This window comes from Triticum aestivum, chromosome 2B, assembly GCF_018294505.1.
Source record: "Triticum aestivum cultivar Chinese Spring chromosome 2B, IWGSC CS RefSeq v2.1, whole genome shotgun sequence".
NCBI lineage: Eukaryota > Viridiplantae > Streptophyta > Magnoliopsida > Poales > Poaceae > Triticum > Triticum aestivum.
Window position 1 is genome coordinate 318434244 of NC_057798.1, and position 144179 is coordinate 318578422.

The window sequence follows — 144179 nt, forward strand, 5'->3', positions numbered from 1 at the left end:
AGAGAGGAGAGAAGACAAAGAGGAGAGGAGAGCTCACCTGAGGCGATGGCCCGACCGAACTCCGGAGTGGCCCCGTCCGGCGGAGGCGGATCTGGTGGAGGCGGCATCGGGCGGAGCAGCGGCTGTGGGCCTGGAGGTGAGCAGTCGGGGCGGAGGAGCGGCCGGGGCGGGCTGTCGGGCGGCTAGGCGGCGGCGGCCCTGTAACCCTATTGCGAGCGCGAGCGGGGAGGTGGGGGATCAAGCGAAGGAGAGGGACAAGTCGTGCGAGTGTGACTCGTTTTCCTGGGCGCGGCTGGCCACCAGTGGCAGTTCTCTCGTAATTTGCCTCTCAAACAGGGGTACTATCTTAAATCGAACCGTTTGTTTTGTGGGAGGGTTCATAATAGCCAGAAGTGAGGTCTCCAGACGATTTTGGATTGCACTACCTATTCTAGCGATTCTCAGATGATTTAGACAATCAAATCGAGTTCTTTTAAGCTTTTGATTATTCAGACCCAGATTGTCCAGAATCGAGTGAAAAGAACTGGGCCTTAGTTGTTGGTCAAAGCCTTTTCTTTAGCAAACGAAATTAACCTTACCTTTCCAGAAATATTTGTGCTATAATATGCATAATGTTATTCAGGTGGCAAGTGTCGACTCCTTCCAGGGAAGAGAGAAAGATTACATTATTCTGTCTTGTGTTAGAAGCAATGAACACCAGGTGTGTTTTCTTTTTTTATTATATTGAGCCCATCATTTTGTTGGCTGTGTGTTTCTTGCATTATACAGTAGTAATTTATATTTATATGCACAGCATATGGTACATGCAATCTAGAGTTTATCGCTATAGATATTTTGTGTGTGATACAATATGTTTTTAGTGCTGGATTATTTAATTGTTATCTGGTCATATCAATTTGTAGATTGGTACATGCAACCTAGAGTTTATCGCCATAGATATTTTGTGTGTGATACAATATGTTTTTAGTGCTGGATTATTTAATTATTATCTGGCCATATCAATTGTAAATTGGCATTTGCTTTGTGTGTAGTTAAGTTATATATCTTTGAATATTATCTATGCATTTATGTTTCTTCATATATTGCGTTTATTGATATAAACTGAGCCATGATTCTTTGTGAATTATTGTTGTGTTCCTTGGCTGTTAGTGCTTGATGAGCAACTGTTGTACGCCGAATCGTTTAACTGATGATGCATATTGCTTTTGACGTTTTTTTCAGGGTATCGGCTTTCTTAATGATCCACGCAGGTTAAATGTTGCATTAACTCGTGCTAGGTATGGTATAGTCGTTCTTGGGAACCCTAAAGTTCTAAGCAAGCAGCCTCTTTGGAATAGTTTGTTGACACATTACAAGGTACAACTTTCCGTTGATACATACCAATGCTTACTTTAAGCTGCAAATGATTAGTATTTTATTAGTTTGTTGCTGCCCTTTTGGTGAGACTTTTACACATCAAAACTCTATAAAACTTTATAGCTTGGTTCGGTTATCTTTCATTGTATATTAAAATTCCTAGGGGGTGTATTGTGTGCCTGTGTGTGCCATAGTAGTTTCTGTGATATGAATTTGTGCTGGAAGATAAATACTCCCTCCGTCCGAAAATACTTGTCCTAGAAATGGCTGTATCTAGACTTACTTTAGTTATAGATACATCCATTTTATCCATTTCTAGGACAAGTATTTCCGGACGGAGGGAGTATCAAAGGAAATGACATATGCATAATCTGGCTACAAGTAAAACGAGGAGCATTACTAACAGTGGCGGAGCTATGTGAGGACAAATGAGAATTCATGTTATCGTAATTCTCAAGTTAAGAATTACTACTGCCTCTGTCCTGGTTTACTAGTCCTCCTTGTATTTTGGGTCATATTTTGACCATGATTTTAACTAATAAAATATAAGTTATACATAGCAAAAAATATATAATTAGAATCTACATTCAAATACGATTCCAACAACATAATTTTTGGTGACATGCATTAACATTTTGCTAGTCAAATATGTGGTCAAACTTGTGCTCCCCCTGTAAATAAATATAAGAGCGTGTAGATCACTACTACGCTCTTACATTCCTTTACAGACGGAGTAGCTTTTATACATATAAATCTCTACATTACGTAATCTGGCTACAAGTAAAACGAGGAGCATTACTAACAGTGGCGGAGCTACGTGAGGACAAATGAGAATTCATGTTATTGTAATTCTCAAGTTAAGAATTACTACTGCCTCTCCTGGTTTACTAGTCCTCCTTGTATTTTGGGTCATATTTTGACCATGATTTTAACTAATAAAATATAAGTTATACGTAGCAAAAAATATATAATTGGAATCTACATTCAAATACGATTCCAACAACATAATTTTTGGTGACATGCATTAACATTTTGCAAGTCAAATATGTGGTCAAACTTGTGCTCCCCCTGTAAATAAATATAAGAGCGTGTAGATCACTACTACGCTCTTACATTTCTTTACAGATGGAGTAGCTTTTATACATATAAATCTCTACATTACGTAATGTTGGCCCCTCCTTTATATCCAGTCAACCTCCGCTACTGATTACGAACTATTGTGGTTTGAATTATTTTATTTATAATGTATAACTTCTATGTGTTTAGGAGCATGAGTGCTTGGTAGAAGGACCTTTGAACAATTTGAAGCAGAGTATGGTGCAATTTCAGAAACCAAAAAAGGTGAATACGTGCATTGCCTCTTCCAGATACCTATTGGAAAAGCATTCTCTTTGTTATTTTCCTTTTACTAGTTTCTCACTTTTATTTTTATGAGTAGATCTACAATGATCGAAGACTGTACCTGGGTGGTGGTCAAGGTGTTATGCAGGGATCTGCCTTTGGCACTGTAGGCTCAGTAGATAAGAGAAGTGGTAGGGGAAAAGGTCTGTGCAGTTATAATTTAATGACCTGTATTTCCATTTTTGTTGACAATGGTTCTTTATTATCACCCTTAATACATCCTTCTTTCCACCAAATCAGGACACCCATTTGTTCCATTTGGGCCACCAAATGGGGCTCACAAACCTGGTGTGCACCCATCAGGCTATCCTTTACCTCGCATGCCTTATCCTCCATTTCCTGGGTCTCCACATTCTCAACCCTATGCAATTCCAACCCGGGGATCCCTGCATGGACCCATTGGAGCTGTTCCGGCGGCGCCTCAACCTGTTAATAGGAACTTTGGGGCTCCTCGTGCAAATACCGGTGGCCCTATTGGTGGTCACCTTGCTGCCCATCAGCAGAACTCTCAGCAAGCTATGGGAAGTGTGGGCCCAACTTTTAACTTTGCTGGTGATCCGAGCAGTCAGCCTTCTGGTGGAGGCCTGATGTCCCAATCTGGACTGATGACACAGGTTTGTTCATTTTTCCTTTTATTGCATAAAGTAACAGTACTTCTACATTAACATTTGCATTTCTGAAATAGATGCCTGTCCAAGGTCTTAGTCAAACATTCCGTGACGGGTTTCCTGTTGGTGGGATGTCTCAGGTACAAGCAATAAAAGGCACGTGCACCACTATCTTACCGTTCTCCCCTTTGACTGAATTTTATTTTGTTGGCTGCTAGGACTTCTTTGGAGATGATTTCAAGAGCCAAGGATCTCACGTGGCATACAACATTGCAGATTTTTCTACTCAGGTAATCCCATTTGTCTGCTGACTTTTCTGCTGTTTTTGGATCAATATTATTTTCAGATAGCTCTGTAATTTGTTATTTGTGTAAACAGACCTAGCGTTGTAATTTGTAAACAGTATTACTCCACCCACCCAAATATACAAGGCATATTTTGTTTAGTAAGACAAGGGCTTGTCCAATATATACATGACATGGAATAATTGGCAGTAGTATAAAAATTAGAGTACTTATCTGTGGTGGTGATTTCGTATCATGTAGGTCGAATATTACTTGAGTAATTGTTAGTCAAAGCCTTTTCTTTACCAAAGAAAATACTGCTCACATTTCTGGATGGAGTAGTAGTTCATTATTAGTTTGGGAAGGGACTTCTAAAAGTAAAATAACTGTCATACACAGGCTTCTCAAGGAGGTTATGCTGTTGAATATACACAAGGGCCCCAATCTGGATATCCTGGGAATTATTTGAACCAAAGTGCACATCCAGGATACCCCCATATGGGTGTAACAAATGACATTGTATCTCAGGTCTGTGGTTTGCTTTTGGTAACAATTACATTACATCTAATAAATTTTCTCTTGATTCCTTTCCCTGCACATGTTAATCTCTCTGCGCTAAGCCTGTTTTGTATGATCCAGGATCATATGGCCCATGGTTCACATGGAATGTTTACGCAAGCGGGATACAACGACCCATCACAAGATGAATCTTCTCAGATGCATTATGGGATGGGTGCTCCTGGCCATCTTCAGTCACAGGTGGTTTATCTATCTATTTTCACGTGCTAAATGTTTTCTTTGACTTGATGAAAATTTGTTGTAACTGGAGCTAACATAATGGTTTGCAGAGCATGATGAATCCTATGTACTCTCAGTCATATGCTCACTATAACACTCAACCTCAGTCTCTTCAGCCCCCACCGCAGTGATCAAGAAAGCTTGTCACGTAAGGCTGAAGCCACATTATTAAGTTTTGGAAGTTTCATGAATTGCATCCCCTTGGCCCGTGGCATCTTGGTTATGCCTTGCTGCAGTACTACGCAGAAGTGTTTGGGACTAGACATCGGTTGCAATCAAAGAGGACAAGCATATTTTGACACATTGGATGTTTATTGGGTCAGGCTTGTACAAGATTGGCTATGGCTATCGCTGGACACCGTTGCTAAGGAGCACAAGGAGTGAGATGTATCTCCTTACTTACCGTGGCAATTTTGCGATGGGGCTTACAACAACAGGTCGTCACTTGTGCATTAAGAAAAAGGGTGTCGATGCTACACCCTTCTTCACCTGTATAGAAGGCAAATGGGGCTTGTAGTGGTACAATGTGAATATGTGCTGCCATCTGAGTAAGGGTGGGCAGCTATCGCCTGCCTCCATGGTATCATGAAGACGCCTGCTGATTGGCCTTGTATAGAGGTGCTATAGGTGGTGTGGCTAACCCTCAGATCTCGCACATGGATACTTTTGCCTTAAGAACTATGTATGCTTTCTATATAGTTTTGGTATTATTATTACAGAAATGATGTAGGTAATGTTGCTTGGCAATAGCTTTGTGGTTCTTGGTGGAAAGTGAGGTTTTATTGGGCTGTTAAATCATATGGTGTAACTATGGCTTGATTCAGCTATTTAAGGCTGATTGGTGTGCGGTTGATTTTTAACCTGTGATATCCAGAGGCTTTTGGTTTTGACATCTGAAGTCGACCCCAACGTGGTTAGTTGGGGATCCTTTATTTTCCGAAGTGATTGTTCATATATTCGTGATGATACTGCATGCGTATATAGGCACGTTGTAGGACAACGTTAACTGGTCCGGGAGCTTCTGATTTCTTACCACACATGTAGCGTAAGTATCCTTCCCTGATTGGCCGGTTGCCACATGTGTCAATGGCCTCTCCCCATGTACTTTCTACGTGCAAGGGTAAATACCAATCATCTATGAAAGACCATCGTTTTTTTACACATCTGTTCGATTCTCATTTGCATTGAACACGTTACTAGCACATTCTGCAATGTTGGTTGATTATTTTAATAGCTGCGTGTGTGCATCGCATTTGGCATTGCGGCTCAAATTAAAACTATGGAAGAACCCTCCCTTATGGTTTGATACCTTTGTTACGATGTTGGTTTGATTATTTTAATAGCTGTGTGTGTGCCTCGCATCCTGCATTGTGGCTCAAATTAAAACTATGGAAGAACCCTTATGGTATGATACATTTGTTATTTTTTTCATGGTTGTCTTTAGAAAAGTATAAGGTGTCATGAAAGAAGAAAGAGCAAGATCTCGAAGATTTGCTCGTTTCTTTTAGACTTCATTTTGTAATCGCTGAAGTTAGCTCATGTATCTCTATCATGTACAATTTGCTACTCTCTCCATTCTAAAATGTAGTGCTTACTTTATTCCCGTGCTTTAACTTTGATCATAAATTTAACCAACAAGACCGATTGCGGCGGGAGCAAAAATTATATCAGTGAATTCATATTCAAAAGAAGTTTTCAATTATATAATTTTTTCTCCTGCCGCAGTCGATCTCGTTGCTTAAATTTATGGTCAAAGTTGGACCTCGGGAAGCTTGGGCGCACTATATTTTGGAATGGAGGAAGTACTATAAACATATAAATATATCATTGGTATTGATTGTAAAAAAAAGAAAGCATATTCTATCTATCGGGAGCAAAGCAAAAACTAGAGAAGGCACCCTCAGCTAAGACTAGAGGCACTATGTACGAGTAACTTTCAACTCCGTCCTCTATGAAAAATATCACTGTCCTGGAGTGAGAAGGGTGATCGGCCACATGGAAGAGACCCCAATATCAAAGATGACAACAAGAATTCCGATGAACCCTAGCTTCGAATGTCGTTGGTAACAATGCTTGTTGTTTTTTACTCCTTCCTTTCGTCATGGACGACATGAATTACTAAAATCCATCTTAAGGATTAGATGCACTTACAATATCTTTCTTTTTGATAATCGATGACAACATAGATCAAAGCTTAAAATGATGCTTTGAGAAGCATATGATATACAAGAGCCCCCTATAAATTTATACATTATTAAAAAAAGTTATGTTTGAATGCAAATGCACAATCGATTAGATACACGCGATACTCTTTTATAGCACATAAAACTTGGTGGAATGCATCAGAGCAAATGTACATCCTAAATGAAAAGGAATATTGACAACAACAGGTAGTAAAGGTGTTAAGTATGTAATGCAATCACAAGAATATAGTTAGCATGCACACCTTCTATTTGTAGGAGATAATTTCCTGCTAAAAAGGTTAGATATCAGCATAGCATCTACTAATAGATCAACACATGAAAACTATATCCACGAGGATAGAAATCTTGCAATATATAATAACATAAACATACACGCAAGAAAGAATGAAGTGTGCAAGACAAAAGATAGGAATAAAGGAGCATGTCTTGCAACTTCCGAGTGACAACAAAAAACTTGCAATGTGATATCCCAATATCACAAAGTACTAGCTTCCCAGAAGCTGTACCACAAATTAGCGAATTAGGACGGGGGGGGGCTCTTTTGTGTAGAAAAATAAAAAGCAGGGCAATCTTCCAAACTTGCATCCGAAATGTGAAATATTTATACAATTTTTGGAGCTCTATTGGCGAGTTCTAGTTCTGCCTCCGTAGTGCCCTCTTTTTTTGAGTCGCAGGTTCAAGTCCTGCTATACGCAAAAAACACACACTCTTGTATTAGGCCCAAACTGAGAAGTGTGGCACCCCCTTGCCTGCTTGCCATCCACACCAGAATAGATAGAGTTTTCCGAAGAAACCTGCTAGTGAAGGAAGGCCTCCTAGGGATAAGAGACATAGGGCTAAAGAGAGAGCCAAAAAAGGATCTTTCGTGTATAATCCTGTATAATCTCGAATGTTATTAGCTTCGGTACGTAGACCAAATAATACAATGCAAGCAAAAGTTCCTCAAATAAAGTGCTTTTTTCAAGCTTATTTGCTTGAAAAACATAGTGTATCGTCTCCCCATAAAATAGATAAGCTTGTAGTTGAGCACCTATCTGAAGGCCCAATCGGCATCAGTAGTTGCACGCAACTCTAAAGAAGACGATGACGGAAAAAAAGGAAGGATCGAGAAAAGGTACCTTGAATAATCTAAGAATCCGATGAACTGCTGCAAAGTTAACTGACAGGGGGGGGGGCACTGCTGTATTGTTGTATTCTGCTGGGATGTGCAGGGACCAAAAGCTAAGCTTTTATAAGCTCTTAAGAGAGACACTTTACTATCATCTCACCTGGGATGGAGCCCTTCAGGCGACTTATTCCATCCATCTTGCTCCCAACTTAGAAATTAGAAAGGACTAAGATTCTACTTCTTCCTCAAATACAGGGAATGTGGATTCATTGGGCAAATATAGGTTCGATCAAGATTTGCTTTTCTGGAGTACCAAAAGCAAGCACGACGTTGCTCTCAAAGCTAGGAAGGAAAGGTAAGGAGCAAGATTGTTTACTAAGATCCTAGCGAGTGGAGTATTTTGACGAGCAGGGGAGCGAGCAGAGTACTTTACGCAAGTAGTGTTTTACGACGAACTCGTATAAGAGCGTGTCATATAGTCCTTGAAGCATTATTCCTTTTGTCGGTAGGGCTGTTAGCAAGGAGTTTGAAGCTTTAGTACTTTCAGCTTTCCCGTTTTAGCTAGGAATGAAGTTGGTTCAAAGGTGTTGTCACGCCCAATATGCGATGCTATCCTAAAAAGACTCGAAGGTCCCACCAAGGATAGAACCGCATATTGAAACGCTTTTGCAAGGTGGATATCATTACAACAACATTACATAATATATGGGGATACATACAAGAGGCATACAATGCCACACGAATACAACATCACAATACATAAGAGCATCATCCGACTATGGATGAAACACAAACAGAAACTCAAATGACATCCACCCTGCTAGCCCAGGCTGCCGACCTGGAACCTATCCCCTGATCGAAGAAGAAGCAGAAGAAGAACTCCAAAACAAGCAAACATCGCGCTCGTGTCATGACCATCGCAAAACCTGTACCTGCAACTGTTGTTGTAGTAATCTGTGAGCCACGAGGACTCAGCAATCCCATTACCATGGGTATCAAGACTAGCAAAGCTTAAAGGGAAAGGAAGGGGTAAAGTGGTGAGGTTGCAGCAGCGACTAAGCAGGATATGGTGGCTAACATACGCAAATAAGAGCGAGAAGAGAAGCAAAGGAACGATCGTCAACTAGTAATGATCAAGAAGTGATCCTGAACTCCTACTTACGTCAGTCATAACCCAAAACCGTGTTCACTTCACGGACTCCGCCGAAAAGAGACCATCATGGCTACACACGCGGTTGATGCGTTTTAATTCGTATCTGGTGTCAAGTTATCTACAACCGGACATTAACAAATTCCCATCTGCCACATAACCGCGGGCACGGCTTTCGAAAGTTTATACCCTGCAGGGGTGTCCCAACTTAGCCCATGATAAGCTCTCGCGATCAACGAAGGATATACCTTCTCCCAGGAAGACCCGATCAGACTCGGAATCCGGTTTACAAGACATTTCGACAATGGTAAAACAAGACCAGCAAAGCCGCCCGGATGTGCCGACAAATCCTGATAGGAGCTGCACATATCTCGTTCTCAGGGCACACCGGATGAGCAAGACAACGGCTTGGCATAGACCCTGGTTGCCCAGGGGGCGCCGAACATCGCTCGGTTTGGACCAGCACTCGGAGGAGAACTGGCCCGGGGGGGGGGTGGGTGGGTAAAATAAAGATGACCCTCGGGCTCCGGAAACCCAAGGGAAAAAGGCTTAGGTGAGGCAAATGGTAAAACCAAGGATGGGCCTTGCTGGAGGAGTTTTATTCAAAGCGAACTGTCAAGGGGGTCCCATAAATCACCCAACCGCGTAAGGAATGCAAAATCCGGGAACATAACACCGGTATGACGGAAACTAGGGCGGCAAGAGTGGAACAACACACCAGGCATAAGGCCGAGTCTTCCACCCTTTACCAAGTATATAGATGCATTAATAATATAAGAGATATTGTGATATCCCAACATAATCCTGTCCATCATGGAGCAATCTTCAACTTCACCTACAACTAACAACGCTATAAGAGGGGCTGAGCAAAGCGGTAACATAGCCAAACAATGGTTTTCTAGGAAGGGTGTCAAAGGTTAGAGGTTCATGGCAATTTGGGAGGCTTGATGAGCAAAAGATAGGTAGTGCAGCAAAGCGATAGAATGAAGCAACTAGCATAGCAATGATAGTAGTGAGATCCAAGGTAGCGGTCATCTTGCCTGAAATCCCGCTAGGAAGAAGAACGAGTCCATGAAGAAGACGAACGGGAGTAGTCGAACAAATCCTCACAATCGCAACGTTACCGGAACTATCAAGAAGGAGCAATACCGGAAAGAAGCAAACAACATGGTAAACAACCATCACATAGACATGACACGATGCACAACCAAGTATGATGCATGTTCGGTTTAAAGAGGCATGTCATGGCAAAGTGCAACAAATAATACTACAAATTAAGTGGAGCTCAATATGCAACGAGTTGCATATTGACAAAACACCACATGGACATATTTAGTTTAATCTCGTTTAAGTACACAACAATATTAAATGTTATTAAACATGGCAAGGGGTGAAGCATATGAAAACTACCTAACTAGGCAAGTTTAAATGAGTCCGGAAACAACAAACAACAATTCCGGAAAAATCCTCATATGCATAAAATGAATTTGGTACTGTTCTGCCCTAAACCATATTTTAGAGTTGTTAAATAGGAAAATAAAGTGGATCATGTCAAACTAGGCATTTTTCCACCCCATTTACATATAAAGTTTATTTAAAACCGAGCTACGGTTATTTAGTTATGAAATAAAGCATTTTAACATGGCATTTAAGCAAATTAATGCAAACAACAATTTAAACATATTTAACATGGATGAAAGTGGAAAATTATTAATCTACAGAAAATTCTAAGCATTTTACATGTTTGAATCAATTTAAACCGATGCACGGTTATGAAGTTATTAATGCATGAAGTTTAGGGACTTTTCTGTAAAACATTAATTCCTGGATAAATAGACAAATCACAGACGAAAAAAAAAATAAGAGTCGGGCCGAAACTGGCTGGGCCAACAGTGCACAGGGGGCGGGGGCTGCCCACCAGGCCTCATGGGCCGGCTCGGTGGGGAGGAGGCCAGACAGGCCGGATCTGGCGCGGCTGGGCCTTGGAGGCTGCTAGGCTGAAGCGGGTGAAGGGCGACACGGTGGCCCAGGCACGCTGGCGGTGCGGTCAACACGAGCGGGCGGCTGCGCTCTGCTCATTGCAGAGGACGAACAACTCGATGCAGGGGTTCGGCGGTAGCGGCAGCTCCTGTTGAAGAAGAGAGAGAGGTCCGAGAGGTTAGAGACCGGAGGGAAAGGGAGAGAACGAAGGAGGAGGTCCGATTGGAAGGGGGCGCCGACCTGCGGAGCTCCAACTCCGGCGCGAGGTGCGACCTGCCGGGGTCCTGGACGGCAGCGCGTGGGTGGTGGTGGAGGACGAGACGGCTCGGGCAGGAGGCGTCTGCAGGGCTATGGGGAAGCTGGAGGGTGGCGGGGTCCTTGGTTCAGGCGCGAGCGGGTGATGACGAGCGGGGCTCGAGGCTGACGGAGAGGACGACGACTTGGCCACGGCGAACTTGCCAGCGTCGAGGACGAGGTGCTCGGGGAGCAGAGGGCCTGCGAGGCGGTGCAGCGAACCAGACCCCAAGGCGGGTCTTTAGCGGCAGAAGGCGAGGCCGGAGGGCGGGCCCGTCCAGGAACAGGGCGGAGGCAAGCTGGGGGCCGAGGCGATGAAGGCCATGGCGACGGCGTGGTCCTGTCGACGAACAGAGAGAGAGGTAAGAAATTAAGGGAGGGAGAGCTAAACGAAGCAGGAGGGAAGGAAGGGACGCTAGACGGGGACCTGCTGGGTGGAGCTCGACGGCGTCGGCTCGCTGGCCGGCGCGACGGGGCGGACGGGGTTGCCTCGATCCAGATCAGGGGATGCTGGCGACGGGATCTGCGGGAACTGCGGGGCTGCGGGATGCTCTCTGGGCCGTCGGATCTGAGATCTGGCGGTCCAGATCAAGTGGGGTTTGGCTGGTGGATCTAGCCAAGTGGAAGTAGGGGACTGGGTACGCGCGGATTGCGAGGAGAGAGCGGCGGCTGCTGCGGGATTGGAGGGAGTTGGTCTGCCTAGGGTCTAGGGTTTGACCCGATTTGGAATGAGGTAGGTTATATAGGGAAAGGGGATGGTTTAGGGTAGATTTGGACCTTCCGATCGTAATCGGACGGTCCGAAAAAATAGGCTAGGGAGTCTAATAAATAAAACAATGATGTTTTATAGATGTTAGGGGATGATCCAGATTCAACGGACATGACCGTGCGGGTCGGGTTTGGAAGATGGTTTCGGACGCGCGCGATGGGTCTAAGGTTGAGCAGAGGGGTTAGGTGGTCACGGTCAAGAGGGAAGCGAAAACCCAATCGGTCTCAGAACGGTCAACGAACGCAACGGAGGGACGCGAGGAGCGCAACTACGAACGGTTATGAGTTTTGTGAAAACAATGACGACAACAAGTGCCGATGCAATGCGGATGATGCCATGATGAATGCAACAAACAAAACAAATCACATAACGAAACTCGGAGTAGTTGGAAGTCTTCTGGATCGTCGGTATCGGGGCATTACAACACTCCACCACTACGAGAGGATCTCGTCCCGAGATCTAGGATGGCACCAGAGAGAAACGAAAGAGGAAGAGAAGAGGTAAACTAAGTTGCTTCTTCGACAAACGAGTGAAACCATGAACCTTGAGATGTTGAGCAAAATGAAAGAAAGAAAACAACGAAGATGAACATAGTTGAAAACACTCTATTAGAAAAGAGGAACAAGGGATACGACAAGTACCAAGAGGTTTAGTGATAAGATAGATATTGAAACCACTCCGGTTAAAACTAGATAGAGAAGGAAATATATTGATATAATTTGGGCAGCACTCCGACGGAAAAGGAGAAGGAAAACTTGATAAGATGAGAAGATATTGAAAAGATGATACAACACTCTGGTTGGACATGGAAGGAATATAATTTGAGCTTGGCAAAATGAAAGCACTTGGATGAGACTCCGGTTAAAAGAGGAATGATAGACACAACACTCCGGTTAAGTGGATAAGCATGGAAAAGAACATGATCTTGACAAAACAAGATGATTAGTGAAGAGAACAACATCACAATGCCTCCGTAACGAAAGAATAGAAGCCAGACAGTTGGGATAAAGGAACGGAGAAGAAAATGACAACTTCTGCCACAAATGAGCTTGGAAAGCATCCTTGCAAAGAAGAATTGAACGGAGTTGTTGCAAAATCAACAACGAAAAGCACAAGCTTGTTGTGGGCTTATGGAAAACATCTCAAAATGATGAGGTGACAACCGACCACCGATGGAAACAGTTAATTGGATTGAGATCAGCATGGAGATGAAAACTCCTTTTAATGAAAGAATAGGAGGAAACTTGGATTATCGATAGGCACCACAATTAGCAACATTCCTTAGGGAAGGCTTTAGGTGTAACCTAACCCAAGATAACTCCAAGGAAGAAAGTGATGGGTTTAAAATACCTCATTCTTGACAACATGTGAATCATGAAACACGAACTCAAATTATCAAGAATGACATAACACCACCTCAAAAGATAAGGTAGAAAGAATTGCACTTTGGAATGCAAGATGAAGAATACTTGAGCTCCTCAAAACAAAAACATGTGTTGAGCACCATGTTTATTTTAGAGTATAGCTTGGCGGGTCATAACTTTGAGAGAACTCTTGAAGAACAATTGAAGAATGAAGAGAATCCTTGATGAACCACCATGTAGAGCCTCCATGAAGAACTCCAGTAATAAAAGGATGATAGAAAGAAAGAGAGGTCGAAAACACAAGGTGAAGCCTTGCGATGATTTAGATGGAGCTTCGCGACGAGATAATGCGGAAAACTTGGAACTCCGAAAAAAAATAGATGAAACTCTAGAACCGAGAATTACTTCATCATGAACAATCTCCAGAAGAAAAGAATTGAATCACCTCGAGGAAATAAGAATAAGATTTATTGTATGCTTATCCTTCATCAAATTAAATTGATGGTATTACTCCATCCATGCTCCTTCCTCTCGCCGATGGGCACAACCACAGCGATGGCGCTCGGTTTGGGTCGAGTCGCCGCCCTACGGCCGCCCCCGTCGCGGGAGCGACCGCAGCGCGTGTGCCTCCGCCGGGGCGAGTCGACCAAGTCGCTGCGCCCAACAGAGCCGTTGGCCCTCAAGCGCCTTCCCCGCGCCACCATGCCATCCAAGTGGCCGCCCACAACAGTGGGGGTGTGGTAGTATCGCTACTAGCACCGTCAGGAGCCGAGCGACGATGCGATCTGCGTCGTTATCACCCATGCCAAGCACGGCCACGGAGGCCATGGCGCGGGCTCAGCTGCTACTCAGGTTCCCGCCAGCGGCTGAGCAGATTGATGAATGGCATGCCACCATCCAGAGCCTACTCGGTTTCGCCGAGGCTGGGGGCTCACAGCATGCTGGCCCGCCACAGCCTCCCCAAGCGATGACGACGGCTGTGGGGACCCCGACTCATAAGTCGAGATCACCGAATGCATGTGTACAGTGATCCCAGAGATCAATGCTCACTGAACACACAGAAGCTGAATAACAAGAGTCTTACATCCATTCATACTGTCTTACACAAACTATGACCTTTATGGTCAAGTCTTACATTGATAAAGCCTTAAGGGGTGAACATAAAATCAAACACAAGCAGCAGAAATCTTCATCGATAAGTAGAACCCACGCCATCTGCCTTAACCCTATAGGCATTCTGACTGGGAAGCGTCCTAGTTCGCGTGTTCGTCACTAAAGAACTCTTCCTCGAACTCCTGTTCTTCCATGCCTGGTCAATTAAATAACCAGTGGCAAGCCAATGAGTACTTTGAATGTACTCGCAAGCAAACCATGATTGGAACAAGGCACAACAATGCAATGATATAGTACTAAGTAGGTATCTGCAGAAATCTAGTTTTGAGTGCAATGACATGATCTATCAACATGTAAAGTATGCATCATGGGTGTCGGATGTTGGGTTCCGGCAGACCCTGAAGGTTCAAACTCTGGGGTGCGCACGAAGATCTCACCCCTACCTATCTACGTCCGATCGCCTCGTGAGATCTAAGCTGAAAATGATGAACAACACAAGGGACACGAGATTTATACGGGTTCGGGCCACCGTTGTGGTGTAATACCCTACTCCAGTGTGTGGTGTGGTGGATTGCCTCAGGGGCTGATGATGAATAGTACAAGGGAAGAACAGCCTCACGAGAGGTGTTCTTGAGCTGGTGCGATGAACTACTTGGGTGAGTTCGGTCGCCTCTCTCTCTGTTGAATGTCTGATCCTCTCCCTTCTCTGTGGTGGCTAGTCCTATTTATAGAGGCCCTGGGCCTCTTCCCAAATATTGAGCGGGAAGGGCGCCAACAACGGCCATTTCAAAGGGGAACATCTAGTACAAGTTATCCTGACTAAAGTTGGTCTTCAGCTGCAAAAGCACTGGCGATGACGCTGTCTTGGGCTCCCCGGTGACCTCCATCCTGCCGCTCCGCTGGTCTTGGTCTCGTTGCACCGAAATGGCAACCTTTGCATGATGCCTCGGTACTCCACGTCTGTGCTTGGCCCCTTTGCACCAAAGAGGAAACAAGGACACTGCACAGGCCGGCGCCCGCCTGGTCTCGATCGTCATGGCTTGCGTCACGAGCACCTCGCGAGGTACCCTGCCTTGATCTCTCCGCCCCCTCGCGAGCCTGCCTGGCGAGGCCGTCCCTGAGGAAGCCTTGCGTCATCCGCCCCACGAGGCTTGGCCCCTCGCGAGGGTCTTGAGTCTTGTGCTGATGAAGATGGGCCGTACTGGGCCACCACTTGAGCCACGCCGCAGGCTGCAGGTAGGCAAGTCTGAGAACTCCCGTTCCCAGAACGCCGACAGTAGCCCCCGGGCCCAAGGCGCGCTCGGACTTGGCTTAGCGGAGAAGCGAAGGGGCAAGTGCGGAGCGTCGCGGGCCCCATCAGCCTGCGGCCTCTGGCGCAGCGTGGCATTTGACTGGAGGTGGGAGTCCCCGCTTCCCCACGCTGCCTCGGCAACCGTTCGACTTGAAAAGTCCCTGCATGCAGAACCGGGTCACGATTACCTGCGATTGTGGAGGCCGACGGTTGGCTCCCTTCCGGTTATAAATGCGCGGGGGGGGGGGGGGGCGAGCCTCCGCTGTACATCTCTCTCCTTGCTTCCTTCTTTTTCCCCCATCCCAGCTACTCGCCATCTCCCATTGCTCCGCCGAAGAGGTTCTCGGCCGTAGAGAAGGGAAAGGCTCGCCGGGAAGGGCCTGACTCTCCTCCTGCCAAGCGCGGCCGAGGCCGTCCACGCAAGCATCCTGTGGATCCGGCAGTGGCTTCCCGCGGTCGCGGAGGCGATCCCCTACGCGGTGATGGGCGCCTGGTTGTCGAGGGAAGGCGCGCCGTGACTGCGCGGCCTCCCAGGCCACGCTTCCACTCGGCAGAGGTGCTGCCGGAGTTTGTCGTGTGGTCGGCGGACCCAACCAGCACCTGGCTCCAGCTTCCCCGTTTCTTTGCTGGTGAACTTTCGGCCGGCGTGTCGGGCAGCCTCTGGCTTCAGGCGGACGGTTGCAGCAGCAGGGCCTCCTGGGCTTCGCTGGAGGTCTCCGTCGCCGGGAATGTGGCCCTGACCCGCGACTGGCAAACATTTGCCCGCGCGCGTGGCCTGGGCCAGCGGTGCACCCTGCACTTCAAGTTTGATGGCGACGCTACCCTTTACGTGAGGGTGTTTGGAGAAGACGGTCGCCGTGCTGGCTGCTGCCCCAAAGATGATGACCGCGGCCGGGTATCCAGCCCCAGTGATGATCGGGATGATGACGGCGGCAGGCGCGTGGTCGATGGCGCTCGGAGCTCGCCAAGATTTGGCGGCTCTCCTTCGGACAGCAGATCCTCCAGCGGTGGCCGTGACCAGCCTCCGCACCGTCGCGCTCGCCTGGAGGGAGGTAGCGGGTCAGTCCACCGTCGCGCCTTGGTGAAGCGCGAGGAGGAGTCTGACTGAGCTCCGGAGGTAGTACGAGCCCTCGTCGCGAGTTGGTGCGAGCAAGTCATGCCCATTTTGTTTTTCTCCCTTCCCTGCGCAAAAGGGAAAATAGTGTAGGGCCCCATGGGGGCGTGCTGGACTATTGCTGTTAATTATCATGCTATTTCTGCCATTTCTGTGCCGCATGCCCGCGTACAGGAATTACTTAGCTCGGGAGGACTTGCCGCAGTCTTCGCTTCCCGAGGCTGAGGCCCTGCCATGCGCTTCATGTCCTGCAAGGATTGGTCAGGAGTGGTAACTTCCGATCTCGGTCGCGGAGGCGACCGACTCATGTCCTGTGTTCGTGTCGCAATGTCCGTGGGGCACGGACTGAGAGGGGTGCTCCCGTGGTGGACTTGGGTAGGAAAGCTTCAAATGATTGGGGCAGAAAACACTCGCGAGGGCGCCCGCGTAGCCCCCTCGCGAGACTCGCGCGAGAGAAAATAAGGCAAGTAGGCAAAAAAAAACAGAGAGTCTCAAGTTAAGGACGGCAACAACTCCAATAAAACTTCAAATAGGGACGAACAAGCCAACTGCAGAAAGCAAATGAAAAAGCCGCGTCCGGCACCTAATCTAGTCTTCGACGTCTTCTCACCAGCGCGGAGCTAAGTGCTGCCACTGGGCGTGGGCGGGATCCCCCGAGGCCCGAGGGCGGCTCTCCAGAGACTCCGGGGTGTGTACAACCCCAACTCATTATTACATGAGAGTGTCACGGGCGGCGAGCTTCACAGGCATTGGCCTTCTTCACAGGCTCCGGGCCTTTCTCGGGGAAATGAGCTTCATAGGCGTTGGCCTTCTTCACAGGCACCGGGCCTTTCTTGGTTCGTCTAGCTTCACAGGCGCCGAGTGAAAGCACAAGTGCTCCCTAGGTGGTTTTGGTAATTAATGTCAACATATCTCTTGTTGGACTAACACTTTTATCTAGTATGTTTCAGATAAGTTCAACAATGGAGTGGCATGGACTAAAGGTGTAACACCCACGATGCGGCTATATCTCCCACGTGTCGAAGCACGACTTAGAGGCATAACCGCATGGTGGTTTTGTCGCAAGAAGGGTCATCTTCACACAATCCCATGTAATGAACAAGAATGGGATAAAGAGAGTTGGCTTACAATCACCACTTCACACAATACATAATTAAGATCATACATCATTCAAATACACTCATAGACCGGCTACGGTCAAGTTCAAATGAAAAGAAGACAACCCCAAATGCTAGATCCCCAATCGCCCCGACTGGGCTCCACTACTGATCATCTGGAAATGATACATAGTAACGACCAAGGGCCTCATCAAATTCCCACTTCAGCTCAGTTGCGCCATCTGCGCCAGTATCCTCGGCACCTGCATCTGTTTTGGTAGAATCTGTGAGCCACGGGGACTCAGCAATCTCACACCCACGAGATCAAGACTATTTAAGCTCATAGGTAGGTAAAGGGGTAATATGGTGGAGCTGCGGCAAGCACTAAGCATATATGGTGGCTAACATACGCAAGTGAGAGCGAGAAGAGAAGCAACGCATCGGTCGAGAAGCTAGAAGCGATCAAGAAGTGATCCTGAAACTACTTACGTCAAGCATAACTCAAACCGTGTTCACTTCTCGGACTCCGCCGAGAAGAGACCATCATGGCTACACACACGGTTGATGCATTTTAATGAAGTCAAGTGTCAAGTTATCTACAACCGGACATTAACAAATTCCCATCTGCCTCATAACCGCGGGCACGACTTATGAAAGATTATATACCCTGCAGGGGTGTCCCAACTTAGCCCATCACAAGCTCTCACGGTCAACGAAGGATAAACCTTCTCCCAGGAAGACCCGATCGGTCTCGGAATCCCGGTTCGCAAAACATTTCGACAATGGTAAAACAAGACCAGCAAAGCCGCCCGATGTGCCGACAAATCCCGATAGGAGCTGCACATATCTCGTTCTCAGGGTACACCGGATGAACACTACGTACAACTAGAACCAGCCCTCAAGTTTCCCCGAGGTGGCGCTGCAAGTGGCTCTAGTTCGGACCAACACTCAGAGGAGCACTGGCCCGGGTGGGTGGGGGGGGGGGGTAATAAAGATGACCCTTGGGCTCGCGAAAACCCAAGGGAAAGGGCTTAGGTGGCAAATGGTAAAACCAAGGTTGGGCCTTGCTGGAGGAGTTTTATTCAAAGCGAACTGTTAAGGGGGTCCCATAAATCACCCAACCGTGTAAGGAATGCAAAATCAAGGAACATAACACCGGTATGACGGAAACTAGGGCGGCAAGAGTGGAACAAGTCACCAGGCATAAGGCCGAGCCTTCCACCCTTTACCAAGTATATAAGGTGCATTAATTTAAACAGGAAATATTGTGATATCCCAAAATATCCATGTTCCAACCAGGAACAAACTTCATCTTCACTTGCAACTAATAATGCTATAAGAGGGGATGAGCAAAAGCGGTGACATAGCCAAACAACGGTTGCTAGGACAGGTTGGTTAGAGGGTTGACATGGTAATAGGGAGGCATGGTAAACAATGGCAGGTAGAGCTAACATAGCGATAGAGCGAGTACTAGCAAGCAAAGATAGAAGTGATATCGAAGGTATGGTCATCTTGCCTGCAAGGTTCTCAGAGTTGTCGAAGGCTTGATCCTCGCTAGCGTACTCAACAGGTTCCTCGTGCACATACTCGTCTCCTGGCTCTACCCAAAGCAAGAACACAAGCAAAGGAACCACAATAAATCACGGTGCAATGCACAAGCAACATGATGCAAAACATGTCATGCTATGCGAGATGTGATATGCAATGCATATGCGTGCTTCGAGAGGAAAAAGGATGAACAAGGCATCAACTTGGCAAACCAAGTATGCCGCTGGAAAGATGAGATGATTTCGGTTGAAATCGATATAGAGATCACCGGGAACGGATGCACGGTTTGCAAATGGCAAGCAAGACAAGTATGGCACAAAGCTGCGATTAACAGCACGATGCTACTTAGCATGCAACAAGAAATTATGCTACAGCACCCCAACATGAAAACAAAGCATATGGCAGTGATCTACAGGAGATGATTTACAAAAGAGGAACACTGAGCTACGGCTAAATCACATCATAACAGGTTCAAACAAGCATGGAGAAAGTGCAAAAAATATCAGGTTGGACATGGCATAAACAGCATCACGAAGCAATGTTCAGAGCAAGTTATCAACATGTTACAGGAACTTATAATAGAAAAGCAAGGCATGGCATGAATCTACTCAAAGCATAGATCAAAAGTCCCTTACTGACCATAAGCCAAAAAGGATCAGAAAATATGATGGCACCCACGTAAACATAGCAAGTTCCGTTAACAGATTCAGCAAACAAAGCATGGCATTGACATAATTACGAAGGCACCTTCGTGAGCTCGATGCACTCACTACAGAGCATCTCATGATAAACTAAGCATACATCCATCAAGAAGATATGTCATAGAAGCTATACATGGCAAGAAACAACATCATAGCATACACGGATCAACTACAACAACCTTGGCCAAATTGAATAACATGTAAACAATCTGCCAGGAAACATTTTGAAGCAAAAGTAGAGCACGAAAATGACATGCTAGACTACTCCATAATTGCAACCAGGACCATTGATGGATAGATCATAACCATGTTTTCAAAACACCCTTACTGAAGTATCTCAAGTTATGCATGGATCTCTCTGTAGTAACATGTTTACATGGCATCAAAATTACAGCAGAACAGGAACTAAAATCAGCATTATGACGAAGCCTAGTTTGCATGCTTGTGCTAGTCACCACATTGATCACAAAAATACATGGTAAGAACCTATGTAAAGAAGACATAGCCTAGTTCAAAACACATTTAGGGATCAAGTCCATAGGATGCACACATCAATCATGGCAAAAATGACAAAAGAGCTCGTGCTGATAAGAATCTGAAACTAACATTATGAAGCCCTCTTCCAACAGCATTTCGGGAATCAAGATGAGCTCAAATGTAAATGATGCAATGATATGAAATGATGTACTCTTTGAGGCGAACAATTCGGTATATCACACGCCCAAAATGGAGCAACAGTTGCGAAGATGTGATGCGATGAAGATGCAACAATTTTACAACAGATTATGACTGGGAAAAACGGGGGGAGAAGAAAGTCAACCGCTGGACTCGATCGGATCTGACGCGCTCGCGGTTCGAGGTCGCCGGAGATGGCTCGTCGGAGTCGGGGACGTGGCTGGAGGGGAGCTCAGGCCGGCAGAAGGCGGAGGACGACGACGGCGGGCGCGGAGGCGACCGGGCGCGGCCGGAGTCGGGGAAGATCCGCGGCGGCGCGGGAGGTGGCTGATGGCGGCGGCGCGGGAGGCGGCCGGCGGGAGGGCGCGGCGCCGGGGCGCGGCGGCGCCGGGGCGGCGGATCTGCGGCGGGGCGCGGAGGCGACCGGATCGGACGGCGGGGCACTCGGGCCGGGAGGGCCCCGCGCGGCCCTGGCGGGCCGGCGGCGGCGGGCGGCGGCGGTGCCCACGTGGTGGCGCCTGATTCGCCGGGCGGCGGCGGGCGGACGTGTCCGACTCGCCCGGACGTGTCCGGCGGCGGAGGAGGAGCGGGCTAGGGTTTGGGGATCCGGAAAATTCGAGGGAGTGCACATATTTATAGGTAGAGGGAGCTAGGAGTGTCCAAATGAGGTGCGGTTTTCGCCCACACGATCGTGATCCGACGACGGAGAGCATGGAAGTGACTTAGATGGGTTAATGGGCTGTTTTGTAGGGGTGTTGGGCTGCAACTCAAAAGAGGCCTTTGCGGGAGTGCGGTTAACCGTTGGAGTACCAAACGAGCTCCAAATGACCCGAAACTTGACAGGTGGTCTATCGGTGCTATACTAGGGCCACTTGGCAAGGCTCGGTCCATTCCGAGAACGTTCAACACCTGCACACGGAAAGAGACAAGAGGGGTGCGCCGGTGCATGTGGGAGTGTCAGATTGCGAAATGGACAACGGGGAAAATGCTCGGATGCATGAGACGAACACGTATGCAAAATGAAATGCACATGATGACATGATATGATATGCATGACATGAATAAAATGCAAAACAAAAGACAAAACCCAACCATGGAGGGAATAATCATATCGTATGGCCGAAAATGGCAAGAGTTGGAGTTACAAAGATGGAAAGTTACATCCGGGGTGTTACAAAAGGATGTGGGAACTCCTTCAAGATGCTAAGGACAAAGGATTGGCTCAAGCTTCAAGCTCAAGACTCTTCATTTTACATTTTAGTGATCCAAGATCACATTGAGTCTATAGGAAAAGCCAATACTATCAAGGAGGGATGAGGTGTTGCTTAATGAGCCTCTTGCTTCAAGTGCTTAGTGATATGCTCCAAAACCCTCGACTACTTTCCCACTTCCACACATATGTCCTAAACCTAAAGTCAAACTCGGCCCCACTGATTCTTCCTATCCGGCGCCACCGAGTTTGGATGGCATAGCCACTGCCACAAACCCTAGGCAAATCGGTCCTACCGATAGGGATCTCGGTCTCACCAAGATGGGATTGTAATCTCTCTATTTCCCTTCGTAACGTTTTGGTCTAACCGAAGTGAGCGATCGGTCCCACCGAGATTGCAATGTAAACTCTCTGTTTCCCTTTTGTAACATTTCGGTCTCACCGACAAGAGAAAATCGGTCCCACCGAGTTTATCTGACCAACTCTCTGGTTAGCTAATTACCAAAATCGGTCCCACCGAGTTTGTGTAATCGGTCTCACTGAGATTACGTTATGCCCTAACCCTAACCATATCGGTCTTACCGAGTTGCATTTCGGTCCCACCGAAAATCCTAACGGTCACTAGGTTTACTAAATCGGTCCGACCAAGTTTGATGATTCGGTCCCACCGAGTTTGGTAAATTGTGTGTAACGGTTAGATTTTATGTGGAGGCTATATATACCCCTCCACCTCCTCTTCATTCGTGGAGAGAGCCATCAGACTGAACCTACACTTCCAACATCCTATTTCTGAGAGAGAACTACCTACTCATGTGTTGAGGCCAAGATATTCCATTCCTACCATATGAATCTTGATCTCTAGCCTTCCCAAGTTGCTTTCCACTCAAATCTTCTTTCCACCAGATCCAAATCGTATGAGAGAGAGTTGAGTGTTGGGGAGACTATCATTTGAAGCACAAGAGCAAGGAGTTCATCATCAATGCACCATTTGTTACTTCTTGGAGAGTGGTGTCTCCTAGATTGGCTAGGTGTCACTTGGGAGCCTCCGACAAGATTGTGGAGTTGAACCAAGGAGTTTGTAAGGGCAAGGAGATCGCCTATTTCGTGAAGATCTACCGCTAGTGAGGCAAGTCCTTCGTTGGCAACGGCCATGGTGGGATAGACAAGTTTGCTTCTTCGTGGACCCTTTGTGGGTGGAGCCCTCCGTGGACTTGCGCAACCGTTACCCTTCGTGGGTTGAAGTCTCCATCAACGTGGATGTACGATAGTACCACCTATCGGAACCATGCCAAAAACATCCATGTCTCCAATTGCGTTTGAATCCTCCAAAACCCTTCCCTTTACATTCTTGCAAGTTGCATGCTTTACTTTCCGCTACTCATATACTCTTTGCATGCTTGCTTGATATGTGTTGTGAATGTTAAACTTGTGCCTAAACTCCACTTAAACTTTAAAAAGGTTAAAAACTGCAACTTTGGTACTTAGTGTCGAATCACCCCCCCTCTAGACACCTCTTCTCAAGGTCCTACAAGTGGTATCACAGCTTTGGTCTCCATTGCCTTGGTTTAATCACCATTGGAGGAAGATGGATGAGTCTACTTTGGGGAGTCTTAGACATAGAGTGCCTATTCTTGATGGAGAGTATTTTCATGAGTGAAAAAATGAGATGCTTGTAATTTTCAATCAATATCATTTGAACAAGTACATTGCTAGCCCTTGTGCACCTCATGTTGATCCTATGCATCCTACCCTTGATGAGTAAATTGACATGGTTAGGAATCTTAGAACTGCCGAACTTATTATTAGAGGATTGACTAGAAACTTGATTGGATGTTTGCCTACTCTTAAGTGTGCCTACACTATATGGAAATTTCTTGAGGAACGATTTCCAGATTATTCCTTGAAAAATCTTGATGAAATTCTCCATAAGTCTATTGCTTTGAGTAAAATGTATACTAGTGATCCTATGTTTGGTGATCATCTATTTGAACTTACAAACCTTATGCGTGCCAAAGGAGATGTTGGAATTATTAGTGATATTATTTCCGAAGCTATAAAAATCCATAAGCAAGATCATTGTCAAACTCACTCTAACGAATCTCCCTCTCTAGGATTTGATCCACCACATGACGATATTGAACATGGATACTATGATGAGGATGATGATAGTGACTTCGATCTTGATGATGCAATGAGACATTTTGGTCTTATGGCAAATCTTCGGGGATATATGTCAGGAGGAAAGGAATGGGTTCTTGATAGTGGATGTACCGATCACATGACCGGGGATAAAGACATGTTTCGTGAGCTTGCTGAGAACGATGGTCCTCGAAAGTATGTCACTTTCGGTGACAACTCAAAGGGTAAGGTGGTTGGCCTCGGTAAGGTGGCCATATCACATGATAGCTCCATACAAAATGTTATGCTCGTTGAATCTCTTGGTTACAACCTACTTTCAGTATCTAGACTTGCTGATTTTGGTTTCAATGTCCTATTTACTGAAGTAGATTGCCAAGTGTTTCGTCGAGACAATCATAAAATGGTCTTTACCGGTGTGCGCAGAGGTGATCTATACATTGTTGATTTCACTAAAAAGGCTCAACCTAAAACTTGCTTCATTGCTAAATCCTCAAAAGGCTGGTTATGGCATAGACGATTAGGTCATGTTGGCATGAGAAACCTTGACAAGCTTATTAAGGGAAATCATATCCTTGGTGTTAATGATGTCATATTTGATAAGGATAGACTTTGCAGTGCTTGTCAAGCAGGTAAACAGGTTGGAGGAAGGCATCCCGTGAAGAACATTATGACCACAAGGAGGCCACTCGAGCTACTTCATATGGATCTCTTTGGTCCCAACTCCTACAAGAGTCTCGGTGGAAATTCTTTTTGTCTAGTTATAGTTGATGATTTTTCAAGATTTACATGGGTGTTCTTTCTTAATGATAAATCGCAGGTTCAAAAGATCTTCAAAAACTTCGCTAGGAAGGCCCAAAATCAATTTGAAGTGAAGATCAAGAAGGTTCGCAGCGACAACGGAACGGAGTTCAAGAACGCAAATGTGGACACCTTTCTTGACGAAGAAGGGATTTCACACGAGTTCTCGGCTACGTACACACCTCAACAAAATGGAGTTGTTGAGAGGAAGAACCGGACGCTCATCGAAATGGCGAGAACGATGCTTGATGAGTACAAGACGCCGAAGCACTTTTGGGCAGAAGCGGTTGAGACAGCTTGTCATGCAACAAATCGCTTGTATCTTCACAAGCTACTCGGCAAGACGACATACGAGCTCCTCACCGATAACAAACCCCAAGTTGGATACTTTCGAGTATTCGGCTCAAAGTGCTACATTCTTGATAAGCATCGTCGTTCTAAATTTGCTCCTAAGTCTCATGAAGGTTTCCTACTAGGTTATGGCTCAAACTCTCACACTTACGTGTCTACAACAATTTCACCCGAAAGGTTGAAGAGAGGTAGATGTGAAGTTTGATGAATCTAACGGCTCGCAAGTAGAGCAATTGCCAATTGATGTAGGAGACAAAGATCCTTCAGAAGCAATCCAAGACTTGTCTATTGGCAAGGTCCGTCCAACGGAGGTGAAGGAGAGTACCTTGTCCGTCCAAGTGGAAGCTTCTACTTCACGACAAGGTGAACCAAGAGTTGATACGGAAGCATCCACAAGTGATACACACCAAGATGAAGAAAACGAGGAAGTGCATCAAGATGAACGTCAACAACCTCCTTCTCCACCACGACAAGAGAACGACAATGCCAACAATGAAGAAGGCCAAGAAGAAGAAGAAGATGAAGAAGAAGTTCAACCAAGATCCAAGCAAAAACTCTAACGAGTTCGAGCAAGAATTGCTAAAGACCATCCCGTCGAGCAAATCTACAATGATATTCAAACCGGGAGAATCACTCGCTCTAAAACTCGTTTAGCTAACTTTTGTGAAAACTATTCTTTCATCTCTAGCATTGAACCTATGAAGGTCGAAGAAGCATTGGAAGATCCAGATTGGATAAATGCTATGCATGAAGAGCTACACAACTTTGTGAGGAACCAACATCTATGATTGGTTCATTGTTATATCTATGTGCTTCACGTCCAAAGATGATGAACCGGTTGATCAAAAGGTTTATCGCTCTATGATTGGTTCATTGTTATATCTATGTGCTTCACGTCCCGATATTATGCTAAGTGTGTGCATGTGTGCACGATATCAAGCTACTCCTAAAGAATGTCATCTTAAGGCCGTGAAAAGGATAGTGAGATACTTAATCCATACACCAAATTTTGGCATTTGGTATCCTAAGAGGGCCTCTTTTGATCTTGTTGGCTACTCCGACTCGGACTATGCCGGAGACAACATTGATAGAAAGTCCACTTCGGGTACTTGTCAATTTCTTGGTAGATATCTTGTGTCTTGGTCCTCCAAGAAACAAAACTCGGTATCCTTATCCACCGCCGAAGCGGAATACATTGCCGCTGGTTCATGTTGTGCTCAATTACTTTGGATGATCCTGTCAGATTTAGGGTTCCGGCAGACCCTTGAGGTTCGAACACTGGGGTGCGCGCGGAGGTTTCGACTTCTACCTACCTGTTCCTCGCCGAATCGCTAGGATCTAAACTACGATAAGAACAACACAAGAGACACAGGGTTTATACTGGTTCAGGCCACCATTGTGGTGTAATACCCTACTCCAGTGTGTGGCGTGGTGGATTGCCTCTTGGGCTGATGATGAACAATACAAGGGAGAACAGCCTCGCGAGGGTCTATTCTTGTGGTGGTGTTGTCCCTTTGGAGGGGTTGATTCTAGATGCCTATCTTATCTCCAGATTCCTATCCAGATCCCTATCCAGATGCCTCTACCCTGTGGGTGGCTAGTCCTATTTATAGGCAAAGGCCCTGGGCCTCTTCCCAAATATTGAGTGGAAGGGCGCCAACAATTGGCCATTTTGAAGGGAACATCTGTACACTTATCCTGACTAAAGTTGGTCCTCGCCTGTCAAAGGCTCTGGTGGTGACGACGACTTGGGCTCCACGGTGACCTCCATCCTGCCATTGGACTGGTCTTGGTCTTGTTGCACCGAAATGGATGCCTTCGCTGGATGCTCTCGCCTGCGCTTGCTCCCCTTGCACCAAAGAGGAAAGAAGGACACTGCGCGGGCTGGCGCCCAGCTGGCGCCCTTGGTCGTCATGGCTTGCGTCATGGGCACCTCGTGAGGTACCCCGCCTTGAACTCTCCGCCTCCTCGTGAGCCAGTCTGATGAGGCCGTTCCTGAGGAAGCTCCTTGTCGTCCGCCCCGCGAGGCTTGGCCCCTCGCGAGGGTCTTGAGCTTGTGTTGATGAAGATGGGCCGTGCTGGGCCCCCTTTGAGCCACGTCGCAGGCTGCAGGCAGGCAAGTCTAGGGACCCCCGTTCCCAAAACGCCGACAGTAGCCTCCGGGCCCAAGGCGCGCCCGGACTTGGCCGAGCAGAGAGGTGAAAGGGCAAGTGCGAAGCGTCGTGGGCCCTAACAGCCCGCGGCCTTGGGCGCCGCGTGGCGGTTGATTGGACGTGGGCGGCTCCGCTCCCCCACGACGCCTCAGCAACTACACGAACTGACAAGTCCCTGCATGCAAAAAACCGGTCATGATTACCTGCGATCGTGGAAGCCGACGGTTGGCCTTCCTTGGCTATAAGTACGGAACGACGCGAGCCATTCCAGTCAATCTTCCTCTACTATTCCTCCTCTTCTTCATCTTCGCCATCGCTCCGTCTCACGCTGATGGCGCCCATCCGTCGGTTCTCCACAGAAGAGAAGGGAAAGGCCCCCCGAGAGGGTCCTGACCCGCTTCCGTCGAAGAAGCGGTTGGTCCTCTGCCGTCGAGATGAGGGCGCGCGGCAGGAGGTGTCGAGGCCTTGGTGCGAGCGACCGCCGCCAGGGTTCCCGCTGCCCTTGTACGCCCACCTTGAGGGCCTTGCAGGAGCTGATGTCGAGCGCCATGGACGCCGCCGCCGTCGGCGCCGGCGAGTCACGGCGGTGCGCGTTGTCCCTCCTGGAGTTCACGCCGAGGGCTCCTCCCGAGAGTTTGTGCTCCACGCCGCCATGCCTCCTCCATCTTGGATTCGCCTTCCTCCTTCCTTCGCCTCCGAGACTCCGCTGAGGGGGCCCTTCAGGCTCTGGCTGCAGCATGCCGATTGCTAGACTCCTGCGACCGATGCGGATGTCGAGGTCATCGCTCCAGGTAAGGTCTTCATGACCCGGGGCTGGGGCGAGATCGCCCGGGTTTGCAGGACGAGGGGCGCCCTCGTGATCCACCTGGAGTTCGATGGCGCTTCCACGATGCTATTCAAGGTCTTTGATGAAGATGGCATCGGCTAGAGTGCTGCTCCGGGAGAGGCGGTCGGGACCCTGCTGCAGCGAGATAGAGGCCGCCCAATCACTCCCTTGGCGGCTCCTTAGGCGTTGAAAGCGCCGGAGGATCCAGCGACTCTGCCGAGCTCTTCGCGACTCCGGAGACGAGAGACGACAGCTACGAACCCCCGAGCCTGCGCCGCTCTCGGAGCAGGGCGGGCTCGTCCGGCCGTCGCCGCCCCTGAGCTGGATGGGGTTGGCGCCGGTGCTGGACGGCTCACTGTTGATGATGGCGTCCGTCGCGATGGTCCCCGTAGTTAGGACTCCTTAAGATTCGCGTCTTTTGTCCCTCGTGAGGGCTTGATGCTCTGCACCGATAGGTCCCAGTCCCAAGGCGGCTTCAGCCGTTGCTGGTATGCCAGGTCGCGATGCCGTGGTCAAGGCCAGGAGGTGAGTGACCCGAGGCCCGGTAAGAGCCCCTGAGTCGCGATGCTCAAGAGGTCCCCCTTGGCGCTCAAGCAGCCATCATTCGGTGAGAAAGGAGAGCGACGTTGCTAAGACGGGATTGCATTAAGTGTGGGGACGGTCCTGCGATAGCTAGTGTTCCCGGAGAGTGACTTATCTCGAGGGTCAGGAACGCTTCCTGGTGAGGCGCTAGGTCCGTGCCTTGGACGACGGGGGGTTGCTTGGCGAGGTCATCACGTGCTTCTCTCCTCTCGCCTTCGCTCCCCTTTCTACTCTACATCCTCGGGTCCCGGCCCTCGAGCGAGTCTCAGCCGTCGCTGGTATGCCAGGTCGCGATGCCATGGACAAGGCCAGAGGGTGAGGGCTGGAGAACCAGTAGGAGCCCTGAGTCGCGATGCTCAGGTACCCCCCCTTTAACGTGCAAGCGGTTTGCGTGGACGAGAGTAAAGAAGACACTGTGAGGGCCTCGCATGACGACGCTCCTGGGGAGACCCTGCAGGCTCATCACAGAAGAAACGGGAGTTCATCGCGACAATCGATGGTTAGCCGTTAGTTGCTTTGGAGAGGCGGCGAGGCACGAAAGGCCTGGCGGGGTGTACTGGTTCACCCATGATCCAGCCTGGGACTCACCGGGCCCTACCCCAAGGTGGGTTGCGCCCGGCGCTGGGCCTTATCCTGAAGTGTGTTCCTGCAAATTTGGCTAGATGCCGATGCTCTACGTCCTCGGGTCCCGGCTCTCGGGCTGGTCTCAGCCGTCGCTGGTATGCTGGGGCGCGATGCCATGGGCAGACCAGAGGGTGAGGGCCGGAGAGCCGGTAGGAGCCCTGAGTCGCGATGCTCAGGCACCCCCCTTTAACGCGCAAGCTGGGTTAGATGTCGAAACTCTACGTCCTCGGGTCCCGGCTCTCGGGCTGGTCTCAGCCGTCGCTGGTATGCCGGGGCGTGATGCCGTGGGCAGACCAGAGGGTGAGGGCCGAAGAGCCGGTAGGATCCCTGAGTCGCGATGCTCAGGCACCCCCCTTTAACGCGCAAGCTTGCGACATCCAAGAAGAAAAAGGTACCATGAACAGGCACCAAACAACAAGCATGACGAGTCGAAAACATGGCCCTAAGATAAATGCAAGAGTGGTACATGCCACTGGGTCTGACCCGAGCGGCTTGGGGATAATGCATCCCGAGGGGCGCCCCCAGTAGAGTAAGCTAAGAACATGAAATAAAAGAGATACACGCCACAGGGACGGACCCACGCGGCCTGGGAATAATGCAGCCCTGAGGGTGCTCCCAGCTAGAAATGAAACAAGAAAGATGTCACCTGATGACGCTGAAGACGAAGGGGTGTTGATGCAGCAGACTCGGTGGGCTGCGGGAGCAAATCCTCACGAGCCCCCAGGCCCTGGGGCCTCGGGAGGCTCCGGAGGCGCTGGTGGCTCCTTGCGGACTGTCTCCATCTCTACCAGGGCTGCGGAACGCCTGACCTCTTGAGCCTCCAGGATGGCCCTCATGATGCGCTGGTACGCAGCAGCCGCATTCGGTGAGCCGTAAGGCATGCGAACGTAGCTGTGAGGTGGACCCTCGCAGCGTCCCACTCGTGAAGGCCAGAGGCGCTTCTGAGACGCGGCTTGGTTGAGCCCTGGTATGTCGATGCAGACGCGCAGCCCACCATCCTCGCCTGGATGGGGGGCCACAGCGGGTAAGCGGCGGCTGCCTCTCATGAACCTTGACTCCTGTAGCTCCTGAATGGCCTTGCTGACGAACTCCTGAGGGTTTGGCCCTCCTTGCCTTGCTCCTTCTTGATGGAAACGTGCTTCGAAACACGCCTCCACGTGGTGCCCAAGCGCCTCCCTCATGACCTTGGCGAGGTCGACGGCCCTCCAGGGGAGAGCCCCCGAGCCCTGCCTGAGGAGGGCGCCGGGCGCGTTTCCCTATGTGATGGAAGGAGGTTACCCCTAAGCAGGCGCGGGTCCTGAGGGACCTACCTCCTGAGGGGCCAGGCCGGTCGATGTCTTCTTCTTCTTGGGGGCGGCCTCGGGAAGCCTCCTGCTTCCGCGGTCCGGGTCTTCCAGTGATGCGGCCTGAAAGGCTCTCTCCATGGAGCAAACTGCGTCTCTCTCTTCGCAGGGCACCGTGATGACTCCGCCACTTCCTGGCATCTTGAGGACGTTGTAGCCGTGGTGGGTTACGGCCATGAACTTGGCCAGTACTGGGTACCCGAGGATGGCGTTGTACGGCAGGCGAATGTGGGCGACGTCGAAGTCGATGAGCTCGGTGCGGTAGTTGTCGCGTGCCCCGAAGGTGACAGGAAGGCGGACCTGCCCAATCGGGACAGTGGAGCCGTCGGTGACTCCGGAGAAAGGCTTGGTTGGCTGAAGCTGACTGTAGGGTACTTGGAGATTGTTGAATGTTTCCACGGACAGGACGTTGAGCCCTGCCCCGCCATCGATGAGGGTCCTGGTGACTAGCGCATTGCTGATGATTGGGGAACAAAGCATCGGGAGAACTCCGGCTGTGGCCACGCACTTGAGCTGATCCGCTGAGCTGAACGTGATGGCACACGCCGACCACCTGAGAGGGCACGTGGCCTCGAGCTTGGGGAGGACTGCATTCACTTCACGGGCGAACTACTTGAAGATGCGCTGAGAGGCTGGGGCTTGAGCTCCGCCTAGGATGCAGGCGATCGCACGTGGTTCCTGGAAGCCCCCAGCCCTTTCGTCCTGATGACGGTCCTCATTTCTCCTTGGCTGCGGCGGTAGCGGAGGGAGGCCTGCATTACCTTGCGGGCAATCCTCGCGAGGCTGATCTCCCCAGCCTCCCTCACGAGGCGGGTCCTGCCAGCGATCCTCGCGAGGTTGGTCGCGCCACCCTTGACGCGGGCCGCGGTCGTCCCAGCGCCCTGCGTTCCTTCCTCCTCCGCGTTCGTAGCCCCGGTCGCTGCGGTTGGGACGCCGACCAGTCCGTCCTTCACGCATGGCCCGGAGCTCTTGGCATTCATTGGTGTTATGGGTGTGGAGGTCATGGTACACCCAATACCGACTGCCCTTGGAGGATTTGGGCTGATCTCTTCCCCGCTTGGTGTCTGTTTTTGCCGCGAGCACGGCAGCCCCTTTGCGCTTCATGTCCTTGGCCTTGGGCTTCTTCTCTTCAGGGTCTGCGGCAGGCAACTCGAGGAGGGAGAGACACCCTTCCTCAGCCCTGGCGCACTTGGTCGCCAGGTTGAATAGCTCCAAGGAAGTGCACAGATCTTCATGCATTGCGAGCTCCTCCTTCATTTTGACGTCACGCACGCCGTCAGAGAAGGCTGAGATGATGGCCTCCTCGGTCACCTTGGGAATCTTGAGGCGCGCGTTGTTGAAGCGCTGGATGTACTTCTGTAGGGTTTCCCCTGGTTGCTGCTTGATGCGGCGCATGTCACTCACGGCGGGTGGCCGGTCGCGGGTACCCTGGAAGTTGGCGATGAAGCGGGTGCGCATCTCGTCCTAGGAGGAGATCGTGCCTGGGGCCAGGTTCAGAAGCCAGGTGTGGGCCTCGTCCTTGAGAGCCATGGGAAACCGGTTCACCATGACCTTCTCGTCTCTGTTGGCAGCCTCGATGCCTAGCTCGTAGAGCTGGAGGAACTCTGTAGGGTCAGCCGTGCCGTCGTAGCGAGGAGGCAGGTCTGGCTTGAACTTGCCGGGCCACGCGACGGTGCGTAGCTCGGTGGTGAAGGCGCGGCAGCCCGCTGTGGCCATAGGAGGCCTTAGAGGACGAAGGGCTCGGTCTTGCGGGTCCCCATGCATCGCAGCTGGGTGCAGCGTGGGGTCTTGACGTGCTGGAGCAGGAGCGTGGTCGGGATGGGCCGGAGCAGGGAGTGCTTGGGCAGCTTCTCGAGGGCGAGGGACCTCTTGGCAGCTCTGCTCCTGCCGCGCTGGTTCCTGACAGGGCGGGTTCTGCCCAGGGGCCGCGCGCCTTGGAGCCAAGGCACCTTCTTGAGGGGGAGGCGGCTGAGGCGCCCCTGGAGCTTCATTGCCCGCGCATGGCGGGGCGCGGTGCAGTGAGAAAGATGGGGCGGGGGAGCCCCCAGCGGCGCGGACGAGTTCGGCGACACGGTCGAGCCATTCTTTGTAGACGTCATCGACTGGGCGGTAGCGCAGGAGCTCGTTTGCCGCGATGCGCGCAGCTCGAGCCTCCATGGCCGTGCGGGGCGCGTGGGACGAAGAACCAGCGGGGGTGAGCGAGAGCGTAGCGGTGCGGCCGTCTCGCCTCATGGACGGGTGCTGGGATGATGCTTGCTGCTCGTTCCCTGCCGGGCCGATGGCGGCGTTGACGGTAGGTGACGGGGAACGACGGGGGTGCCCGCCGACGGGAGCCGTCTGGGCGATGCGGGAAGCGAGGGCGGCTTGGCGCTCGGCGCGAACCCGGTGTGCGTCAGACATGGACGCGACGGTCGGAAAAGAACAGGGCGACGGAAGACGAATTCCGGAGCACCCCTACCTGGCGCGCCAGATGTCGGATTTAGGGTTCCAGCAAACCCTTGAGGTTCGAACTCTGGGGTGCGCGCGGAGGTTTCGCCTTCTACCTACCTGTTCCTCGCTGAATCGCTAGGATCTAAACTACGAGAAGAACAACACAAGAGACACAGGGTTTATACTGGTTCAGGCCACCATTGTGGTGTAATACCCTACTCCAGTGTGTGGCGTGGTGGATTGCCTCTTGGGCTGATGATGAACAATACAAGGGAGAACAGCCTCGCGAGGGTCTGTTCTTGTAGTGGTGTTGTCCCTTTGGAGGGGTTGATTCTAGATGCCTATCTTATCTCCAGATTCCTATCTAGATCCCTATCCAGATGCCTCTACCCTGTGGGTGGCTAGTCCTATTTATAGGCAAAGGCCCTGGGCCTCTTCCCAAATATTGAGCGGGAAGGGCGCCAACAATTGGCCATTTCGAAGGGGAACATCTAGTACACTTATCCTGACTAAAGTTGGTCCTCGCCTATCAAAGGCTCTGGTGGTGACGCCGACTTGGGCTCCACGATGACCTCCATCCTGCCGTTGGACTGGTCTTGGCCTTGTTGCACTGAAATGGATGCCTTTGCTTGATGCTCTCGCCTGCGCTTGCTCCCCTTGCACCAAAGAGGAAAGAAGGACACTACGCGGGCTGGCGCCCGGCTGGCGCCCTTGGTCGTCATGGCTTGCGTCATGGGCACCTCACGAGGTACCCCGCCTTGAACTCTCCACCTCCTCGTGAGCCAGCTTGATGAGGCCGTGCCTGAGGAAGCTCCTTGTCGTCCGCCCCACAAGGCTTGGCCCCTCGCGAGGGTCTTGAGCTTGTGTTGATGAATATGGGCCGTGCTGGGCCCCCTTTGAGCCATGCTGCAGGCCGCAAACAGGCAAGTCTAGGGACCCCCGTTCCCAGAACGCCGACAGATGCAAACTCTTAAAGATTATGGGTTATATGTGAAACATGTTCCATTGCTTTGTGACAATGAAAGTGCTATCAAAATTGGTCATAATCCTGTGCAACATTCTTGAACTAAGCATATTGAAGTTTGTCATCATTTCATTCGAGATCATGTTGCTAAGGGTGACATTGATCTTAAGCATGTTCGCACCGAAAAGCAATTAGCGGATATATTCACTAAACCTCTTGATGAGAAAGTGTTTTGCAGGTTAAGAGGAGAATTGAACATCATTGATGCTTCAAACTTGGAGTAGAAACTCCATTGGATACATGCAAGACATGAGCTTATGACTAATCCTTGATATCTCTCTTATGATGAAAATCTTATGTCTTGGATATATTTGTATCTTGCATGTTATCTAACCCATGTAGGAACTTGGTTGAATCAAATTCCATGAGATTGTAATCTACTCACATATTGAGCAATCTTTACATCACCAAGTCTCTGCACTATGGTGGTTGAAGACAAGGAAGAACAGAACCATTCAAACATATCCTTTGACAAATTCTATGTTGAGCTTCATGATTGTCATTTTTGGATACACAAGTGCTCTTCCTTGCAAGAACTAACCCATGTAGGTAGATGGACTCAAATTCCAAGTGGTGCTCCCAACTCTTGATGAGCTACATCACCCTTGAGCAAGCCACACAAGTTCAACTACATGGACAACACCACCAACCAAGGTATGTTATTCCATCTTAGAGAAGCTTTACTCCAAGTCATGAGCTAAAGCAACTCGACAAGATGAGAATACATCAAGATGCTTAAACGAAAAATGGCAACCCCATTTTGAGCTTAAACGATGAGTATGACCTATGATCAAGTGATCTCACTTGACTCCTAAGTTAATATACTCTAACATAGGTGAATTTGTCATCGACCATCTCTAGATGAAGTTCTCTTGTGTTCTTTTCTGAGTTTTTGCATTTGTCTCATGCATATGTGTTTCCCCTTTCAAAAAAAACTTCATCTAGATTTCTTTCTGTTTGCTCTACATTTTCTGCATTCCAATTCACTGCATATCATTCAGTTAATTCCTTGCAAATCCTTGTGAGATTTTATTAGTCTACTGAGCTGAGGTGACAAGTGTTTTCTCTGTGATGAACTCGGTACACCAATTTGTTATTTTTTTTCCAACCGAATACTTTTGGTACCACCAAAGCATACCACTCGGTGCCACCGATTTCACAACAGGAAAATCAGTTTGCCACTTATTCTGTGTTTCTTTTGATCCAACTCCACTCAATGAATCTTGTCCTCTACAAGCATCACATTTTTATAAATGCTTTGTGATGTGACTCAAGGACCAAACCCATTCGACAGATTCCAGAAAACCCTTCTTGAAAATTGATGTCAAAGGGGGAGAGAGAGATCACATCAAAGCTTATCACTTAAAGAGATCACATCAGAGAGGGAGAGAGAGATCCTTCAGGGGGAGAGAATACTAGTAGAAAGTATTTCTCAAGGATCCCAGATGCTTGGTGTTCAAGAGGAGAGATGCCACATGTCTTCTTGAGGGGAAATACATGTTCATATGTGCTTATTTGCATTAGTTTGCATTAGCTCTGTTCATTTATATCTTTCAGCTCTGATTTTCTGTTCCCTATCTTCTCCTAGTATCCTATGCTAGATTCTGGGGGAGCAAGACATCTAAGGGAAATAAATCATTCAAATTCATTGCATATCTTTACTCTTGGGGACATGTCTAATCCAATGTAGTACTTAGTACTCACTCTCTACATGTCATCCCAGTCTTGGTATTCTTGTGGTTTCTTTTGTTTGCTCTGGCTAGTAGGTGCATCTGTGTTATCTAACCTTATTTTCACAGGTTCATTCCACCCTAAGCCAACTCAAGACTACAAGGTAAGTATATGCATCACAATCATGTGTATGAGGAATTCTCGCTGATGTACATACTGTTTGCAAGAAGGACTTATGAGCATGAAGGTATTCTCTTTAATATTCTTTGCTCTGATGCATATGGCCAAGATACATGTAACACATAGCCTGCTCTATCATGGTTATGCTCTCACATGCTTCTATATTCCATATTCACATGATTGCATACATGTAGGGGGAGCCTATGCTTGTTACATGTCTTTCCAAAGCTTTACTTGCTACTCTTTATATCTTAATCTAAAGCTTTGATGTATGTTGTCATCAATTACCAAAAAGGGGGAGATTGAAAGCACAAGTGCTCCCTAGGTGGTTTTGGTAATTAATGTCAACATATCTCTTGTTGGACTAACACTTTTATCTAGTATGTTTCAGATAAGTTCAACAATGGAGTGGCATGGACTAAAGGATGTGGGAACTCCTTCAAGATGCTAAGGACAAAGGATTGGCTAAAGCTTCAAGCTCAAGACTCTTCATTTTACATTTTAGTGATCCAAGATCACATTGAGTCTATAGGAAAAGCCAATACTATCAAGGAGGGATGAGGTGTTGCTTAATGAGCCTCTTGCTTCAAGTGCTTAGTGATATGCTCCAAAACCCTCGACTACTTTCCTACTTCCACACATATGTCCTAAACCTAAAGTCAAACTCGGCCCCACTGATTCTTCCTATCCGGCGCCACCGAGTTTGGATGACATAGCCACTGCCACAAACCCTAGGCAAATCGGTCCTACCGATAGGGATCTCGGTCTCACCGAGATGGGATTGTAATCTCTCTGTTTCCCTTCGTAACATTTCGGTCTAACCGAAGTGAGCGATCGGTCCCACCGAGATTGCAATGTAAACTCTCTGTTTCCCTTTTGTAACATTTCGGTCTCACCGAAAAGAGCAAATCGGTCCCACCGAGTTTATCTGACCAACTCTCTGGTTAGCTAATTACCAAATTTGGTCCCACCGAGTTTGTGTAATCGGTCGGTCTCACCAAGATTACATTATGCCCTAACCCTAACCATATCAGTCTTACCGAGTTGCATTTCGGTTCCACCGAAAATCCTAACGGTCACTAGGTTTACTAAATCGGTCCGACCGAGTTTGATGATTCGGTCCCACCGAGTTTGGTAAATTGTGTGTAACGGTTAGATTTTGTGTGGAGGCTATATATACCCCTCCACCTCTTCTTCATTCGTGGAGAGAGCCATCAGACTGAACCTACACTTCCAGCATCCTATTTCTGAGAGAGAACTACCTACTCATGTGTTGAGGCCAAGATATTCCATTCCTACCATATGAATCTTGATCTCTAGCCTTCCCAAGTTGCTTTCCACTCAAATCTTCTTTCCACCAGATCCAAATCGTTTGAGAGAGAGTTGAGTGTTGGGGAGACTATCATTTGAAGCACAAGAGCAAGGAGTTCATCATCAACGCACCATTTGTTACTTCTTGGAGAGTGGTGTCTCCTAGATTGGCTAGGTGTCACTTGGGATCCTCCGACAAGATTGTGGAGTTGAACCAAGGAGTTTGTAAGGGCAAGGAGATCGCCTACTTGGTGAAGATCTACCGCTAGTGAGGCAAGTCCTTCGTGGGCGACGGCCGTGGTGGGATAGACAAGGTTGCTTCTTCGTGGACCCTTCGTGGGTGGACCCTCCGTGGACTCGCGCAACCGTTACCCTTCGTGGGTTGAAGTCTCCATCAACATGGATGTACGATAGCACCACCTATCGGAACCACGCCAAAAACATCCGTGTCTCCAATTGCGTTTGAATCCTCCAAAACCCTTCCCTTTACATTCTTGCAAGTTGCATGCTTTACTTTCCGCTGCTCATATAATCTTTGCATGCTTGCTTGATATGTGTTGTGAATGTTAAACTTGTGCCTAAACTCCACTTAAACTTTGAAAAGGTTAAAAACTGCAACTTTGGTACTTAGTGTCTAATCACCCCCCTCTAGACACCTCTTCTCAAGGTCCTACACCGAGCCTTCTTTACAGGCTCTGGGCCTTTCTTCAAGGGTAGAACTTCTGGAGATGCTGGATGTTCCACGTGTTCGGGATGGGTACCCCCTCCTGAGTCTCCAAGCGTGCATCGCCGGGCCTAGAGAGATGAACAACCTTGAACGGGCCCTCCCACATGGGCGAGAGCTTATGCAGCCCCTCCCTGGAGAGCACCCGTCTGAGCACGAGGTCACCTACCTCGGGGGCCCTGGGGCGGATGCTGCGGCAGTGGTACCGCCGCAGTGCTTGTTGGTATCTCGCAGCTTGAAGCGCAGCCTCCGACGACGTTCTTCCCCAAGCACGAGGTCCACCCCCCGCATGGTGTTCTGCTGTGCTTCGTCGAAAGCTAGGAACCGCGTGGAGCGATGCCTGACCTCGTGAGGAAGGACCGCCTCAGCACCGTAGACGAGGAAGAATGGGGTTTCGCCGGTCGACTTGGTCGCGGTGGTACGGATGGACCATAGCACGGACTGAAGTTCGTCGTGCCAGCCCCTGCCGCAGGCCTCCAGCTTCTTCTTGAAGGCTCGGGTTTTGAGGCCCTTCAGGACCTTCGTGTTGGCGCGCTCAGCTTGGCCGTTGCTCCGAGGGTGTGCCACCGAAGCGTAGCATATCTGCGTTCCAAGGTTAGCACAATATGTTTTGAAGAGATTGCTGGTGAACTGCGAACCGTTGTCGGTGATGATGTGATTGGGGACCCCGAACCGGCTCACGAGGCCCCTGATGAACTTGACTGTTGAGCCAGTCGGGATGGTGCGGACAGCTTCCACTTCTGCCCACTTAGTGAATTTGTCGATGGCGACGTAAAGGTAGCGATAGCCCCCTGGCGCCCGAGGAAATGGGCCAAGGATGTCCAGCCCCCAAACAGCGAACGACCACGAGAGGGGAATGGTCTGAAGGCCCTGAGCTGGTTGGTGAATCTACTTGGCGTGGAATTGACAGGCCTCACAAGCCTTCACTAGCTCGATTGCATCGTTGAGTGCTGTTGGCCAATAGAAACCGCTGCGAAACGCCTTGCCGACGAGTGTACGCGAAGACGTGTGGTGCCCGCAGTCTCCACTGTGAAATTCTGCCAGCAGCTCTTTTCCTTGCTCCCTGGAGATGCAATGTAGAGTAATGCCATTCGGTCACTTTCGATAGAGCTCTCCGTCTTGGATGCAGTAGGCTGTGGCCTGCCATGCCACGCGCTCCGCATCCTCCTCCTTCTCCGGCAGGGTCCCTTGCATCAAGTAATCCTTGAGCTCCGCGGTCCAACATCCCTCCTGAGGCTCCAGCGCTAGGAGCAAGCATGCCCCTGAGGCTGGGCCACAGGCCAGGGCTCCTGAGGTAGGCGGTTGAGGGAGCTCCTCCCTGGGCTGTGCTGTGCTTGATAGTGATGGCAACACCGAGGGTTTGAAGAGTCGCTCCTCGAAGACGCCAGGCTCCTGAGGCAGCCGCCTGGACGCCCTCTTGGCGATATCATCAGCCTCTTGATTGGTGCCGCGAGGCACGTGTTGCAACTCCAGCCCCCAAAACTGTTTCTCCATCCTGCAGACCTCCTCGAGATACGCTTCCATGTGCTCGTCCTTCGGCTCGTATACCTTGTTGGAGAAGTTGACGAGGAGTTGTGAATCGCCCTTGATGATGAGCCGCTTTACCCCCAAGGCGACTACAGCTTTCAAGCCCGCTATCAGGCCCTCGTACTCTGCTATATTGTTGGAGACCTTCTCCCCATGCTGGAAACAGAGTTGCACAGCATAGTAGAGCTTGTCTTGAGTGGGGGATATGAGCACTGCGCTAGCCCCTGTGCCCTGTCACGAGAATGCTCCGTCAAAGTACATGACCCAGCCGTCCGGTGCTTCACTTCCTATGGAAAGCGACCGGTCCTCGCCCACTTTGAGCCCCGGTGCCTCTGCCCATTCAGCCATGAAATCTGCAAGCGCGCCCCCCTTGATGACTCCGGTCGTGCTAAATTCCAGCTGAAACGCTTGCAGTTCGATGTTCCATTCAGCGACTCTTCCAGCTGAGTTGGGGCTCCTAAGTACCATTTCCAAGGGGTATGCTGAGACGACCTTGATGGGATGGCCTTGAAAGTAGTGCTGCAGCTTGCGTGAAGCCACTAACAGTGCGAGGAGGAGTTTTTGGGGGCATGGGGTACCGTGCCCTTGCGTCCCGTAGCACCATGCTGACAAAGTATATAGGGTGCTCGACGAGGTTGAGGGTGCTGGCGCAGCCCGCGTCCTCCGGAGGTTGAGGTACCTCCTAAGACGACGGAGCCCCCAGCGCTTGGTCGCCTGGAGAGGCCTCCTCTGCTTCGGGTGCGTTCCCCTGCTGAGGCTGATCCTTTTCTGCTGCGGTCGTGGTCTTCGCGAGGCCTTCTTGGCCTTGCTCTGCTTCGGCCAGGACGGCGGCTGCGGCCTTGGTCTGGCGCTCCTCTCTCACCGCCACCAGAGCTGCACTCGCGGAGTAGGGGGTGGCCGCAAGGTAAAGCACCAGGGGCTCCCGAGGGCGCGGAGCTACCATCACCGGAGGGCTGGTCAAGTAATTCTTGAGATCTTGGAATGCCTTGTCGGCCTCTTCAGTCCACTCGAACGGACCCTTCTTCTTCATCAGCTTGAAGAAGGGAAGTGCCCGCTCCCCCAGCTTGGAGATGAAGCACCCTAATGCGGTTACATGCCCGATGAGCTTCTGCATTTCTCTGAGGGTCTTCGGCGGGCTCATGTCTTCGACTGCCTTGACCTTCTCTGGGTTGGCCTCGATGCCCCTGTGGGACACAAGGAAGCCCAAAAGCTTGCCCGAGGGGACTCCAAACACGCACTTCTCTGGGTTGAGCCACAGATCCACTTCACGGAGGCTTGCGAAGGTTTCTTATAGGTCCCGCATCAGGGTTTTTGCCTCCCGAGATTTCACCACAATGTCGTCGACGTAAGTTTCAGCGTTCCTCCTGAGCTGCCGGCCCAAGGCGATGTGCATCAGCCGCTGAAAGGTCGCACCTGCGTTGCTCACCAAATGGCATGCATGTGTATAGCAGTACACTCCGCACAGGGTCAGGAAGGCCGTTTTCTCCATGTCTTCTACCGCCATCTTGATCTGGTGATAGCCCGAGAAGGCATCCAAGAAGCACAATAGGTCACACTCAGTGGTAGAGTCGACGATCTGGTCGATGCGAGGGAGCAGGAACGGATCCTGCGGGTAGGCCTTGTTGAGGTTGGTGAAGTCGACACACATGTGTTTCTTTCCTCCCTTTTTTGGCACGACAACAGGGTTGGCCAGCCAATCAGGGTAGGGGACCTCGCGAATGACTCCTGCTGCCTCTAGCTTGCAGGTTTCCTGGAAGATGAAGGCCTGCTTTTCAGTGGACTGCCGCCTTGCCTTCTGCTTCACGGGGCGCATGTTGGGGCACACATTGAGATGATGTTCGATCACACCCCTTGGGACTCCTCCCAGCTGATCAGGTTCCCATGCAAACACCTTGTTGTTTGCGCGCAGGAACTTCACCAAGGCCTTCTCCTGCTCAGGCTCAAGGTTGGCGCCTATGGTGAAGGTGGCGCCTGTGGACCCATCCTCGTCGACCGGTACCTGCTTGGTCTCCGCCTTGTCTTGGCTGAATAGCTACTTCTTCTTAGCCAGCATAGCCCCCTTGGGCTCGAGGACGTCTGCGCTGGCGGGCTGCGCCACCGCTACCGTTTTGAAAGCAAGCTTGAGTGCCTGCAGTGCATCCCTTGTGTCTCCGGACACAGTAAGGACGCCATTGCTCCCGGGCATGTTAATGAGGTTGTACGCCGGGTGAGTCGCTGCCATGAACTGGGCCAAGGCTGGATAGCCGAGGATAGCGTTGTATGGGAGGCTGATGGGGGCGATGTCGAAGTCGATCAGCTCCTTGCGGAAGTTGTCGTGGGTGCCGAAGGTCATCGGGAGACGGATCTGCCCCAGGGAGCCGGTGGAACCGCCTCCGACGCCAGAGAAGGGCCTGCTGGGTTGAAGCCGCTCTAGCGGCACGTGGAGGAGGCTGAAGGCCTCCACCGAGAGCACGTTGAGGCCGGCACCACCGTCGATGAGGGTCCTGGTGACGGCCACCTGGCAGATGGTGGGGGTGCATAGCATCGGGAGTGCGCCCGAACAGGCGGTGTTGGAGGGGTGATCATCTGAGCTGAAGGTCAAATCAGCCTTGGGTGCCACCCAACCCGGGGGGGGGGGGGGTTCTCGTCGCTTGAGGGCGGCACCGATTTGGCGAACGGACGGCTTGACATGGCGGCTCGAAGGTGGCGCCTGCGATCCGCCCAGGATGGCCGCGACGACTGGGGGTTCCGGTGCAGCATGATGGGCGAGGAAGAGGTTGCGCAATTCCTCCCAGGAGGCCACAAAAGCCGCTGGCAGGTGGAACAGCCACATGCGCGGGACGCCGGTGAGGGTCATGGGCAGCCAAATCGCCATGACCCTGTCGTCGCCTCCGGCCTTGAGGATGGCTTATTCATATTGCAGCAGGAAGGCCAACGGGTCGGCCGTGCCGTCGTAGCACGGTGGCATGTCCGGCTTGAACTTGTTCTACCACTGCACCCGTCGCAAGGCGGGGGCCAGGGCTCGGAGCCCCCTGGTTTCCGCGCCGGTGTCAACAGCCAGAGCGAGCGGCGCGTTGGCCGCGATGAGGGCAGAGCGTGGTGCTGATGGGGAACTGGCCGACGGAAGGGAGAGCTCCGGTGCACCCCCTACCTGGCGCGCCAAATGTCGGATGTTGGGTTCCGGCAGACCCTTAAGGTTCCAACTCTGGGGTGTGCACGAAGATCTCTCCCCTACTGATCTACGTCATTGCCTCGTGAGATCTAAGCTAAAAACGATGAACGACACAAGGGACACGAGATTTATACTGGTTCGGGCTACCGTTGTGGTGTAATACCCTACTCCAGTGTGTGGTGTGGTGGATTGCCTCAGGGGCTGATGATGAACAATAGAAGGGAAGAACAGCCTCGCGAGAGGTGTTCTTGAGCTGGTGCGATGAACTACTTGGGTGAGTTCGGTCGCCTCTCTCTCTGTTGAATGTCTGATCCTCTCCCTTCTCTGTGGTGGCTAGTCCTATTTATAGAGGCCCCGGGCCTCTTCCCAAATATTGAGCGGGAAGGGCGCCAACAACAGCCATTTCAAAGGGGAACATCTAGTACAAGTTATCCTGACTAAAGTTGGTCTTCGGCTGCAAAAGCACTGGCGATGACGCCAGCTTGGGCTCCACGGTGACCTCCATCCTGCCGCTCCGCTGGTCTTGGTCTTGTTGCATTGAAATGGCAACCTTTGCCTGATGCCTCGGTACTCCATGTCTGTGCTTGCCCCCTTTGCACCAAAGAGGAAACAAGGACACTGCGCAGGCCGGCGCCTGCCTGGCGCCCGCCTAGTCTCGATCGTCATGGCTTGCGTCACGAGCACCTCGCAAGGTACCCTGCCTTGATCTGTCCGCCCCCTCGCGAGCCTGCCTGGCGAGGCCATCCCTGAGGAAGCCTTGCGTCATCCGCCCCGTGAGGCTTGGCCCCTCGCGAGGGTCTTGAGTCTTGTGCTGATGAAGATGGGCCGTACAGGTCCACCACTTGAGCCACGCCGCAGGTCGCAGGCAGGCAAGTCTGGGGACCCCCGTTCCCAGAACACCGACAATGGGAGTTTAGATATCCATATGAACAAGTTACAGATTTCAACATAAGAGGAGTTGGACACCAATCCAACTTGATCATCGTGTCAAGCCACCTGACTTAACCCAATTAGTTTTATCAACTAATACACACGGTTGTGAAACTCTAGACGTAGTTTAAGCAGCACCACCCAACTATCCTTGACCATGGACACGGCTATTCGAATAGTTTTACACTCTGCAGAGGTTGCATACTTTACCCACAAGATCCGGGGAACTTCCGTGTCATCCACGACCCGCGGTACCTCAAGTACCCGGGGTAAGCACCCGATCACTATCTTTCCCTAGACGACACTAACATAGAGTCCACTCGATTGGTAGTAACCCCCCGTGCCCAACATTTCACATCTTAAGATTGTGGAGCCTCGCTCCCATATTCATCACATACCACAAGCACGGGGTACCAACGGTGTGTCTGGTGCCCTGTGAAAACAGTCATGGCCGCCCTACCTGGCACGACCCCGTCCCGAGAGAGTGCAACAACAACTCTCCCATCACTAGTAATGCGGGCTCCAAGTTAGTATCAGCCTAGGTAATCAATAATACCCTTTCCCATATAAGGGTAGAGTGGCTGCGCATGTAAGGTTGGGACAGCCTAAATCTAATCCGTTTTTGAAAACCACACACACACACACACACACTTGCCTCGGTACACCACTTCGTCATCAAGTGGTTACCCACCTCATTATCTACCTCGGGCATAAGTGGCACCGGACGGGGTTTTCCAAAAATTCCTTGAAAATACTTTGTCTCCATCACCATGCATATTCCCGTCCCTTTTTGCATAGCAACTACTTTAGCATCCTATCTACTCCCACCGGCATAACCCTCATAAGAAGGTAGGGTCATGCACCATGCAAGTATCAACGAGGAAGTAACAGAGGCAACCAACCAATGTGGTTTACCATCTCATCATGATTCCGATGCAACAATAATAAAGTGCTATATGACATGCATAAAAAGGGTTTCATGGATATGGTCAAAGGGCTGCTTGCCTTGGTTGGCTTGGTCTTCAAAGTCTTCAGGCCCTTCTCCTTCTTCTTCCCCAACTACTTCGTCAAACACGGGATCTAATCATCGCAAGAAAACAACGGAAAAATAAGACAATAATAAAAACAGAAAAGTCAAAGTGCTCAGAAAAATGTCAACTTATTTTTGTAAAATACTAGGAGGAAAACTAAGAAGGGGAAATTCTTAGTTTTGGATTTGGAGTTAGGGGGACAGAGTAGTGGATTTTCAAACAGAGAATTTATTGTTCAAATTTGAATTTAGATTTGAACAGTGCAGAAAAGTGTAATGGATGTGTATGAAAGTTACATCAATAAATATGTGGGATTATTCTGAGATTTTAGGAGTTGGAATTATTTCATTTGGATAAGTATTTTAGCCTGTGGAATTTTTATAAAACAGACAGAAAATGAAAAGAGAAAAGTGGCACTGTGCCACTGGGCCAAAAAGGCCACAGTGTAGCAGCACCAGAGGGAAACCAGCCCGCACGAGGCCGCCACGTCGAAGGCGTAAAGGCGAAGTACGCCTTCAGCCGACGCGCGAACCGGCGCGCGCGCGTGCATGTTTTTAAACCTAACGGGTGGGTCCCACCCATCAGGGCGTGAGGCTGACGGACCGAGCCCACGGCCGTCGTCGTCTACCTCCGTCCAGAGGTGACGGCGAGCTCGCCGGCGGCGATATAGGGCACGGGAGGATGCGTGGGTGGTACCGTTGGACTTAGGGGGATGTCACCGTTCGGGTGGTGGTGGAGATGGTCGCCGGAGCAGCCTGGTTCGCCGGTGATGAGGTCACGCGGCGGAGGTGCTTCGGGCGTCGATGGTTCCGGCCGTTCCCGGCTGCAAAATGAGTGGGGAAGAGAGGGGAAAGGGTCAGTGATGCCGCGCGGTTCCAGATCGAGAGAAAATGGGGGCGAAGGAGGCCTATACCACGCGAACGCCGACGAGCCGAGGCGGCAGAGCTCGATCTCGATCTCAAGCTCGGGCGGCTCTGGAGACAAATGGGTGGTGCGGGAGGTGGATTAGGAGTGTGTGGGAGCGACAGGGAGTGAGAGAGGGCTCGAGGTCGCCTTTTGTAGGCCGGCCGAGGTCCACCATAGGCGCGACCTATGGGTGCCCGCGGGATCGGCTCGGGTGGCCGTTAGAGAGGGAATGGAGGGCTCGGGGGTGTTCGTGGGGGTGGTCTAGGGTGCCAGGGAGAGAGAGGAGGAGCGGGACGAGCTGCGGGCGGGCCATAGGAGCGGCGCGAGCATTGGCCGAGCGGGGCGATGCTCTGGCGCGAGCTGCAGAAGAGAGAGGAGGGTGCGGGATTCCTAAACTAGGCTCTAAAAGAGATCGGGAAACTCGGACCAAGGTAGTCTTCACGTTCCCAGGTGGCTTCTGCTTCAGTGTTGTTGCTCCACTGGACCTTGAAGTATTTGATGGTGTGGCATCGTGTACGTCGTTCTGCTTCTTCCAAAATTCGGATGGGCCTCTCACGGTACGCCAAATCAGGCTGTAGGTCAACGGCTTGGTGATCGACGTCCTTGAAAAGATCAGGCTTGTCTGGAACTTGTTGACACTTCCGGAGTTGTGACACGTGGAATACGTTGTGCACATCAGATAGTCTAGGTGGTAGTTCCAACTGATAAGCCACTTCTCCTCATCGTGCGGTGATCTTAAAGGGGCCAATAAATCTTGGTGCGAGCATCCCCTTAACATGGAAACGCTTGGTTCCCTTGAGGGGAGTTACTCGCAGGTATACATGGTCTCCAACTTGGAGGTCTACTTGTCGGCGACGAGTGTCAGCATAGCTCTTCTGCCTTGACTTGGCAGTCTTCAGTCGCTCTCTGACTAGCTGAACTTGTTCTTCTGCTTCACGGAGGATGTCGGGCCCAAATACTAGTCCTTCTCCAGTTTCTGACCAATTGAGGGGTGTGTGTGACACTTGCGTCCGTACAACACCTCAAATGGTGCCATCTGGAGGCTTGACTGATAGCTGTTGTTGTAGGAGAACTCAGCAAAAGGGAGGCAATCTTCCCACTTAGCTCCATATGCTAAGACACAGGCTCGGAGCATGTCTTCGAGTATCTGATTCACTCATTCTGTCTGACCTCCGGTCTGTGGGTGGAAAGCAGTGCTGAATGACAACTTGGTTCCCATGGCCTCTTGGAACTTCTTCCAGAACCTCAAGGTAAACTGGGTTCCTCGATCTGACACAATCTCCTTAGGAACACCATGAAGACTTACGATTCTGTCGATTTATAGAGTTGCCAGCTGGTTGCCATCATAGGTAGTCTTGACAGGTATGAAATGGGACACTTTGGTCAAATGGTCGACTATAACCCAAATGGATTCATGACCCTTATTTGACCTGGGTAACCTAGTGATGAAATCCATTCCGACTTTATCCCATATCCATTCGGGAACCTTGAGTGGTTGGAGCAATCCAGCAGGTCGCTAATGCTCAGCCTTGACCCTTTGGCATACATCACACTTTGCAACATAGGTGGCAATCTCCCTTTTCATCCCATGCCACCAGAATCTTTCCATCAGGTCTTGGTACATCTTGGTCCCTCTAGGATGGATGGAATACGGGGTGTCATGAGCTTCTTGCAAGATCAGATTCTTGAGCTCAATCTTGTTGGGCACGCAAATGCGATTCCCGAACCACACAACTCCTTGCTCATCCTCTACGAATCTTGGGGCTTTGCCCGCCTTGATCTTCCTCTTGATGCCTTCAATACTCTCGTGTACCTTCTGAGCTTCCTTAACATCATCCATCAGGGTAGGCTTGACTTCGAGGTTGGCTAAGGATCCTGGTGCAACCAGTTCCAATCCGAAGCCTTCAATTTCTTCATACAAGGCAGGTAGCCTTTCCTTAATCATAGCATTCGATGAACAAGCCTTTCTGCTTAAGGCATCGGCTACCACATTAGCCTTCCCAGGGTGGTATTGAACACTGAGGTCATAATCCTTGATCAACTCTAGCCATCTTCTCTGCCTCATGTTCAATTCTTTCTGATTGAAAATATACTTCAGACTTTTGTGATCCGTGTATATCTCACATCGCTTCCCTAGAAGGTAATGTCGCCAGGTCTTTAAGGCGTGAACTATAGCTACCAACTCAAGGTCATGAGTAGCGTAGTTCTCTTCATGAGGATGTAGCTGTCTGGATATATATGCTACGACTCTGCCTTCTTGCATCAGGACACCACCGAGTCCGGTTCTTGATGCATCACAATATATCACAAATTCCTTGTGAATATCAGGTGTGGCCAGAACTGGGGCGGTGGTTAATCTCTTCTGCAGCTCCTTGAAGCTCTCTTCACACTTTGGTGTCCACTCAAACTTCTTGTCCTTCTTCAGGAGCTGGGTCATAGGTCTGGCAATGCTTCAGAATCCTTCAACGAACTTGCGGTAATATCCTGCGAGTCCGAGGAAGCTTCTGACTTCCTTCACATTGCTCGGGGTTTGCCATTCAGTCACGGCCTGGATCTTGGTGGGATCCACTGACAACCCTTCGGCATTCAGTACATGACCCAAGAATCCAACCTCATGCAGCCAAAATTCGCACTTGCTGAACTTGGCGTACAGTTGGTGCCCTCGAAGCTTGTCTAGGACATCCTCAAGTGTTGCTCGTGCTCTTCTTCCGTCTTCGAGAAGACAAGAATGTCATCAATGAAGACGACAACAAACTTGTCCAAATATTCCATGAAGACCTTATTCATGAGATACATGAAGTAAGCTGGGGCATTGGTCAATCCAAAGGACATGACCGTGTACTCATACATGCCATATCTGGTTACAAATGCCATCTTCAGAATATCTTGGGGTCTAATTTTCAGCTGGTAGTACCCAGATCCGAGGTCGATCTTGGAGAACACCTTAGCCCCATTGAGTTGATCAAATAGATCTTCAATCTTGGGAAGTGGATACTTGTTCTTGATTGTAACTTCATTGAGGGAGCGATAGTCAATGCACAAGCGGATGGTACCGTCCTTCTTTGCCACAAATAGAACAGGTGATCGCCAAGGGGAGGCACTAGGGCGGATAAATCCCTTCCTCAACTGCTCTTCCAGTTGCTTCTTCAGCTCTGCTAACTCTTCCGATCCCATTCTATAAGGCTTCTTATAGATGGGTCCTGCTCCGGGCATGAGCTCGATGATGAACTCAATGTCTCGGTCAGGACGCATTGCCGGTAGCTCATCAGGAAAGACATCAGGGTATTCACATACTACCGGTACCTGCTCCAATCCAACTTTAGCCAGCCAGTTGACTTGGGTGGCTTGAGCTAGAGGGGAGTTGGCAGCAAACTTAACTTCAACTCCTTGGTCATTGGTCACTGTGACAGTTCGATTGGCACAATCTAACAAGCCTTGGTACTTGCTGAGCCAATCCATTCCCAAGATCACATCCAAGCCTTGTGATCTTAGGATGATAAGGTCTGCTAGGAAATCTACCCCATTAATGACAATCCCGACTCCTTTACATCCTATCTTGGCTCTCATCTATGCTCCGGGGGTTTGTACCACCATAGGGTTATCCAGGGGTGTAGGGGTCATGCCACTTTTTAATGCAAACCTTTGGGTGACAAATGAATGCGTGGCTCCAGAATCAAACAAAACAGTTGCGGGTGCTGAGTTGACAAGGAACGTACCTAGTACGACGTTCGGGTCTTCCTGGGCTTCTTCTGTAGTGATGTGGTTCACCCGACCCTTGCCATTGTTGGGCGGGTTGCAGGGAGCTTGGTTCCTTGGTGGCATTCCGCGGCCTTGTCCTAGGTTATGCGCATTGGGGCGCGGGGCATTAGGCTTCTTGTTGGGGAAATACTTGGAGTAGTGTCCTGCCTGACCAGATCCAAAGCAAGTGACTTGGTTTGGGTTGTTGATCTTGTTGCCTCCACTGTTATTAGGGTTGTTGAAAGCTGGCCTGGGCTTGGCATATTGCTGAGGCTGATAGCTGGTGCGGGGCACAAGAGCTCTTGGCTGCTGATAGGTTGGCCTGACTGGGGCTGGCTGCCATTGGCGAGGCTTCTAGTTGCTGGAGCTACCCTTGCTGATCATTTTGTGCTTACGAGTATCATCCAAAGCACGTCGCTTGTCTTCAAGCATGAGTGCCTTGTTCACCAGGTCAGGAAAGGTTGGGCACTCACACACGACAAGCGAGTACTACAGGGTCTGATTGAGGCCTTCCATGAAGCGCTCTCTTTTGGCAGCATCAGTGCTGACATCTTTAGGAGCATACCTTGACAAAACACTGAACTTCTACATGTATTCCTTGACAGTGCTACTCCCCTGCTTCAGGGCCCGGAACTCACGCTTCTTAATGGCCATAATTCCATAAGGAATGTGGGCCTTGCGGAATTCTGCCTTGAAGTCATTCCAAGTGATGTTTTGCCCCGCATGCATGACCTTGAATCCATCCCACCAAGATCTGGCAATTCCCCCGAGACAGTGGGCAGCATATGGCACCCTTCCACGGTCTTCAGTGCAGCTGACTAGTTCTAATAGGTCCTCAATGGTGCGGACCCAGTCATCTGCATCCAGGGGTTCAGCAGTCTCGATGAAGGTGGGTGGTGCATGCTTCTTGAACTCTGCCAATGTGGAACGTCCATTGCCATTCCCCGCCGGCTGGCGGTTTACAGCTTGAGCAATCATCTGGAGGGCTGTAGTGTTGGCTTGACGTTCCTCCCGGAAGGCTTGGAGAAGCTGAGCCATGTCCATGTTTGGAGGTGGTGGCGGTGGTGGAGCTTGTCCTTGGGTTTGGTCCTGACTGGCTCCGGCTCCGGCTTCTTGCTGCTGGGTAGAGGTACCAGTACGTGTTACAACTGGCATCCTGTTGGAGCGGTCAAGGGCTCATGATTGGGAATAATGAGGGAAAGCAATATAAAGGGGATGCCTAGTAAGGGGGTCGGTATGACACTAATTGTTTTCATGCAAGGGCCAGAAGGCCAAACTCATTCATTAAAATCCAAATGGGTGATGTAGTTGTTTACAATTTCCCGAAAGGGAAAGTACAACTTCCATCAAAACAAGTCGAAATCAAACACAACACAACATGGTTTCATTTGAACCATTACATGGACTCGACTTCGCATAAGGGGTACACAACCTATCCTTCCTTAAGAGTTACAGACTGGCCTATCCTAGTCTTGAACGGTGTCTAAGTTGTGGAATGCTCAGTCGTGTATTCCGGCTCCTCTGGGTCTTCCTCCTCATCTTCATCTGTCTCAGTTTCTTCGTCACTTGAGGGAGTGGGGGAGTGGAGGAGCTGAACACGGCGCTACTTCGTCGGTGGCACCATGAAGAGGTTCCAATACTCCTTCGCCGTCATACGGCGTGGCTGAGATGATCCCTTGGCATGCGTGACCGATGGGGGTCGCCCGCCTTGATAGGCTACAACGGGCTGTCCAGGGGGTGCACCATCATTCTTGATCCTGTCCGCCTTCGTCTGAGCTAGGCGGAGGAGTTCCTTGGTCTTGTGGAGTTCCTTCCGAAGCTCCGCTGACTCCGAGGCCAGGTGCTGTGCCAAGTTGTCAGCACACAAGCTGAAGTTGGTCTGGAAATGGAGGGAAAGCCCTTCGTCCATGGGTGGAGCTGGTGAGCTGCTCTTGTCATCACCCTCCTTACGATAAGGCAGGTAACGAGTGGCTGGCTCACTTGCCATCTCTGGCAGAAGATCTCGAAGGCGAGTCAACGCCTTGAGAGCAGCAGTCTCAACGGCGAGAAGCAGGGTCGCCATCTGGGCCCCTCAAAGAACCGGCTCGTCGGGGAGTAGTTCGCCCTCACGATTACCTCCACATGATACTCCTTCTTAGTGTTGTTGATCCAGTGCTCGTGGTAGGAGAAGGTGGGGGCTTGAGTGAACTGGCACTTCCTGAGGCTGTCCTCGAGAAGCACGGGAAATCCGGTGGTTAGGAAGTCCTCGGGTACGACGGCCATCTACAAAAGTGGAAGGGGAAGGGTCAATAGGGAAAAGGTGACCTATGTTTGGGATAATTTTAGAAAACGTAGGTATATAGGTAATTTCGTAGATAGTCTCACTCTAACTAACGTCCATGCTAACTAAGGCTTCCTACAGTCAGGATGGCTCTGATACCAGCTCTGTGGGGACCCCGACTCATAAGTCGAGATCACCGAATGCACGTGTACAGTGATCCCAGAGATCAATGCTCACTGAACACACAGAAGCTGAATAACAAGAGTCTTACATCCATTCATACCGTCTTACACAAATTATGACCTTTATGGTCAAGTCATACATTGATAAAGCCTTAAGGGCTGAACATCAAATCAAACACAAGCAGCGGAAATCTTCGTCGATAAGTAGAACCCACGCCATCTGCCTTAACCCTACAGGCATTCTGACTAGGAAGCGCCCTAGTTCGCGTGTTCGTCACCAAAGAACTCTTCCTCGAACTCCTGTTCTTCCATGCCTGGTCAATTAAATAACTAGTGGCAAGCCAATGAGTACTTTGAATGTACTCGCAAGCAACCCATGATTGGAACAAGGCACAACAATGCAATGATATAGTACTAAGTAGGTATCTGCAGAAAGCTAGTTTTGAGTTCAGTGACATGAAACATGTAAAGTATGCATCATGGGAGTTCAGATATCCATATGAACAAGTTACAGATTTCAACATAAGCTTAGTTGGACACCAATCCAACTTGATCATCATGTCAAGCCATCTGACTTAACCCAATTAGTTTTATCAACTCATACACACGGTTGTGAAACTCTTGACGTAGTTTAAGCAGCACCGCCCAACTGTCCTTGACCATGGACACGACTATTCGAATAGTTTTACACTCTGCAGAGGTTGCACACTTTACCCACAAGATCCCGGGATCTTCCGTGTCATCCATGACCTCCGGTACCTCAAGTACCCGGGGTAAGCACCCGATCACTATCTTTCCCTAGACGACACTGACATAGAGTCCACTAGATTGGTAGTAACCCCCCGTGCCCAACATTTCACATCTTAAGATTGTGGAGCCTCGCTCCCATATTCATCACATACCACAAGCATGGGGTACCAACGGTGTGTCTGGTGCCCTGTGAAAACAGTCATGGCCGCCCTACCTGGCACGACCCCGTCCCGGGAGAGTGCAACAACAACTCTCCCGTCACTAGTAATGCGGGCTCCAAGTTAGTATCAGCCTAGGTAATCAATAATGCCCTTTCCCATATAAGGGTAGAGTGGTTGCGCATGTAAGGTTGGGACAGTCGACAAATCTTAAATCCAATCCGTTTTTGAAAACCACACACACACACACACACTTGCCTTGGTACACCACTTCGTCATCAAGTGGTTACCCACCTCATTTTCTGCCTCGGGCATAAGTGGCACCCGACGGGGTTTTCCAAAAAGTTCCTTGAAAATACTTTGTCTCCATTACCATGCATATTCCCGTCCCTTTTTGCGTAGCAACTACTTTAGCATCCTATCTACACCCACCGGCATAACCCTCATAAGAAGGTAGGGTCATGCACCATGCAAGTATCAATAAGGAAGTAACAGAGGCAACCAACCAACATGGTTTACCATCTCATCATGATTCCGATGCAACAATAATAAAGTGCTATATGACAGGCATAAAAAGGGTTTCATGGACATGGTCAAAGGGCTGCTTGCCTTGGTTGGCTTGGTCTTGAAAGTCTTCAGGCCCTTCTCCTTCTTCTTCTCCAACTACTTCGTCAAACACGGGATCTAATCGTCACAAGAAAACAACGGAAAAATAAGGCAATAATAAAAATAGAAAAGTCAAAGTGCTCAGAAAAATGTCAACTTATTTCTGTAAAATACTAGGAGGAAAACTAAGAAGGGGAAAATTCTTAGTTTTGGATTTGGAGTTAGGGGGACAGAGTAGTGGTTTTTCAAACAGAGATTTTATTGTTCAAATTTGAATTTAAATTTGAACAGTGCAGAAAAGTGTAATGGATGTGTATGAAAGTTACATCAATAAATAGGTGGGATTATTCTGAGATTTTTGGAGTTGGAATTATTTCATTTGGATAAGTATTTTATCCTGTCGAATTTTTATAAAACAAATAGAAAAAGAAAAAGAAAAGTGGCACTGTGCCACTGGGCCAGAAAGGCCACAGTGTAGCAGGCCTAGAGGGAAATCAGCCCGGGCGAGGCCACCACGTCCAAGGCGTAAAGGTGAAGTACGCCTTTAGCCGACGGGCGAACCGGTGCGCGTGCGTGCGTTTTTTTAAACCTGACGGGTGTGTCCCACCCATCAGGGCGTGAGGCTGACGGACCGGGCCCACGGCCGTCGTCATCTACCTCTGTTCAGAGGCGACGGCGTGCTCGCAGGCGGCGATATAGGGCATGGGAGGATGCATGGGTGGTACCGTTGGACTCAAGGGGATCTCGCCGTTCGGGTGGTGGTGGAGATGGTCGCCGGAGCAGCCTGGTTCGCTGGCAACGAGGTCACACGGTGGAGGTGCTTCGGGTGTCGATGGTTCCGGCCATTCCCGGCTGCAAAAAGAGTGGGGAAGATAGGGGAAAGGGTCAGCGATGCTGTGCGGTTCCAGATTGAGAGAAAACGGGGGCGGAGGAGGCCTGTACCACGCGAATGCCGACGAGCCGAGGCGGCAGAGCTCGAGCTCGATCTCGAGCTCGAGCGGCTCTAGAGACAAATGGGTGGTGCGGGAGGTGGATTAGGAGTGTGGGGGAGCGACAGGGAGTGAGAGAGGGCTCGGGGTCCCCTTTTGTAGGCTGGCCGAGGTCCACCATAGGCGCGGCCTACGGGTGCCCGCGGGATCGGCTCGGGTGGCCGTTAGAGAGGGAATGGAGGGCTCAGGGGTGTTCGTGGGGGTGGTCTAGGGTGCCAGGGAGAGAGAGGAGGAGAGGGACGAGTTGCAGGCGGGCCATAGGAGTGGCGCGAGCATTGGCCGAGCGGGGCGACGCTCTGGCGTGAGCTAGAGGAGAGAGAGGAGGGCGCGGGAGCAAGTGGGCGGCCTGCTGGCATGGAGCGGACGTCGAGGGGTATCGACTAGCGCACGGGGGATACTCGAGGTGGTCGGGGGACGCGGCGTCAACGGTCGGGTGCCCTGCCAGACGCTCCAGAGCGCGATTTTGGCCGGCATCCGCGGCTTTCCCGCGTCCGCGCGCGCCCACTTGTGTCTGGAGGCTGCAGGAGGTGTGGGCAAAAGTCCTGGGGAGCCTTGGATGCTCTGGAAAGCTGAGGGGAGAGAAGGAGACTGAGAGAGAGGGAGGAATCCACTATCCATAGAAGAAAAACGGGGTTCTCCCCCCTTCATCATTGCTTCCTCAGGCAGAAAAGCATCCAGGTGCTAGAGGGGGACTAGGAGGGGTTGTGGTAGAAAGTAAAACTCATGGAGATTAGTGGAAGAGGACCAAACAGGGTTTTTTCGGGTAAAGTGGCAAAAGGTGTTTGATGCTATTTGGGGCAAGTAGATGATTTCCATATGTTATGAGACTCGGTGAAATGGCACATATAATTAGGGCCTTCCACCAATCTTGAGCTCATTTGGGAAAAGTTGCCAATGCAACTTTTGTAAACCCTAGAAATTAGCAGAAATGAACTTGTGCAGATACAGTTGAGTAAATCACTTCTCCTTGATGCACCACTTGGTGTGGTGGCCTCATTTGGTCATGTGATCTTGCTCACAAAAGTTGGGATCAAGGAGAGAAAGTTGGCAGTACAAAGTTGTTCGAATTTGATTCTGGTCAGAGGGGGGTTTTGGGGCATTTTGGTGAACTAAAATGACCTCAATTGAGATGAGGCTTTGCAAGGTGACCACAATATGCATTTGTGACTTGCTGGATTTTCCTTGGATTTTTATGAAAATATTTCCTATAGAAATATTTCAAATCCTTGAAATGGGCAGGAATGTTTTTGGGAGGTTTTGTCCAATATTTTGAACATGACCATGGGTCGAAACTCTTATATATGGAAAATATATGTCCACTGAGTTTCCCTGATTTTCCTCAAATATTTTTGAAGCTTTAAAATAATTTTAACCTATTAAAGACTATTTCTGGCCTAAAGAAAAAGCCTTTAAATAAAATAGGAAAATTACTTTCAAAATTATATTTTTGTGGTTTATGGGAGTCCTATATCTAATAGGTTTGAAATATACTCTTTGAAATATTTTTCATACCCCAAATCAAGTACTTGTAGTGCAAACCTCAACTCAGGGGTTTTTGGAAAACTATTTTTTGATAATCCTATTTGGACAAATTATTTTTGTATGAAAATACTATATTGCACTATACACATGGCATGATCATTGGGCAGAAGTTTGGGGCAAGGAGATGAAGTATATAAGGTGGAGTTGTGTTGACTTTAAGGAGCACTTGAAAATCACAGAGAGAAAAACCAACTCCAAATAAAAAGCCAAATAATGCAAAAGTTTTTGTTGGTGCAAATTTTCATGCTTTATTAATGCAAATGACATGTTACAAAAAAGCAGGGTGTGACAACGGCTCATGCTGCTGGTCGTACAAGAGGGGCCACAATGTAGTCCCCGCCACGACAGCCAACGCGAGCGCAGCAGAATCAAGAACCTGATGACGTCTTGATGGCCTCTTCTAACCCTCAAGCGCACCAAGATCGACGGCAAGCCCCGAAGGACAAGTGGAGGGAAGACACACACATTGTCATTGAGCAACAACGTGACGACCACCGCCGGACCGATGGGTGCAACAGTCCTGACGTTGATGAGCCTACGCCCGATATTGGCGGGTGCCTACCTTTCGAGGTTGGATGCCCTGCCTTTAGTCATGCACTACGGCAAGTCTGTTGGCGTCCGTCCGCATGTTCAAGCCATAGATACCTCAGAAGTATGATGGGAGACTCAACCCGACAGAGCTCCTGAGCATCTACACCATTGCCATCCAAGCTGCCGGGGGAAGAGATGAGAAGGTATTCGCCAACTACTTTCCTTTGGCCCTCAAATCCAGTGTGAGGTCATGGTTGATGCATCTGCCGGAGAACTCCATTTCTTCTTGGGTTGAGCTTTGCTATGAGTTCATTGGCACCTTCACTGGCGGCCATCAAGAACCTGGCGACCCAGAGATTTGCCACTTCTCCAGCAGAAAGAAGGAGAGACACTCCAAAAGTATTTGTAGAGGTTTAGCATAGTCCACAGGAACATCCCAAACATCCATCTGGCAGCTATGATAGCCGCCTTCCAGTCCAATGTTCGCAACCGTAGGATTTGTTCCAAGATGAACATACGGTTTCCCAAGACTGTGAAGGAGCTTTACACCTTGGTGGATAAGTGTGCATGGATGGAGGAGGGAAGGAAGTTACCTAGGGAGGAGGACTGCGTCAATGTTGATTCAGAGGATGATGATGAATTCACCAGTCAGAAGAAGAGCAAGAAGTGCAACAAAAGGCATAAGGATAAGGAAGCTACCGTAAGATAACCAAGACCGAAGCTCCCATCAAGGAAGCTACCGTGTGCGTTGACTGCGGGGAAGCTGCGGCTGCCGAGAAGGCCGGGAAAGGCAATGGGCCATATTGCAAGATTCATCAGGCCAAGGGCCACGACCTTCAAGAGTGTTATCAGGTTGAGCAGCTTGTCAAGAGGCAAAGAGCAGAGTACGGGAAGCGTGACAAGGAAAAGGGTTAGAATGTTGCTGGCGGTAAGGGTCGAGGCGGTTAAACAAATAGCCACGACAAACCCTTTCAGAACAAAGGAAAACCCGCCAGGGGTCAAGAGAAGGAAGTATGCGATGATGAGAGTGATGGAGGGGATGGAGAGGAAACCAGTGAACAAGAGTTTCAGAAGGCCACTGACGCCCTATGCATTGACGGGGGTGCATCCCTGCACACCTCTCACCGCCAACTCAAACGGTGGGCGCGTGAGGTCAATGTCGTGGAACCAGTGCTAGAGGCCTGGAAACCACTCAAATGGTCACGCACGCCCATCATCTTTGACGAAGAGGATCATCCTGACCGTACCACTATGGTAGGATGTTTGCCATTGTTGGTCTCTCCAATAGTTTGCAACCTCAAGGTCACTAAGATGCTAGTGGACGGTGGGGCCGGGTTGAATCTAATTTCCCCAAAGGTTATCAGCAGGCTTCAGATAGCAGAAGAGGAGTTAGAGGTCACCTGCACGTTTCAAGGAGTTAATCCCGGCATGAGTCAGCCTAAGGGAACGATCATGTTGCCTGTGACATTCGGAGGGGAATTGAACTATCAGACAAAAAGGATTGTGTTTGATGTGGTCAGCCTCCCCTTGCCATACAATGCGATCCTTGGACAACCAACCCTGGCTAAATTCATGGCAGCATCTCACTATGCCTACAACACCTTGAAGATGCCTGGGCCAGTTGGAGTCATTTCCATCCCATCAAATGAGAAGGACACAATCATTTGTGTGGACAAGATTTACAGGGACGCAGTCATGGCAGAGGCAGCAGCAACATCAATTCCCGCCAAGGGAAACAAAGTAAAGAAGAAGGATAACAAGGACACCATCAAGGAATCCGGGAAACGTACCTCTTCGGGGTGCGCTGCACCTGTTGATGATTTGCCAGAGAGTTCCAATAGTAGAAGGACCAAGGTTATTGCTCCATAAGTGAAGAGGGTCCCGGCAGGGCTAGCTGGCATTGATGGTACTTTCACCATCAGTGCCACCCTCGATGACAAATAGTAAAACACGCTTGTTGCCTTCCCGCGGGTGAATATCGATGTGTTTGTCTGGCAACCATCTGATATCCCCGGTGTTCCCAGGGAGGTAATCGAGCACCACCTTGCTGTCTGCCCACACACCAGACCCGTCAAGCAGAAAGTCCGAAAGCAGGCCTAGGAGAGGCAGCAGTTTATTGTAGAGGAGATCAAGAAGCTTGAAGTAGCTGGTTTGGTTAGAGGAGTGCTACATCCCACTTGCCTAGCAAATCCAGTGGTGGTACGGAAGGCTAACGGGAAATGGAGGCTTTGCATAAATTTCACAGATCTCAACAAGGCTTGCCTGAAGGACCCATTTCCCTTGTTGCGCATCGATCAGATCGTGGATTCCACTTCAGGCGGCAATGTGCTTTCCTTCCTGGATGCATATTCTGGATATCACCAAATCTTCATGTCCAAGGAAGACGAAGAGAAGACCTCGTTCATCACCCCATGTGGTACGTACTATTTTATCCGCATGCCATTTGGATTGAAGAGTGTCGGGTCTACTTTTGCAAGGGCAGTCCAGATTGGTTTCGAGCCACAGCTGCATAGAAACGTTGAAGCTTATATGGATGACATTGTGGTCAAGACCAAGGACAGAGCAACTGTTATCCAGAATTTGGAAGAGACTTTTGCGAATCTACGCAAGATCAACTTGAAGCTCAACCTAGAGAAGTGTGTGTTTGGTGTCCCCTCTGACAAGCTACTTGGGTTCTTTTTGTCCTATCGGGGGATCAAAGCCAATCCTGACAAGATCAAAGCCATCGAGCAGATCCAAGTGCCAAGGATAGTCAAGGACGTGAGGCGTCTGACAGGGTGCGTTGCCGCGCTAAGCAGATTCATTTCCAAGTCTGCCGAGTGCGCCCTGCCGTTCTTCAAAATCTTGAAGAAGGCAGGACCCATGAAGTGGACTCCAGAAGCGGATGCAGCCTTGCGAGAGTTGAAGGCCTACTTGTCCTCTGTGCCCACCTTGGTTGCTCCCAAACCATAAGAGTCGTTACTGCTATACTTAGTGGCGACCAACCAAGTGGTTAGTGCAGCCTTAGTGGCGCAGCGGGAAGTGGACGAGGCATAAAGTGAGCAAAGACCGAGAGAGTCAGATAAGGATCAGGACAGAAGTGAGCACAACAGCGAGAGCAACCCCAAGGATACGGTAAGGAAGAAAGTGGTGCAGTGCCCAATGTACTTTGTGAGTCTGTTGTTATAGCGGGCTCGATCGAGGTACTCTGGCGTGCAAAAATTGATCTTTTGTCTCATCATGGCCTCAAGGAAACTACGCCACTACTTCCAAGCCCATGATGTCGATGTTCTGGGAACGGGGGTCCCCAGACTTGCCTGCCTGAGGCCTACGGTGTGGCTCAAGGGGCATCCCAGCATGGCCCATCTTCATCAGCACAAGCTCAAGACCCTCGCGAGGGGCCAAGCCTCGCGGGGTGGACGACAGGAGGCTTCCACAGGCACGGCCTCTTCAGGATGGCTCGCGAGGAGGCGCAGAGATCAAGGTGGGGTACCTCACAAGGTACCCATGACGCAAGCCATGACGACCAAGGGCGCCAGGCGGGCGCCAGCCCGCGCAGTGTCCTTCTTTCCTCTTTGGTGCAAAGGGAGCAAGCGCAGGCGGGAGCATCAAGCAAAGGCATCCGTTTCAGTGCAACAAGACCAAGACCAGCAGAACGGCAGGATGGAGGTCATCGTGGAGCCCAAGCCGGCGTCACCACCAGAGCCTTTAGCAGGCGAGGACCAACTTTAGTCAGGATAAGTGTACTAGATGTTCCCCATCAAAATGGCCAATTGTTGGCGCCCTTCCCGCTTAATATTTGGGAGGAGGCCCAGGGCCTTTGCCTATAAGTAGGACTAGCCACCACAAACAAAAGGAGGGAGAGAGACAGAGGGGAATCCTCACCAGGAAACCAGTAGAGAGAGCGAGTGAACTCCCCCTAGCAGTTCATCGCACCCGCCAAAGACAGACCCTCGCGAGGCTGTTCTCCCTTGTATTGTTCATCATCAGCCCAAGAGGCAATCCAACACACCACACACTGGAGTAGGGTATTACACCACAATGGTGGCCCAAACCAGTATAAACTCTGTGTCTCTTGCATTGTTCCTTTGATTGCTTAGATCATAGCAAGGCGGTGAGGTGTAGGTAGGCAGAGGGTGAAATCTCCGCGCGCACCCCAGTGTTCGAACCTAGAGGGTGTGCCGGAACCCGAAATCCGACATTTGGCGCGCCAGGTAGGGGTGCGCCGGAGCTCCTCCTTCCGCCGACCCGCTCTCCGCCGACACCATGACTCGCCTCGCAATGAGCGGCGCGCCGTCCGCTCCGGTCGTTAGCACCAGCGCGGGGGCCAGGGGGCTCCAAGCCTTGGCCCCGGCCTTGCGACAAGTGCGGTGGCCGGACAAGTCACCGGCGGCTTCCGTGGCCCCTCGGGAAGAGCTGCGCAACCTCTTCCTCGCCAGGCATGATGCGCCGGCACCCCCGATCGTCACGGCCCTCCTGGGCGGCTCGCAGGCGCCACCTTCGGGCCGCCATGTCATGCCATTCGTCCGCCAGGTCGGTGCCGCTTCCACGTGGCAGGGGGCCCCCTCAGGTCGGTCGGCGCTCAAGGCCGATCTGGCCTTTAGCTCGAAGGACCACCTCTCCAACTCGGTCTGCTCGGGCGCACTCCCGATGCTGTGCACTCCCACCATCTTCCAGGTGGCCGTCACCAGGACTCTCATCGACGGCGGCTCGGGCCTCAGCGTGCTCTCGATTGAAGCCTTCATCCTCCTCCACATACCGCCAGAACGGCTTCGGCCCAACCGGCCCTTCGTGGGCGTCGGGGGCGGGTCCTCCAGCTCCCTGGGGCAGATCCGTCTCCCGGTAACCTTCGGCACCTACGACAACTTCTGCACGGAGCTAATCGACTTCGTCATCACCCCCATCGGCCTCCCATACAATGCAATCCTCGACTATCCGGCGCTGGCCGGTTCATGGATGCGACTCACCCGGCGTACAACCTCATGAAAATGCCCAGGAGCAGCAGCGTCCTCACCGTGTGCGGAGACACCGGGGATGCGTTGCAAGTGCTCAAGCTCGCCTTCAAGACGGCAGCGTCGGCACAACCTGCCGACTCGGACGCCCCTAAGCCCAAGGGGGCTGCGCTGGCCAAGAAGAAGCAGTTGTTCACCCAAGACAAGGCAGAAACCAAGCAGATGCTGGTTGACGAAGACGGATCCACTGACGCCACCTTCACCATAGGCGCCAACCTCGAGCCCGAGCAGGAGGAGGCCCTGGTCAAGTTCCTGCGCGCGAACAAGAAGGTATTCGCATGGGAGCCTGATCAGCTGGCGGGGATCCCTAGGGGCGTAATTGAGCACCACCTCAATGTGTGACCCAATGTCCGACCTGTGAAGCAAAAAGCAAGGCGGCAGTCCACAGAAAAGTAGGCTTTCATCGTCCAAGAGACCCGCAAGTTGGAAGCTACAGGGGTCATTCGCGAGGTCCGGTACCCGGACTGGTTGGCCAACCTAGTCGTTGTGCCGAAGAAAGGGGGAAAGGAACGCATGTGTGTCGACTTCACCAACCTCAACAAGGCTTGCCCGCAGGATCCGTTTCCGCTCCCCCGCATTGATCAGATCGTCGACTCCACTGCCGAGTGCGACCTGTTTTGTTTCTTGGATGCCTTCTCTGGGTATCACCAGATCAAGATGGCGGTAGAAGATGTGGAAAAAACGGCCTTTCTAACCCCGTGTGGAGTGTACTGCTACACATGCATGCCGTTCAGGTTGCATGCAGGGGCGACCTTTCAGCGGCTGATGCACATCGCCTTGGGCTCGCAGCTCGGGAGGAACATTGAGGCTTACATCGATGATATTGTGGTGAAGTCTCGTGAGGCCAAGACCCTGATACAAGACCTGGAGGAAACCTTTGCGAGCCTCAACGCTGTGAGCCTGCGGCTCAATCCAGAGAAGTGTGTGTTTGGGGTGCCCTCAGGCAAGCTCTTGGGCTTCCTCGTATCCCACCGAGGCATCGAGGCTAACCCAGAAAAGGTCAAGGCAGTCAAGGACATGAGCCCGCCAAGTCCCTTAGAGAAATGCAGAAGCTCACTGGGCGCGTGACAGCACTGGGACGATTCATCTCCAAGTTGGGGGAGCGAGCGCTGCCTTTCTTCCAGCTGATGAAGAAAAAGGGACCCTTTGAATGGACTGAAGAGGCCGACAAGGCGTTCCAAGACCTCAAGAAGTACCTAACCAGCCCTCCGGTAATGGTGGCCCCGCGCCCTCAGGAACCCTTGGTGCTCTACCTTGCAGCCACTCCCTATTCCGCCAGCGCAGCCCTGGTGGCGGTTAGGGAGGAGCGTCGGAGCAAAGCCACGGCATCTGCCCGAGTTGAGATGAAGCGTGAATAAGGAAGACCCACAGAGACCACTGCCGCAGCCGAGAAGGATCAGCCGCCGCTGAGGAACACACCCGAGACAGCGGAAGCCCCTCCCCCTAGCGACCAGCCGCTGGGGGCTCCCCTGTCTCAGGAGATGCCACGGTCTCCGGAGGGCGCCATCGACACCAGCGTTCCCAACCTCGTTGAACATCATGTGTACTTCGTCAGCACAGTGTTGCAGGACACAAGGGCGCGGTACCCCATTCCTCAGAAACTTCTCCTCGCGCTATTGGTGGCCTCGCGCAAGCTGCGACATTATTTTCAGGGCCACCCCATCAAGGTTGTCTCAGCATACCCTTTGGAAAGGGTGCTCAGGAGCCCTAACTCAGCTGGGAGAGTCGCTGAGTGGAACATTGAACTGCAAGCGTTTCAGCTTGAATTCAGCACAACCAGAGTCATCAATGGGGCCACCTTGGCGGATTTCGTAGCAGACTGGGCGGAGGCACCGGGCCTCAAGGCTGGTGAGGATCGATCCCTCTCCCCGGGAAGCGAGGCACCGGACGGTTGGGTCATGTACTTCGACGGGGCGTTCTCCAGGCACGGCGCAGGGGCTGGTGCGATGCTTATATCTCCTACCCAAGACAAGCTCTACTACGCCGTGCAACTCTGTTTCCAGCATGGAGAAAAGGTCTCCAACAACATAGCAGAATATGAAGGCTTGATAGTAGGCCTGAAGGCCGCGGCCGCCCTCGGAGTAAAGCGTCTTACCATCAAAGGTGACTCACAACTCCTCGTCAACTTCTCCAACAAAGTATACGAGCCGAGGGATGAGCACATGGAAGCCTACCTTGCGGAGGTCCGCAGGATGGAGAAGCAGTTCTGGGGGCTGGAGTTATAGCACGTGCCCCGTGGCACCAATCAGGAGGCCGACGACATCGCCAAACGAGCATCCAAGTAACTGCCTCAGGAGCCTGGCGTCTTCGAGGAGCGGCTCTTCAAGCCCTCGGCCACGCCGTCACTGTCAAGCGCGGTGCAGCCTCGGGAGGAGCTCCCCCAGCCGCCAGCCACGGGAGCCCCGGTCTGTGGCCCGGCCTCAGGGGCGCGTCTGCTCTTGACAATGGAGCCTCAGGAGGGATGCTGGATCACGGAGCTCTGGAGCTATCTGACACAAGGGATCTTGCCAGAGAAGGAGGAGGAAGCGGAGGGTGTGGCACGGCAGGCCACATCATACTGCATCAGAGATGGAGAGCTCTACCGAAGGTGACCGAATGATGTGTCCCTGCGCTGCATCTCCAGGGGCAAGGGAAGGAACTGTTGGCAGATATACACGATGGAGACTGTGGGCATCATTCATCATCGCGGACCCTCGTTGGCAAGGCGTTCCGCAGTGGGTTCTACTGGCCCACTGCGCTCAATGATGCCGTCGAGCTGGTGAAGGCTTGCAAGGCCTGCCAGTTCCACGCCAAGCAGATCCATCAGCCGGCTGGGGGCCTGCAAACTATACCCCTCTCGTGGCCATTCGCAGTCTGGGGGCTGGACATCCTGGGCCCATTTCCTCGGGCGCCAGGGGGCTATCGCTACCTCTACGTCGCAGTGGACAAGTTCACTAAGTGGGATGAAGTGGAAGCCGTCCGCACCATCCCCGCAGGGTCTGCGGTCAAGTTCATCAAGGGCATCGTGAGCCGGTTCGGGGTGCCGAACCGCATCATCACCGACAACGGTTCGCAGTTCACCAGTAACCTCTTCAAAACATACTGTGCTAATGTTGGAATGCAGATATGCTACGCTTTGGTGGTGCACCCCCGGAGCAACGGTCAGGCCGAGCGGGCCAACGCGGAGGTCCTGAGAGGCCTCAAGACCAGGACATTCAAGAAGAAGTTGGAGGCTTGCGGCCGGGGTTGGTACGACGAGCTTCAGGCCGTGCTGTGGTCCATCCGCACAACCGCGACCAAGCCAACTAGCGAGACCCCATTCTTCCTGGTCTACGGAGCTGAAGTGGTCCTCCCTCACGAGGTCAGACGTCACTCCGCACGGGTCCTGGCGTTCGATGAGGCGCAGCAGGACGCCATGCGGGGGACGGACCTCGTGCTGGGGGAGGAGCGTCGACGGGAGGCCGCGCTCCGAGTGGCAAGATACCAGCAAGCGCTGCGGCGATACCATTGCCGCAACATCCGCCCCAGGACTCTCGAGGTAGGGGACCTCGTGCTCAGGTGGGTTCTCTCTAGGGAGGGACTGCATAAGCTCTCTCCCATGTGGGAGGGCCTGTTCAAGGTTGTTCATGTTTCCAGGCCTGGCTCCGCGTGCTTGGAGACTCAGGAGGGGGTACCCGTCCAGAACGCGTGGAACATTCAGCACCTCCGGAGGTTTTACCCCTAAAAGGCCCAGAGCCTGTGAGGAAGGTGAACACCTGTGAAGATGTTGTGTTTTGGAAAAGGCCCAGAGCCCGTGAAGAAGGCGAACGCCTGTGAAGATGTTGCGTTTTGGAAAAGGCCCAGAGCCTGTGAAGAAGGCGAACGCCTGTGAAGATGTTGCGTTTTGGAAAAGGCCCAGAGCCTGTGAAGAAGGCAAACGCCTGTGAAGATGTTGTGTTTTGGAAAAGGCCCAGAGCCTGTGAAGAAGGCGAACGCCTGTGAAGATGTTGCATTTTGGAAAAGGCCCAGAGCCTGTGAAGAAGGCGAACGCCCGTGAAGATGTTGCGTTTTGGAAAAGGCCCAGAGCCTGTGAAAAAGGCAAATGCCTGTGAGGTTTATCCTTCCGAGAAAGGCCCGGAGCCTGTGAAGAAAGCCAATGCCTGTGAAGCTCGCCGCTCGTGACACTCTCACGTAATAATGAGTTGGGCTGTACACGCCCCGGAGTCTCAGGAGCTCCGGCCTCAGGCCCTGGATCTCCCTCCCACGCCCAGTGGCAGCACTTAGCTCCGCGCTGGTGAGAAGACATCGAAGACTAGATTAGGTGCCGGACGCGGCTTTTCTCATTTGCTTTCTGCAGTTGGCTTGTTCGTCCCCATTCGAGGTTTTTGCTGAAGTTGTTGTCGTCTTTGGTTTGTGGCTCTTTGCCTTTCTCGCTCTCCTGCCCCGATTTCTCTCGCGCAAAGTCTCGCGAGGGAGCACCGCGGGCACCCTGGCGAGTGTTTTCTGCCCTTGTCGTTCGAGGCTTCCCAACCCGGGTCCACTATAGGAGCTCCCCTCCAGTCCGTGCCCCACGGGCACCGCGACACGAACACAGGGCCTGGGTCGATCGCCTCCACGGCTGAGGCCGGAAACTACCTCTCTAGACTAACCCTCACAGGACATGGAACGTTCGACGGAGCCTCAGCCTTGGGAAGCAAGGGCCACGACAAGCCCTCCCCCCGAGCTAAGTAATTTCTGCACGCAGGCGCGCGGCACAAGGGCACGATACCAGGATAGCGGAAGCAGTACGATAATTAAACAACAATAGTCCGAGCACACCCTCGTGGGGCCCTACACTACTGTCTTTTTGCGCAGGGAAAGAGAAAAAGAACAAAACAGGCACGACTCGCCCGACACCAGCTCGCGGGAGAAACTCGAATTGCCTCCGGAGCTCAGGAGGACTCCGTCTCGCGCTTCACCGGGGCGCGACGGCGGGCGGACCCGCTACCTCCCTCCAGGCGGGCGCGACGACACGGAGGCTGATCGCGGCCACCACTGGAGGAGCCGCTGCCCAAAGAAGAGCCGTTGAAGCTCGATGAACCTCGACCGTCACCGGCCGCCCGCGCACTGTCGTCTTCATCATCGCCAAGGCTGGACCCACGGCCGCGGTCGTCGTTCTCAGGGCAACACCCAGCGCGGCGACCATCTTCCCCAAACACCCTCACGTAGAGGGTGGCATCACCGTCGAATTTGAAGTGCATAGTGCACCGCCAGATCAGACCACGCGCGCGATCAAATGTTTGCTAGCCGTGGGTCAGGGCCAAGCTTCCGGCTGCGGGGACCTCTAGCGAAGCCCAGGAGGCTTGGCCGCAGCAACCATCCGCCTGAAGCCAGAGGCCGCCCGGGGCGCCGGCCGGAAGCGCACCTAGGAGGAAGCGAGGAAGTTGGAGCCGGGTGCTGGCCGGTTCCACCGCCCACACGACGAACTCCGGCAATACCTCTGCCGAGTGGGAGCGCGGCCTAGGGGGTCGTACGGCCGTAGCGCGTCCCCCAGTGGTGGCCGTCCGCCCTTCACCACGCGGAAGATTGCCTCCACGACCGTGGGGAGCCACCATGGGAGTCGCAGGGTGTTTGCGGGGACGGCCTCGACCACGCTTGGGTGGAGGAGAGTCAAGCTCTACCCGGCGGGCCTTCCCTTTCTCCGCGGCCGAGAACCTCTTTGGCAGAGCCATGAAGAAGGAAGAGAAGCGAGAGGGGACGGACCGGAAGGGCAGGCGCCTTCCCGTACTTATAGCCAGAGGAGGCCAATCGCCGGCCTCCACGATCACATGTAATCATGACCCTCTTTGTATGCAGGGACTTGTTAGCTCGCGCAGTTGCTGAGGCATCGTGGGGGAGAGGAGCCGCCCACGTCCAATCAACCGCCACACAGCGCCCGAGGCAGCAGGCTATTAGGGCCTACGACGCTTCGCACTTTCCCCTTCGCCTCTCTGCTCAGCCAAGTCCGGGCGCGCTTTGGGCCCGGGGGCTACTGTCGGCGTTCTCGGAACGGGGGTCCCCAGACTTGCCTGCCCGCGGCCTGCGGCGTGGCTCAAGGGGCGGCCCAGCATGGCCCATCTTCATCAGCACAAGCTCAAGACCCTCGCGAGGGGCCAAGCCTCGCGGGGCGGACGACAGGAGGTTTCCACATGCATGGCCTCGTCAGGCTGGCTCGCGAGGAGGCGCAGAGATCAAGGCGGGGAACCTCATGAGGTGCCCATGACACAAGCCATGACGACCAAGGGCGCCAGGCGGGCGCCAGCCCGCGCAGTGTCCTTCTTTCCTCTTTGGTGCAAAGGGAGCAAGCGCAGGCGGGAGCATCAAGCAAAGGCATCCGTTTCGGTGCAACAAGACCAAGACCAGCAGAACGGCAGGATGGGGGTCATCGTGGAGCCCAAGCCGGCGTCACCACGAGAGCCTTTAGCAGGCGAGGACCAACTTTAGTCAGGATAAGTGTACTAGATGTTCCCCTTCAAAATGGCCAATTGTTGGCGCCCTTCCCGCTCAATATTTGGGAGGAGGCTCACGGCCTTTGCCTATAAGTAGGACTAGCCACCACAAACAAAAGGAGGGAGAGAGACAAAGGGGAATCCTCACCAGGAAACCAGTAGAGAGAGGGACTGAACTCCCCCTAGCAGTTCATCGCACCAGCCAAAGACAAACCCTCACGAGGCTGTTCTCCCTTGTATTGTTCATCATCAGCCCAAGAGGCAATCCACCACACCACACACTGGAGTAGGGTATTACACCACAATGGTGGCCCGAACCAGTATAAACTCTGTGTCTCTTGCGTTGTTCCTTTGTTTTCTTTGATCATAGCAAGGCGGTGAGGTGTAGGTAGGCAGAGGGTGAAATCTCCGCGCGCACCCCAGTGTTCGAACCTAGAGGGTCTGCCGAAACCCGAAATCCGACACATGAGATCATGGTTGTCACTCGCTTCCCGTTGCAAAGGATACTTCGGAACCCTGAGGCTACTGGCAGAATAGTGGAGGGGCTTCGGAGTTGTCCAATTTTGGTCTGAAATTTGAGAGCACACCAACAATCCAGAGCAGGGCACTGGCAGAGTTTATTGCAGAATGGACGCTAACCCCTGATGAGGAAGTGACAGAAACAGTTATCCCTGGCAAGGAGGCGCCTCAAGAATGGATTATGTATTTTGATGGTGCCTTTTCCCTGCAAGGTGCAGGGGCTGGCGTGCTTCTCTTTGCCCCCTCAGGGGAGCACTTGAAGTACGTCATCCAGATGCATTTTGCCCGGGAAGAGGCAACCAACAATACAACAGAGTATGAAGGGCTCCTTGCCGAGCTCAGGATTGCCACATAATTGGGAATCAAGAAACCGATATTTCGAGGAGATTCACAGCTTGTGGTGAGACAAGTCAACAAGGATTACCAAAGTCCATTGATGGAGGCATACATAGAGGAAGTGAGAAGATTGGAGGAGTGCTTTGACAGATTGCAAACAGAGCACGTACCCCATGCAGAAAACAACATAGCTGATCATCTGTCAAAGTGTGCTGCGCAAAAGCTTCATGTGGAACCAGGAACTTTTGTTCTCCATCTTACTCAGCCCCCCATATCCCTAGCAACAATGGCCTGGAAGAGGAAAAGATGGACTCCGGTAAGCCTCTCCCGATAGAGCCTTCCGCTCCTGGCAGGGATCCTGCCGGAAACTCACAACTTGCCGACCCACACCCTCCCGCCGAGACCACGGTCTTCGCGGACGGGAGTGTGCCCTCGCGGTTGAAGAGGTGCCGCTAGTCCTTGTTGCTAAGCCCCAGGCTCCAACTTGGGCAAGGCACATAGTCCACTTTCTCCAAACCGGAGAACTCCCCAATGACCAAGATGAGGCTGAAAGAGTAGCCCAGAGGGCCAGTATGTATCAGTTTGTCGATGACACTCTATACAGAAGGAGGCCCAATGTTGTGAAATTGAAGTGCATCTGCCGGGAAGAAGGAAAGTAACTGCTGGCTGAGATACACAAAGGAATGTGCTCCCACATTGGATCAAGGACATTAGTTGGGAAAGCATTCCAATAGGGATTCTATTGGCCCACAGCCCTCCAAGATGCGGTTGAGCTAGTCACGAAATGTGAAGCCTGCCAGTTCCATTCTAAGAACACCCACCTGCCTGCTCAAGATCTTCAGACAATCCCTTTATCATGGCCATTTTCAGTCTGAGGCTCGATATGCTCGCCCGTTTCCCCCAAGCAATCGGGGGCTTTGAATTCTTGTTCGTTGCTATCGACAAGTTTACAAAGTGCCCAGAAGTGACCACCATGAGGAAGGTGACTTCTCAATCAGCTATCAAATTCTTGAAAGAACTGGTGTGTCATTTTGGAGTTCCGGCAAGTATCATTACCGATAATGATACCCAGTTCACGAGCCGCGCCTTCATGCAATATGTTCGCACCCTCGGAAGCAAGGTCTCATTTGCCTCTGTCACACATCCCAGAAGCAATTGACAAGCTGAAAGGGTGAACAATGAAGTGCTGCAGGGATTCAAGACAAGAACCCTTGATACGCCGTGGAAGCACGCCAGACGGTGGATCAATGAGCTGCCGGTAGTCCTCCGGTCCCTCAGAACAACACCAAATCGGGCTACCGGGCAGACTCCTTTCTCCCTGGTCTATGGAGCAGAAGCAATTATCCCCACGGAACTCATTTACAGGTCACCTCGAGTGCTTGCCTATGATGAAGTAGTGCAAGATCAGCACCAGTGTGACGATGTTGTGCTACTCGAGGAGAACCGTCTCCGGGCTGCTACACGTGCTGCACGCTATCAGCAAGCCCTGCGTCGCTATCTTAGCTGTAGGGTTCATGCCTGGTGTTTTGAGGAAGGCGACCTTGTCCTTAGGCGCGTTCAGTCGGCCAAGGTACAAACAAGTTGACGCCAAAGTGGGAAGGCCCTTACCGGGTAGTATGAGCCACCAGACCTGGTGCAATCCGTCTGGAGACCGGAGTGGCATTCAATGGCAAAACTCATGGAATATTGAGCATCTCCGCAAGTTCTACGTGTAAGGCGCGGCTGTCAGGTCCTGCCCGACAGCCACCCACCCATTTGTACAGGCCTTGCCTCAGTTGCATGTAACCCCTTGTACAAAGCCAGGGCAATGACCCTATGCACTAGAAAAATAAACAAAGCGCTGGGTCCCCCCGACCAAGTTGCATGCATGCATGAGCATCCCAAGAGCATTGGCATAAGCATTTCATGAGCATATGCATATGCATATAGATAGGATCACATCCTGCATCATTCTCATCTGCATGAAGTTGCAGGTTCCTACCATGAACTTGGCTTCTACAAGGAGTTGAGGAGATGGACCATCGCTGCGATCCCCGACAAGCCAAACAGATAAGTTTTACCTCTTGTCCATAAATGTTTTGTAAGCTAAACCTTGTGCATGAGAAAACCTTGTCGCTCTTTGAAACTAAGATACTCCCACCTTTGGCTCAAACATTGCTTCGGCCTGGGTGGTCACAATGGCCTTTGATGAAATAGAGTTGGCAAGGGGCTGGTTGAGGGAGTCCTGGATAAGGGGGTATCCGGACAACCGGACTGTGTACAACGTCCGGACTATTGAAGCGTGAAGATACAAGACTCAAGACTTCGGCCCGTGTCCGGATGAGACTTTCCTTGGCGTGGAAGGCAAGCTTGGCGATCTGGATATTATATTTCCTTCCTTGTAACCGACTCCATGTAAACCCTAGCCCTCTCTAGTGTCTATATAAACCGGAGGGGTTGGTCCTTAGAAGGCTGATCACAATTACATTCATACCATCATAGGCTAGCTCTTAGGGTTTAGCCTCTACTATCTCGTGGTAGATCTACTCTTGTACTACCGACATCATCAATATTAATCAAGCAGGAAGTAGGGTTTTACCTCCATCGAGAGGGCCCAAACCTGGGTAAACATCTGTGTCCCTTGCCTCCTGTTACCATTAGCCTTGACACACAGATCGGGACCCCCTACCCGAGATCTGTCGATTTTGACACCAACATTGGTGCTTTCATTGAGGGTTCCTCTATGACGTCACCGCAAGGCTTGATGGCTCGTCTCATCATCAAGAACGACATTACCTCGAAGGGGGCTCTGGCTGTAGGCCAGCCGGTCCGACTCGGCGGCTTTATCATGGCCGCCCCATCGGCGGAGGCGCCGATGATGGCCTCTCGGGTCATCAGTCATAACTTTCGCATCAGTTCGGAACTCGCCGAACAGATGGATCCAATGGATCTCTCCTCCCTTAATGAACTCTTGGATTGCATTGCCGCTCTAGGAGTTGCTACGAACTATGACCGGATTGGGCTTAAACCCGACCGAAGGGACATCAGGTCCCCGCCGGCCACCCATGAGGTAGCGATAGTGGAGGAACCACGCGCAGATTGTCCCTCAACTTTGAGGACGAATTATGTTCGGATTGCCGAACTCCTCGAGCCGAAAACCTGCTCAAAGGAAAACATGACCCAGGCCCCGGGCTTAGAACCGGGCATTGGGACAAAGAAATTGGGTAATATTCCGGATTCCGAGTGAAAGTGCTAGTTATCGACTAGAGGGGGGGGGGTGAATAGGCGATTTTTCTTAAAGTCTTCAAAACGTGGAAGTTTCGAAGACAAACAATAGAAATGACCTAATTGATATGCAGCGGAAGATAAACTACAACAAGCAAGCCATAGTCAAGTATGCAATAGTGTTAACGTACGAAGACTAATAGCAGCTAGGTAGTAGGGATCAGGATGGAAGATAGTATGAAGCCAATCAACAATAGTAGTCAAGCAATGAAGTCAACAGATAAGACAGATAAGCAATGACTTCACGAAGACAAACTCAAAGTAAAGGAGGGAAGAGATAGAACCAGTCACTTGTTGAAGACACATGATTTGTTGGACCAGTTCCAGTTGCTATGACAACTATACGTCTGGTTAGGGAGGCTGAGATTCAACTCAGAAGACCGCGTCTTCACCTTATTCCCCTTGAGCTAAGGACACACAGTCCTCGCCCAATCACTCTGGTAAGTCTTCAAGGTAGACTTCCGAACCTTCACAGACTTTGTTCACCCGGCAATCCACAATGACTCTTGGATGCTCAGAACGCGACGCCTAACCGGCTGGAGGATACACAGTCCTCAAGTGTAATAAGTCTTCAGGTCACACAGACAGAAAGACTTCAGTGATGCCTAACACTCTTTGGCTCTGGGTGTTTGGGCTTTGTCCTCGCAAGGATTTCTCTCTCAAAGGCTTCGAGGTGGGTTGCTCTCAAAACGACAAAAGCCGTAAACTAACTCTGAGCAGCCACCAATTTATGGTGTAGGGGGTGGGCTATTTATAGCCACAAGGCAACCCGACCTGATATGTCCGAAATGACCCTGGGTCACTAAGGAACTGACACGTGTTCCAACGGTCAGATTTCAAACACACACGGCAACTTTACTTGGGCTACAAGCAAAGCTGACTCATCCAGCTCTGGATAAGATTTGCTCTCATTGTCTTCGCTCGAAGACATAGGATTTGGGTTGAGCATCACTTCAGTCACTCTGACTTAGTTCACTTGGACCCCACTTAACAGTACGGTGGTTCCTATGACTCAACAAAGAAGAAAAGGAAACAACGAAACAACTCAGTCTTCGCGCTCCATAGTCTTCACTCAATGTCTTCTCATGTCATAGACTTCAGTGTGAATATCTTCACACACCACCATTGTCTTCAATGTCTTCATACATTTTTAGGGGTCATCTCCGGTAGGTAAACCGAATCAATGAGGGACACTACCTGCGTTATCCTGCAATTCTCACAAACGCATTAGTCCCTCAACCAACTTTGTCGTCAATACTCCAAAACCAACTAGGGGTGGCACTAGATGCACTTACAATCTCCCCCTTTTTGGTGATTGATGACAAACTGGTTGAAGTTTTCAACGGGAAAGAAGTATGTGAAATTGTAAAGGATAGCGTATTGTCTTCATAAGTGGCAAGGGCTCCCCCTGAAGATGTGCATATAAATAATTTGCTTTTGGAATGCAAATGCACATGGCAGGTTGTACTTGTGGAGATCCTCTTCAACTTATGAAGATAATTCATCATGCATGAAATGATATAGCTAAGAGAATGACATGCATAATGAAAAATGGACGTCTGCAGAATGATCTAAGTGCGGAAGTTATCATCGCACGTGGAAACGCAAATAAGTAGCAGACGACCATCAAGTTTAAGTGTTACAACTCAAAGAACGAAGTGTATCAAAAGCAAGAGTTGTAAGCACTAGGCAAAAATATAAAGCAACCGCCCTTATGAACCCGCTTGAAGACTATCAACTCATATGCTTCTCCCCCTTTTGTCAGTAATGACCAAAAAGGTTTGAAGACATAGAGCATCTACTCGTCCTCATGAGGAGTAGTTGAAGCAGCAGGGTTGTCGTTGTCGTTTGGCGGTGCAGACGAACTTGGTGCAGTGTCGATGCGTGCAGAAGTAGGGGGTGGTGAAGTAGCATCGTCTTCATCATCGATTACACTGGCATTGACCGTTGCCGCGGAGGAAGAATAGTCAGAGTCTTCAAGAGATGGAGTTCTTCATAGGACAGCATTCCATGGAGGAGTGGAGTCAAACTTGAATCTTTCAGTGAAGCCATCGTCTTGAAGATCAGCTTCAGCACTGAGCAGGGTCAAACTCTTCCATGATCGCCGACAAGTTTCGTGAGTGACAAATGCATTCTTGGTGGCAAGGTTTCGAATGCGATTTACATCCACCAAGAGGCTTTGCATCTGACGCTTGAGCCAAAAATGATGCTTATCTTGCTTCTGATGCAGGGCCACAAGAAGTTCTCGGTCATTTAGGACCCGAGAGCGCTTCCGAGGCCTTTGAGCAATGGTGCTCGCAGTGGCTTCAGTTGATGCACGATGAGGCAGACGAATATTTCCAGCCATCGGATAGACACGCGTGACAGCTTGGACTCCTTCCATAGGCTGAGTGAAGCTTTGATGTTCAGCATTTTGAAGATAAAGAGGCTTCTTGGCAGGTTCAGGGTATATGGCTTCAACTGACATATCAACCTCTGGTAGGAAGATCACATGATTGCGAGCAGATGGTTGATAGTTGACAGCAGAGTGTTGCTTGATGAGGCGCATGACCCATGGAGCATAGAATTTCAGTCCGAAAAGGTCAGATCCAGATGCAGCCAGTTGCCTGATGAAGAAATCTTGCGCATTGAAGCTGATGCCATTGAGGATGTAAAAGACCAATGTCTTCATGGCTCCTTCAAGTTTTGCAGCTGATGAATGTCCTTTGATAGGCCATAGAGTCCGCCTTATGATATGATATGTGGTGCGCGGCAGATACTCAAGGTCATCAACAAAGAAATCCTTTGGATATTCAGCATCACATGGCAAAGGCTTCATCATGCTTAACATCTGGCTCATATTGGGTTCAGGCTTATGGAAGATGCTCTCCAGTGCATTGCGGTGGTTTTGACAACCAGGTTCATATAGCTCTCCGGGAGTGGATAGGCCTGTAAGCTCAATGATGTCAAGAGCTTTGGCTTCATGATGAACATTTCCTGTCATCCACTCGAGAACCCATGTCTTCGTATCTCTGTTATAACCGCGAATGTGGAGTGTAGCATAGAATTGAAGCAATAGCTCTTCATTCCAATGTTCTTTGTCTGTGACAAAGCTGAGCAGACCAGCATCACGAAAGCAGTCAAGTGCTTCTTCTAAGCATGGCAGTCCAGCAATGGCTTCAGTGTCGAGGCGCATATGAGGGAAAATGCGCCCTTGATCATACAGAACACAGGAGTAATAGCTTCGCTGCTGATGACTCCAGAACCGATCTGATGATATTCTTGGCTTCGTGTAGGGGTTCTTTGAGCTGTCAAAGAATGTGTTGTGGCTCTTGAAGCCATTTGCATTGAAAGACCCGACAGATGTGGCAGTACCTGGAAACCTTGGCAGTCTTGGCTTTGGCTTCTGGACCTGAGGCCTATGCTCAATGTGATAGTCAAATTGAGGACCAGAGACAGTAGGCGGAGGGACCAGAACGGGCCATCTTACTGTGATTAGCTCGCCATGGTTGTATGCTTGCTCAATTGTATAGGGCCTTGGTGGCGGAACAGGAGCAGTGGCAGCAACAGTGGCTTCGGGCTGCACATCAGAAGCTTCAGGAGCATTTTCAGCATTGGCTTCTGGTATGGGGCTTGGGACAGGCTCCACATTAGCTTCAGCCATGACTATGTCATCGGCTTCATTGGTGTTGGTGGTGGCAGCCTCAAGGTTTTCAACCTCCACTTGCTGAGCTGGAGGGTCAGGCACAGACACGTTCACATCATGAACAACTTCTTCAGGAATGGGGGGGGGGGTAGGGACACGTTCTTCTTGACGTTCGTCATCGGCTGATGCAGCCGGATTGTCTTCAGTAGCTGGTGCTTCAGCCTCGGAGACATTCACAGCAGGAGTGGCTTCTGAAAACACTTGACGTGCAACAGGTTGATGGTGCACTTCTCCTTCTGGAACGCTCAAAAGAGGGGCTTGAGGCCTTGGTCCTTCGCGAAGCCTTTGTAGTACAGGCGACGCTTTTGGGGATGGAGTGGGCAGGTCCTCATCCTCTTCAACTTGCACGGATGGTGTGACTTGTTGTTGTTGTTGGGGAGTGCTGGGGGAGTCTTGTTCTTGCGGGCGATTAGCCCATGAAGTATCCTGAGCAATTGGCGTCAGAGGACGACCAATGCTGATGATTTCACTGTTCGTACGAACAGGCGATGATACCACATTGTATTCAATTTGAGGAAGAACTTCATCATCTTCAACATTGTCATGATGACCAATGTCTTCAGCAGTGATGGGATCAACTCCTGGAATCTCTTCAGCTTTAGGAGCCTCTGTGGAAGCAGGCTCATGAACAGTCATGCGAAGTTCTTGGGTTGCAGATGCAGGACGAACCACTGAGATGGGTTCAACAACAAGGGGCTCTGTGGGAGCAGCCCGACTCTTCTTGGTCTTGCGCTTCTTCTTGGAGGGAGCAGCATCAGAGGCTTCTGAGGTTTTCCGTTTTCTGGCTTCAGCCTCTGCAGCCCTCGTCTTCTTCTGTTCTGAAGCGGTTGACGTGACTTTTGGCTTCGAGCCAGTCATGCTGCTTGGGAAGACAATGCGAGGTTCATCTGGCCTTGAAGGTGCAGATTGGACAGTCGATTTCTTCTTCTTTGCAGCCATCCTGGGGTCGATGCCAGGACGACCAAGAGCCTTGCGCTTTTCAGCCTCATTGTAGGCAAGCACACACTTGTCAGCCAGATTTTTCATGCGCTCTCTGGAGCCTCGAGCTTCTTCACGCTTCTTGTGAAAGGCTTCTTTGAGCTCGTGAAGCATGATCTTGAAATTCTTGACATCTTGCACGTTGAGCGTGGCCACATGCTTCTTGAACTGAGCCTTTTCATAGTCAATCTTGTGCTTCAGTTCGACGATGCGCTGAGCAATAGCTAGCTCAGAAGCAATGGCGCCATTGAAGGCGACGCTGAGGCCAATTGGAAGTTGCAGATCATCAAAGCTGAGATTTGGTGTGTCAAACCACTCATCAATGAAGTTATGGATGATTGCCACGTCAAAGAGAGGCAAGTTGTTGAAGATCTCTGCTTCTTCCTTGCTCTTGATCAGTTGCTCAAGAGCATCATCTGCAAGATCGTCATCGCTGGACAGATCAATGTGCTCTTCACGCAGAATAGCAGCAGGAGTCAAAGCCTGATCAGTACTCTTGACGATTTTCTTTTTCTTCTCCGTCTTCTTGGAGATGCGTGAAAGATCTTCAGACTGCACACTGGCTTCAGGAGGTGCAGTGGCCAGTGGCTTCACACGAGAAGCTTTTGGAGGTGCAGCTGATGATGAAGCCTTAATCTTCTTTGGCTTCTGCGGCCTTGGAGGAGGAGCTGGGGCTTCATCAGAATCAGCATCATTGTCAGAATGATCCACTTTGGCACCTTGTACCAAGATGTAGGAGATGAGGCCATCAAGGTTTGCAAAGGGGCCAATTCTATTTTCTTCAGCTTCACGTGTGCCATCATCACGGGGAGCAGAGGGACCAGGATTGAAGTCTAATCCCCATGACTTCTTGTTTTCCTTTGCCGAAGCCTTAGCATACTGGAAGTTGCGCTTGAAGAGATTGTCGTCACGACACCAGAGCAATGATGATGGGTCGGCTTCTTCAGGCTGTGGTCCACGGACCATGCAAGGATAGAATTCTTGCGCAATGGCTTCAGCTTTGTTCTTGGGGGGAAGGCCTCGATAGAGAATATCACCCCAAGGACTCTTGATAGCATTCTTCTCAGCGTACTCCTGGGTCACGAACTTGTACTTGAACCATTGTTCAGCCCAATAGCGTCGAATCCATTGGATTCGAGTCTTGCGCTGATTGTAATCTTCTTCAGGATCTGTTTTGTAGATTTCTGCAAGATCATCAGGCAGATCCTTTGAAGTTCCCCCACGACGCTGTCTGCCACCCTTCCTTACTGATTTCTCTGCAGCCATGAACTTCAAACTGAACGGTTTCAATATGTTCAAAGGCTTCAAAGGCTTTCGCTTGCTGGTCAGACAGGAACTGGCTTCAGGAGAATCAATGTGTTGCTGTAAGAATTCTGCAAACGAATGCAGACTATGAGAACCTAGGGATTCTCCCACGGACATGTACCTGTCACAGCATTAGAGATGCGAGGGAAGGGGAAGAGGTCATATGCATTCTCAGAAGATTTTGAAGATAAATCAGTTTGAAGACATTGACCTCATGTTGTGAAGACATTCACTTATATGTTGAGAGTCGGTTCCAGATTTGTACGAATCCGTGAATAAGTACACGTGAGGAATCTAACTAGATGTGAAGCTTAAGTGAATATACTAGGAAGTATGAGATGCAGACAGAATAGATCTAACTTTGTATAGACAGAAACCATTTTAGGTAAATTGGATGAATCATTGAGGATCAAAAAGATGGTAAAAATAGAGCTATATTTACCACACGATGAACTGCTAGATGGGATGAAAGGAGACCGAGCAGTTCAATCCACCGTGCCCTAACTTGGCGACGGAGGACACCTACGGCGGCGGCGGAGAGGACGATGCCCGCGGCCGGCGTGAGGACGGCGTCGGAGAAGTCGCGGCAGCTAAGCGCTTCGTCACCGGCATCGTCGAGAGCTAGCGGTTGCGCTAGGGTTTTGACGAGGTGGAGAGGTGGAAGAAGGTTTTCTTGACCGCAGGGGACATCTATTTATAAGTAGGTGTGCGGCACATCACAATTACGTAGGTGGCCCTGTCTGTTCACATCCGTGGGATACATGGCAAGCATGCAACATACTCAGAGTTGTCCCACATTCCCACGCCCGCCAAGTTTGTTGGATGGTTGTTCCGGCTTCTCCGGATATCGACAATAAAGATGAATCATTTAAATAGGACTTGATGTTTGTCTCTGTGTCTTCTGCTGACAAGGATGCAGAGAAGACATTCGACAGTTTCAATAGAATGCATATGATTTGGACAGATAGAGTTTGAGATAGTAAGCATAGAGAGATTAGGGTCCGATCACATTCACTTAGTTCAAAAGATTCAACAATGAAGACATAGCTATAAGTGAATGCTGTAGAGGACAGAATACTAGTATATATATATATATATATATGTATATATATGAGAAAGCAATCAACTCAGCATAGTGAAGTAAATCATGAAGATAAGTTGAAAGTTGAAGACAAATCAATATGCGAAGATATTCAACAATAACGCCATGTGTGAAACACTTCAAACCAAGAAATTTGGTGGCGGCGTTACCCACCGTATAGGAAGTATTAGACCCAGACACGGCGCACAATTATCGTGGCGCTCCGAAGTCAAATTCCACTTTTATGTATTCACACTTAGAATGTAAGTCTTCATTGATTGAAGATATACTTTACTTCGTGTGTTGCACATCTAAGTCATCAACATGCATAAGTGTTAGGATGTGTGCCTGATCACAGGACATTTGAGGATTCCAAGATATTTAGCTCACACCGTAACTTGCAAAACCTTTTCTCATCCAAGGGCTTTGTGAAGATATCTGCCAGTTGCTCTTCAGTGTTGACGTGAATGATGTCAATATCTTTCTTCATGACATGATCTCTGAGAAAATGATGACGAATTTCAATGTGCTTTGTCTTCGAGTGCTGAACTAGGTTGTTGGCTATCTTGATGGCGCTTTCGTTGTCGCAGAAGAGAGGGACTTGCTTCAGATTGATGCCATAGTCCTTGAGAGTTTGCTTCATCCACAGAAGCTGAGCACAACAAGATCCAGCAGCAATGTATTCAGATTCAGCAGTTGAGAGTGATACACAGTTTTGCTTCTTTGAAGACCAACAGACAAGTGATCGTCCCAGAAAGTGACATGTTCCTGATGTTGACTTGCGATCCACCTTGTCACTATCATAATCAGCATCCGAGAATCCAACCAGATCAAACCTTGAGCCCTTTGGATACCATAATCCGAGTGTTGGGGTGTAAGCCAAATATCTAAGAATTCGCTTCACAGCTAAGTGATGCAATTCCTTTGGTGCCGCTTGGAATCGAGCACACATGCAAACACTAAGCATACTATCTGGCCTAGATGCACATAGGTAAAGTAAAGAACCAATCATGGAGCGGTATACCTTTTGATCGAACTCTTTACCATTGTCGTCAGGACCAAGATGATGTTTGGCTGGCATTGGCGTCGTGTAACCTTTGCAGTCTTGCATGCCGAACTTCTTCAGGCAGTCTTTGAGATATTTTTCTTGAGATATGAAGATGCCATTTCTTTGCTGACGAATTTGAAGACCAAGGAAGAACTTCAGCTCACCCATCATGGACATCTGATATTGCTCTTGCATCATGTATCCAAACTCATCACTATACTTCTGGTTGGTGCAGCCGAAGATTATGTCATCCACATATATTTGGCACACAAACAGTTCACCATCATATGTCTTCGTGAAGAGTGTGGGATCTAGGGATCCTGGTTTGAAGCCTTTGTTCTTCAGGAAGTCTTTGATTGTATCATACCAGGCGCGAGGAGCTTGTTTGAGGCCATACAGTGCTTTGTTTAGTTTGTACACCATATCAGGATGTTTTGGATCTTCAAAGCCAGGTGGTTGAGCAACATACACTTCTTCTTCAATCTTGCCGTTGAGGAAAGCACTTTTCACATCCATTTGATATAGCAAGATGTTGTGGTGATTAGCATAGGCTAGCAGTATGCAAATAGCTTCAAGCCTAGCCACAGGAGCAAATGTTTCATCGAAGTCAATTCCTTCAACTTGAGTATATCTTTGTGCCACTAGACGTGCTTTGTTTCTGACGACTTGACCATGCTCATCTTGTTTGTTCCGATATATCCATTTTGTGCCAATAATGTTATGCTTGCGAGGGTCAGGGTGCTTGACAAGTTCCCAAACATTATTCAGCTTGAACTGTTGAAGTTCTTCTTGCATGGCTTGAATCCATTCAGGTTCCAAAAAGGCTTCAACAACTTTCTTGGGTTCAGATATTGATACAAATGAAAAATGCCCACAGAAATTTGCTAACTGTGTTGCTCTTGAGCGAGTGATGCTATCAATTATCTTCTCAATTTGTACTTCATTTGCAACACAAGGATGAACTGGACGAAGACCGTTGTCGGTGTTAAAACCGGCGGATCTCAGGTAGGGGGTCCCGAACTGTGCGTCTAGGCGGATGGTAACAGGAGACAAGGGACACGATGTTTTTACCCAGGTTCGGGCCCTCTCGATGCAGGTAAAACCCTACTCCTGCTTGATTAATATTGATGATATGGGTAGTACAAGAGTAGATCTACCACGAGATCGGAGTGGCTAAACCCTAGAATCTAGCCTATGGTATGATTATTGTTCGTCCTACGGACTAAAACTCTCCGGTTTATATAGACACCGGAGAGGGCTAGGGTTACACAGAGTCGGTTACAATGGGAGGAGATCTTCATATCGTATCGCCAAGCTTGCCTTCCACGCCAAGGAAAGTCCCATCCGGACACGGGACGGAGTCTTCAATCTTGTATCCTCATAGTCCGGGAGTCCGGCCAAAGGTCTTAGTCCGGCCATCCGGACACCCCCTAATCCAGGACTCCCTCAGTAGCCCCTGAACCAGGCTTCAATGGCGGCGAGTCCAGCGCACAAGTTGTCTTCGGCATTGCAAGGCGGGTTCCCCCTCCGAATATTTCATAGAAGATGTTGAACACCAGGGTAGTGTCCAGCTCTGCAAAATAAGTTCCACATTCCTTCGTAGAGAGAATAATATTTGTATCAATCGGATCTGCTGACGTATTCCATGGCATGACATCATGCCATAGCCAGGCTCTTTATTCATTTTATTGTTCCACCTCAGCGCGTTTAGCGAGGCGGTTTCCTTGGCATGTCTTGTCAAAGCAGAGATCGTGTCCCCTTATTCTGGGATTCTCATCAATACGGGTGTGGGTAATCCAACCGCGCCATTAACCGCGACGCTTGGGAGATAAGCGAGTTTTATTAGGCCGGTGGAGGGCCCGTAGTTTTGGCCGCCCATATAAGGGGATAAGAATCCGCCCTTTCCATTCACGCACTCTTCCTCCTCTGCTTATCCGTCCCTGCACGCTCGAGCTCCAGCGCCCAAGCCCGCACTTCCCACCTCAACCTTCTCCAACCATGTCTGGAGCGGGAGGCAGATGGATGGCCTCCTCTGTCACGGAGGGACAAATCAAAAACCTGAGGAAGGCCGGATACTTGTCTAACGACATCGTGCACCGGCTTCCAGATGTGGGGCAACTCATCCCCACCCCCAGGCCCCATGAGAGGGTTGTTTTTCTTCCCCATTTCCTCCGCAGACTGGGTTTTCCTCTTCACCCGTTCGTCTGGGGGCTCATGTTCTACTACGGCCTGGACTTCCACGATCTGGCCCCGAACTTCATCCTCAATATCTTGGCGTTTATCGTTGTGTGCGTGGCCTTCTTCCGCATCCAGCCCCACTTTGGCCTATGGCTGAAGATCTTCAGCGTCAAGTCGAAGGTCGTGCAAGGCCGACAGGCAGAATGCGAAGGCGCCATGGTGGGCAAGATAGCCAACGTCACCTGGCTCGAGGGTGCCTTCGTGGAAACCATCAAAGGGTGACAATCTGGGTGGTTTTATATCACCGAGCCACGTGACCCTAAATGGGCAGCGGCCCCCAAATTTCGATCTGGCATCCCCACCCGGCTCACATCTTGGAAAGAGACGTGCCTGTCGTGGGGCAATCCGGAAGAGGTGATCGGACTTCAAACCTGCGTCCGAGACCTGGTGACCAAGAAGGTCAAGCTTGTCAACGTGGTCCAGGTCATGCTCTTCCGCCGGATCCTCCCATGTCAACGACGGGACTTCAATTTGTGGGAGTTCGACCTGGCCCGGCACCAGACTCTATCCCGGCTCTTCGAAACGAAGCACGAGGACGCCTGGAAGGTGCTTTTCAAGAGTTCCGAGGTCTCCCCTCCCGTCACCGAGGATCGCGGATTCTGCGCCAAACGTCAAGCCTCCAAAGTAAGCTTACCTTTAGTCCCTTACGGGATACCCGAATTTCATAGTGTGATTTTATGTGGGATCTAAACTCCCGTTCCTTTGACAGGACTGGAAGAGGACATCCGGACAGTTCGACTGTCCGTCCCCTTTGCCCGAAGGCCCAGTAGACGCACACTTGTCGTCGGATTTGCCCGACGGCCCCAACGCACCCTCCGCCTCCGAAGATGAGGAGGAGGAGGAATAAGAACATGCCTCTCCCCCTCCAACGGGGGGAGGAAAGAAGAGAAAGGCCGCCCCAACTGGGGTAGCCGGAGGGTCCAAGAAGGGGAAGTCCCTTCTGCCGTACTACGCCCCCGACACCGAAGACGGTGGGGAGGACTGGCCATCCAGGGTCAAGCCCCTGGCAAAATCGTAAGTGTCCGGCTACCCGAATGACTTATTGCACTCCTTTATTATTTGATAGCTTCTAACACCGAAGCTAATCATGCAGTCCGCCCAGAGCTCAGCTTGGCGATTCGTCGAGCGGATCTCTAAATTCGTCGGATGTGAATAGCGCTTCACTTCCGATGGCCTCCTCCCCTCTCCCTACAGACGACGCTGAGGTGGAGTCCCGTAGGGGACAAAACCAGGAGGAGGTGGTCCTGGAAGCGCCACAAGGCGACCTTCCGGACTCCCAGCCCAAAGGGGGTAAAGCCCCGGAGGGATCTAAGTCCGGCTCCGGGCTGGACACTGCTCCGGAACCATCAGTGGTTCCAGAGCCTAAGAGGCGGCGCCTTCATAAGAAGGGCAAGCCCGTGACGCCGGCGACTTCCGTCCACCCGGAGGCACCGGACAATTTGCTGGAGGCGCTTAACGGCGCCTCCATCGACGAAGAACACCACACTGTTATGAGTGCGGTGATTCAGAAGGTTCAGTCCGCCAAGAGCGGGCTGACGGAAGCCTGCACAAGCCTGTTAACGAGCTTTGAGGTATGTGTTCAAAAACATATATAAAAAATGTTACCGCATAGACAGTAGCCCCTGATGCTCAGTTCGGTGTTCGGAAAGAAAAGCCGAACTGAGGATCTCAAAAGATATACGCAGGAGTCTAATAGAAATATGTCAATATGGGAATGCAGGCTGCGCTGCTGACCTCTGCCGCACTGACTGCGGAGGTCAATGCCTTGAAGGAAAGCCTCGAACAGTCCGAGAGCGAGCTCGGCCGTGCCAAGAAGCAGCTCGAGGATAAAGAGGGTACATAGTACATCCTGTAAATGTATATAGAAATACTTGGTTGCATAATAATAACAGGACCAACATTAATGTTGCAGGAGCCACGACCGAGGTGGCGACCCTGAAAGAGGCAGTTTCGAAGGCCAAAAAGAGTGCAGCCTTGGAGCGCACTGAGCGAGAGAAGCAGGAGGCGCGGGTGGCGGAGGTGTGGCAAGAGCTCCAGGCTCTCGTGGAAAAACACGAGAGTTTGGAGCGTGACTCGAAGACTCGAGAGTCCGAGCTTGCCTTGGCTCTTGAGAGTGCCAAGACCGCTAAGGCCAAAGCCTAGAAGGCCCTTCAGGAGATCGAGGCGATGAAGAAGATAGCGGCGGGTAAGGCATTCTTTATGCAAAGCAAAAATATAAAAGTTAATTATCTGCTACTTACCCGAATCCGGAGCTCTCCAGGAGCGTTCGCTGATCTGCCCTGTAGTGTGTCTGATGCCGCCGCATACTACCAAGCCGAAGAGGGGAGATCGACGGAAAAAGTGCTCTGGTCTCAGTATGCTGAGGCCGAACATCCGGTGCCCCTGAGCGACCAGCTGAAGTAGCTGGTTGAGCTCCACAAGGTGGCCGAACAGGCCATGAAGGGCCTCATAGCTCGGCTGTGGCCTAGAGAAGTCATGCCTGGGAGCTACTTCGGTCTGGTGCGGCGGCTGGTGGACGCGTGTCCGTGGATTGAGGTCGTCAAGCGCTCCTTTTGTATTGAAGGTGCCCGTCGGGCCCTTGCCGGTGCTAAGGTGCACTGGGGCAAGCTAGACGCGGAGAAGCTGTTGACGGACGCGCCACCGCCGGGCAAGGAGTATCGTACGCCCGAGATGTATTATAATGGCGTTCTGAAGGGTGCCCGCCGCATAGCGGATGAGTGCTCCAAAGATGTAATTTTTGAGTAAACTCGCATTTGTTATCCTGTACGCTGAAGCTTTGTTCATATGCGTTAAGCAACGCTTGTTAATTTAAAATATTACCTTCTGTGCGGCCGTTTATCAAATCTGAGAGATGCAAGTCGTCAGCTTCGACCCCCATGCCACGAGTGCTGGGGTGTTCGGGATAAACCTGAGCGCTCTTGTTCCCATTCTTGGGTCCATCTAGGGAGGCGCTCAGCACAACGAACCAGGCCGTCAGACTTATAATGCTTTATCACTCTCACTTAGACATAGAATTCTATAATTTTAAATTTCGGCAAAGCCCCTAGTATTCGGAAGACTGAGTTCAGGGCGCTATCCACGCCTAGGCCGGATAAGTCCGGTTCCTCGCTCGAAGCGGCATAAGTCTTTTAGGACTCGAAGAAACCTCCCGAACAGCGAACGGTCTCTCGCACTATCATGACAGTCAGTTTTAGCTTTCTCTACTGAGGTGTTAACCCAGCTCAATTGGGGCACAATCGCAGTAGTTCTCCCAGCGCTACCTTAGCCAACAATGCGGAACGTAAGGTACCAAAACATGGGAGCCGGGCAAACCCAACTATTGACCAAAGACATGATTCGGAGCCGATGCATATAGTGCTATAAGTTCGGGGTGCCGCACTTGTTAGAGTGTTCGGTCTTCTCACACCATGTTATGGGGTGTTGTAAGCCCCTGGTGTATTATCCATACCAAAGTGTACGGTTGCATAGTGTCATGACTGAACATATTTGCATATAAAAATAGATAAGTACAACAATAGGTAAGAGCTACATATTGTTCATTAAAAGAGGGCTGCTTCGAAAGAAGAACAATACAAAAAGTGCGGTAATCAAGAGATGGGAGTATTTGACATATTCCCCTCCAGGGGCAAGCTACAGGATTGTAAGAGAAACATGTATTAAACTAGTTATAGAGACCACCTGGACTTTTGACGTGGCTTGCTTCCTCCCTGGCTATTGCATCGTTGGTTCGGCGAGAGTATTGCCGGACAGGCCTTCCGAATAGTTGGGTCCTGAAAGTGTGTGCAAAGGAAAACAGCGAAATAGGGAGCCCCTTAGTGCGGTTGAGCCGCATTTTGGGCGTGCCATTGTTGTGCCCCTCCCCTTATGCCCATGGTATCTCTAAGGCGTAATTATGTACGTGTGGTACCAGTATCGCCATTTGACGGGGGCCGGGGTTGGGGCCGCACTACTATGCTTGCTTGGAACATGCCAGCCGGATTTGTTGTAGGTTACTTCGGGCTTGCTTGACGTTGTCCGGACGTTTGGCACCTGGATTGGAGAACTGCCTTGAGAGGCTACTTTGTACTTCCGCTGCCAGGGCTGCCGTGTGCTCCTCCATTCAGAGAGAGCGTTCGGTGTTTCCGTTTATCGTGATGACTCCGCGAGGTCCTGGCATCTTGAGCTTGAGATATGCGTAGTGCGGCACCGCATTGAATTTGGCAAATGCGGTTCGCCCGAGCAAGGCGTGATAGCCGCTGTGGAATGGGACTATGTCGAAGATTAACTCCTCGCTCCGGAAGTTATCCGGGGATCCGAAGACCACTTCGAGTGTGACCGAGCCTGTACAGCTGGCTTCTACCCCTGGTATGACGCCTTTGAAGGTTGTCTTTGTGGGTTTAATCCTTGAAGGATCGATGCCCATTTTTCGCACTGTGTCCTGGTAAAGCAGGTTCAGGCTACTGCCGCCGTCCATTAGGACTCTGGTAAGGTGGAATCCGTCGATAATTGGGTCTAGGACCAGTGCGGCGACCGTGACGGATGCTAGTGGGATGGTCCCGTCGATCGAAGGTGATCGGGCAGGAGGACCATGGGTTGAACTTTGGGGCGACTGGCTCCAGCGCATAGACGTCCTTGAGAGCATGCTTCCGCTCCCTTTTGGGGATGTGGGTTGCGTATATCATATTCACCGTCCAAACTTGCGGGGGAAATCCCTTCTGTCCTTTGTTGTTCGGCGCCGGGGCCCCTCCTCGTCATCGCTATGTAGCCCCTTGTCTCTGGTCTCGGCACTTAACTTGCCTGCCTGGTTGAACACCCAACATTCCCTGTTGGTGTGATTGGCTGGTTGTTCGGGTGTGCCGTGTATCTGGCACGAGCGATCGAGTATCCGGTCTAAGCTGGATGGGCCCTGAGGGTTTCTTTGGAATGGCTTCTTCCGCTGACCCAGTTTAGAGTCTCTGAATCCGGCATTGACTGCCGTATCTTCAGTATTGTCACCGTTAATGCGGCGTTTATGCTTGTTGCGACGTGACCTACCGTTGTTATCCTTGGTATCCGAATTGCTGGGGCTCTTGGTTATGTTGTTGCTACGAGCTAGCCACCTGTCTTCTCCCACACAGAAGCGGGTCATGAGTGTCGTGAGGGCTGCCATAGACTTCGGCTTTTCCTGTCCTAGGTGCCGGGCAAGCCATTCGTCTCGGATGTTGTGCCTGAAGGCTGCGAGGGCCTCGGCATCCGGACAATCGACTATTTGGTTTTTCTTGGTTAGGAACCGTGTCCAGAATTGTCTGGCCGATTCCTCTGGCTGCTGGATTATGTGGCTTAGGTCATCGGCGTCTGGTGGTCGCACATACGTGCCCTGGAAGTTGTCAAGGAATGCGGATTCCAGGTCCTCCCAACAACTAATTGACTCTGCTGGCAGGCTATTAAGCCAATGTCGAGCTGGTCCTTTAAGCTTGAGCGGGAGGTATTTGATGGCATGTAGATCATCACCACGGGCCATGTGGATATGAAGGAGATAATCCTCGATCCATACCGCAGGATCTGTTGTGCCATCGTATGATTCGATGTTTACGAGTTTGAAGCCCTCGGGGATTTGATGATCCATTACTTCGTCTGTGAAGCATAGTGGGTGTGCGGCGCCCCTGTATTGGGCTATATCGCGACGCAGCTCAGACGAGCTTGGTCTGTTGTATTCGGCCGGGCCATAGTTATTATGTCCGGCGTGACGGCTAGCGTCACGTGAAGCGGGGCGCCCATGCGATCCGTAGATCGATCTTGTTTGCCTTGCCTTATTCTCCAAGATGTCTCGCAGGTCTGTTGCGTCTCCCCGTACTCTAGTATGTTTTGAGCGGTGTCAGGGGGCGGCCTGGGTTGAGGGCCTGAAGGCCTCTCTATCGCGGCCACGGGATGGCCGATAGGGCGCATCGTACGCTGGTGATGTAGGTTTAGTTGCTTCCTCCTCAAGTTGGGGTAGCAGCCTGCGCTTCGGGTAGCTCTTGGATGGGCGTTCTAGTTTATACTCTTCGGCCGCCAGGACTTCGGTCCATTTGTCGGCTAGCAAGTCTTGGTCAGCTCTAAGCCGCTGCTGTTTCTTCTTGAGGCTGCTTGCCCTGGCTACGAGTCTGTGTCTGAAACGCTCTTGTTCGACGGGATCCTCTAGCACGACAAATTCGTCGTCGTCGAGGCTTGCCTCATCGCATGTAATTGTCGTCCTCGTCTTCTTTGTCGGCCGCTCTCTCATGAGGGCTGGCTCCTTCGTCCTCCTGCACTGAATCCTGCTGGAGGGGGTTGTCCTTGGCACTGTCTGGCGTATTGTTATCTCCGGTGCCGGAATCTCCGTTTTTGCTTTGGTGGGACTTAGAGCGGCGCTGCTGACGTCGGCGCTTGGGTTGCTTCTTGGAGGGATCATCCTCCGTTTTCTCCTCCCCATCCCCCGCTTTAGGGGTGTCCACCATGTATATGTCATATGACGAGGTGGCTTTCCAGTTCCCTATAGGCACTGGTTCTTGATCGTCTCCTTCATCGGCGTCCATGCCGTCGATGTCTTCGGAGTCGAAGTCGAGCATGTCGGTTAAATCATCGACAGTGGCTACGAAGTGGGTGGTGGGTGGGCTACGAATTTCTTCGTTGTCCGCATCCCAACCGTGTTGGCCGTAGTTCGGCCAGGGCTCTCCTGACAAAGAGAGAGACTTTAACGAATTCAGGATGTTGCCGAAAGGTGAGTGCTGAAAGACATCCGCGACGGTGAACTCCATGACCGGAGCCCAATCGGGCTTAATCGGAAGAGGTGCGGGATTTACGGAGTCCAGATCGGAGTCCGACACCTTGGAGTCACGGGCCTTGCGAGGGACTAGGCTGGTATTCGGCTCTATCGCTGTAGAGATTGCAGTTTCCGGGGCGGCGTCCAACTGTCCATCCCTGACTGGCATAGTGGGCTCCGAGCTAATGGTCGAAACGGACACCAGAGCGATGCTTTGGGCGTTGTCCGATGATAGAGCTAAATCATGCCCATCGAGACAGTGCAGCGCGCCTGGTCGTGGCTCGAATCCGTCGAAGATCAAGTCCCCGCGGATGTCGGCCGTGTAGTTTAAGCTTCCAAACCTGACCTGATGGCCAGGGGCGTAGCTTTCGATCTGCTCCAGATGGCCGAACGAGTCGGCCCGTAGTGTGAAGCCGCCGAATACGAAGATCTGTCCGTGGATAAAAGTCTCATCCCGGACCGCATCGCGATTGACGAGCGAAGAAGCCATCAGGCCTAAAGGCGACGACACAGAGGAACTCTCAATGAAAGCACCAATGTCGGTGTCAAAACCGACGGATCTCGGGTAGGGGGTCCCGAACTGTGCGTCTAGGCGGATGGTAACATGATACAAGGGACACGATGTTTTTACCCAGGTTCGGGCCCTCTCGATGGAGGTAAAACCCTACTCCTGCTTGATTAATATTGATGATATGGGTAGTACAAGAGTAGATCTACCACGAGATTGGAGTGGCTAAACCCTAGAATCTAGCCTATGGTATGATTATTGTTCGTCCTACGGACTAAAACTCTCCGGTTTATATAGACACCGAAGAGGGCTAGGGTTACACAGAGTTGGTTACAATGGGAGGAGATCTTCATATCGTATCGCCAAGCTTGCCTTCCACGCCAAGGAAAGTCTCATCCGGACACGGGACGGAGTCTTCAATCTTGTATCTTCATAGTCCGGGAGTCCGGCCAAAGGTCTTAGTCCGGCCATCCGGACACCCCCTAATCTAGGACTCCCTCAACCGTGCTCATGCAGATCATTGTCATCATTGGAAGAATTGTCTTTGGTCTGAGCATTGTCTTCAGGTTGGTTTGGTGAAGAAATGATAAGTTCCTCTTCAGGCTGTGCTTCAGAGGGCATGATTTCACCAGTTCCCATCAGCTTGATAGATTCACTGGAAGGAGCTTCATCTAGTGTGCTTGGCAGGAGTTCTCGTTGTGAACCATTGGTTTCATCAAATCGCATATCCACTGTTTCAACGATTTTGTAGTGGAAGAGGTTGAAAACTCTGTAAGAGTGCGAATCCTTTCCATAGCCAAGCATGAAGCCTTCGTGAACTTTGGGTTCAAATTTTGACTTGTGATGGGGATCCTTGATCCAGCACCTAGCACCAAAGACTTTGAAGTAGCTGACATTTGGCTTCTTGCCAGTAAGGAGCTCATAGGATGTTTCGCCCAGAAGCTTATGGATGTAGACACGGTTGATGATGTGACAAGCTGTATCAATAGCTTCAGGCCAGAATTTTCTTGGTGTCTTGTACTCGTCAAGCATTGTTCGAGCCATCTCAATGAGGGTTCTGTTCTTGCACTCAACAATGCCATTTTGCTGAGGTGTGTATGGAGTAGAAAACTCATGAGTGATTCCCATTGTATCCAGATAGAGATCAAGCCCGGTGTTGTTGAATTCAGTGCCATTATCACTTCTGATATGCTTGATCTTGACGCCATAATTGTTCATTGCTCGATTGGCGAATCGTCTGAAGACATCTTGTACTTCAGTCTTGTAGAGAATTATGTGCACCCATGTATATCTTGAGTAGTCATCAACAATGACGAAGCCATAGAGACACGCCGTTGTTGTGAGGGTGGAGTAGTGAGTAGGGCCAAATAAGTCCATGTGCAACAGCTCAAAGGGTTGAGATGTTGTCATGATTGTCTTTGAGGGGTGCTTGGCCCTCGTCATCTTTCCAGCTTCGCAGGCACCACACAAATGATCTTTCTTTAACTTGACACCTTTGATGCCTATGAGATGCTTCTTCTTGACGAGAGTGTGTAAGTTCCTCATGCCAGCATGCCCCAGCCTTCGATGCCAGAGCCAGCATTATGAAGCTTTTGCAAGAAGACATACGGCAAGCTGTGGACCTGCTGAGAAATCTACCATGTATAGATCACCTTTCCTATACCCTTCAAAGACTAGAGACTTGTCAGATTCCATTAGTACAAGGCAACGATATTTTCTAAATATCACAATCATGTTTAAGTCACAAAGCATTGAGACAGACATTAAGTTGAATCCAAGGGATTCAACAAGCATCACTTTATCCATGTGTTGATCCTTTGAGATTGCAACTCTGCCTAGACCCAATACCTTGCCTTTACCAGTGTCAGCAAATGTGATTTGACTCTTGTCGGATGGACGTAAGGTTGAGTCCATGAGAAGACTTCGATCACCAGTCATATGATTGGTGCATCCGCTGTCCATAATCCATTCTGAAGCACGAGGTGTCATACCCTACAGTGCAGTTAGGAGGATAGGCTTCACAATGTATGTTGTGAAGCATAAGCAGTTGATGCACACTTGGATTATCACAGCTTAGATGAAAGTTAGCACACAGTATGACATGTAAGCGATTCATATGTGGAATACATAGTAAGTCATTTTATCATGCGTCCCTTTGTGTTTTAGGTCCCCAGCAATAACATCGGACGCCTTTGATTGCTGGCTGGAGACCATGTTCTGCAAAAGAGAGTTAGTTCTTCTTCACCACCCACATCTTTAGGGGTGGCTTAGAAGCAATGAGTCTAAGTGCAGCATCTGAGAATTTCGGCTTTGGAGCCCTAGCAAATAGCCTTGCAGGAGATGAATGATACTCATATGAATAAGTAGAAAAGTTCTTAGTACTATGAACATAGCGGTTTGAAGACACGCGCTCATATTCATAAGTTTGAGTATGATTTCCCTGCAAAACATTAGCGTTAGGGTGGCTCAGGTGAGTGCTGTTTCCGTATGAAGCCGTTGGACCATGTGACGCCTTTGGTCTGGGGTTTGTCTTCTTCCTTGGTGGTGTCATGACAACATTCACAGGAAGATTCTCAAGACAGCTTTTAGGAACCCAGATCTTCTTCATTGGCGGTCCATTCCTGCAGTTAGTACCAATATACCCGGCAAACACTTCACCATTCTGAATTTTGAACAGTTTATAGTTTGCATGAAAGGATCCATCAATGATAATAGGATTAGCACAGGTAAAGCCAGATAAAGTGGATGGATCCAGTGAAGGTTCCTTTGCAGCAACCCATGTGGTTTTGGGATACTGCTCAGGCTTCCAGTAGGAACCATCAGTATTCATTTTCCTCTCGAACCCAACACCCTCTTTCCTAGGGTTTCGGTTCAGAATCTGCTTTTTGAGGACATCGCAAAGTGTCTGATGCCCTTTCAGACTTTTATACATCCCTGTTTCAAGCAATGTCTTCAACCTAGCATTTTCATCAGCAATAGTAGTGGTATCCTCAGCAGAGGGGTTAGTTACCACATCAGTAGTTGAAGACAGAGCAACAGTAGCAGAAGTGGAACATTCAGCAACAGAGGCAACGTTATCACACTCAATGCATTTTAAGCATGGTGGTTCAAATCCATCCTGAGCGGAACTGATCTGTTGAGCGCGAAATGACTCGTTCTCCTTTTGAAGATCTTCATGAGTCGCTTTCAATTTCTCAAGCTCTTGCTTCCTTTGAAGATAATCATAGGAGAGCTTTTCATAAGTGGTTGAGAGCGTCTCATGAAGACTTTCAAGTTCTTGATACTTAGCATGAAGATTTTTTATGTCTTCAACTAAGGACTGTGAACGTGTCATTTCCGCGTCCAACAGGTCATCGCTTTTGTCTAACAGTTTTTGAGTATGTTCCATAGCCCTTTGTTGTTCAGTAGCAATTTTAGCAAGTGTTTTGTAGCTGGGTTTAGATTCACAATCAGAGTCATCTTCACTTGATGTTTGAAAGTAAGCATTGCGTGATTTTACCTTGGCACCGCGTGCCATGAAGCAGTAGGTGGGAGCAGGATCGTCCTTGTCATCATCAGCGTTAGTGTGGGAGTCATTGTCTTCAGTGTTGAAGATGGACTTGGCAACGTAGGCTGTGGCTAGAGCCAGACTTGCAACGCCAGAGTCGGACTCAGCTTCAGATTCCACCTCTGCCTCCTCAGAAGAAGACTCCTCCTCTGAATCCATTTCCTTGCCAACAAAAGCATGAGCCTTGCCAGATGAGCTCTTCTTATGAGATGAAGACTTTGATGTGGACTTGGAAGAAGACTTTGATGATTTCTTCTTCTTCTTGTCATCAGAGTCATATTCCTTGCTCTTCTTCTTCTTCTCGTTGTCCCACTGAGGACACTCAGAGATGTAGTGCCCAGGCTTCTTACACTTGTGACATGTTCTCTTCTTGTTGTCTTGAGTGGAAGCTTCATCATTTCTTGAACAGGATCGTGAAGACTTTTTGAAGCCCTTCTTCTTGGTGAATTTCTGGAACTTCTTCACAAGCATAGCAAGTTCCCTTCCAATGTCTTCAGGATCATTAGAACCGCAGTCAGATTCTTCTTCTTCAGATGAGGAAACAACTTTTGCCTTCAAAGCACGAGTTCGGCCATAGTTGGGGCCATAGATATCTCTTTTCTCAGAAAGCTGGAACTCATGTGTGTTGAGCCTCTCAAGTATATCAGACGGATCGAGAGTCTTGAAGTCAGGACATTCTTGTATCATGAGGGCAAGGGTGTCAAAGGAGCTGTCAAGAGATCTCAGCAGCGTCTTGACGATTTCATGCTTGGTGATCTCAGTGGCGCCGAGAGCCTGAAGATCATTTGTGATGTCGGTGAGGCGATCAAACGTGAGCTGGACATTTTCATTGTCGTTTCTCTTGAAGCGGTTGAAGAGGTTTCGAAGAACACTGATCCTTTGATCTCTCTATGTAGAGACGCCTTCGTTGACCTTGGACAGCCAGTCCCAGACTAGCTTTGACGTTTCCAGAGCACTCACACGGCCATACTGTCCTTTGGTCAGATGACCACAGATGATGTTCTTTGCAGTCGAGTCCAGTTGAATGAACTTCTTGACATCAGTAGGGGTGACACCTTCACCAGTTTTGGGAACGCCATTCTTGACGACATACCAGAGGTCGACATCAATGGCTTCAAGATGCATGCACTTCTTATTCTTCCAGTAGGAATATTCAGTTCCATCGAACACGGGGCAGGCAGCAGAGACTTTGATTATCCCTGCAGTCGACATAGCTAAACTCCAGGTGGTTAAACCGAATCACACAGAACAAGGGAGTACCTTGCTCTGATACCAATTGAAAGTGCTAGTTATCGACTAGAGGGGGGGGGGTGAATAGGCGATTTTTCTTAAAGTCTTCAAAACATGGAAGTTTCAAAGACAAACAATAGAAATGACCTAATTGATATGCAGCGGAAGATAAACTACAACAAGCAAGCCATAGTCAAGTATGCAATAGTGTTAACGTACGAAGACTAATAGCAGCTAGGTAGTAGGATCAGGATGGAAGATAGTATGAAGCCAATCAACAATAGTAGTCAAGCAATGAAGTCAACCAAATAAGATAGATAAGCAATGACTTCACGAAGATAAACTCAAAGTAAAGGAGGAAAGAGATAGAACCAGTCACTTGTTGAAGACATAGGATTTGTTGGACCAGTTCCATTTGCTGTGACAACTGTACCTCTAGTTAGGGAGGCTGAGATTCAACTCAGAAGACCGCGTCTTCACCTTATTCCCCTTGAGCTAAGGACACCTAGTCCTCGCCCAATCACTCTGGTAAGTCTTCAAGGTAGACTTCCGAACCTTCACAGACTTCGTTCACCCAGCGATCCACAATGACTCTTGGATGCTCAGAACGCGACGCGTAACCGGCTGGAGGATACACAGTCCTCAAGTGTAATAAGTCTTCAGGTCACACAGACAGAAAGACTTCAGTGATGCCTAACACTCTTTGGCTCTGGGTGTTTGGGCTTTGTCCTCGCAAGGATTTTTCTCTCAAAGGCTTCGAGGTGGGTTGCTCTCAAAACGACAAAAGCCGTAAACTAACTCTGAGCAGCCACCAATTTATGGTGTAGGGGGTGGGCTATTTATAGCCACAAGGCAACCCGACCTGATTTTTCCGACATGACCCTGGGTCACTAAGGAACTGACATGTGTTCCAATGGTCAGATTTCAAACACACACGACAACTTTACTTGGGCTACAAGCAAAGCTGACTCATCCAGCTCTGGATAAGATTTGCTCTCATTGTCTTCGCTCGAAGACATAGGATTTGGGTTGAGCATCACTTCAGTCACTCTGACTTAGTTCACCTGGACCCCACTTAACAGTACGGTGGTTCCTATGACTCAACGAAGAAGAAAAGGAAACAACAAAACAACTCAGTCTTCGCGCTCCATAGTCTTCACTCAATATCTTCTCATGTCATAGACTTCAGTGTGAATATCTTCACACACCACCATTGTCTTCAATGTCTTCATACATTTTTAGGGGTCATCTCCGGTAGGTAAACCGAATCAATGAGGGACACTACCTGCGTTATCCTGCAATTCTCACAAACGCATTAGTCCCTCAACCAACTTTGTCGTCAATACTCCAAAACCAACTAGGGGTGGAACTAGATGCACTTACACTGAGCTGTTTAGCTCGGAACCGCCCACGCCACTGGACGTTGAATCAGATCAAAATCCGGATTTTGCTAACAACACCTACCTAGACCTAAATTGTCTCTCCTGCATCAGGCAAGGGCCCCAGGAAATGGTACATCATTACTGGGCCAGATTCCTCCTTGCACTTAGCAAGGTCAAGGACTGCCGCGAGGAGAACATGGTCTCGCTCTTTTGCAAAAACTGCACGGACGAAGGGCTCCTCAACGCTATAAGCTGCCATGACATAGTACGCTTCGCGGACTTGGCAATCATAGTACGGAACTACTATGCGATGGAGAGCGCTTGGAAGACCCAAATAGAATTTTGGGATAGTACCGCTCTCACCAAAACCTTTACCCGAACTAAAAGGACGAACTCTCGTAGGACGTCCGATCCAATCCCCAAGAAACCAAAGCCCACCCAGGGCGGGGATCCGTATTGGAAGAATGGCTCGACGGGCCATGTAAGCTCCACATTACGCCGGATACAATACCAACTCATAGCCTTAGGGCATGTTGGATACTCCACAGGTGGCAAAAAGTGGCGAGGATCTTCTTGTAAGCCATAAAGCGGAGCAACATCCTGTCAGCGAACACAATACAGTACTAACAGTCTTCGAGGCTTTCGCCTCGAACAACAGGCACAAGCGAGCTCACCGAAGCTTTGCGGAAATTTGCCATGTGGCAAAGATAAACCCCTGGAATGACACTGCTATAACTTTCAATGCCAGTGATGAACCTCAATTCTAGACTCTCCGGCACTGGCCGCTCTGGTCCTTAGCCCAATCATGGATGACTTCCGTCTCACCAAAGTACTCATGGACGGCGGAAGCGGGTTAAACTTGATCTATGAAGAAACGCTCAGCAAAATGGAAATTGATAAAGGCTGCATTGAGCAAAGCGGTACCACCTTCAGGGGAATCATCCCTACGTGAGAAGCGTGGTGCGCAGGAAAAATCACACTCGATGTGGTATTCGGCACCCCAGAGAATTATAGGTCCAAAGAAATCACATTCCAAGTGGCTCCCTTTAGCAGCGGATACCACACCCTTCTAGGGCGGGACGCGTTTACAAGCTTTCAAGCCGTACCCCATTACGGGTACATGAAGCTTAAAATGCCCGGGCCCAACGGAATCATCACTCTAGTCAGTGATCCGGACGTCGCACTTCGCGCCGAAAACAAAACCGCAGCACTAGCCCTAGAAGCATTATCTGAAGCCCTAGCAGCCGAAGAGTTAACAACATTGCGGGCCACCATGAACAGGGATGACGTGATACTCGACAAACGACCCAAGTCCACCTCATTTAAACCTGCAGACAATATAGTCAAATTCCAGGTCCATCCAATGGATCCCACGAAGACAACATCCATTGGGACACAGTTGAGCCCCGTGATGGATGCCGCACTGCGAGATTTCTTATGCGAGAATTGGGACATTTTCGCCTAGCACCCTTCAGATATGCTAGGCATCCCACGCCGGCGGCAGAACACAACCTTAATATACTAAAGGGATACAAACCGGTCAAACAGACCCTAAGGCGGTTTTTAGAACCCAAACGGCAAGCCATGGGAGAAGAGCTAGCCAAGCTGCTTGAGGCCGGATTCATCAGAGATATTAAACATCCGAATTGGCTGGCAAATTTGGTAATGGTACCAAAAAAGGACAAATCTTGGCGCTTATGCGTCGACTTCAAAGACCTCAACAAGGCTTGCCCCAAGGATCCCTTTCCCCTCCCTCGCATCGATCAAATCATCGATGCCACAACTGGACACGACTCGCTGTGTTTTCTCAACGCATACTCCGGATACCATCAAATAAAGATGGCAGAGTCTGACCAAGCTGCAACAGCTTTTATAACGCCATATGGCCCCTTTTGCTTCAACACTATGCCCTTCGGGCTCAAGAATGCCGTCGCAATCTATCAACGCAAGATTCAAACATGCCTGAAAAAACAAATAGGCAAAACAGTGGAAGCATATGTGGACGAAGTGGTCATAAAAACTAGACACGTCGAAACCCTAATAGATGACTTGAGGCTCACATTCGATAACCTTCGGACATACGACATCAAGTTGAATCCGGAAAAATGCGTTTTCGGTGTCCCCTCGGGGAAGCTGCTGGGCTTCATTGTTTCCAATAGAGGAATCGAAGCGAATCCAGCAAAAATCCGAGCTCTATCGCAGTTAGCTATACCAACAGAGCTCAAGCACATCCAGAAGCTAGCTGGATGAGTGGCCGCTTTGAGCCGCTTTATATCCAGGCTAGGCGAAAAGGCATTGCCTCTTTATCGCCTCCTTCGGCGCACCGAACACTTTGTATGGACGAAAGCAGCCGCGGCCGGACTCGATGAGATAAAAACCTTATTGGCCAGTAATCCAGTCCTAACAGCGCTAAATATCGGCGAACCTATGCTACTATACATAGCTACAACACATCAAGTGGTAAGCGCAGTGCTCGTCGTCGAACGAGAGGTAGACGGATACAAATTCCCGCTTTAAAAGCCGGTTTATTACATATCTACGGTCCTCACCCCATGCAAATCCCGATACCCGCACTATCAAAAAGTAGCATACGCGGTCTTCATGGCATCCCAGAAGCTAAGACACTACTTTCAAGAGTGTTCGATTACCGCCGCCTCCGAAGTACCACTCAATGACATAATTAATAACCGCGACGCTACGAGCCGGATTGCTAAATGGGCTATCGAGCTCCTGCCGTTCGACATAATATACAAACCACGGCGAGCCATTAAGTCGCAAGTACTAGCTGACTTTGTCACCGAATGGACAGAAGCCGAACTCCCTAAAGAGTATGGCGCGTACTCCAACTGGATCACGCTCTTTGACGGCTCCAAAATGCTGGCCGGACTGGGAGCAGGGGTAGTCCTGACGTCTCCCACCGGGGACACGGTCCAACACATCATGCAAATATTATACACAGACTCCAACAATGCAGCCGAATATGAGGCTCTGTTGCATGGTCTTCGGATGGCGGTCTCTATGGGCATCCAATGCCTGGAAGTGCGCGGGGATTCTAACCTTGCAATATCACAAATAAATGGAGACTTTGATGCCAAGGATCCGAAAATGGCGGCCTATCGTAATGCCATCCTCAAAATGTCAGCTCGGTTCGAGGGGCTCGAATTCCACCATGTGGCTCGAGAAAACAATCAGGCGGCGGACGTCCTCGCCCGCATCAGCGCCAAACGCGACCCTGTCCCACCTAATATATTCCTAGAAAGGATGTTCAAGCCATCCATGATATGGGAAGGGGAGTCCGGAATACCAGCACGGATCCGAATAAACCCCCAGACTACGAACCATCAGACACAATCGGAGGCTCCGCCACCGAAATAACTTCTTCGGCCCACGAGATCATGGCCGTAATCACCCCATGGACCGAGCCTTTCTTGGCCTACCTAAATAGACAAGGGCTCCCCGAAGACCAAAATGAAGCACGCTGCATAGTTCGACGCTCTAAAGCTTACAAAGTCCACGAAGGGGAACTCTACAAGAAAAGCGTGACCGGAGTGCTCCAAAGGTGCATCTCCGAAGAGGAAGGACGGCAACTCCTGGCTGAAATCCATGCCGGACTGGGAGGACACCATGCCACAGCTCGAGCACTAGTCAGCAAAGCCTTCCATACAGGCTTCTATTGGACAACGGCCCGAGCAGACGCACAGGACCTTGTCCAACATTGCGTCGGCTGCCAGCTCTTCGCTAATCAGAGTCATATGCCCCCCACCGCTCTCCAAACAATCCCCATAACCTGGCCCTTCGCTGTCTGGGGGCTGGATATGGTCGGACCTCTTAAAGGGGGAAGCCATAAGAAAAAATACTTGCTGGTGATGGTGGACAAATTCACCAAATGGATTGAAGCCAAACCAGTTAAAACGGCCGAATCCGGACCAGTAATAGACTTCATATCCGGGGTCGTACACCGGTACGGTGTCCCCTATAGCTTCATCACTGACAATGGCTCAAATTTCACAGCCGATGAAGTGAAAACTTGGTGCGGCAAAATGGGCATTAAGCTCGACTACGCTTCCATCTACCACTCCCAAACAAACGGCCAGGTCGAACGTGCAAATGGTCTCATCATGAGCGGCATAAAACCCAGACTAGTGCGATCTTTAACAGAATCGGATACACACTGGGTAGAGGAGCTAGACTCCATACTCTGAGGGCTGCGGACCAAACCGAATTGAACAACCGGATATACACCATTTTTATGGTGTACGATGCGGAAGCAGTACTACCCTGCGACATAATACATGATTCACTACGCGTACGCATGTACGAAGAGAAGGAAGCCGAGTTTGATCGGTAGGATAACTTGGATGCCCTGGAGGAGGAGCGCGATGTCGCAAAAGCCTGTTCCGCATTTTATTAGCAACAGGCTCGACGATATTAAAGCAGAGAAGTGCAGGCCAAAACTTACAATATTGGCGAACTTGTTCTACGCCTACCGGAGAAGAAGAAGGACAAACTCAAACCCAAGTGGGAAGGTCCCTTCATCATTGACAAAGTTCTCACCGGAGGAGCGTACCGTCTACGTAATGCATCCAATAACAGACTCGAGCCGAACCCATGGAACGCGGCCAGACTCCGGAGATTCTACGCCTAACACCGAAGTCAGTGTTCGTCTCCTCACCCCTCCTTTTTAATTATGCTCCACCTCTTTTCCTCTCCTTTCTTGACTTTTTCCTTTTTCTTTTTCCTTCTCTCCTCACACAAAGTATTTAATACAGTGCGGGTTACCGGATCATTCCGGCCGTACTATGTGTGTAAGCTATACCTGGGGGCTTCCTATTCGGAAGCTAGACATAATTACTTTAAATGGCTTTTTGCCCATCGCATATGCGTTCCTTTTCCATATGTGCCTTTCTTCACTATTTTATGCATCGATATGACTTAAGATGTGGCCAAGCTGGGTTGCCTGGCTCTTGTGTTTATGCCCTACGTTCCCGTTAATTGGGCTAGGGCATAAGGGGAGCACCTCTGCGACTGTTACTGCCGGTTAAGCCGGATGTGTACCTCAGACTGGGTGAAGCCAAAAGCTAGTTTCCTTAAGAGAATATTCGATCAGTGAACAAAGGATGTATTTGTTGGTTACAAAAAAAACCCCAGAAGATTTTTGTCCTGCACCATAGTTCGCAGTCCGGACATGTGCATTGACACATGCATACCCAGGGAAAGGAACCCCTAACGAAACTATTCTCCCTGGAAGATGTTTCTTGCTATCCATGCAATATAACATAACTAGTTGGGTACTTGTCTGTTCAAGCACTTATGACCCCTACGCCTGGTCTCCACGCATACCCTGGTTCTTGTATAACCGAGCGGGTATTCGGACACACCCCGAACTATAGGATCCGGGGGCTGAAGCGAAAAGGTCCGCCACGACAAATGATTTCAATCCGGCTAGGGGCTGTTTATGCCAATTAAATTACAAAGTCACTGAGACTGACTATACTCCTCCTCTATACCATCTAACAGGCTATCTAGCCTACAATCCAGCTGAGAATACTTAGCGGCTAATGCTACCTAGTCATATACCAGGCTCACGGGAATTTCTTGCCCATCGGGCCCCGCTGGTCCCACTTCAGCCATATGGTTCGGGTCCAGCTTGGTGTAGCGCGTCTTCACCATTGCCCAGGCTTCTCTCGCTCCTTGCCGGCAGGCTGATATCTTCCACAGACGGAGGCACCGCCGGGCTCCTTGAAGCAGGTCCGCAAGCTCCCCCATGCCATTCGGCAGAAGGCTTGATGGCCACAGGGCCTGAGCAACGCCATGCATCACCTGCCGAGCACTTTCGTGCATCTGCGATAGTTCTTGCAGCAAATCACCTGCAGATGAGGGCATCTCCTCTTCAGGGCGACCCGTTAACATTCCTGTAAGGAAAAATCTTTTTAATAAACTTCCTCGCCGTACTATCAAACAGTTCGCTTGAGCTCTTACCATAAATGCCGCGTCGAAGTTTTTTGTTCTCCTTCACGGAGTCCGCCAGTTGAGCGCGGACGTCCTTTAATTCCACATCCAGACGAATATTGGCATCATGAAGCTTGTTCTTCTCTTGCGTTACCTGCGTAAGGATGCGCTCGCCGGCCTTTACTTGCCATTGGAGATGCGAGTCCTCACCCACTGCGCCCTCCGGATTCACCCTGGGATTGTCTACAGAATTTACTGTTAGACTAACCGCACCAGCCATTTATTAACTAGTACATCTGCGTATAATGGAGACAAATATTACGAGCGGGGGCCTTTTGGGATCCCTCTAACTTGGCTACTGCATCAGATAATTGGGCCTTGCATGCCTCCAGCTCCTGCGCCAATTGTTCATTCTTGTCCACAAGGACCTGCGGATATATTGATCCTTCAAACAGTTGTCCCAACTATTCTAAGTCTCAGGGGCTACTGCTAGGCATACTTATCAAAATTTCTTACCCGTATGTCTTTGGTATACTGGCTTGTCGCTTGGGCAAGCCCGCCTCGAGCGGCTCGGACATATGCGTCCGCCGAATTGAAGGCATTAAAAGCCTCTTCGGAAAAGATGTTGTGCCGGAGCACGGCCCTCCAGCGCCGGTGGTTTATGGCGCTCTCCACTTTGGAGTTCATGGCCGAACACATATTCGCACCCTCCGTCGGAGAGCTATGCGGTGCTGGCCTCGTGTCCGCCTCCGCTCTCGAAGAAGGTTCTGGAACCCGGCTGGTGGAGGCGCGGTTGGTGGGGTCTCCGGATATAGCCCGGTTATTCCTCTTCCTGCCAGACACAAAGGGCGCTGTCATATTTCAAATTCTATAACAGCAGGACAGGCTATGACTTTACCTCTGTAGTGGTGTGTCAGCCCTCACCACCTTCCTCTTGAGCCTGCCCGATCCGGACGCCCGTGGTTGACGAGTCCCTTGGGGCTCGGCCCCTCGCTCCTGCCGTCGTTTCTGCAAATAGAGCGACACCTCAAGGGTAAATTATAATGCCTGGGGAAAGTCCTCTTCGGAGGATATGGTTTTTTTAGCTCAGCTTACATGCGACGCGGGGAGTAGTCCAGGGTAGTCGGCCGTAATGGCCACCAGGGCGCCATCCCAGCTCGCCTGATAAAATACCCCGTTAACAAGCTCCACAGTAACATCCGGATCTACTTTGAGTCCTGGATCTAGGGCCCTTCCAGGGTCCTCTGGTTGCGGGGAGGGGCTGAAGATTCCTTCTACGGCCCTCCTCAGTTCCTGCTCAAAAGCATTGATGCAAGTAATCTTAGCATGAGAATGCTAGAGTAAGTGAAGCAGGGAAAAAATGGCAACTTACCCATGCTAGGGGGTTGTGCATGGAGAATCCGTCTCGTGTTTTTATGCAAAGGAATTCCTCTTCTTCCCCTTTGTACAAACCGGACAATATCCTTGCCAAAGCGGCAGTGGAGTCCGGACCCTTGCGACCGCAGCGGGTGGCGTCGTCTTCCCCGTTGAAATGCCACATGGGCTTCCCCCGATATTGGAGCGGTTGCACTCCCCGCTTTATGCATATCACCATGACCTCGACTATCGTCAGTCCGGATTTGGCCAACAACTTTATCCTATTCATCAGGAGGTATATTTCCCTTGTGTCCTCTTCTTGAGGGCCCCGGGGATGCCAGCTTAGGCGTGCCCTCGGCGGGGCGTTGCTGAACTTGGGGAGACCCATCCAGACTGGATCCGGAAGGGGAACGTCATTTATATAGAACCACTCTGAAGGCCAGTTTTCTAGTGCCTTCTCAGGAGTGCCGGACAGGTATCCGGTCTCGACAATGCGCCATACTTTGGCCCCGCCCACTTGATATAGGGACTCTCCGTGGGTGCGGGGGACAAGGCAGAACAACTTCCTCCATAATCCGAAGTGTGGTTCGCTGCCTAAAAACAGCTCGCAAAGCGTGATGTACCCCGCTATGTGCAGAATGGAGGCTGGGGTAAGATTGTGTAACTGGAGGCCATAGAACTCTAGGAGCCCGTGAAGAAACGGGTGGATAGGAAACCCGACGCCCCACAGCAGATGCAAGATGAGGCATATCCGCTCCTCCGGAGACGGGTTAGGAGATCCCTCAGTTTGTTCCCCTCCATCGTAAGTGGCTATTCCAGCTCGAACGGGGACCATGAATGCCGGTGGGAGAAACCCTTGGGTTTGTAACTTCACCAAGTGGCTGTGAGGAACTGAGCACTCTCCCCAATCCCCCGACTTAGAGCGAGGAGGGCAAGCAGAAGGGTTGCGACGGCCGGCCATGTTGGAATGGCTTTTCGCAGAGCGCTCTAGGATGCTAGCTCAAGAGAGGAGAGTGAGGTTTGGATCTGAGAATTCCTGTCCCTTCAAATAGACGGTTGGCCCGGAGGATCGAGGGTGGCAAATGCAAAAATACCTTGACTCCTCGCATTCGCTCGACACGTGGAGATGGTCATTACCGAGGCACTGAAGTCGAGGAGCACATCATTGATTAAAGACCAGACACTATTCGTCGTAACAGGTACTTTGGAGTATTCGGAGAAGGAACCCGCCTTGCAATGCCGAAGACAATACTGCGCACTGGACTCATCGTCATTGAAGCCTGGTTCAGGGGCTACTGAGGGAGTCCTGGATAAGGGGGTATCCGGACAGCCGGACTGTGTACAACGTCCGGACTATTGAAGCGTGAAGATACAAGACTCAAGACTTCGGCCCGTGTCCGGATGGGACTTTCCTTGGCATGGAAGGCAAGCTTGGCGATCTGAATATTATATTTTGTTCCTTGTAACCGACTCTGCTACCTCTTGAGCACAGCGTTGGATTTCCCCTAAGAGGAGAGGATGATGCGGCAAAGTAGCGTAAGTATTTCCCTCAGTTTTTGAGAACCAAGGTATCAATCCAGTAGGAGACCACGCACAAGTCCCTCGTACCTACACAAAACGATAGCTACTCGCAACCAACGCGATTAGGGGTTGTCAATCCCTTCACGGTCACTTACGAGAGTGAGATCTGATAGAGATGATAAATAATATTTTTGGTATTTTTGATAGATAGATGCAAAGTGAAAAGTAAAAGGCAAAGTAAAAAAAGCAAGTAATAAAGCAATAGAGATTGATATGATGAGAATAGACCTGGGGGCCATAGGTTTCACTAGTGGCTTCTCTTAAGAGCATAGATATTCTACGGTGGGTGAACAAGTTACTGTTGAGCAATTGACAGAACTGAGCATAGTTATGAGTATATCTAGGTAATGATCATGTATATAGGCATCACGTCCGAGACAAGTAGATCGAAACGATTCTGCATCTACTACTATTACTCCACTCATTGACCGCTATCCAGCATGCATCTAGAGTATTAAGTTAAAAACAGAGTAACGCCTTAAGCAAGATGACATGATGTCGAGGGATAAATTCATGCAATATGATAAAAACCCCATCTTGTTATCCTCGATGGCAACAATACAATACGTGCCTTGCTGCCCCTTCTGTCACTAGGAAAGGACACCGCAAGATTGAACCCAAAGCTAAGCACTTCTCCCATTGCAAGAACTACCAATCTAGTTGGCCAAACCAAAAAGGATAATTCAAAGAGACTTGCAAAGATAACTCAATTATACATAAAATAATTCAGAGAAGATTCAAATATTTTCCATAGATAATACTGGATCATAAACCCACAATTCATCGGTCTCAACAAACACACCACAAGAAGAAGATTACATCGAATAGATCTCCACGAGAGAGGGGGAGAACATTGTATTGAGATCCAAAAAGAGAGAAGAAGCCATCTAGCTACTAGCTATGGACCCGAAGGTCTGAAGTAAACTACTCACACTTCATCGGAGGGGCTATGGTGTTGATGTAGAAGCCCTCCATGGTAGATGCCCCCTCCGGCGGAGCTCCGGAACAGGCCCCAAGATGGGATCTCGTGGAACAGAAGGTTGCGGTGGTGGAATTATGTTTTTGGCTCCTGTTCTGATAGTTTGGGGATACGTAGGTATATATAGGAGGAAGGAGTACGTTGGTGGAGCAACAGGGGGGCCACGAGGCAGGGGGCGCGCCCAGGGGGGGGGGGGGGCGCCCTCCACCCTCGTGACCGCCTCTGGCATTTCTTGGAGTAGGGTCCAAGTCTCCTAGATCACGTTCGGTGAGAAAATCACGTTCCCGAAGGTTTCATTCCGTTTGGACTCCGTTTGATATTCTGTTTCTTCGAAACACTAAAATAGGCAAAAAACAGCAATTCTGGGCTGGGCCTCCGGTTAATAGGTTAGTCCCAAAAATATAAAAGTGGAAAATAAAGCCCAATATAGTCCAAAACAGTAGATAAAGTAGCATGGAGCAATCAAAAATGATAGATACGTTGGAGACATATCAGGCATCCCCAAGCTTAATTCCTGCTCGTCCTCGAGTAGGTAAATGATAAAAAAAGAATTTTTGATGCAGAGTGATACTTTGGCATAATTTCAATGTAAATCTTCTTAATTGTGATATGAATATTCAGATCTGAAAGATTCAAGACAAAAGTTCATATTGACACAAAAATAATAATACTTCAAGCATACTAATCAAAGCAATCATGTCTTCTCAAAATAGCATGGCAAAAGAAAGTTCATCCCTACAAAATCATATAGTTAGGCTATGCTTCATTTTCTTCACACAAATATGTTACCAACTTCTATACCCCTGATGACAAGCCAAGCCATTGTTTCATACTTAAATAATCTCAAACTTTTTCAACCTTCACGCAATACATGAGCATGAGCCATGGATATAGCACTATGGGTGGAATAGAATATGATGATGGGGATTGTGTGGAGAAGACAAAAAAGGAGAAAGTCTCACATTGACGTGGATAATCAATGGGCTATGGAGATGCCCATCAATTGATGTCAACATGAGGAGTAGGGATTGCCATGCAACGGATGCACTAGAGCTATGAATGCTCAACAAAAGAAAACTAGTGGGTGTGCATCCAACTTGCTTGCTCATGAAGACCTAGGGCATTTGAGGAAGCCCATTGTAGGAATATACAAGCCAAGTTCTATAATGAAAAATTCCCACTAGTATAAAAAGACAACTTATGAGACTCACTACATGAAGAACGAGGTGCTACTTTGAAGCACAAGATATGAGACTCACTACATGAAGAACAAGGTGGTACTTTGAAGTACAAGTGTGGAAAAAGAGATAGTAGCATTGCCCTTTTTATTTTTTATATTTTTTTCTGTTCTCTTTTTTTTGGGTCTTTCTTTTTTTGGCCTTTCTTTTCTTTTTTCTTTTTTGGGCAATGCTCTAATAATGATGATCATCACACTTCTATTGATTACAAGATAAGGATTACAACTCGAAACTTAGAACAAGATATGACTCTATATGAATGCCTCCGGCGGTGTACAGGGATGGTGCAATGAATCAAGAGTGCCACGTATGAAAAATAATGCATGGTGGCTTTGCCACAAATACGATGTCAACTACATGATCATGCAATGGCAATATGACAAAAGTAATGTATGTCATGATGATGATGATGGAAGTTGCATGGCAATATATCTCGGAATGGCTATGGAAATGCCATGATAGGTAGGTATGGTGGCTGTTTTGAGGAAGATAAAAGGAGGTTTATGTGTGATAGAGCTTATCGTATCACGGGGTTTGGATGCACCGGCGAAGTTTGCACCAACTCTCAAGGTGAGAAAGGGCAATGCACGGTACTGAAGAGGCTAGCAAAGGTGGAAAGGTGAGAGTGCGTATAATCCATGGACTCAAAATTAGTCAAAAGAACTCATATACTTATTGCAAAAAATTAGAAGCCATCAAAAATCAAGTACTACGCGCATGCTCCTAGGGGGTAGATTGGTAGGAAAAGACCATCGCTCTTCCCCGACCGCCACTCATAAGGATGCACAAGCCAGGTACACTTGATGTTTCAAATTTGTTACACAACTTTAACCATACGTGCATGCTACAGGACTTGCAAACTTCAACACAAGCATTCTTTGAATTCATAATTACCCAACTAGCACGACTTTTATATTATCACCTCCATATCTCAAAACAATTATCAAGCATCAAACCTATCTTAGTATTCAACGCACTCAAAAGAAAGTTTCACATATCTTGAACACCAAGTATATTAACATTAAGCAAATTACCATGCTATTAACAACTCTCAAAATAATCTAAGTGAAGCATGGGAGATCAATAGTTTCTTTAAAAGAAATCCACAACCGTGCTCTAAAAGATATAAGTGAAGCACTAGAGCAAAAATTATCATGCTCAAAAGATATAAGTGAAGCACTATGAGCAAAACTATCAAGCTCAAAAGATATAAGTGAAGCACATAGAGTATTCTAACAAATTCCAATTCATGTATGGCTCTCTCAAAAGGTGTGTACAGAAAGGATGATTGTGGTAGACTAACAAGCAAAGACGCAAATAATACAAGACGCTCCAAGCAAAACACATATCATGTGGTGAATAAAAATATAGCTCCAAGTAAATTACCGATGGAAGTGGACGAAAGAGGGGATGCCTTCCGGGGCATCCCGAAGCTTTGACTTTTTCGTGTCCTTGGATTATCTTGGGGGTGCCATGGGCATCACGAAGCTTAGGCTCTTGCCACTACTTTCTCCATAATCCATCAAAAGAATTCACCCAAAACTTGAAAACTTCACAACACAAAACTCAACAGAAATCTTGTGAGCTCCGTTAGAGAAAGAAAACAAAAGACTACTTCAAGGTACTGTAATGAACTCATTCTTTAGTTATATTGGTGTTAAACCTACTGTATTCCAACTTCTCTATGTATTATAAACTAATTTACTAGCCATAGATTCATCAAAATAAGCAAACAACACACGCAGAACAAAATCTGTCAAAAACAGAACAGTCTGTAGCAATCAGTAACTAACGCCAACTTCTGGAACTCTAACAATTCTACCAAAATAGGAAGTCCTGGAAAATTTGTTTATTGATCAGCAGCAAAAAGAATAAACGCAAAATCATGTTCATGTGATTTAACAAAATTATATTCGTGCGCGCAAAGTTTCTGTTTTTCAGCAAAATCAAATCAACTATCATCGTAGGTTATCCTATAGGTTCTACTTGGCACAAACACTAATTAAAAGATAAAACCACATCCAAACATAATCCAGATGGATTATTTATTCCTAAACAGAAGAAAAAACAAAAAACACAAAATAAAATTGGGTTGCCTCCCAACATGCGCTTTTCTTTAAAGCCTTTTTAGCTAGGCAATGAGATTTCAATGATGCTCACATGAAAGACAAGAATTGAAGCACAAAGAGAGCATCATGAAACAAGTGACAAAAACACTTAAGTATAACATACTTCCTATGAATAGGCATCTTGTAAGCAAACAAATTATCAAGGCAAGCAAAAACTAGCATATGCAAGGAAGAACAAAGAGATGATAGCAATCTCAACATGAAGAGAGGTAATTTAGTAAGATAAAAATTTCTACAACCATATTTTCCTCTCTCATAATAATTACATGTAGGATCATAGGCTAATTCAACAAAATAGCTATTACAAAACATATTCTCAACATGATCCACATGCATGCAAAGTTGACACTCTTCCAAGATAATGGGATTAACATTAGCTAAAGTCATGACCTTTCCGAACCCACTTTTATCAAAAATATCATAAGATTGAACACTCTTCCAAACCCACTTTCAATATTATTGCAAACATTATTATCAATCTCATATTCATCATGGGGCTTAAATAATTTTTCAAGGTTATAAGAAGAATCACCCCAATCATGATCATTGAAACAAATAGTAGACATAGCAAAACTAGCATCCCCAAGCTTAGGGTTTTGCAAATTTTTAGCACAATTGACATCAAGAGAATTTATAGGAAAATCATTGCAATCATGATTTTTATTCAAAGATCTATCGTGAATCACTTCATAAAGTTCTTCATCACAATTTTCAGATTCACGAATTTCAAGCAAAACTTCATAAAGATAATCTGGTGCACAAAACTCACTAGCAATTGGTTCATCATAATTGGATCTCTTAAAAAGATTATCAAGCGGATGAGGATCCATAGATCTTAGGTTCTCTGTTTAGCAATAAATAAGCATCTAATCCAACCAAACGAGCAAACAAAAGGGCAAGCAAAAGAGAGGAGGGGATTGGGAAAGAGAGGGCAAATAAAACAGCAAGGGTGAAGTGGGGGAGAGGAAAACGAGAGGCAAATGGCAAATAATGTAATGCGAGAGATAGGGATTGTGATGGGTACTTGGTATTGTTGACTTGCTTGCGTGAGCCTCCCCGGTAGCGACGCCAGAAATTCTTCTTGCTACCTCTTGAGCACTGCGTTGGATTTCCCCGAAGAGGAGAGGATGATGCAGCAAAGTAGCGTAAGTATTTCCCTCAGTTTTTGAGAACCAAGGTATCAATCCAGTAGGAGACCACACACAAGTCCCTCGCACCTACACAAAACGATAGCTACTCGCAACCAACGCGATTAGGGGTTGTCAATCCATTCACGGTAACTTACGAGAGTGAGATCTGATAGAGATGATAAATAATATTTTTGGTATTTTTGATAGATAGATGCAAAGTGAAAAGTAAAAGGGAAAGTAAAAACAAAGCAAGTAATAAAGCGATAGAGATTGATATGATGAGAATAGACCCGGGGGCCATAGGTTTCACTAGTGGCTTCTCTCAAGAGCATAGATAATCTACGGTGGGTGAACAAATTACTGTTGAGCAATTGACATAATTGAGCATAGTTATGAGTATATCTAGGTAATGATCATGTATATAGGCATCACGTTTGAGACAAGTAGATCGAAACGATTCTGCATCTACTACTATTATTCCACTCATCGACCGCTATCCAGCATGCATCTAGAGTATTAAGTTAAAAATAGAGTAACACCTTAAGCAAGATGACATGATGTAGAGGGATAAATTCATGCAATATGATAAAAACCCCATCTTTTTATCCTCGATGGCAACAATACAATACGTGCCTTGCTGCCCCTTCTGTCACTGGGAAAGGACACCGCAAGATTGAACCCAAAGCTAAGCACTTCTCCATTGCAAGAACTACCAATCTAGTTGGGCAAACCAAAAAGGATAATTCGAAGAGACTTGCAAAGATAACTCAATCATACATAAAAGAATTCAGAGAAGATTCAAATATTTTCCATAGATAATACTGGATCATAAACCCACAATTCATCGATCTCAACAAACACACCGCAAAAAGAAGATTACATCGAATAGATCTCTACGAGAGAGGGGGAGAACATTGTATTGAGATCCAAAAATAGAGAACAAGCCATCTAGCTATAACTATGGACCCGAAGGTCTGAAGTAAACTACTCACACTTCATCGGAGGGGCTATGGTGTTGATGTGGAAGCCCTCCGTGGTGGATGCCCCCTCCGGCGGAGCTCCGGAACAGGCCCCAAGATGGGATCACGTGGATACAGAAGGTTGCGGCGGTGGAATTATGTTTTTGGCTCCTGTTCTGATCGTTTGGGGATATGTAGGTATATATAGGAGGAAGGAGTACGTTAGTGGAGCAACAAGGGGGCCACGAGGCAGGGGGGCGCGCCCAGGGGGGGCGCGCCCTCCACCCTCATGACCGCCTCTGGCACTTCTTGGAGTAGGGTCCAAGTCTCATGGATCACGTTCGGTGAGAAAATCACGTTCCCGAAGGTTTCATTCCGTTTGGACTCCGTTTGATATTCTGTCTCTTTGAAACACTGAAATGGGCAAAAAACAGCAATTCTGGGCAGGGCCTCCGATTAATAGGTTAGTCCCAAAAATAATATAAAAGTGGGAAATAAAGCCCAATATAGTCCAAAACAGTAGATAAAGTAGCATGGAGCAATCAAAAATTATAGATACGTTGGAGACGTATCAGACTCCATGTAAACCCTAGCCCTCTCCGGTGTCTATATAAACCGGAGAGGTTGGTCCTTAGAAGGCTGATCACAATTACATTCATACCATCATAGGCTAGCTCTTAGGGTTTAGCCTCTACTATCTCGTGGTAGATCTACTCTTGTACTACCCATGTCATCAATATTAATCAAGCAAGAAGTAGGGTTTTACCTCCATCGAGAGGGCCCAAACCTGGGTAAACATATGTGTCCCTTGCCTCCTGTTACCATCAGCCTTGACGCATAGATCGGGACCCCCTACCCGAGATCCGCCGGTTTTGACACCGACACTGGTCCCTTTAATTTTTGCCCGGCAGGCTCTGGTCCCCGGCAAACAAAATAAAAACGGTACCGGCAGGATAGCTTGTCGGGAAAAACTCATTTATTTAACTAAAGAGGCATCCCACCTCTGCATGGACATACACATGCACGAGTTCCCGACAATGTTCATCCTTTTCATTAATATACTGATCATACAAGTACAAGCATTACAGAACACAAACATGGACTAGAGAGATTACATTATTTGAATTAATTTGGCAAGTGCCTACAAGTTTAAGACTAAAAACAATATGTGCCCCGTAATCCGCTTTCTTGTCCCTCTCCTCCCAGGCATGAGTGGTGAAGGCAAAGAGGACAGAAGGAGCGCCTGAGCAGAGGGCTAGGACAACCCCATCGGGCTCCAGGAGAGGGAGCCCGACGAGGGCGGGGAGGCATCGGCGAACGCGTCCATGGAGAGCATGGCGGAGGCGACCCGACAACCACCACCACCAAGGCCAGCAGAATGCGGCAGGGCTAACGGAGCTGCAGCCCGAGAGGAAGCCTGCCGAGGTCCAGCTGGGAGGCCGCTGGAGGATGACGGGGGCCACCACCCCCGCCTCTGCATCCAACTCCCTGGCAAATCACCTTACCGGGGTGGTGGTGGGGGAGGGGGGGATGCAGATGCAGATGATGGTGCTGCCACCTGATGAAGATGGTGCGGGTGACACTCAACCGGAGCCAGAGTCATCGCCCTCCTGCCCACTGCCATCGTCACTACCGTCAGTGTCCTCCTTGTCACTTTCGCTCGAGGAGGAGCTTTCGTCGTTGGTCGAGATCTCCGCGCAGCACCCTAAGCGAATTCGAGAGCGCCCGAAGATCTTGACGGAGAGCAGGCCGCTCTCCATTAATTTAAACTGGAGAACATGCCCCTCTGACAAGCCATGGGCACGGGCAAAAGTCTTCCAACCACGGTGGAGGTACATGACATGAGGAGCATGGAAGTCGACATCAACCATCATGTCGCTGTTCCCACATCCCCTCATATGCAGCCTCAGAGCATGTGGCGATTCAAGCTCCATTTCCTGTGCGAATGGAGTAGGGAGACAGATATGGCCACACAAAGGCTTGTACAGCCTCATGATGAACTCCCGAGGTTGATCTCCAATGTGGCCCTCCATCGGGGGACGAGCTGCCGGTGGGGGCGCGGCCAAAGCGCCACCCCATCATCCTCTTCCTCGAGCGCCACAACAGCCACGACCTCGCCCCCTCCCTCCGCCTCTTGCACCGGGTTCCAGAACCACGGGGTCCAGGGGAGGGGGAATGCGCTGTCGAGTAGAAGCCCTCTTCGCTGCCACTGGAGTACTTCCACGCCCTCGCCCTCTCACCATGGTGAGTGAAGAAAGACTACGAAGGAAGAAGAAGAAGCGGGTGCGTATGAAGATGCCCTGCTCCTACCCTCTTTTATAGGAAGATGAGGCAGGGGGCTGGCCTCTCTTCTAGGGGGTGGCCGCCCTGTTCCTCCAATGCGGCCTCCTTGCCCATCTAGTGGCACAGTGAATCAGGACCGACCCACTGCCCCAACTAGCGATGCCTGATTTTCTGGCATGGCACTCACACCCGTGCACTCCGCATCCACCACCTACCCCTCCTAATGCATGGAGTACACGTGGTGGGTGCGCCCAAAGCAGGGGGCAAGTGGGATGGCGGTTTCTGCCCCGTGATCGTGGGGTGCCGGCGTCCTGCAAGCCACGATCTGAGTTTTTTCGTAACGTTGTGCACGATGCATGGAAAAACCAAAAACTGGCTCGGGCTCGAGATTAATGAAGAAGCAAAAAAGACCTCACGAGACCAACCTCTTCGACACCCCTGTCTGTGCACTTATTAGGGCCTACCCTGATGATGCTCAGCATCACGATTAGGGCAGGCCCGGGGGCTTCTGTCGGTGCAACAGACCCTGCGTATGTTGCCCTGACTGTGCACAGGCACGAGAACAAGGTTATGGCACCAGGTCATGCCAGATTCTAAGAGATCAAGGTCATTGAAGGACCAACATGCAGATCAAGAGGACCAAGACCAAGCCAGAGAAGCAAGATACCACCAGGAGAAAAGCCTCCCTTGCCGGGAAAACGAGCTTGGCAAGGGCGGGGCCATCCCCGGAAGAGAACATCCAAGACGCCTGGCAGGGTCTGTCGGGACTCGCGGAGGCAAGAAACAACTCACCAACCACTCCACCACGACCCACATCGGCAATCTGCAAAGCGATTAAGTGGCAGCCATTCGCCACATGGCAGCCTCTTTCTACAGGAAAACCTACAGACGACACCCGTCCTGCGACGTGTCGAGTGAGCAGGTGTGAAGCTGGATAATTAGCCTAGCAAGGCTTGCCGGGCGAGAAACGATGTGATGTTGAGCGGCGCATTTAATGCGCTCTGTTAGCCTCCAGAGTTAGGTATGATAGCACTGTTTGCTATGTTATCAGTGCATAATGACTGATTTTCCATTGTGGTAACCCCTTGATCTATAAAAGGAGGCCCGTGGCAACCGTAGAAGGGGTTGGAAAGTTGAACACCACACACTCATACGCGCGTAGCCACTGCCGCCCCTGCCGGGCAAGTGTACTACACTCCACCACCATTCTTCCACCATCAGTCCACCAAAGCAGGAGTAGGGTTTTACGCCTCACGGCGGCCCGAACCTGGGTAAAATTGCTCGCATGATCCCTGCCGTGCTGCCCCATGATCCTCTGCTCTTTGTGCAACATGACACCCCCCTGCGAACCAGCAAGGGACCCTTGATCCCATACGTGGCCGAGGTTTCCCACAACAGGCACTCTCCAATGTAGCACCATCTTGGAATTCCTTCAGAAGGAGCAAAGACAACAAACACTTGGAAAAACAAATGTGGCTAGCGTTAGTGCAAAACCAAGCATTCAAGAGGTGATTCACCCAACAAGTGTCATCATGAAGCATAGCATATGGTGTAACAAAGGATTGTGACATGGCATTTAAGCACACAAATTGAGCAAAATCAAGGGCATCATGGAAACAAGCATGCAAAGGTGAGGTAAAGATGCTAATATGTGTGACTAGAGAGTAGGCATCTACCTCAAGTTCATAGCAAGCATGCATAAAGCGCTCAACAAATGGTCTATGGTATGCATAGGAATCATTCACAACACCAAATATAATGAGATGTCTAAACACATGGGGCAGGTGCAAGACAATCCAAGCATAACGTGCATAGGGTGTAGTGAAAATCGAGTGGCACTCAACACGAAAGAGCAATTGTTCATCATGTGTGAGGCAATCAAGTCAATCATGTGACAATCAAAGGTGCATGGCATACATGAAGAAATGTCATTGTTGCAACCAAACATATGATAGAAGCAAATAATGAACAAGTTGGATTCAACACAAAAGGTATATATGTCATGAGGCATATCAATGTGGAAATCATGAATGGAAGCACTATCTCTAACATGTGTGAAATCAAGTGGTCCAAGACGACCAATAAGTCTCATGGTGGAAGAAACACAAGTAGTATGATCCACAATATCCATGCTCATGGTTTTGTGTTTCTCGAAAGAGAAGGATATCACCTCGAAAGCATGTCCTTGTGCATCCTTCACAATGCCAAAGTACAATCTAGTGCGATGTAGACTCCTCGTGGTAGAAGGTGGTTCGCTCTCAAGAGCTCGGATTGTCAACTCACGTGACGTGGAAGTCGACACAAAGTTCAAGTATCCTACACATGCACACAACAAAACAAAGAACGTATGCGCATGGTAGATAAACTCATCATCCATCACAACAGTTCTCTTCTCTTGCACATAACCATTAGAAGCAAAAGTGCATGAATACTATGATGCAACGGCTATACTCATGGCACTAGGAATATGGTGCAAAGAAGGAAGATAAGCATGCTTCACGCGAAATATGTCAAAAGTTCCAAACATATGCGAGAAAGCTATGCGGGCAATCTCATTAGTAAGACTAAAAGCCTTGTTGCACTCAATACTTGACAAATCATCTAGCATGAAAGAGGAAACATAATGAGACATGTGACAACATGTAATAGCAATCATGTCCAAAGCATGGAAATGGATGCCATCAACCGCATGAAATGAGCAAGTATGAATCATCGTTGATGCAACATAGGCAATCATAACAATCATAGCATCCAAGTTAGTAGCGCGAAGATGCAACATACTAGAGGAATCCATTAATGGAACATGGTAATAACAAGCAATATCTCCACCAAGCTTGCAAATACACATACAAGTACTAGAGTCAAGTGTAATGTGAGATGCGAAGCATGGGTCACAAATGCATGGCAAGGACACAGAAATGTGCATATCATGCAAAGTGAACATGGCAATATGGCCAAATGAGACATAATGGACAATAACCCATAACCATGTGAGGGACATGTAGAAGAAATGTGTGAAGTATTTGCATGAAAGGAACGGTGGTTAGGACAATCCACGGGAACCCAAATCATCATTGCTCTCTAGAGCTCGTTTCGTCAACTCATGGGATTGTGAAGTTGATGAGTATTCATGGGTACCTACACAAAAGAGACACAAACCAAAGAAAGTGTGTGCGTGGTAAATGTACACATCATCCATCATGATGTGTATGTGAATATGAGTGTTAGTACAAGATAAGAATCACTCAAAGAAATTGGAAGCATGATATATGAACATGTCATCCATCATGAAAGAATAGTTGTTATGTATGACATGATGGGGACACAAATTGAGAATGCAAGTATATGGCACATCAATAGCATGTTTATTCATGGGGAGCATATGGTGCACACAATCATGGGAATCATGCAAATCATAGGATGGATCAAAATCTCCTAATATGTTTGAAGAAACCATGGGGGTCTCCTCAAGAGCAAAAGCAGAATCATCATATGGAGAATATTGAAAACATGGCAAACAATGCATGTCCAAAGCTAGGTGGTCATGGCATGTCATATGAGATAAAATTGGGTTGCCTCCCAACATGCGCTTTTCTTTAAAGCCTTTTTAGCTAGGCAATGAGATTTCAGTGATGCTCACATGAAAGACAAGAATTGAAGCACAAAGAGAGCATCATGAAACAAGTGACAAAAACACTTAAGTATAACCTACTTCCTATGAATAGGCATCTTGTAAGCAAACAAATTATCAAGGCAAGCAAAAACTAGCATATGCAAGGAAGAACAAAGAGATGATAGCAATCTCAACATGAAGAGAGGTAATTTAGTAAGATAAAAATTTCTACAACCATATTTTCCTCTCTCATAATAATTACATGTAGGATCATAGGCAAATTCAACAAAATAGCTATTACAAAACATATTCTCAAAATGATCCACATGCATGCAAAGTTGACACTCTTCCAAGATAATGGGATTAACATTAGCTAAAGTCATGACCTTTCCAAACCCACTTTTATCAAAAATATCATAAGATTGAACACTCTTCCAAACCCACTTTCAATATTATTGCAAACATTATTATCAATCTCATATTCATCATGGGGCTTAAATAATTTTTCAAGGTTATAAGAAGAATCACCCCAATCATGATCATTGAAACAAATAGTAGACATAGCAAAACTAGCATCCCCAAGCTTAGGGTTTTGCAAATTATTAGCACAATTGACATCAAGAGAATTTATAGGAAAATCATTGCAATCATGCTTTTTATTCAAAGATCTATCGTGAATCACTTCATAAAGTTCTTCATCACAATTTTCAGATTCACAAATTTCAAGCAAAACTTCATAAAGATAATCTAGTGCACAAAACTCACTAGCAGTTGGTTCATCATAATTGGATCTCTTAAAAAGATTAGCAAGCGGACGAGGATCCATAGATCTTAGGTTCTCTGTTTAGCAATAAATAAGCATCTAGTCCAACCAAACGAGCAAACAAAAGGGCAAGCAAAAGAGACGAGGAGATTGGGAAAGAGAGGGCGAATAAAACAGCAAGGGTGAAGTGGGGGAGAGGAAAACGGGAGGCAAATGGCAAATAATGTAATGTGAGAGATAGGGATTGTGATGGGTACTTGGTATTGTTGACTTGCTTGCGTGAGCCTCCCCGGCAACGGCGCCAGAAATTCTTTTTGCTACCTCTTGAGCACTCCGTTGGATTTCCCCGAAGAGGAGAGGACGATGCAGCAAAGTAGCGTAAGTATTTCCCTCAGTTTTTGAGAACCAAGGTATCAATCCAGTAGGAGACCACGCACAAGTCCCTCGTACCTATACAAAACGATAGCTACTCGCAACCAACGCGATTAGGGGTTGTCATCCATTCACGGTCACTTACGAGAGTGAGATCTGATAGAGATGATAAATAATATTTTTGGTATTTTTTATAGATAGATGCAAAGTGAAAAGTAAAAGGCAAAGTAAAAACAAAGCAAGTAATAAAGCGATAGAGATTGATATGATGAGAATAGACCCGGGGGCCATAGGATTCACTAGTGTCTTCTCTCAACAGCATAGATATTCTACGGTGGGTGAACAAATTACTGTTGAGCAATTGACAGAATTGAGCATAGTTATGAGTATATCTAGGTAATGATCATGTATATAGGCATCACGTCCGAGACAAGTAAATCGAAACGATTCTGCATCTACTACTATTACTCCACTCATCGACCGCTATCCAGCATGCATCTAGAGTATTAAGTTAAAAATAGAGTAACACCTTAAGCAAGATGACATGATGTAGAGGGATAAATTCATGCAATATGATAAAAACCCCATCTTTTTATCCTCGATGGCAACAATACAATACGTGCCTTGCTGCCCCTTCTATCACTGGGAAAGGACACCGCAAGATTGAACCCAAAGCTAAGCACTTCTCCCATTGCAAGAACTACCAATCTAGTTGGGCAAACCAAAAAGGATAATTCGAAGAGACTTGCAAAGATAAATCAATCATACATAAAAGCATTCAGAGAAGATTCAAATAGTTTCCATAGATAATACTGGATCATAAACCCACAATTCATCGGTCTCAACAAACACACCGCAAAAAGAAGATTACATCGAATAGATCTCCAAGAGAGAGGGGGAGAACATTGTATTGAGATCCAAAAAGAGAGAAGAAGCCATCTAGCTACTAGCTATGGACCCGAAGGTCTGAAGTAAACTACTCACACTTCATCGGAGGGGCTATGGTGTTGATGTAGAAGCCCTCCATGGTGGATGCCCCCTCCGGCGGAGCTCCGGAACAGGCCCCAAGATGGGATCTCGTGGATACAGAAGGTTGCGGCGGTGGAATTATGTTTTTGGCTCCTGTTCTGATCGTTTGGGGATACGTAGGTATATATAGGAGGAAGGAGTACGTCAGTGGAGCAACAGGGGGGCCACAAGGCAGGGGGGCGCGCCCAGGGGGGGCGCGCCCTCCACCCTCGTGACCGCCTCTAGCACTTCTTGGAGTAGGGTCCAAGTCTCCTGGATCACGTTCGGTGAGAAAATCACGTTCCTGAAGGTTTCATTCCGTTTGGACTCCGTTTGATATTCTGTTTCTTTGAAACACTGAAATAGGCAAAAAGCAGCAATTCTGGGCTGGGCCTCCGGTTAATAGGTTAGTCCCAAAAATAATATAAAAGTGGAAAATAAAGCCCAATATAGTCCAAAACAGTAGATATAGTAGCATGGAGCAACCAAAAATTATAGATACGTTGGAGACATATTAGACTCCATGTAAACCCTAGCCCTCTCCGGTGTCTATATAAACCGGAGAGGTTGGTCCTTAGAAGGCCGATCACAATTACATTCATACCATCATAGGCTAGCTCTTAGGGTTTAGCCTCTACTATCTCATGGTAGATCTACTCTTGTACTACCCATATCATCAATATTAATCAAGCAAGAAGTAGGGTTTTACCTCCATCGAGAGGGCCCAAACCTGGGTAAACATCTGTGTCCCTTGCCTCCTGTTACCATCAGCCTTGACGCACAGCTCGGGACCCCCTACCCGAGATCTGCCGGTTTTGACACCGACACTGGTCCCTTTATTTTTTGCCCGACAGGCTCTGGTCCCCGGCAAACAAAATAAAAACGGTACCGACAGGATAGCTTGCCGGGAAAAACTCATTTATTTAACTAAAGAGGCATCCCACCTCTGCATGGACATACACATGGATGAGTTCCCGACAATGTTCATCCTTTTCATTAATATGCTGATCATACAAGTACAAGCATTACAGAACACAAACATGGACTAGAGAGATTACATTATTTGAATTAATTTGGCAAGTGCCTACAAGTTTAAGACTAAAAACAATATGTGCCCTGTAATCTGCTTTCTTGTCCCTCTCCTCCCAGGCATGACTGGTGAAGGCAAAGAGGACAGAAGGAGCGCCTGAGCAGAGGGCTAGGACAACCCCATCGGGCTCCAGGAGAGGGAGCCCGGCGAGGGAGGGGAGACATCGGCGAACGCGTCGATGGAGAGCATGGCGAAGGCGACCCGACAACCACCACCACCAAGGCCAGCAGGACGCGGCAGGGCTAACGGAGCTGCAGCCCGAGAGGAAGCCTACCAAGGTCCAGCTGGGAGGCCGCTGGAGGAAGCCGGGGGCCACCACCCCCGCCTCTGCATCCAACTCCCTGGCAAATCACCTTGCCGGGATGGGGGTGGGGATGCAGATGCAGATGTTGGTGCTGCCACCTGATGAAGATGGTGCGGGCGACACTCAACTGGAGCCAGAGTCATCGCCCTCCTGCCCACTGCCATCGTCACTACCGTTAGTGTCCTCCTCGTCACTTTCGCTCGAGGAGGAGCTTTCGTCGTTGGTCGAGATCTCCGCGCAGCACCCTAAGCGAATTCCAGAGCGCCCGAAGATCTTGATGGAGAGCAGGCTGCTCTCCATTAATTTAAACTGGAGAACGTGCCCCTCCGACAAGCCATGGGCACGGGAAAAAGTCTTCCAACCACGGCGGAGGTACATGACATGAGGAGCAGGGAAGTCGACATCAACCCACATGTCGCCGTTCCCACATCCCCTCATATACAGCCTCAGAGCATGTGGCGGTTCAAGCTCCATTTCCTGTGTGAATGGAGTAGGGAGACAGAGATGGCCACACAAAGGCTTGTACAGCCTCATGATGAAATCGTGAGGTTGATCTCCAACGTGGCCCTCCATCGGGGGACGAGCTGCCGGTGGGGGCGCGGCCAAAGCGCCACCCTATCATCCTCTTCCTCGAGCACCACAGCAGCCACGACCTCGCCCCCTCCCTCTGCCTCTCGCACCGGGTTCCAGAACCACGGGGTCCAGAGGAGGGGGAATGCGCTGTCAAGTAGAAGCCCACGTCGCCGCCGCTGGAGTACTCCACGCCCTCGCCCTCTCACCATGGTGAGTGAAGAAAGACTACGAAGGAAGAAGAAGAAGCGGGTGCGTATGAAGATGCCCTGCTCCTACCCTCTTTTATAGGAAGATGAGGCAGGGGGCTAGCCTCTCATCTAGGGGGCGGCCGCCCTGTTCCTCCAATGCGGCCTCCCTGCCCATCCAGTGGCACAGGGAATCAGGACCGACCCACTGCCCCAACTAGCGATGCCTGATTTTCTGCCATGGCACTCACACCCGTGCGCTCTGCATCCACCACCTACCCCTCCTAATGCATGGAGTACACGTGGTGGGTGCGCAAGAAGAAGGGGGCAAGTGGGATGGCGGTTTCTGCCCCGTGATCGTGGGGCGCCGGCGTCCTGCAAGCCATGATCTGAGTTTTTTCTGTAACGTTGCACATGATGCATGGAAAAACCAGAAATTGGCCCGGGCTCAAGATTAATGAAGAAGCAAAGAAGACCTCAAGAGACCAACCTCTTCGACACCCCTGTCTGTGCACTTATTAGGGCCTACCCCGATGATGCTCGGCAACACGATTAGGGCAGGCCCGGGGGCTTCTATCGGTGCAACAGACCCTACGTATGTTGCCCTGACTATGCACAGGCACGAGAACAAGGTTATGGCACCAGGTCATGCCAGATTCTAAGAGATCAAGGTCATTGAAGGACCAACATGCAGATCAAGAGGACCAAGACCAAGCTAGAGAAGCAAGATACCACCAGGAGAAAAGCCTCCCTTGCCGGGAAAACGAGCTTGGCGAGGGCGGGGCTATCCCCGGAAGAGAACATCCAAGATGCCTGGCAGGATCTGCCGGGACTCGCGGAGGCAAGAAACAACTCACCAACCACTCCACCACGACCCACATCGGCAATCCGCAAAGCGATTAAGTGGCAGCCATTCGCCACATGGTAGCCTCTTTCTACAGGAAAACCTACAGACGACACCCGTCCTACGATGTGTCGAGTGAGCAGGCGTGAAGCTGGAAAATTACCCTAGCAAGGCTTGCCGGGCGAGAAACGATGTGATGTTGAGCGGCGCATTTAATGCGCTCTGTTAGCCTGCAGAGTTAGGTATGATAGCACTGTTTGCTATGTTATCAGTGCATAATGACTGATTTGCCATTGTGGTAACCCCTTGATCTATAAAAGGAGGCCCGTGGCAACCGTAGAAGGGGTTGGAAAGTTGAACACCACACACTCATACGCGCGTAGCCACTGCCGCCCCTGCCGGGCAAGTGTACTACACTCCACCACCATTCTTCCACCATCAGTCCACCAAAGCAGGAGTAGGGTTTTACGCCTCACGGCGGCCCGAACCTGTGTAAAATTGCTCGTGTGATCCCTGCCGTGCTGCCCCATGCTCCTCTGCTCTTTGTGCAACATGACACCCCCCTGCCGAACTAGCAAGGGACCCTTGGTCCCATACGTGGCCATGGTTTCCCACAACAGGCACTGTCCAATGTCGCACCATCTTGGAATTCCTTCAGAAGGAGCAAAGACAACAAACACTTGGAAAAACAGATGTGGTTAGCGTTAGTGCAAAACCAAGCATTCAAGAGGTGATTCACCCAACAAGTGTCATCATGAAGCATAGCATATGGTGTAACAAAGGATTGTGACATGGCGTTTAAGCACACAAATTGAGCAAAATCAAGGGCATCATGGAAACAAGCATGCAAAGGTGAGGTAAAGATGCTAATATGTGTGACTAGAGAGTAGGCATCTACCTCAAGTTCATAGCAAGCATGCATAAAGCGCTCAACAAATGGTCTATGGTATGCATAGGAATCATTCACAACACCAAATATAATGAGATGTCTAAACACATGGGGCAGGTGCAAGACAATCCAAGCATAACGTGCATAGGGTGTAGTGAAAATCGAGTGGCACTCAACACGAAAGAGCAATTGTTCATCATGTGTGAGGCAATCAAGTCAATCATGTGACAATCAAAGGTGCATGGCATACATGAAGAAATGTCATTGTTGCAACCAAACATATGATAGAAGCAAATAATGAACAAGTTGGATTCAACACAAAAGGTATATATGTCATGAGGCATATCAATGTGGAAATCATGAATGGAAGCACTATCTCTAACATGTGTGAAATCAAGTGGTCCAAGACGACCAATAAGTCTCATGGTGGAAGAAACACAAGTAGTATGATCCACAATATCCATGCTCATGGTTTTGTGTTTCTCGAAAGAGAAGGATATCACCTCGAAAGCATGTCCTTGTGCATCCTTCACAATGCCAAAGTACAATCTAGTGCGATGTAGACTCCTCGTGGTAGAAGGTGGTTCGCTCTCAAGAGCTCGGATTGTCAACTCACGTGACGTGGAAGTCGAGACAAAGTTCAAGTATCCTACACATACACACAACAAAACAAAGAACGTATGCGCATGGTAGATAAACTCATCATCCATCACAACAGTTCTCTTCTCTTGCACATAACCATTAGAAGCAAAAGTGCATGAATACTATGACGCAACAGCTATACTCATGGCACTAGGCATATGGTGCAAAGAAGGAAGATAAGCATGCTTCACACGAAATATGTCAAAAGCTCCAAACATATGCGAGAAAGCTATGCGGGCAATCTCATTAGTAAGACTAAAAGCCTTGTTGCACTCAATACTTGACAAATCATCTAGCATGAAAGAGGCAACATAATGGGACATGTGACAACATGTAATAGCAATCATGTCCAAAGGATGGAAATGGATGCCATCAACCGCATGAAATGAGCAAGTATGAATCATCGTTGATGCAACATAGGCAATCATAACAATCATAGCATCCAAGTTAGTAGCGCGAAGATGCAACATACTAGAGGAATCCATTAACGGAACATGGTAATAACAAGCAATATCTCCACCAAGCTTGCAAATACACATACAAGTACTAGAGTCAAGTGTAATGTGAGATGCGAAGCATGGGTCACAAATGCATGGCAAGGACACATAAATGTGCATATCATGCAAAGTGAACATGGCAATATGGCCAAATGATACATAATGGACAATAACCCATAACCATGTGAGGGACATGTAGAAGAAATGCGTGAAGTATTTGCGCGAAAGGAACGGTGGTAAGGACAATCCACGGGAACCCAAATCATCATTGCTCTCTAGGGCTCGTTTCGTCAACTCATGGGATTGTGAAGTTGATGAGTATTCATGGGTACCTACACAAAAGAGACACAAACCAAAGAAAGTGTGTGCGTGGTAAATGTACACATCATCCATCATGATGTGTATGTGAATATGAGTGTTAGTACAAGATAAGAATCACTCAAAGAAATTGGAAGCATGATATATGAACATGTCATCCATCATGAAAGAATAGTTGTTATGTATGACATGATGGGGACACAAATTGAGAATGCAAGTATATGGCACATCAATAGCATGTTTATTCATGGGGAGCATATGGTGCACACAATCATGGGAATCATGCAAATCATAGGATGGATCAAAATCTCCTAATATGTTTGAAGAAACCATGGGGGTCTCCTCAAGAGCAAAAGCAGAATCATCATATGGAGAATATTGAAAACATGGCAAACAATGCATGTCCAAAGCTAGGTGGTCATGGCATGTCATATGAGATAAATGATGCAAAGGGAGCATATCAATATCATCACAAGAAAAATAAATTCCAATAACCATGGGTTTGTCATCCATGGCATATGCACAAATTGGGTTCATTTTAATGGCATATGCATAGTCACTACGAAGAGATTGCAAATAAGACATATGATTGATCTCATGCGTAACATATGACAAGTCCAGCGGATTATCAAACATGATGTGGCCAAGAGAATTATCACAAGAAATCCTATGTAACATGGCATGACAACTAATAGACTCCACATGACAATCATCAAACTCATCATAAATGGGTAAACCATCGCATGGGGAAATCATACTAGCATGAATCATGTAAATAAGTGGATCAACATCATGCAAGCAATCAATGTGTAGAATGTGCACTAGTTGGACAAGAGCATCACCTTCACGTATGTTACCTTTGTCATTCCACTCATGTGGTGTAGGTGAGGTGGTAAGGACAAAATTGTGGTCAACCTCATCATCGTGATGGAACCATGTGGGGGGTGCATCATAGTCCACCATGGCCATCGTCTTGTCCAAAGGAAGGACGGAGTCGTCAAAGATCATTGCGTCATCGTACATGGGACCTAGCACCAAAGGAGAAGACACAATAGAGGTAGAGGTTAAGTTGTTAGAAATCAAATGGCCTCACATGCCTTATCAACCACCTCACTCTTTCTATGTGGTGGTGGCTCACACACTCCCTCAAAATAGGTGCACACAATGTCACATATGGTGGAGTCACTCAAATCACTCAAGTGGTGGAGGTGGTGGATCTCCTCACATGAGAATTGGGGCAACTCATCATAAATGGGGCTAGTGGTGAAGTCACTCTCACTCTCAATATGGTGGCAAAGGTCACTCAAGTCATCATACGTCGCTGTGGTCGAAGGGAAAATCCCTTGCTCAACCATCTCATAGTCACGCCGTGGATGAAGGCCGAAGATGGCACATCATCACTCTCACCTCCAAAGTTGGAAGCATCATCCTTGATCGTCACCGTGTTGCTTGCCTCCAAATCTTGATCCTTGAGTTGCTCTGTAGTTGTAGTCGTCGTGGCACCGTCTTGAAAAAGAGTCATGACTCGGCATCATCAATGCCACAAACAGGAATGGCTATGAAGTCGAACTTGGGAGCGTCGTCTTGGAGCTCGTCGGGCTTGGACGTCTACTTGGTACTACCCTCATGCTCGCCGTCTTGGAGCTTGGTCGTCGAGAAGTGTGCTAGGGGTGAAGAAGCCTTGGCCTTCATGAGTTCTTGTTGCACCTTGAGACACCAATGTAGTTGTCGTCAAGGGACTTGTAGTTCTCATGGAAGATAGTCTTGGAGATGTCATTGTTCAATCCCATCATGAAGTGGAACTTCATCGAAATGGGGTCGTCCATGCTGGCTCTTTGCAAGGCTTTCTTCATCTTCGTGAAGTACTCGTCGATGGACTTGGATTCTTGGATGGCGTTCTCCAATTGGCGTAGAAGATGTTCCGGGTACGTGGAAGGCAAAAACTCTCGCCTCAACGCTCTCCTCATCTTGGGCCAAGTCATGGTGAAGCTTGTCGAAGGTCTATGAAGCCACCATATCAACGCGTAGTCATGGAAGTTTCTTGTGGCGCACTTCAAATGATCTTCAGAAGGAACTTGATGTAGCTTGACGTAGTCCTCCATCTTGCGCTCCCACTCGAGATACTCCTCAGGGTCTTGAGTTCCATAAAAAGGAAGCTCGTGGTCATTGTTGAGGTCGTAGTAGCTCGTGGAAGTCGCGGATGTCGGATATCGGGTTCAGGCAAAACCCTTAAGGTTCGAACACTGGGGTGCACACGAAGATCTCCTCCTACCGAATCTCGCCCTCAACCTCGCCGTGATCCCTAAACTACATCGATGAACAACACAAGAGACACAAGATTTACATAGGTTCGGGCTACCGCTGTGGTGTAATACCCTACTCTAGTGTGTGGTGGTGGATTGCCTCTTGGGCTGATGATGAACAGTACAAAGTAAGAACAACCTCGCGAGGAGAGGTGTTCTTGGGCTGGTGTGGTGTTCTGCTTGGCAAGGGTTCGGTTTGTCTCTCGGTGAGATGCCTTCCTACTGTGGTGCCTAGCTCTATTTATAGAGGCCCTGCTGAGGGAGTCCTGGATTAGGGGGTCTTTGGACAGCCGGACTATGTGCTTATGCCGGACCGTTGAACTATGAAGATACAAGATTGAAGACTTCGTCCCGTGTCCGGGTGGGACTCTCCTTTGCATGGAAGGCTAGCTTGGCAATTCGGATATGTAGATTCCCTTCTCTGTAACCGACTCTGTGTAACCCTAGCCCCCTCCGGTGTCTATATAAACCGGAGGGTTTAATCCATAGGATAACAACAATCATAATCACATGCTAGCTTCTAGGGTTAGCCTCTACGATCTCGTGGTAGATCAACTCTTGTAATACTCATATCATCAAGATCAATCAAGCAGGAAGTAGGGTATTACCTCCATAGAGAGGGCCCGAACCTGGGTAAACATTGTGTCCCCCGCATCCTATTACCATTAGCCTTAGACGCACAGTTCGGGACCTCCTACCCGAGATCTGCTGGTTTTGACACTGACATTGGTGCTTTCGTTGAGAGTTCCACCGTGAAGTCGAAAAAAGGTTTGATGGCTCGCCTTGTTATCAAGGATAACATCACCTTTGGGGGAACCCTAGCTTTAGGCCAAACCCTCCGACTAGGCGGCTTCGTCATGACCACCCGCTCGGCCACCATGCCGACGATGACTTCTCAGGTCATCAAAAACAGCCTCCATGTCAGCTCAGAATACGCCGAGCAGATGGATCCAATGGAACTCTCTGTTACATCCCTAGTTCTGACCATGCCTAGTGCTAGCATCTGGTATTGCATCATGCTTACAGTTCACAAAAAGTTGAAATGGGGATGACAGAACCCCCAGCACCCCCCTGAAAACAAATACGGTTTGCTAAAATCTTTTTCAATGAACCTGAAATACCCTTCCAAAATGTTCATCATCTTTGCCTTGGTCTTAAACCTATGACAAAAATGGTGCACAATTTGCTAGGTCATCCTAAGGTCACTGAATTAAATCATAAGTATTTGAATTTGGACATTTAAATTCTATAAAATATTTTAAAGGTCCAAATAATCCTACACTGAAATGTTCCATGTTGGTTATATGCTAAACAGTGGGCATGAGCAGTTTGGTGATTTTTGAAAGTGCCTAAGCATTTTTAGAAAAGCCACAAAGTTATAGAAGAAATAGAAAAACATAAACGATAAATAAAAGGCAGAGAGAGAGAGTTACCTGGGCCGACTTGCCTGGTAGCCCAACAGCAGGCCCATCTAGCCGGCCCAGCCTAGTAGCCGCTCCAGCGAGTTGCTTGACTCGGCCAAGCTGGCAGGCAGGTGCTCGACACTAGAACTAGCGCGCACCACGCAGCTGCCCGCCGCCCTGCTTCTTCCCTCGCCGTTCTGCTGGCCTAGGTCGATCACCCACTCCTCCCCCGAGCTCGCAGACACACGCCCTCCTCCCTAGCTCCTCTATCTCGCTCTCCCGACGACGACCGAGCGCACACGTCGCCGCCGCTCGCCATTGCCGCGGACATCGCAGACGCCTCGCCCTTGCACCGTGTCCGTTCGCTCCGCCGACGTTGACTATGTCGAGCAAGCCGAGCCCCGAGTGCTCACTGCCCTGGAGTCACCGCTGATGCCGTCTTCCCCAACTCCAGCCCCCGAGATCATCATCGCCGTTCTGACCGCACCAGCCACTCCCCCGAGCTAACTCCGGCGCCACCGCACTCGCTGTGAGCCTCTCCATCTAACCCCGCTCTCTGTTTCCTCGCTGGTACACAGTAGTCGCTGTTCCATGGACGTCCGAACGCGCCGCCGCCCACTCTCGTCGCTGGTGGTGCTCCGGTGACCATATGGTCCCGGGCTTGTGCCCATTGCACTCCCCGCATCGCATATGAGCCGTAGGTGCTAGCGCCGTCCCGCATAGGCCACTGCAGCAATGAGCCCGAGCTCGACCGAGCTTCGGCCGCCGCCGAGCTCGTCACTGGCGCCACTCCCTGGCCGCGCCACCAGCACGGTTGGATGCAGACTAGCGTCCGCATCCCGTAGCTGAGCTTCGCGCGCCAAACGGCGCTCTGTAGGCGAATCCCGCAGTGCACCGCCGCGTCTGGACTCGCCGGTGGCTAAACGCCGGCGACCGCTGACCCGTTGACCGGCGTGGGTTGACCCCACTACCCGGTTTGACTCCCCCCTCTCTCTCACTGACATGCGGGCCCCCAGCTAATTAATCTAGTTTAACTTTAAACTTAATTAGAATGACCCAGGTTAGTACTAACTAAACTAGATTAGTTTAACTAACCACTAACACGCGGGCCCCACAGGTCAGATTTGACCTGGGGGCAGTCGAATTTGTGACTACGTCAAAGGCTCGTTTCACTCGAATTTAAAGGCTGTAACTCGACCTGACGTCACACTGACGTCAGGCTGATGTAGTAAATCATTTTCTGGATTAAAAACAATTCAGAAATTCCAGAAAATAGTATAAACTTCTAAAATTCTTATAAATTCAACCGTAACTCCAAATAAGATGAATTATATATGAAAAATGATCAGAAAAATCCAATCTATCCATCTGTACCATTTTCATGCATGTTAGAACAACTTATGACTACTGTTTAGTACAAATCATATAAATGGCATTTAAATAACCACTTGTGGATTTTGAATTTGAATCTTGGATTCAAAGCAACTCCATTTAACCTACTGCTAGATGCATTAGCTCAAATCACAGCATATTGCCATGTCATGATCATGCATCATATTGTGCATTGCATTGATTGTGTTTCTTCCTTGTTTGTCAGTGTTTGTCCCCTCTCGATAGACGTGGTTCCGGCGATATGATCAATGACACCGATGAAGAGCTATACTATCTTCAGAAGTGCCAGGCAAGCAAAACCCCCTTGTTCATTCCGATACAATACTACTCTCTCGCTACGCTCTCTTTTACTGCATTAGGACATCAACGATTCATCTATTATTTGCTGCGATAGCTGAACCCCTTTATCCTCTGCATGACCTGTCATTGCCACAGTAAATAGATGAAACCCACTAGCATGAGTAGGAGTTGTTTGAGCCCTGTTGTGCCTACTCATTCATGCTTGTTTGTCATGCCTGCTACTACTTAGAGTTGAGTCAGGTCTGATTCATCGGGGATGAGTCGGAGATGTGTGAACATGTCCTACTGTGTGTGAGCTAAGTGTGTGAACACAATTTGGTAAAGGTAGCGGTGAGTGGCCATGTAGGAGTACATGGTGGGTTGTCTCATTGAAGCCGTCCTCAGGAACTGAGTTCTGTGTTTGTGATCCATGAAACAGCTACTACCACGCATTGGGCCCGAAACCAATGGACCCTCTCGGCTTCTTAACCACCCTTGTCCTCTGTCCAGGAGTTGCAAGTAGTTTCTAGTGTTTGTAGTATGCTGGAGGCCGTGCGCAGCGCTGACCGGAGGGGTGGGCTGTGATGCGGTAGGCATGTGGCTGGGTATGCCAGGCGCCCGTTTGGTGTTGCGGAACCCTGTACACATCGTTCGGGGCCGTATGTGGAAACCTCGGCCGGACTCCCTGCGGATGGAACCTGAATAGGCGATAAACCTGGACTAGAGACTTGAGTGTTTAGGTAGGTCGTGGCCGACACCCTCGCTGGGCTTCCGCTTGAAGGTTGCCGAGAATATGTCGTGTAAATGGCAGTAAGTGAGTGTGTGTGAAGAAGTACACCCCTGCAGGGTTAACATCATCTATTCGAATAGCCGGACCTATGGTTGCCTATACAGTTCATAGAGAATTGAAAGTGGATACTCTAAAATGCGCAAGATAAGCGTGAGTGCTATGGATGGCGTTCTCGTAGGGAGACGGGAGCGGATTCATAGTGGTGTATTGATATGGTGAATATGTGGACTCGTGTGCGCCACCTCAAAAGAGTTACTTGCAGTCGTAGTTCAGGATAACCACCGAGTCAAAGCTGGCTTGCTGCAGTTAAACCCCACCATCCCTTTTTTGATAATGATGCATATGTAGATAGTTCTAATGTAAGTCTTGTTGGGTACATTTGTACTCACTTTTGCCTATTTTATGTTTTTGCAGAGAGACATCAGTCTCACTAGTAGTTCCGCATGAACTTCGATGTTTAGCTTGTTACCTCAGCTACGATCTTGTGCCCTCGGTAGGATCTGGTAGATAGTCAGGCTTCTCAGCCTTTTTCATTTATAGATGTCTGTACCCAGACATGTTAAGATTCCGCTTGTGCTTTGACTTGTATGCTCTGAACGTTGGGTCGAGAGACCCATGTTTGTAATATCTCGCTCCTCAGAGCCTATTGAATAAAATACTTGAGTTGTAGAGTCATGTTGTGATGCCATGTTGTATTTGCACATATCGAGCATATTGTGTGTATGTTATTGAAATGCTTGGTATGTGTGGGATCTGACTATCTAGTTGTTTATCCTTGGTAGCCTCTCTTACCAGGAAATGTCTCCTAGTGCTTCCACTGACCCTTGGTAGCTTGCTACTGCTTCGGAACACTTAGGCTAGCCAGCATGTGTCCTTCTTCATTCCTGTGTCTGTCCCTTCGCGGAAATGTCACGTGGTGTCTACCGGAGTCCTGTTAGCCTGCTACAGCCCGGTTTACCGGAGTCCTGCTAGCCCAGTTGGTACAGCCCGGATTCACTCGCTGATGACCAACACGTTCGTTGCTGGGTCATGTATGCCTATCCCTATAAGTTAGTGCCACTTTGGGTTTACGACTAGCCATGTCAGCCCGGGCTCGTCATATGGATGCTAGCGACACTGTCATATACGTGTGCCAAAAGGCGCAAACTGTCCCAGGCTTGGTAAGGCGACACCCATTGGGATACCGTGCGTGAGGCCGCAAAGAGATATGAGGTGTTACATGCTAGATCGGTGTGGCATTGAGTCGGGGTCCTGACACTCTCGTCCTTGAACGAGCTCTTGGATCGCATCGCCGCCTTGGGAGTCGCTATGAACTATGATCGGACTGGGCTTAAACCCGATCAAAGAGAGATTAACTCTCCGCCGGTCACCCATCAGATAGCGGTGGTGGAGGAGCAACACAGTGATTCTTCCTCTATTTTGAGGACAAACTATGTCCGGACTCCCGAGCTCTCCGAGATAGATACCCGTTTGCGGGAGGACATGACCCAAACTCCTAACTTAGAATCCGACAGCGGACCATAAAAATTGGGCAACATCCCGGAACCCGAACTGCCAAGTTCGGAAGTTCCTCTGCCCCTGGGTCTCAGATCGGGTCAGGGTTCGGATTTAAATCCACCGACCCACCCAGATACAAGAGATCTTTCCCACATTAGACAACAATCCCAAGAGACAGTACATCACTTTTGGGCCAGATTCCTCCTTGTAATGAGCAAGGTCAAGGATTGTTGCGAGGAAGATGCAATCTCATTCTTTTGCAAAAATTGCACGGACAAGGGAATCCTCAATGCCATAAGTTGCCGTGACATATCACACTTTGCTGACTTGGCGGCCATAGTACAAAAATACTGTGCGATGGAAAGCGCCTGGAAAACCCAGGCCAAATTCTGGGATCCTCCGGCTCTCAGTAAACCCCTCGTCCGAACTAAAAGGGCGCACTCTCGCAAGTCACCTTATATAATTACAAAGAAACCAAAGACCACTACAGGGCGTGGAACCGTATTGGAGGGATGGCTCAATGGGCCATGCAAAATTCACACCACACCGGATACCATACCAACACACAACCTTAGAACATATTGGATACTTCAGCAGGTGGCCAAGAGCAGCGAGGATCTCCTCATTAACAATACCGCAGAGCATCATCCTATAGAAAACAACAATACAATATTGACAGTCTTCGAGACCTTCACCTCAAATAACAGGCGCAAGAGAGCACTCCGCGGCCTCGCCGAAGTCTGCCACATTGCAGCAATAAATCCATGGAACGATGCGGCCATAACCTTCAATGCCAGCGACGAACCTCAATTCCGAACAGTCCGAGCACCAGCCGCTCTGGTCCTTAGTCCAATTATAGACGGCTTCTGGCTTACTAAAGTGCTCATGGACGGTGGCAGCGGATTAAACCTCATCTACGAGGAAACTCTCAACAAAATGGAAATAGACAAGAGACGCATTGAGCAAAGCAGCATGACCATCAGAGGAATTATCCATAGTCGGGAGGCACGATGTGCGGGAAAGATCACACTCGATGTGGTATTCGACACGGCGGAGAATTACAGGTCCGAAGAGATAACATTCCAAGTGGCCCCGTTCAGTAGCGGATACCAAGCCCTTTTAGGGCGAGACGCATTCGCGAGCTTCCAGGCTCTACCTCATTACGGGTACATGAAGCTCAAGATGCCCAGGCCCAACGGAATCATCACTCTAGCCAGTGATCCGGACATAGCACTCTGCGCCAAAAATAAAACCGCCGCCCTGGCCCTTGAGGCATTATCTAAAGCCCTCACGGCCGAAGAACTAACTGCGCTGCGCTCCATAGTGGACAGGGACGACGTGATACTTGACAAATGATCCAAGTCCACCTCTTTCAAACCAGCGGACGAAATAGTCAAATTCCAAGTCCACCCAACGGACTCTACAAAAATAACATCCATCGGGGCACAGATGAACCCCACAATAGATGCTGCACTGCGGGCGTTCTTACGCGAGAATTGGGACATCTTTGCCTGGCAACCTTCAGACATGCCAGGGATCCCACATAGGCTGGCCGAGCATAGCCTAAATATATTGAAGAGATACAAGCCGGTTAAGCAGACTCTATGACGCTTCTCAGAACCTAAACAACAAGCCAAGGGAGAGGAGCTAGCCAAGTTACTCGAAGCCGGATTCATCAGAGAAATAAAACACCCAGACTGGCTAGCAAACCTAGTGATGGTACCAAAGAAGGACAAATCCTGGCGCCTATGTGTCGATTTTAAGGACCTCAATAAGGCTTGCCCCAAGGATCCCTTCCCTCTCCCCCGTGTCGATCAAATCATCAACGCTACCGCAGGACACGACTCATTGTGCTTCCTCGACGCATACTCCGGATACCATCAAATCAGGATGGCAGAGTCCGATCAAGCCACAATGGCATTCATCACTCCATACGGCCCTTTCTGTTTCAACACCATGCCTTTCGGGCTCAAAAACGCCAGTGCAACCTACCAACGCATGATTCAGACATGCCTGGAAAAACAAATCGGCAAAACAGTTGAGGCATACGTAGACGATGTGGTCATCAAGACCAGACACGTCGAATCTTTAATAGACAACCTGAGGATCATGTTCGACAATCTTCGAACACATGACATCAAGCTCAATTTGAAAAAACGCGTTTTCGGCGTTCCTGCCGGAAAGCTCCTGGGCTTCATTGTTTCCAATAGAGTAATCAAAGCAAACCCGACTAAAATTCGAGCTTTGTCACAGTTGGCTACCCCAATAGACCTCAAGCAAATCCAGAAATTAACTGGATGCATGGCCACCTTAAGCCGCTTTATCTCCCGATTGGGAGAAAAGGCACTACCTCTTTATCGCCTTCTTCGACGCACCGAACACTTCGAGTGGACGGATGCAGCTACGGCCGGACTGGAAGAAATAAAGGCCCTCTTGGCCATCAACCCAATCCTGGCCGCACCGAACATTGGCGAACCCATGCTGTTATATATTGCTGCAACGCACCAAGTTGTAAGCGCAGTGCTCGTCATCGAACGGGAGGAGGACGGACATAAGTTCCTGCTTCAAAAGCCGGTATACTACATATCTACTGTCCTCACACCATGTAAGTCACGGTACCCACATTATCAAAACATAGCATACGTGGTCTTCATGGCATCCCGGAAACTTCGACACTACTTTCAAGAGTGTTCAATCACGATGGCCTCCGAAGTACCACTCAATGATATAATAAATAACCACGATGCCACGGGCCGGATTGCTAAATGGGCCATCGAGCTCCTCCCGTTCGACATTATATATAAACCACGACGAGCCATCAAATCGAAAGTACTGGCTGACTTCGTCGCCAAATGGACAGAAGCCGAACTCCCTAAAGAGTATGACACATACTCCAATTGGATCATGCACTTTGACGGCTCTAAAATGCTGGCCGGTCTGGGAGCGGGTGTGGTCCTGACATCCCCCACTGGAGATACAGTCCAATACGTACTCCAAATACTATACACAGACTCCAACAATGTAGCTGAATACGAGGCTCTGTTGCACGATCTTCGGATGGCAGTCTCCATGGGGATTCAACGCCTAGAGGTGCGCGGGAACTCAAACCTTGCAATATCTCAAATAAATGGAGACTTCGACGCCAAGGACCCGAAAATGGCGGCTTACCGTAAGGCCGTCCTCAAGATGTCAGCTCGGTTCGAGGGGCTTGAATTTCATCATGTGGTCCAAGAAAACAATCAAGCGGCGGATATTCTCGCCCGCATCGGCGCTAAGCGCGACCCAGTTCCACCTAACATCTTCTTGGAAAGGCTGTTCAAGCCATCCGTGGTTTGGGAAGGGGAGACCGACAGTACTAGTCCGGATCCGACCACAACCCCAGAGCCCGAACACTCTGACGTAATCCGAGGCTCCGCCACCAAAATAACACCTTCGGCCCACGTACTCATGGCTATCATCGCCCCTTGGATTGAACCCTTCTTAGCCTACCTAAATAGGCAAGAACTCCCCGAGGACCAAAATGAGGCATGTTTCATTGTGCGGCGCTCTAAAGCCTACAAGGTCCGCGAGGGAGAGCTTTATAAGAAAAGCGCTACCCGAGTACTCCAAAGATGTATCTCCGAAGAGGAAGGGCGGCAACTCTTGGCCGAAATTCATGCTGGACTCGGTGGCCACCACGCCGCAGCTCAGGCCCTCGTAAGCAAGGCCTTCCATACAGGATTCTACTGGCCGACAGCCCGAGCAGACGCACAGGACCTCATCCAACATTGCGTCGGTTGCCAGCTCTTCGCCAATCAAAGCCATATGCCACCTACTGCACTCCAACCAATTCCCATAACTTGCCCCTTTGTGGTCTGGGGGCTCGATATGGTCAGACCCCTTAAAGGAGGAAGCCATAAGAAAAAATGCCTATTGGTCATGGTGGATAAATTCACCAAATGGATAGAGGCCAAACCAGTTAAAATGGCCGAATCCGGACCAGTGATAGACTTCATATCAGGGGTCATGCACCGTTACGGTGTCCCCCACAGCATCATCACCGATAATGGCTCCAACTTCACAGCCGACGAGGTGAAAACTTGGTGCGGCAACATGGGCATTAAGCTCAATTACGCCTCCGTCTATCATCCCCAAACAAACCGTCAAGTCGAACGAGCAAATGGTCTTATTATGAGCGGCATCAAACCCAGACTAGTGCGATCCTTGAAGGAATCAGACACGCACTGGCTCGAGGAGCTCGACTCCGTACTATGGGGACTGTGGACCACGCCGAATCGCACTACGGGATACACACCATTCCTCATGGTGTACGGCACAGAGGCGGTATCGCCCTGCGATATCATTCATGACTCACCTCGAGTGCACATGTATGAAGAGAGAGAAGCCGAGCTTGATCGGCAGGATAGATTAGATGCCCTGGAGGAGGAGCGCGACATTGCAAAAGCCTGTTCCGCATTCTATCAGCAACAGGATCGAAGGTATCAAAGCAGAGAATTATGGGCCAAAACTTATAACATTGGCGAACTCGTTCTAAGCCTACCGGAGAAGAAAAAGGACAAGCTCAAGCCCAAGTGGGAGGGTCCCTTCATCATTGATAAAGTTCTCACCGAAGGAGCGTACCGCCTGCGCGATGCATTAGATAATCGACTCAAGACAAACCCATGGAACGCGGACAGACTCCGAAGATTCTACGCCTAGCGCCGAACTCTGTGTTCGCCTCCTTCCCTCCGCCTTTTTTAAGTTATATCCTCTCTCTTTCTTTCTTTCTATATTTTTTTATGGCCCTAAAAATCTTTAAGTGTGGCTTTACTACACACTCTTGACGCGCTATGCACGCTCACTATACCTGGGGGCTTCTTATACAGAAGCTTAATATAATTACCTTTAGGGCATCATGCCCACTGCATATGTGTCGCTTTTCCATATGTACCTTTTCTTCACCATTATATGCATCGATATGACTTAAGTTTTGGCCATGCTGGGTTGCGTGGCTTCTGTGTTTATGCCCTACGTTCCCGTTAGTTCGGCTAGGGCATAAGGGGAGCACCTCTGCGATTGTTACTACCGGCTACGCCGGACGTGTACCTCAGACTGGGGGAAGCCGAAAGCTAGCGTTCTTAAGGGAATATTCGGTCGGTGAACTAAAGATGTTTCTTACCTATTACAATACAAACCCCCAGATGTTTTATATACTACGTCTCTGTTCGCAGTTCGGACATGCACATTAATGCATGCGTACCCAGGGAAAGGAACCCTTAACGAAACTATTCTCCCTGGAAGATGTTTCTTACTATCCATGTAATATAACATAGCTAGTTGGGTACTTGTCTGTTCAAGCACTTATGACCCCTACGCCTGGTTTCCACGCGTACCCCGGTTTACATAACTGAGCGGGTATTCGGAAACACTCCGGACTATTGGGTCCGAAGGCTGAAGTGAAAAGGTCCACCATGACAAATGATTTACAATCCGGCTAGGGACAAAATATGTCAATCGAAGTACACAGTCACTTAGACCCACATACTTATTCTTCTATACCATCCAACATGCTATCTAGCCTACAATCCTGTTGGGAATACTTTGCGACTAATCCTACCTGGTCATATACCAGACTAACGGGAATCTCTTTCCCATCTGACCCTACAGGTCCGACCAGGGCCATGCGATTCAGATCGAGCTTGGTGTGCCGTGTTTTCACCATGGCCCAAGCTTCCCTCGCACCTTGTTGACATGACGATATCTTCCATAAATGGAAGCGCCGCCGCACTCCCTTGAGCAGCTCTACAAGCTCCCCCATGCTTCCTGGCAGGGAGGCGGATGGCCACAAGGCCTGGGCAATACCCCGCATCACCTGCCGAACTTGTTCGTGCAGTTGCAAAACTCTTGCAGAAGATCGCCTGTGGATTCGGGCATCTCCTCTTCGGGACGACCAGTCAGTATACCTACAGCCATAACTCTGTTAGCCCGTTTATTCGCCGAACTATATAAAGGTTCGTTTTGAGCACATACTAAAAATGCCGCGTTGAAGCCTCTTATTCTCCTTCACGGAGTCAGCAAGCTGGGCCCGAACATCTTTCAGTTCCACGCCCAATTGGGTATTGGCATCCTGGAGATAGTTTTTCTCTCGCCTGACATGTGTAAGTACACGCTCGCCGGCCTCTAGTTGTCGTTGCACTCGTTGTTCATCCTCTTGTAGGATCTCCGGATTCACTCCGGGATTACCTGCGGAATCTATTGTTAGATATGCACACCTTCTGAATACTAAATGGTACACGTAATTACGTTTTTTATCGATCAAGAAAAATATTACCAGATGAGGCCTTCTTGGATTCCTCCATTTCGGCAGTTGCGGCCCTTAGCCGGGCTTTGCACTCCTCCTGCTCTTGAGACAAATGGGTGTTCTTCTCTGTAAGAACCTGTTCATACAATGATCCTTAAATCAGTTGTGCCAACTGTTTCAAGTCTCAGGGGCTACTGATGTACATAATTATCATATTTTTCTTACCCGTATATCTTTTAAATACTGGATTGTGGCTCTAGCAAGACCATCTTGAGGAGCTCGGATGTACGCATCTCCTGAGTTGAAGGCATTGAACGCCTCTTGAGAGAAGTTAGGGTCGCAGAGTGCGGCCCGCCGACGCCGATGATTCATAGCGCTCTCCACTTCGGAATTAGCGGATATTCTATCCGCATCCTCCGTAGGAGGACCGTTCGGTGTCTTCCCCACGCCAGACTCCACCCTCGAGGTCGGTTCTGGAGTCCGGCTGGTAGAGGCGTGACGGGCAGGATCCCCGGACACAGTCCGACGAATACCCTTTCTGCCAAGACACAGTGGACATTGTTATATTTCAAAGATGACAATCACGGAGCATGTTTTAAGTCATACCTCTTAAATGGCGGCTCGACCCTGTTCGCTTTCCTTTTAAGCCTACCCGGCTTAGGCGCCCCTTGTTGGTGAGTCGCCGCGGGTTCGGCATGGCGCGCCGATGGCCTTCCCTATAAAGCACAATACATGTGCGGTGGGTGAGGTGTAATGAGGGGATCCTTTTTGGAAGTTGAGTCTCCTGTTTTACTTACGTGTGATGCGGGCCGGGAAGTCGGCAATGATGGCCATCAAGGTGCCGTCACAGCTTGCCTGGTAAAACATCATGTCAACGAGCTCCACAAATACGTCCGGATCTTCTTCGAGACCGGGGTCGAGGGCCCGATTGTGGTCCTCTGGCTGTGGAGGCGGGCTGTGGACCTCCCTCATAGCTTTCCGCAGTTCCTGTTATGGACTAGCAAGGTAAATATTTGCAATGGAAGAATGCGGGAATGAATGGAGTTGAGTAAGATAGCAACTCACCCAGCTAGGTGGGTTGTACATGGAAAATCCATCCCGTGGTTTAATGCGGATGAACTCCTCTTCTTCTCCTTTATACAAATCGGACAATATTTTCGCCAGAGTGGTGGCGGAGTCCGAACCTTTTCGACCGCTGCGGGTGGCATCGTCTTCTCCATTGAAGTGCCACATGGGATGCCCCCGATACTGGAGTGGCTGCACCCCCCGCATTATGCATATGGACATAACCTCGATGATTGTCAATCCAGATTTGGCAAGCGTCTTTATCCTGCCCATCAGTTGGAGGACCTCTCCGCTATCTTCCTCCTTGGGGCTCCGGGGACGCCAGCTTCAGCATTTCTTCAATGAGGCATTTGCGAACTTGGGAAGACCCATCCGGATAGGGTCAGGAAGGGAGACGTCCTCTATGTAAAACCACTCGAAAGGCCAATCTTCGGATGTCTTCTTCAGAATGCCGGACGGGTATCCGGTCCCGGCGATGCGCCATATCTCGGCTCCACCCACTTGGTATATTGATCCCTCCTCATTGCGAGGGACGAGGCAGAACAACCTTTTCCAAAGCTCGAAATGAGCTTCGCAGCCCAGAAATATCTCACAAAGGGCGACATAACCTGCGATGTGCAGGATGGAGGCAGGAGTGAAGTTGTGCAGCTGGAGGCTATAATACTCCAAGAGCCCATGGAGGAACGGATGGATTGGAAATCCGATGCCCCTCAGTAAGTAAGGGACAAGGCATACTCGCTCCCCCCTGGATGGGTTGGGGAAACTCTCCGCTTGCTCCCCACCGTCATAAGTGGCTAATCTGGCTGGGATGAGGACAAGGTATGCAGGTGGGAGGAACCCCTGGGTCTGCAACTCCACCAATTGGCCGTGGGATACGGTACACTTCTCCCAATCAGCTGGCTTAGTGCTATGGGAGCGAGAGGAGGAGCTACGGTGGCCGGCCATGATGGGATGGTTTTTTTGGGCGCACTCTGATGAATCCTTGCTCGGGGAAGATGGTGTGATTTGGATCTGAGGATCCCCGTCTCTTTAAATAGACGATTTACTTACATAGTCAGGGTGGCAAGTGTAAAAATGCCCCAGCTTCTCGCATTCGCTCGACATGTGGAGACTGACATTATTAAGGTGCAGAAGCCGATGAGTGCAACATTAAATGGGAAGCCGGACACTGCTCGCTACAACAGGTACTCTGGAGAATTTGGAGAAGAACCCTCCTTGCAATGTCGAAGACAATCTGCGCGCCGGACTCATCGTCATTGAAGCCTGGTTCAGGGGCTACTGAGGGAATCCTGGATTAGGGGGTCCTCGGACAGCCGGACTATGTGCTTATGCCGGACTGTTGGACTATGAAGATACAAGATTGAAGACTTCGTCCCGTGTCTGGGTGGGACTCTCCTTTGCGTGGAAGGCTGTCACGACCGGTTTTTCATTAAAATAATTATTGAGAAAATCGATCTCTTGATCCCAGTATAGGAAGAGTTATCCTTACTGGTAGACAAATACTTGAATATAAAAGACCAGTAGCATCAAATATATTACAGGGTTGAGCTGAGGTTGCTCAACAATTTATTACAAACACGCCAATATTGTACATAAGGGTGGTTATGACACAGGGGTATGGTGACATGCTACTAGCTCGAGATAGAAGTGGTGGTGGATAACTTGAATCCAAAACTGGCAGCTCATCGAGCGTCGAGGTGAGGCTCGATGAATTTATTTTCTGGGGTAGCGGAAGCGGATATAATACAGTGACCAAATCCAGGATCGCACGGGACTGACTGGGACTCCTCTAGGCATCGGACTCGCTATCGAACTCTTCATCCATGAGATCGCCTTCATCAACATCTGGCCAAATCAACAAGCCAGATGAGTACTTTGAAAGTACTCGGAAGACAATTTAGACAAAAGGTGTAAAAAATGCATGCATGAATGCGTCATGAGCAAAAATGATAATGCTCATTCAAATAATAAATATTTGCACGACATGATAAGTAAAAAGGAAATCAGGCGGTAGTCCTCCCGAAATCCAAACAAACAACTGAAGACCGATCGGGTGTCTGGAGCGACGCCTCGAAAGGTAAACAAATAAATAATCATGCCGCAGTCGGGCGTCTAAGCGACACCACATAAAGGGCTTATATTGAAAAGTAAATAACACGCGTGCCATAGTCGGACGTCTGAGCGACATCACATAAAGGGCTTAATTAAAAGTAAATAACAAGAGTGGCACAATCGGACGTCTGAGCGACATCGCGGAAAGGGCTTATCTCGAAAGTAAATAACAAGCATGCCACAGTCGGACGTCTGAGCGAGATCGCAGAAAGGGCTTATATCAAAAATAAATAAATAACAAGTGTGCCACAGTCGGACGTCTGAGCGACATCGTAGAAAGGGCTTATATCAAAAATAAATAACAAGTGTGCCACAGTCGGACGTCTAAGCGACATCACAGAAAGGGCTTAATCAAAAGTAAATAACAGGTTAGTCAATCCACAAGAATAAACTGTTAACCGGACATAACACTCATGTGGTTCACCGGAGTTTTGTCACTGAGACTGACATTTGATAAGATAAGATGAACACAGTACTTGGACATGTACAAGATGATTCAAAGGATTTTGACTCTGCAGAGTTTGTACTAATTGCCCACAGCCAACGGATTTCCATAGTCACGAAGGACTAGTTCCGTTTATGGAATTTCGGTAGAAACACATCTAACCAGTACACACCCATTCCACCTCACGATGCCAGGGATCACCCTAGACAACGTCCAAGAAAAACTTTGAGACGGGGAGGTCACAACCTCGAATAGCATGGGATCAAATTTCTATACGCGCTCTCTAAGGGGTGCCCCCCTCTCGGTCCCAACCAGAAACACCCATGCCCCCTGACCGGATGATGGGCTTTAATCCAGGGCCATGGAACCCTCATCCCGGCCTCTCTATTTGGTGTGTACCAGGAAAATGGTTTGCAACTTACTATGCCATATTCCTTGCCGAAAACATATGGTAGTACAGGAAGGAAAACGAATGGGAACGTGACTTGATTCACGTTGATACTGAAGTCAAATGGTCTGGCATAAGACTGGCATGCTACAACACTGCCATCTTACCCATTCTCATGCCATCACATGGCCATGCAAACTTATATCCAACATCGTATGGATTTCCGAAACTCACTTGCCTCATCTTTCATGAAATATGATATTTAACGAAATGCTCATAAACATGCCATGAAACTACTAAATGCAAACATGCAACAACCACTCATCATATCGAAAGTTCAAACATGCTTGCCTGGTTCGGAGTAGTCGGAGTCTAACTTGGCGAAGTTCGCGGCTCCGTCACCTCCTCCGGTATCTACGGTATAAGAAAAATACGTACTTAACGTAAATACCGCGAGTGCACAGAAAAGTGTTCCAAATATTTTTCAAATAAATATGACAAAAAACTAGACAAAAAAATAAAGATGACAGAAAAAGAATCAATCAAAAATCAGTTTCTGTTTAAAAGTTATAAAGGTTTTAAAACCATGGACTTATCTGTAATGAAACAGAAAGTTTCCAGGGGGTCAACCGATAAAACAGAAAACGATTCGTAAAAAGAGAAAACACTGACGAGGGGTCCCACCCGTCAGGTTTAAATTTTCAAAGGGGAAAAACAGAGCTCGTCGGCGCCCGAGAGCTGCGGTGGTCGCCGGCGGCGATCCACGACGAGTTAGGATGATCGGAGAGTACCTACGCGCTCAGGGTGTCCTTCCGCGTCGGTGGGTGGTGGTGGTGGTCGTCAGCGAGCACCACGTCGACGGTGGTCCTTGCTCCGGCAGACATCGGCTTGGGTGGAGTTGGATTTCGTCGGGGAGGGCTGCGAAGGTCAAATCGAAGCTGGGGTTAGCTCACTAGGTGCTCGAGGTGGCTACTGATGAGGTTTGGGCGTCGGGGATGGCCTCATCAGAGTGGATCGAGCTGGTGGCCGAGGCGGATCGGGGTGGCCGGAGTTGGGGGAGGAGACCTCCTCGAGGTCCTCCTAGTGGCTTGGCAGGGTACTGGTGAGGTGCAGTGATGGTGCGTGCTCGAGAGCGAGCTCGGGGCTCCTTTATATAGGCGACCCGAGGCGGTGGCCATGAACGGAGTTCTCCGGTGATGGTTACGGCTGCGCAGAGCTTGGTCGGGGAGGTTTAGGGAGTTGGGTGTCAACGTGGAGTTCCACTGGTTCCGTTTAGACGCTAAACGAGCTTGGATTAGGAGTCCTGGGTGGATTCGACGGAACGGGGCGGCGCGGGCCCGTCGGCGGCAGAGGGCGCGCCCTGTCCTTGCCGGGCCACGGCGACGGTGCTGCGGGGGTGCGCTGGCATGCATGAGCCACGCGGAGGGCTAGGGAGCAATGGGCGGCGCAGAACGGCGTAACGAGCCGGTGCTGGCTCCGTTTGGCCGCCACGGGTGGCTCTGCCACCGCAGAGGATACCGGTGTTGGAGATGCTCGCCACCACCGACGCTTGCATCCATCCAAGAGGGCTTGCGGCGCTCTGGCCAGGGAGAAAGGGCTATGCGCAACGTGCCAGGACGCACTGTGGATCGGTGACAACATTCTGACGAAAACGACACTGAATCTCCCTGAAACACTAAACTTTCTGGAAGTGCACAGGAACAGTGCCGGCCAAGTGTTCGGTGA

General features: G+C 49.5%; 1 protein-coding gene across 1 annotated transcript in view; it reads left to right on the forward strand.

The window, feature by feature from the left end:
- Positions 1-5337, forward strand: part of LOC123044827 (regulator of nonsense transcripts 1 homolog) — a 15684-nt gene extending 10347 nt beyond the window's left edge. The window contains exons 20-29 of the mRNA XM_044467703.1: positions 623-700; positions 1222-1356; positions 2623-2697; positions 2795-2900; positions 2998-3371; positions 3443-3505; positions 3584-3655; positions 4049-4177; positions 4289-4408; positions 4498-5337. Of these exons, the coding sequence (XP_044323638.1) occupies positions 623-700; positions 1222-1356; positions 2623-2697; positions 2795-2900; positions 2998-3371; positions 3443-3505; positions 3584-3655; positions 4049-4177; positions 4289-4408; positions 4498-4578 (1233 nt within the window). The 3' untranslated portion in view covers positions 4579-5337. The remainder of the gene's footprint in view (positions 1-622; positions 701-1221; positions 1357-2622; positions 2698-2794; positions 2901-2997; positions 3372-3442; positions 3506-3583; positions 3656-4048; positions 4178-4288; positions 4409-4497) is intronic.
- Positions 5338-144179: the final 138842 nt, after the last annotated feature.